Source organism: Xyrauchen texanus, chromosome 9 (genome assembly GCF_025860055.1).
Source record: "Xyrauchen texanus isolate HMW12.3.18 chromosome 9, RBS_HiC_50CHRs, whole genome shotgun sequence".
NCBI lineage: Eukaryota > Metazoa > Chordata > Actinopteri > Cypriniformes > Catostomidae > Xyrauchen > Xyrauchen texanus.
In genome coordinates, this window is record NC_068284.1 from 35,336,457 (window position 1) to 35,456,835 (window position 120,379).

The 120,379-nt window shown below is 37.8% G+C and overlaps 1 protein-coding gene across 3 annotated transcripts; it reads left to right on the plus strand.

Moving 5' to 3' along the window:
* Nucleotides 1-229: 229 nt before the first annotated feature.
* LOC127648603 (capping protein, Arp2/3 and myosin-I linker protein 3-like) lies at nt 230-96,208 on the plus strand. 3 transcript variants are annotated; one of them, XM_052133271.1, is made up of 41 exons: nt 230-293; nt 632-787; nt 10,935-11,029; nt 26,412-26,462; nt 26,581-26,640; nt 26,751-26,872; nt 28,069-28,163; nt 28,970-29,040; nt 29,203-29,276; nt 32,409-32,484; nt 33,199-33,287; nt 33,515-33,609; nt 35,902-35,988; nt 38,215-38,324; nt 43,856-43,933; nt 44,179-44,255; nt 47,603-47,707; nt 49,113-49,182; nt 54,479-54,560; nt 54,704-54,800; nt 58,394-58,448; nt 59,878-60,050; nt 61,415-61,483; nt 62,076-62,169; nt 63,742-63,840; nt 64,713-64,832; nt 65,465-65,578; nt 65,681-65,856; nt 70,883-70,970; nt 71,063-71,173; nt 71,331-71,397; nt 71,852-72,039; nt 74,402-74,481; nt 74,612-74,779; nt 75,424-75,622; nt 77,349-77,628; nt 79,658-79,779; nt 80,126-80,267; nt 90,766-90,840; nt 92,286-92,393; nt 94,878-96,208. In XM_052133271.1, exons 2-41 carry the CDS (start codon nt 730-732, stop codon nt 94,916-94,918), a joined length of 4,161 nt encoding a protein of 1,386 aa, XP_051989231.1. In that variant the 5' UTR covers nt 230-293; nt 632-729; the 3' UTR covers nt 94,919-96,208. The 3 variants fall into 3 exon arrangements, with proteins under 3 accessions (XP_051989231.1, XP_051989232.1, XP_051989233.1); XM_052133272.1 differs by having other exon boundaries at nt 74,615-74,779; XM_052133273.1 differs by lacking the exon at nt 92,286-92,393.
* Nucleotides 96,209-120,379: the final 24,171 nt, after the last annotated feature.

Here is a 120,379-nt window from a genome sequence, read left to right on the forward strand (position 1 = left end):
TAGATGAGGGATAGGCACAAACAGAGAAAATTTTAGAGAGAGTGAGTGGTACCACTGGCCTTTGTCCTCCGGGAACCCATTTACAGTTCTGTCCAATCACATCAGTTGCTGCCTGTACCATCCTTTTATGAGTGACGGGATTATGAAATGCCCTATTACGCTCGCCGTCAAGGACACTGAGACATGTCTCTATAAATACCAGTTTTAATCACTTGAGTCGCCATATAGACCAAAACGATAAAGCCACAAATTATACTAATTCAATGATAATTAACGCTGTCCTATTTTCCATGGTAGGCTACTTTACTGAATGATTACCATATTCATGTACCATATCATCTATCTATCTATCTATCTATCTATCTATCTATCTATCTATCTATCTATCTATCTATCTATCTATCTATCTATCTATCTATCTATCTATCCATCCATCCATCCATCCATCCATCCATCCATCCATCCATCCATCCATCCATCCATCTGATGTTACACAGTTTTTGCCTTGTCTTTTAATAATTAATTCGGTAGTTTACATTGATATATGCACAGTTGTGTGTGAACTCCTCTCGCATGCCCTCCTCCTCCTCCCCTCGTTGGCTCTCTTCGGTATGATACTTCATGTTTATAGGCATTGGCCAAGGGAGAGAGAAAGTGAGTGCATTACTGAATAGCTGCTCCTGCTTGATAAATAGAAAGGAGAGGAGAGAGAGAGCGGCGCTGGACGTCATGGCATCGAAAGACACCGTCGCGGCTGGTTTTCTCCCCGTGACCCGGGAAATGACAGGTGATTACAGTTAAACCCTATAGCTCTTGAGTCTTTTTTTTTATTCGTATCAGACATGCGACACGCGCGCAGGGGATTTGTTATGGTCTCTCGCGCTCGCGGCCGGTGCATTTTGTTTAGTGGTTTGAAATGAGCAAAAGGGCTCAATGTTTGATATGGTGGCAGATTTGTGAAGATGTAAATAGTGTTATTTAATGCAGAAGGAATGTGTGCTTACAGCTATTTTATTCACTTCGCACGCGCGCGTGTTTGTGTTTTCTGCGGTGTTTGCCCGCTTGCGTGTACTGTAGCTATGTAGTTGTGTATGCCAGCGTGTGTGTGTGTGTGTGTGTGTGAGAGAGAGAGTGAGAGAGAGAGAGCGAGAGAGAGAGAGAGAGAGAGAGAGAGAGAGAGAGAGAGAGAGAAGTGTCTTCCCTTTGATGTGTCTCCAGAATGAGTTACTTTCAGTTCTTTGCACATATGCGTATCGCTGCTGCTGACGCAAGTTCACAGAGAGGCTGAAATACTTCGTGATGTGTTTCCTCAGGGCTTATCGAACACAAATGAACACACTCACTCTCTACGCACACTCATCATAGAGGCCGTCATCTTTGCACACGGTGATGCATCCTCACACTTTACTGACACATACAATGAGACACGGAGCACAGTTGCAGTTTGACATTTGGAGCGCTCTCACTATTAATTAACATCACACGTTATTATCTTCCTTTGGTAATTAATCCCTATTACCAACCTAGTATTTAGTGTCTTGTGCCCTGTCTCTCCACTTGATCTCTCCCCCTGTCTCTTGCTCTTTCAATTCCAATTTAGGTTTATTTGCATGACAAAAACGTTCAGTAGGCTACATGGGCTACATGTTGACATGACAAGCCACAGTGACAATAGTATCCTGCAGTTTGCATGCTGTAATTAATTTAAAACTATTTAAAAAAAAAAAAAAATCCCAATTCTTGTTTAATTATTATACATGCGGTTTTTATGACCTGATATGAATTGAGACATTAAATGGAATATTTGGTCTATCACAGCTCAGAACTATTTGACATTATGCGGATCACATACGGATAATTTTTTTAATCCTGGTGTGTCTTTTCAATACAATGGCACTGGCAGTTCAAAGAGACTTTAAAGCTTAAAAGGAAACTAAAGTAACATAAAAGTAGTGTGTGTCATATTCCTAGTCTAATGAAAGTTTCAGTATATAATATGTTTTTGTGTGAAACAACTCGAAATGTAAGTCGTGAGCCCTATGAGAGATTTCTGGTCGTTTCTTTCCATAACCAAAGTCATTCAAAAGACTTGGAATATGATGAGTCACATGGGCTACGTTTATGACAATTTTGGGACCTTTTTTAAGCTTTAAAGCGAGTTACTTTAACCTGACATTTTATTAAAAAAGACAGACTGGTATATTCATTAAAAACAGTGCCGTGTTGTAAACCTTTGAAATGAGGAGGCAGAGTACCTCAGGGTTTTTTAATTTTTTAGTCCAATGTACTGTACATTAATATTTCAGTTCCATTTGATGTTTACATAGTTTCAAGACTTGGTCTTCTGGTGTTGTAGCCCATCTGTCTCAAGATTCGGCATGTTGTGCATTCTGAGATGTTATTCTGCTCACTACAATTGTACAGAGAGGTTATCTGAGTTACTGTAGACTGTAGACTTGTCAGCTTGAACCTGTCTGGCCATTCTCTGTTGACTTCTTTCATCAGCAAGGCGCACATTGGATGTTATTGTTTATGGCACCATTCTGAGTAAGCTCTAGAGACTGTTGTACATGAAAATCTCAGGAGATCAGCAGATACAGAAATACTCAAACCAGCCCGTCTGGCACCAACAATCATGCCACGGTCAAAATCACTGAGATAAAACATTTTCTCCATTCTGTTGGTTGATGTGTACATTAACTGAACCTCCTGACCCATATCTGCATGATTTTATTAATTGCACTGCTGCCACACACTTGCCTATTAGATCAGTGTTTCTCAACCACTAGTGTGCCGTGAAAGATTGTCAGGTATGCCGTGGAAATTCCAAAAACTAAATAAATGCATGAAAAAAAAAATATTTCAGGGATCCAAACTCCTCACCTTTCTGAGAAATGTCACCATTTTAAAACCATAATCGGTCACTTTTGTGATTGTGAAGAGCAATGATTAATGTGAAAAAGTGACTGATATTTATATGCGTTAAGGGTCTTTCACATGACTCGCGTCAGTGCTGCAGAATACATTGAAGTCTATGATGTGACGTCACTTTACACCAAAGTGTTTTTCACACACATGTTTTTGCTTCACCAAAAATGTCTTTGAGAGTACTAAGCAACAAGAAATATTTAAAAACTGTCCAAATTTGTGAAGAGACATTGAATGTCTCATAATTTCTTTTAATTAAAAATTACCTTATCATTAACGAATATCAGAGACCCCAGTTATTGAACTCATTTAAATTAACCAAGAAAATGCTTAGACCTTAGAACAAAAATGAGTCCTTTTATTACTTTCAATTATTATTTTAACTCAAAATTATTATTATTTGTCTATTATTGTGGTCTTTTCTGATAAAAGTCATGCTTTAAATGTAATGACTGTAGGAAAATGATACTGTAGATCTGCTTTGTGTTTATAATTCTTATACCGAAGTCAGTAGATTTGTAGCCATGCAAGTTTTAATAAAGGAGAAGGTAAGGATGTTATTAAAACTCACTATTGTTAAACTATTATTGTTGTCTTTTTGGATGAAAAATAATGCTCAGGCTGAAGGAAGTCTGTAGATCTGCTTTGTTCTTTAATGCTTAAATGCTATAAATTGTCTTGGTTAGACTCAAAATGATTCACTGACTCACTCATAGCACATAAGATGCTCATTTGTCGCCACCTAGTGACATTTCCAGAAGGGGTCACTGAACTAATCAGTTCATAAAATGTAACAAATTTGTGAAACAGAAGCAAGCCTCACCAAAAGACTCTTTATTTTGCAGCTAATTCTGCACAATTGTTAACTTGAATACATTTGAATCACTAAAATAACTCGAATTGGTGCTTTTAGCTTATTCTTAAAAAAACTAAATATCCCCAGGAATATCCTCTGTAATTAGTCCATCCATTTCCACTCCATTTAGGATGATCTGCGGATCTGCTGCGACCATGATGGCGGGCCGGGTATTATTGCATTGACGAATGAATGACAGAGTAATGACCAATCAAATCAATGTGACTCCTCTCATGTGACATTTTGCTTATATTCCACACTTATATTTCACATTCAAGCCATGCTTTAGGAGTTCAGTGAGATCGCAAATATATAAAGGGTTAGTTCACCCAAAAATGAAAATCCTGGACTGCTGGCTATTTAACGGTCCAAAAGGCATATTTAGGCAGCATAAAAGTAACTCACATGACTCAATTAATGCGCATTCAATTGAGAAGTCAGTAGAGCGTGCTTTGTATATAACAGAGGAATGAATGTCACATGAGAGTTAGGTAATTTCAAACAGAATTACAGCTCTGGCTGGAAGCAACGATTTAAAGATAATTTTTTTTAAATTATATATTTATTTCTTACACCAACCTTTCGGTTTGCTTCAGAAGACATTACTTGATCGACTGAAGTCGTGTGGATTACTTTTCTGCTGCCTAAAAAGGCCTTTTGGACCGTCAAATAGCCAGCAGTCTAATGGCACCTGTTTACTTGAGATGTACAGACAAAAAGATTTGAAATGTTCTTATAAAAATCTTCACTTCGGTTCTGCTGAAGAAGGAAAATCATACACATCTGGGATGGCTTAAAGTTAAGTAAATCATGAGAGAATTGTCATTTTTGGGTGAACTAACCCTTTAAGGGAAGCTAGAGAGATGCTGCCTCCCTCTGAAACTTTATCCACTGGTGTTGCTGTTGGACTGTGTAATTTTAGAAATGTGATTGCTATACACATAATTCAAGCTCAAATTTCATATTATTGATTTTATTTTATTGACAGACAATTATTTTTCTCATCCAAATATTTTGGGGAGGAGCTGCCTCCCTTGCCTCCTCTGAGATTATTTTTGTGTCTATTTCTTTAAAGGAAATGTGATCAGTCATAGCACATAAGAATATACACTTTTCTCAACACATAGCATATTGGTGAATTCTGATAAATAATGTCACTTTTCAACACAGGGGCAGTCCAGATCACTCTCTGCCCTTCATACTATGTGGGTGGATTCTTTCTGTGCTGCTAGAACACAGCAGTCTTGGCATCCCCCTAATAAGACTGGGAGTTTTTCATTGTTTGGCAAAGTCTCAAATGCGTGGTCTAGGTCTCTCGCTCTCTCTCTCTCCCTAATCACTCTCTGTCAGCACTTCTTTCATCTGATTTCCATCTAACACCTGCTCCATTTCCGTCCTCCACTTTCTCTCTCTTTCTTTGTCCATATTTACATATTCCTACCACATTTACCAATTTATTTAACCCGCAATGACTTGCTGTAATGGAAACATATGCTCTGTTTTGGCCCATTGCTGTGTTTAGTGTCAGTCGGAAAGCCCTGGATTGCGTGATTGGGTCTTACACAGATTAAGCTTGATTGCAACTGTTGGGCTCACTCTGATCCTCTCTCTCTAAGCTGCATTCACACTGGGCTTTGATTCCAGGATAACTGCCGAGGAGCCTTCTGTGTGAACGCAAGCCGGAGCCGAAATGCCAGAAATAGTTTTTTAGACTTTGCCGGTATATGCCAGAATGTGTCTGTTTGAACAAAGGCAGAGCAGATGACGTGAATGGTGTCATGTGATGACACCATCTTTTTCAGTCAGATTGTGCAGGACGCTGAATGAAGGAGCCTGAACCTCTATTGTTTACCATCTTGTATGGTGTGGTTAAAGTCTGCGATGTAGAAATACCTTGGGTATTTAAAATGGTATTGATGGGTACCCATTTTGTAAATTGTCTCGAGAAAAGGTGTCTTCTCATGCTGAGAACATTCCAAACCTTATTTACCATCTCTGTAATCATCATCCCATGGAATTAGCAAAGATGAATATATGTGAAAATACACTTGGTATAGCTATAGGCTAATAAATTATAGACCCCTTATATAAGAAACATCAGATACAGTACACCTTTACAAGATTTGTAATGACTTAGGTTTTTAGGTAGACCAATGTTATGTTTGTGCTTTCTGTCAAACCCGAAAGCTACACCGTTTCCAATTTCCGTTAGAGCGCTAATTCTAAGTGCAATTTTTGTTCCAGCACAAAATGTAAGTGGGCATGGGTGGATGAGTTTTTGCGCTATCTGTGGGTGTATGCACACAAACTGTGGGTGTATTGTATGTTAATGAAGTGGCGCAAAGCGCAGTTTGCTATTTTCCTGAGAAACAGGTTATTGCGCTAAGATGTTTAAGAAGCATGTCTATTCTCGGCACAAAGTCTAAAATCAGTTCCTGCATTTGCAGTTTGGGGATTCCTCCAGCAGATGATATTAAAGAGCTATTAATCACTTTTAAAACCATGATGTGTGCCAGCAGATCAATAATAATAGTAATAAAAATGTGTTTATTTAGTATAGTACCTTTCCAAAGCTCAAGAACGCTGTACAGAAATTTAACATAAAACATTAGACAGAGAAACATTTAAGCCTAACAAATATACATTAAAAACATTAAACAATGCTACGTGTCGCTGAGAGATGGTGACAAACTACAGCCGTTGGCAGCCAGACATCACTTCAGTCTTTTGACTTCAGAGGATAAACTGATGCCAACGGCAACTTTAAGACTTCAGATACTTCATATGCCACTGCCTGAACCTTGGATTTAGGATGGACCCCACCGAACCTCACTGAAAAGACCTGCAGGTTGAACTGCATTGCACCATACCTTTGTCTATTGATGGACTACACTCTTGAAATGGAATACATACACTATCATTTAATTTCTAACAAAACTAACAAAGGACAATGCATCTATGTGAACTTCTGCAGTTAATCCAGGATGGACTTCAAAAACATTAGTCATTAATCTTAAAGTTAATAAAAAATCTTAAAGCTTACTTTACATTTATGCATTTGGCAGACGCTTTTATCCAAAGTGACTTACAGTGCACTTATTATAGGGACAATCCCCCTAGAGCAACCTGGAGTTAAGTGCCTTGCTCAAGGACATAATGGCGATGGATGTGGGGATTGAACCAGCAACCCTCTGATTACCAGTTATGTGCTTTAGGCCACTACGCCACCACCACCACAAAGCTTACTTAATTTACAAATTTAAAATCATGACTTGCACTTCACACAAATAAATAATATTGGCATCATATTCGTGTTGTTTAGCTAGAGGTGAACTGGCCCCACAGTGAGCCTTGTTTCTCCCAAGGTTATTTTTCTTTATTAACCAACATCTTTTTGTGTTCCTTGCCTGAGTCATCTTCAGCATGCTCACAGAGGTTCTAAATACAATTATTATTTAATTATTACATTTTTATACACAATTTAAAATCATATTTAATCAAACTACACAATGAATATTCTTAGACTTTATAGATATTACAGTATCATTTTTTGTTTTTGTTAATGCATGGTTTCCTGTAAAGCTGCTTTGAAATGATGTGTGTTGTGAAAACCACTATACAAATAATAATGACTTGACTTGACAATGGGAGAGTAGCAAAGCATCAAGACAGTAACACTGTCAAGACCACATGTAACAAAGGCCGATAAAGAACACATACATCACAGTCTGGAATCAGGAGGAAATTCAAACATCCTCTGTAGTATTTTACTGCTAAACATCATAGCACTGGAACGATGGCTGACAAAGCGGCAGGGAGGTCACAGCAAGGACATTGTTTTTGCGCAAAAGAACTTAAGACACGAATGGTACACATTATTCTAAAGCATTACATACAGCCTATTTACACTACCAAATTCTTATGAATAGGCTGTCATCATTCACCTTGCTTGACAGGCAATGCAATATATAACTGTAAACAGATGGTGCAAAATCCTCTGCATTAAATTGCTCTTGACCCAGCCCATTAGTGCTTCACGCTTGCAGTTTCGCCAACTCACTTGTGCCTAGGCTTAAAGCATGCTTGAATGAAAATATCAAAACTTCATTGCCATGCCCACTGACTTTGCACGTATGGCATTTTGCATAGCACTGCGCTTAAATGGTTAGTTCACCCAAAAATTTTAATTCTCTCATCATTTAGTCACCCTCGTGCCATCCCAGATGTGTATGATTTTCTTTCTTTGGCAGAACACAAACTAAGATTTTTAGAAGAATATCTCAGCTCTGTAGGTCCATACATTGCAAGTGGATGGTTATCAGCAATTTAAAGCTCCATAAAGCACAGACAATCGTAATAAAAGTAATCCATATGACTCCAGTGGTTAAATTAATGTCTTTTAAAGCAAAACGATCATTTTGGGTGTGAAACAGATCAATATTTAAGTCCTTTTCACTATAATTGTTTACTTCTGTTCACTCTCCAAAGCGTGTCCACGAGGGGATTTGGTTCACGCTGCCTCCCTCGTGATGTAAACACTTGGCATGTTCAAATGAAAGTTAAACCAATGAAACATGTGAACAGTGTTCTCAAGCTGCAGTCCCTGTTTTATCGCAAGTGTTCTTGTGTGAACATGGCAACGTGCTTACGTCACATGAGAGGCAATGTAAACCCTCAAAAAAGAGTCCCCTCATGGATGTGCATTAAAGAGCGACTGGAAGTAAACAAAGTGAAATGGACTTAAATATTGATCTGTTGAATCTGTATGGATCACTTTTACTATAATTGTCTGTGCTTTTTTGAGGTTTAATGTGCTGATCACTATTCACTTTGTATGTGTAACAAAGACTCAGGTAAGTTGGGATCCATAATCAGTTTCTTTATTGAACACACAAATGTGAACGGGCAATGGTCAAGCAATGGGGGAGCAGGGCAATAGTAGGCAGGCTAAGAGCGAAGTGAGGCAGGCAGAATGTCGGGGCAGGCAGCAGATGGCAATACGAAGAGGCAGGCGAGAGTTTAGGTAGGCAGGCAGCAGTCAATCGTAGTCAGGAGGGAAAGCAAGGTCGGTAAACAGATAATCAATGAGGAATGGAAACTAGAACGCTCAGTAGTGTAGCCGGAACAAACAAGACTTTGCAGTGAGTGTGTCACTGCGTGTAGCTAAAATAGAGGGTGATGAAATGGGAATCAGCTGTGGATTAATTAAGCCCGGTATGTGGGTGCGGAGGTGATTAGAATTCGGGTGAGTCGGATCTCCGGTGGCCGATCGGGGAGGCGCCTTCGCAGGCGTTTGTGACAGTATGGACCTAGATAGCTGAGATATTCTTCTGAAAATCTTTGTTTGTGTTCTGCTGAAGAAAGAAAGTAATACACATCTGGGATGGCATGAGAGTGAGTAAATGATAAGAGAGTTGTGTGGATTATTTTGATGCACCCTTAATATGCATTTTGGACCTTCAAAAAATGGAGTACATTCACTTGCATTGTTTAGAGGAGGAGGCCTGAAATGAAATCCTACAAATCTTAAATTCTGTTTTGATGAAGAAAGAAACTCAGATGCATCTTGGATGGCCTGAGTGTGAGAAAATTATCTGCAAATATTCTTTTTTGGGTGAACGATTCCTTCAGCACTTGAGATTTCCAAACCAGCACACAGGTACACCCTCCTTAAACCATATTCACACTCAAAATTACATAAAACAATTAAAAGAGTAAACATAAACCCACATCATATGGTTCAAAAATCTAAGTCTATTCAAAATATATTAAAGTTTTAGGATTTTGCAGATGCGATTCACCGAAAAGGGCTAAATAGTAAGCATGCGATGCGCGAATGGCTTGCACGCGCAGTGAGGGTCTCATCACATTTTAATAGTGTTTAGGGCACAGCCATTGACCAGAAAAAAAAAAAGTGGCACTCCATGTCAAAAAGGTTGCCGACCCCTGTTCTAGGAATCAGTGGTGGCTGCTGGTCTTTCAAAGAGGGGAAGTTCATTTTCGGCCTACATTATAAACTTATTTACCCTATTTTTTGCACTAAATCAATCTTAGGTGATGATCTGCCCTGCTGTTTAATTCTAATTTTTTCCTCGTAAGGAAGACTTTCAAATGGCTTCGCCAAAATCAGGTCGACAATATTAGCACCGTCTGCCATCGTGCGCAGGTTTCACCCGTACGACGCTAGCCTAGCCTACTGTATGAATGAATGAATGAACGAACGAACGAACGAACGCTCTAAAACAAAATATATTAAACTTGGTAAAACTGAAACAAGGAATGTGGTGTATAATTGTGTGAAATGTATTATGCAAATTGACTAGCAATTTCGCCAAACAAATATAAAGAAATAGGTTGCAGCAGTTTGTATTTCGACTACACTTGAGAAATCTGCGATGGGACTGAGCGCGAAATAGCTTCAGTGACTTCTTATAGTACAGATTCGCTGTCAATCAAAAGGAGATGCAGTCTTTCGACAGATCCTCCAATCATCACGCGGAAGCCCGGAGTCCGGGCCAGCCCACTCCTCATTCACCCCCAGAGACGCTGAGCGTCCGTGGGCGGGACATAATCGCAGCATTTATCCAATGACCGTCTATTTTCGGAGCACTGAAAAAAACTAATGAGAAGTAAATCGAGTCAGCCGACCTGCTATATGTAATGTAGCTGATTCTGAACGAACTCGTCTTCGAGATGAACGTGTTCTAACGCATTTTTAGTCAATAAATTGTTTACACAATAGTACATATTTGACCATTATTTTTTTGACATTATAGGGGAAGCTGAGCTTCCCTTGCAGTCTTAAAGAAATCCCCACTGCTAGGAATTAGATCAGAGTTGTCATATAAGTGTGAAGCCAAACAAAAAGTATTATGATTCTTTTTTATTTTATTAATTTGCTGTGAAGGACATCTTGAGCTGCTTTTTATTTTTGTGTTGCTTTGCTCTTCGGATATACAGTAAGCACACACCGAGAGACTTCCTAATCCTGTAAACGCACACGGAGAGACCTCCTACACAAGTAAAGTTAAGGTGTAAATATAAAACATATGGGTGTAATGCAGTCTTTTTCTATCCCTGTGTGCAATGAGAATATACTTGTGTGTCTGTGAGAGTGCTTCTCTTAATGCATTGTCTTTCTATTTTGCAGAGAGCATCAGACGTTATATCGACAAAACATCAATCAAGCTTGTGAGAGCTATCAAGGTGGAGAACAAAAGTGGCAAATCAGAAGATCGGATTCTGGTAAGGCATTCACTACCTCATGTATGTCCTTAAAGTGATAGTTCACCCAAAAATGAAAATCCTGTCATCATTTACTCACCCTCATATAGTTCCAAAATCCCTGTGAATTTCTTTTTTATGTGGAACACAATAGGAGAAATTATCCAAGCTGCTCTTTTCCATGCAATGAAACTGAATGGTTACCATGGCTGTGAAGCAAAATTTTTAGTGAATAACGACATACTGTCTGTCTGTTCCTCACACATCATATTGCTTCAGAAGACTTGGAATATAGTGCATGATTCATATGGTCTACATGTATGGTGCTTGTCCCATGGTGCCCATCCACTTTCATTTTTTGGAAAAGAGCAGTTTGGACATTCTGTTAAATATCTACATTTATGTTCCACACATAAAACAAAACCATACAGGTTTGGAATGGTGTAAGAAAACAACAATTGTCTATTTTCACTTTTTTGAACTATCGCTTTAAAAAAAACATCAACATCGGGTGCTTGTGCACATCCAGCCTGTGCATTTGTTTTGGGCTTCTATTATGCAGCAATAAAAAAACAATGAACCTAAGACTTTAACCTTTCCTCCTCTGTAATGTTTTGCACAGTGCTTACTGCCTGCTGGTTGAGTTGTTTTTGCCAAGTCCATTTGGAGAATGGGCAATAGAATCAATGATAAAAACAGTGCAAGTGTGATGGTGCACATACACACACACACACACTCATACAAACAGAAATCTTTGGAGACTAGTCCCCTGCTGAGCTGTTAGTATTACTGTGGCCACTGAGTCTTCTTCACTGAGTTTCGTTGGGGCTGACCCTGTAAGACAGACTCTGGAGGGAGTGTGTGAGATGGAAGATGGTTGAAGCAAAGGTGGCTTAAGAATGCTGGTGTGTGCGTGTGTGTGTGTGTGGGTGTGTGTGTGTCTCTCTAAGACCATTGAAAGTATCCAAAGACTTGAAATGGTAGAGCCACAAAAGCTCAATTAACCATCCAGCTCTATTTCACACACACTCACACCATTAACAGAGAGTTTGAGGTGAGGTATCAGACTCACTCCCTGCTTAGCGTTAACGGACTGATGTTGACACAAAGGAATACACACCCAGAGAAAGATTGTTCCCTTCTATTTAAAGAAATACTTCACCAAAAATTCTAATTATGTCATCATTTACTCACTCTCATGTTGTTCCAAACCTGAATGACTTTCTTCTTTAGAACTCAAAAGGTGATTTTTTATAGATTATCGTGGAATATCTTTTCGATAGTTAAAGTAATTTAGGACTAGAATTATGATGTTCTTGCAAAACATTTATATTAGAACCCAGATGCAGAGTTTAATGATAACCAAGGCATAACAAGAAACTAGTTAACACTCACAAAATGAAACCATTACACAAACAAAGCTTGACAAGGAACATGAGTCAACACTGGGGTATGTATACACAGACTGACAGGAAAATTAGACAAATTAACAAGACACACCTGGGAAACAATCAACATTTAAAACAGGAAACACAACCACAGGAGAACACTTAAAAAAAGCAGCATTATAGTATCAAAAAAGTGGTCTATTTGTGTGTTATATTCCAAGTCTTCTGAAGTCACAAAATAGCAATTTTGTGAAGAACAGATCGAAAATTAAGTCAGATTTTGAAAATCTTGACATCTGCTCAAGCTTTTTTTGGCAAGTTTACTGAAATTAATGAGAGAAGTTGCAATGTATGATTCATAAATTATTTTGTGTCTGAGTCTTTCAATGAAACGGTTCAGTCTGTGGTGGTGGGGCGTGGTCGAGTGCTGGTTTGTGAATGGAGAGCGAGTACGGGAGACGAGAGCGGTAAGGATTATCACTTTTGGGAAATTATCTCTGACAGCTGTTTTGTGTTACAGTGAGGGCTGGAGTGAGATAAAGCATGCAGCTAGAGCTGCAGTGGAGGGAGAGAGAGAGAGAGAGAGGAACCAGAGTCCCAAGATGACACTGTGTATGTGTTAAACAAGAGTTATTGTTGTGTTTAACATTGAGCTATGGAGTGATTCTTTTGTTGGCGTGTGTTCGCTGGAAAAGAGCGAAAATAAACAACGCTAAAGAGTGTGAGCTGGTTCACGATTTCTCATTTTGCCCTCGAAACTGACCTGAGCACTGTCATACAGTCTAAAATGATTTGTTCACAAATTGGACTGATCTGGTTCTCAAGTTTAACTCATTCACTCAAAGATCTGATCACAGTTGTTTATTATTATAGTCTTCAAGATCTCTTTTTTGTGTTCCACATAAGAAAGTACCCCCCTTTGTGTCTCTCTTCCACTTTCTGACTCTGTCCATTTATATTAGTGTCTTCTTCACCCCTCCCCCTCTCCACACTCTTGTCTCTCTTTTAGACATCTCTCTCTCTCTCTCTCTCTCTCTCTCTCTCTCTCTCTCTCTCTCTCCTCTCTCATTTTTCTGTATCATTGTTCATTTCTTCACATTTCACGCTTCATACAGTCCTGCTTTTTCATTCTGGCAGATTGATGACAAGTGTGTATTTTCAGTAGTCTAATGTGCTTATGATTGTGGATGTTTAGGCATGGATCACTAAGACCTAAACAAATTTAAATGTAGATTCAACACAATAATGAGAGCTTGCGGGCAAAAACACACTTATACAAACATACACACACACATCCTCGGTGCTTTATGTATGTGTAGAGATCACTCCTTGTCTGTCAGTCTTTGCCCCTTTACCCCAAGGGTCTTTAGTTATGTGTGTGTGTGTGTGTGTGTGTGTGTGTGTGTGTGTGTGTGTGTGCTGGTATGTCAACTGTACCAATCACTAACACACCCTCACACATCTGCACATCCATTAAAATTGGCAGGGTTATTATAGTTTTTAATTTTTTATTTAGTTTTTATTTCTATTTAATTTTCAACCTGTCCTTTTAAATTTACTTTAGGTGGCCATTTTTTTTATATAGGTGTTTCTAATTTCGAAATTTCTCAGGGCCGTCTACAGTAGTGCTATTGCTATCAATAATTTTCAGCAAATTAATGGGGTCATGTTATGCCTTTTTATTATTTGAATATGTTCCTTGAGGTTCACTTATAATATAGTAGAGGTTTTTGCACTAAAACAGTCATATATTTGTAAAAATCCATCCTCATTCTGACCCTTTGTCAGAAACGCTTTTGTTGCTGCTATGTAAATGCCCACTGTTATGACTGACTCTCTGCTCTTGACTTACTTGCTCTCTCTACTTGCCACCTCACTACTCACCGCTACTGGGCGGGCAATGGAAGTGATAAGGTAAAGTAGGTGTTGATATGTTGTTGTTGAGGCAAACAGATGCAAATGTCTACCACAGTACGACATCACAATGTGGAGGAAGTAGAGAATGAGTCGTTTTGGCAGCTTGGTTTCAACAAATGCTCTTTTTACAGTGAGGAGGAAGTTTTGAGATCTGAAACTTACAGTATGTTTTTATAGTACAATGACCTCTTATATGTCAAAATATTAAGGAAAATTGTACTCTTCATGTCATGATCCCTTTAAAGACGTTGAGATTATGGTGGGATTCAAATGTCACAATTTACTGTGAATCAAAAACTAAAATAAATTTTTAGATAATTTTTATTTTATTTTCATTGGTTTTGCAGCTATGGAAATGTATTCACATCCATCAACCAAACACACACACACACACACACACACACACACACATACACACACATTTGTATAGATGCTCAACAAGACTTCAGCACAAAGCCCTGAGGCAAAGTGCTAAAACATATCGCTCAAAACACACTCTTTCTCGTACACATTATCTTAGAGATCACACAGCCGTGTGTGCACACACACATAGATTTTGTGGCACCCACATCACTGCCCCCACAGCAGAGAGCGATGGTGTGATGTTGGAAGAGGGGAGCGGATAAAAGCTGGGCTTGGTGTACAAGAAAACACCAGATAGTCTCACAAGAGGCTGCACTGAGAGAGAGAGACAGTGGTGGGGGAGAGCAGCAGAGGAAATCTGTTGTTTTTAAGCCCCAAATGTCGCTTTTTCTTCTCCTTCAATTATTTATTCCGGTCGGTCGCTTCAGTTTTCCCTCTCTAGTAGAATAATAGGCCAATTACAGGCTGTGATCGATGCAACAACTTTTTATGACCAAGGCTGTCCGCACCACCACACTGCTCACACTGTTGACTAATCTCATCAGGGAATTGAAGTGACCTTAAGCCCAGCACACACTTTATGATTTTAGCCCTGATTTTACCATCTGAGAAACATTTAAAAAATGAACTTTTTAAGGTAATCTTAGATTGCTTAGTGTGACACGCTCACTGACAGCTGATTAATAAATAGCCTTTGCAAAGAATCTTAAAATGGCAATACTTCTGAAATTGAAGAAAGAATGGGTGTGATGTCAACTAGCAACAAAATCTGGCCAAAAAGATGGTGTTTTTAAGTTCACTGTGATGATTCAAAACAGTCTGCCAGCGTGAACTTTCAGGTAAACCTTTAACTGGCTGTTAAACACCTTCTTAAAAGCCATTCCCTGCTGAAAAGACCATTGCTGAACACCAGCTTATGTTGTGTTTTGGGTGCTTGTTGCCCAGCATGGGATGCTGGTGTGCTGGTGTTCCCACCAGGCTTTAAAACTAGCTTAACCAGCTTCCTCAGAAAGACCATGCTGGACAACAAGGTTCACAATTAAGGTTTAACTGGTAAAAAGTATGGCCATGCTGGTCCACCAGCTAGACCAGAACCAAACCAGCCTAGACCAGCATGGTAAATGGCATGCTGTTTAAGCTGGTCTTTTCAGCAGGGTTGGTTCACATGATCGGTGGATGTGACCCGGTCTGTCAACATGAACACAGTGAAGTGCAGAGTTGCCGAACAAACGTCACTAAATCTGTACGATCATTCATGCTGAAACATTTTCCAAGACCATGTTATGAAGTTTACAAAAGTCTATAAAATAAAATAAATGCATATTAAGGCCATGCATAGCATGTTAGTGTTAGTATTAGCACCATGAATGCAGAATGTAATCACCACAGAGTGGTTAAAACCACTTCTTTTACTGATCTAATGTGCATTTTATTTGTAGAATGAGGCATGCAGGCATTGATACATTTAAATGTCATATTCATAAAATTTTTCATGTAATCAGTTGACAGGACAGTGTGCAGCTCATATTTAAATATTCCTCTAAATGCCAGCCCCAGTAGACCCGATGTCTGAATGTTCGCTAACAGTATACTGTTGCTCAACTTTTGGTGTTCTTTCTAACCCTGAGTGTAGAACAAAGAAGAAATTTACTCTGAGTGTATTGGAGCATTTAGCTTCTGATGACAGGATTCATTTAGTTCAGGCAGGATCTGAAATGTTGTGTCCCAGTCCTGCAGTGTGACTGCTCTTACGATGGCTGTCTAAAGAAGAGCCAAAAAGAGTAAAAAAAATGTATGATGTGTTAGAGATAGTCGTGGAGATAGAGAGCATGACACAGAAAGAAAGAGAGACGTTCAGTAAAATGTTTTAATGCTAGCTTATCTAAATGATACACAGCATAAATATATTGTTAATTAGTGTTCCCATCACATTTAATCATTACTATTAACTTACATTTTCTCTAAGTATAAGCAGTTCACAAATTCTCTCTTTCGGACAGACTGCAGACGCACTGATTTTTTTTCTTTTCCAGGCAAATCATTGCCAACATTAGTGCGAGGGCTTGCTTGGATTTGTGCATTATCATTGCAATTTCAGCAATTGAAAAATGACATTAAGGATGTCAGAACATGACACAAATGATTGCCCTGTATACAATTGTTTTATTTTTTTTATTTACCCAAGATTTTGTGATTATTTACTCAGCCTTCTTTAGCTACAAATCTATATGACCTATTCCATCAAATATGGTACAAGATGGGCATCAGTAACATCAAACCTCATTGGTTCTTGCTTGTCTTGTGGCCGCTGCATACAGCTCATCAATGATTTGATTTGAGAATGAATAACAACTTAAATTTCAGTATAATTTTTTATATTTCTATAAAAGATACTGTATTGCCTTTACGCATATGAGTTTTATTAGATTTGAAATGTAATCTTTATTAATATGCTGATCATTTTGCACCAGATCCTTAAATATAAAAACTAACAAGGATTATGGGTGTTTTTTATGGGGTATTGAGCTCAAAAAAGGATATAAGGATTATAAGTGTATCGCCCAGGGAAATTAGCTCAGAAAGTATCTTAGAGTTGCACAACTGAAGCATTACGATAGTACAGGCAGGATAAAGTGGGAAATGTGAGATGCTTAAAGGTATAGTTCACCCAAAAATTTTAATTCTCTGATAATGTACTCACCCTCATGCCATCTGAGATGTGAATGTCGTTCTTTCTTCTACAAAACACTTTTTTGAAGATTTGTAGAAAATGATCCAGGCACAGTGGGTATACATAGAGTAATCCATCCTATATCCAGCAGTGACATTAATGTCTTCTAAAGCAAATTGATTACTTTGTGTGCAAAAAAATAATGATATTTAAGCACATTAAACTATAAAATATCACTTCAGTCAGGTGTTGATGAATGGCCGAATTTACCTGAGTGCTCCTGAGACATTCTGTGCGAGACTGAGTAAATTATCAGAGAATTTTCATTTTTGGGGGAACTATCCCTTTAAGGTGAAGATGTTTAGAGGTATTGACTGAGGGGGGAATTCACTGCAGTCTGGGCATATGTGATGCAACAGTAAAGACTGATCCACATTTTAAAGAGTGAGGGAAAGAGAGAAAGAAAGAGATGGCATAAAGGTCACTATATAGTATATATGGTGTGATAAAAGTCCCTTAAGGTCTATTTTTATCTGTGGTGTAACACATTTGGCCAGAGGTTTGTTCCGCCTAGTGGTTAAAGATATTTGGTAACTGAAAGGTTGTAGGTTTAAAGCCACCACCTTGTATCATTGAGCCAAGGTTGAGCCCACAAAAATTTGCTATACCACCCCACCTAGCAACAGTCTGCCTCCTTTTCCGCCATCGACAGTCCGTCAAACAATCACCAGTTAATCTGGAGTGCACAGCAATTCAGCTCTTTTCTGTCCTTCCTTCTATCATCCTTTATGCTGCTTTCTCACTCTTTATTTCTCTCCTTCCCTCTTAAGTTCAATGTAGTTAAGACATGGACCTGCCGCGTTTGTATATCCACACTGGTTCTTTCCCTTGCAGAAGCTGACAGACAAAATAAGCCAGTCTTAGTCTATGAAACCTTTGTGCAATCAGATCAGACAGATGTGTCTGAGAAGAGGTAGAGGCATGTTTGGAGCAATCTATCGCTCTTTCTGAGTCTCCTGGGTATGATTCCGATGTGTCCCCAACACTCTTTGAATTACGGGCTGCGTTTGAAGTGTCAAGCCAGATCCCTGACATCTTATGATTAATATAAACTCTCTCTCCCTTCTGCACAAGCACAAACCACCCCTCCCTCAACACTGATGCATGCATCCTCATCTCTCTTGTTCTTTGAAGTCGGCAGTGAGAGGTGGTGGTTTTTAGGGCAAGTGATCAAGGCCTCCTCAACCAGTCTGATCCCCGGGCCGAATGGTCTTTTACAGCCACAGACTAAAGTCTCCCCATCTTTCTTTCTATCTCCATTCCATATTTGGCTGTCTGCAAGACTCAACAATTAGGATCTAATCTGATGTTTAGTAGATCAGCGCTTGGAAATTTCACAGTTAATATCACTTTGCTTATCTGTATTGGTAGCCATAAATATGGATATGCAGATGCCTCATTATCAGCTGTTCCAATGGAACAGGATGCAACATTAGAAAGGCCAAGAGCCTTCCTTAAATACATGAAAGTAAACTGACAGATACGGTTTGCAAAGTTTGAAGTCTTTTTCAGCCAATTTTCACGAGTATAGATTTGCCATAAACATTGAAGATATTGTTGACTTTTGTATGACAAATTGCTTGTTATGGTCTTCGATTGTAAGTTGCTTTGGATGAAAGCATCTGCTAAATGACTAAATATAACTGCAAGAGTAAGTTCATATAGTACACATAGTAGGTTCTATCCATATATATTATAAACCATGACCTAGGATATTAAACTGTTATACTTAATTATAAATTAAACTGAAAATTCATAATTACAGTCAATTTATAGTGTGTAGTTTACATGTACATCTATATTGCCATAAAATTAGCATACATTACACAAACAACGCTTTCAGAGTTTTGCAATAGTTCCTACATAATCAAAATTCCTTTAAATTGTCTTCTACAACAGCAATTTCTTTGTCACAAACTCCAAAATAACAACTCTACAAATGAACATATCATGGCAAACTTATTGAAGATTTGCACTCATTTTATTTGATGAACTGTTTCTACACTAAAGCAGCTTGCACTGAGGCATCTTTTGACATGGAAAAGGTCATTGTCTTCCTCTCAAGCCCAAAAAGAACATTTATTGTTTCCAACCTGCAAAAATGACTCATTTTGAAATCAGGCACATGGTGATATCACAATGTATTATTCATTTGAATAGCCCCACTTCCCGAGTGCGGGTACTATTGTTACTGTAGATTGCTTTTAACTACAAATATATTGAGATGTCAAGTAAGGTCTCCAGATGTTGTTTTGTTCCTGGTTGTGGAGCAACTGCATCACTGCATAGCCTTTCAAAGGATCCTAATGCTAGAAGAAGAGAGTAGTCTTATTCAAACAAAGCCCGTCAATGTGGGATTATATATTGGACACAACAGTAGTGTTGGTGAGTAACAAATGTAATTCTCCTTTCCCAGTGAACATCTTGTATTTGCTGACACAGCATGCATACAGAAATGGCGAGACGAGACAGGGAAACTCCAGGGTCAACCATCCCTTATAAGGCTCTACCTACAGCTGGATACAGATATATTAATCCTTCACATTCACAGCTTGTGTTAGTCTGGACTATTTTCACTGTTGTCAGCTTTATATTACATTATTTTATAACCAAATCTTACGCCTGATAAGTATTGTGGAGAAACAATGTAGCAATTCTGTTCAGTTTTCTATTGTTATTTTCAGTAGAAACAAGTAGAAATTTTATTTCACATAAATTGGAACATAAAGTTATTAATGATTGCCTGAAATTAGTTATTTTGGGGGGTTTTGTAAATCGCTAGCATGTTTTCATTCTTTTATTCTTGAAAAAAAAAAAAAATGTTCCATGCATGTGTTATGGCTCTGCAAAGATGTTGGCCTATCGTAACCATGGGCGCACCTTAAAAGTGAAGTTCACAGAATCTGAGCATTTCAGACAGAGGACCAAAGACAGGGTGTAAAAAGGTCATGTAGTTCAAAATTATTAAAGGTGAAGTACACAGAAACTGAGCATTTCAGACAGAGGACCTGAGACAGGGTGTAAAAAGGTCATGTAGTACAACATTATTAAAGGTGAAGTACACAGAAACTGAGCATTTCAGACAGAGGACCTGAGACAGGGTGTAAAAAGGTCATGTAGTACAACATTATTAAAGGTGAAGTACACAGAAACCTATCGTTTCAGACTTAGGACCAGAGACAGGGTGTAAAAAGATAATGTAGTAAAACATTATTAAAGGTGAAGTACACAGAAACCTTGTGTTTCAGACTTGGGGCCAGATACGGCGTAAGAAGTTCATAAAATTCAACATTATGAATGTTTATTGTGCAAAAAATGTCAATAAAGAGACTAACCTTATAAGTGAATCTAAAGGGAAAAAAGCATGGCATGACACCTTTAAAGCTTTCTTTACAGACAAGTTACAACAATTAATTTATTAGGTTATTAATTTGCAATAAAAGTTATATGGCTAATTAAACTCTGTGAAACCTATAAATTGATACACACTTTGTCTGGAAAACTAGGTAATTTGGGATTTTTTCAGCCCATTCTAACTAAAGCTTCCAAGACTATCACAAGTCATTCTAATTTAAAAATCTTATCCACTGTATGAAAGCCAGCTAAACAACTTTACCTTGATGACTTTCAAATTAGCAGAATTTACAGCAATGTTCTGCACATAACAGACATAAAAACACATGTATAAGACCAACATAAGACAGCACAGCACTTTCCCGAAACTCAGCCACGTTTGACTCAGTCTTTTCCGTTTTCCTACTGAAATGCTTGTTTAACAGGGCTCATATCCGATAATTAATACTAATGTTGATATCATTATACGCTACATGCCGTATTCTGTCTGCTGCATGAGTAATGTGTATCATAGCTTAACTGCTGCATTCATTACAATGCAATCAGCTGCGGTCCCCACCCATGCAATGTGTTAGGTAGTCTTTGATGTATACCAATATCTCCCTTAATTGGGGAGTACCCCTCCTCCATCCATCCATCCACAACTCGGTCAAGTCCAAACACACCAGCAGGCTTTAATAATTAATGTAGCTGTTTACATGCTGATCTTTTGTGTCTGCTTCCTTTGATAGCAATGCCTTTGATGAGAAGACAGCACTTGCTTTTTCCCATACTGACTTTTCCTTCTTCTATCTGTCTGTCTCTTGATTGAAGAGTGCTTACGTTGTCTCACATATGTTGTCTTTTGACTTCCAACATAATTTCTGGTCTTCATTGAAGCTTATTGTTGCCAAGAACCACCCACATAGAAAGGAAGGGATAGTCTGATCAATATGTTAATTAACCTAAATAAAATTCTTTTGATTTTGATTTTGTGTTTAGGGGCGGGGTTTTAAAAAAATACATTATAACACTATAATAAACCTGTGTTAAATAATTTTATTTAAAAAGTCTCAGAAAACTGAAAGCACTGAAAAATAGCTGGAACTACTTATAGACTTTGTGATCAGGATTTCTATCTTTACAGTAGTGAAGCATTGATTATTTAAAAATATATATATATAAAGTATTAATATATTTTTAGCATGCAATTAAATGCCTTAAACAAAACTTTAAATATCTTTCAAAGATTTGATTCCACTAACCAGGAAATCTTTAGAAAATCCAGTGATTAGCTCTTCCTTAAAGTGACAATTGTATCAATGGTACCTTGCTAACACAACTTTGTTGTCATCAAGCAGACCAATGAAACAACCATTCGCATGAAATTTGTGTAAAGCCAGCCAATCAGATTTGAACTGGCCATTTCAACCAGCGCTTACCATTTTTGTTTGCATTAGAGCATCAGACAGTCACAGCTGAGGCTGAGACTAGCATTTATATAACTTATATTTAGATAATATATACGTTTTCCTAACACATTAGCAAGATTTAAAGTGGGCAACAATCTCTATAATATTCACCCGAACAACTTAACAATGTTGTGTGCATGTCTCTTGTTGACTCTGACAAGGCATCAAGGCATCATTCCATTCCTATATGAGATCTTTATTAAAGAGAAATTTGGGTTCTCCATCTCTCTGTTCTTGGTGGGGTGCCATTAGTAATACATTGGTTGGAGACCTTGAAGAATTGAAAGCGACAAAGCAGAAAAAGTATAGAAAAGTGAGGGAGAATAAGATAGCAGGGGGCCTAAGTGGGTGGGTGAGTTGCAGTAGATGAGAGGTAGTAGGAAAGTTTGAGACAAGATGAAGGAAGATAGAAAATTTGAGTGGATGCATACAAGATCAGTCGAAAAAGAGTAGATCAGTAAAATACTGTTGGAGAAAAGACAGCAGATTGAGATGGAGAGAGAGATCAGGGAATGTTTAGATAATGAGGAAACAGGGCTAAATGATAAGAATGCTTTCTGCTCGATCAATCTGGCCAATAGTTCAAATGAGTTTTAGGCCCTGTCTACACCTTGCATTAACATGCGTTAATGATCGGATCATTATCGGATAGCATTTGACCGTATTTAATGACAAGTGTAAATGCACCCAAGACGCATTGTGATCTGATCGTGATCGGATAACTCATACCACATTTGGAGGTGGTCAAGGACGGATTGTGACCACATTCAAAGAAGGTGTAAATATATTCAGACACTATCCAGATTTGAAATGCATGCTAATGCAAGGTGTAAATGGGGCTTTACTATCCCTGCCAACGTTTTCACTGGCCTCCCCTTAGCTATATGTTGTATGTGTCAGAAATATAATTTATATTTTTCATTAAATGTTGCATTTTCTACATAAAATAAAATGTACTAAATAATTTGTTGGGAATTTGACATGCGGTGCAAAACTTTACTGAATTGTTTGTTGCTTACAAGATTATAACAAGTCATTCACGCTATTTCGACAAAACCAGTCATTTTGACAATGTCAGCTAGCTCGAAAATGTTACCTTTGTGACGTATTTAAATCAGAATTCAGAACAACAATGTTCAAAACATCACACAAAACCAAATGTTTATGTCCACAAGGCATAAAATCACACGTGGTCAGTCCATGCCAAATCAGATAAGGCTGTTGCTGCACCGACGATTTTGTTCATAGCTTGCTTATTTTATGTTCCTTTATTTGAGGACCTATGTCCTTGACACTTTTCAGAATTCTTCCAGGTGGTCAACATTGGCAAAGGAGTGCCTAAAAATAAGAAAAAATTATTGTACCATACTTGACAGAAATGTTAATATCTCAATTTGATCCATTTGATCTTGATTGGGATTCTCAAATTGACAAAGTTTATTTTTTAAGCTCAAAACACTATAAATAATATACTTGGTCTTTTAATGAGTATAATTAATGGTCAATACCGCCCTCTTTAGGGGCCAGTTATGAATGTGTTTGTACCCTGAGGAGACTCTGAACCTTTTGAAGGGAAGGGAACAAGTTTATGCATCCACCAATTTGCTTGAAGACATGGCGGGGTGGCTGGAAATAATAAATATTTTAAGGGGGCTGAAAAAATATAAACATTTTAGAATCTGCAAGAAATATGTTAGAGACCTTAGTTTAGATCCCAAATAACACACACATAATATGAACAAAATCTAAGTCAATTCAGCAACACACGTCTTAAATTCTGTCAGATTTGACTTGTACTAACCTGCGTACATGATCAATGAACAAGATGTAGTGACAACACAGCACTGGCCCCATAGGGCAAGTAACAGTTCCATCAACCAGCCCGAAATTCTCTCACACTGGCCCCGGGCCATTGGGCCATACTTATTGTTGAACCCTGGGAAGATGAGGTGATGGGAAGATGCTTTGTGCTAGAAGAGGAAAGAGTGCAAAAAAGTGGTCGGGGGTGACAACAGCTGAGGTCTTAATGAAGTATGCTAATAAGGACTATAAATTATGAATTAGAGATAAAGAGGTTCTTCAGACTTAATCGTGTTATTTCATACACCCCTCTCATTTTCTTCTTGCTTCCTCAAAATATAGTATATAATATAGTACAATATTTTTTTCATATTTAATCCCCTGACATCACACATATCCTTATTCCATCTTCTCTGCACCCACTCATCTGCCTGGTATGCTGTTCTCCTCTCCTGTTCTGTCACTTTAGTACATATCTGTGTGAAAATCAAAAACTCAAAAACAGAAGCACCCCCAGAAGCACTGAGTAAACTGTCCCAGAATTTTGTTAAAACACTGAATCGCTTTTAAAGTTCTCTTTCAAAAGCTCTTTTGTGAATGCTCAAAAAAAATACATTTGTTGCATTATGCACAAGTCAAGAAGAACAAACAAGAAACTAGTTCCACAGAAGAAAGAAAGTCATATGGGTTTGGAATGACATGAAGCTGTGTTAATAATTACATAATTTTCATCTTTGGTTGAGCTATCCCTTTAATATAATGAACTTTAAAGTTTTTGATGACTAGTACGGGGGGATTTAGATGGAAATAACCTAAGATAGCTTACTGTAGCTACTGTTTTCAGTAAACATAAATCATTTTTAGGCTGAATTGAAAGACAAGGGAGCCAAAGCTCCCCTAAATAGGGTGCAGAATCCCCTTTATGTGCATATCTTGCCACATCCACACTAATACATTTTTGTTTGAAAACTCCTGACGTTATCATTGTTTTCCAAAGTACAGTATGCGGTAATGGAGAGAGTTTTTTAAACGCTCCATTTTCGGCAGAGGAAAATGCAATTCTAGCGCGGATGAGAGGCATAAACATAGCAAGATCAATGGGATTTCAAACAATAACATGCAGTATTAGTGTGGACTTTCACTGTATTTATGGTGAAATCAACCTCTGCACTGTAAACCCTAATGCTCAAAGCAATTCATTGTTTGTGTAGAGGAAATTAAAGCATACACATTAGTTAAAATAAATTAACCTTGATAAGTATTTAGAACTTTCTCTTTCTTTTAAAGTTCAAGAAAATCCTTTTAAGTAATCTGAATTGTTTTATTGTTTTGAGTTTATTGAACTTGTCTCTTTACGTTTGCATAAACTTACATTTTCCAATTAAACTTAAAGATGTTCAGTAGCCTCTTAATCAACACTACCAATGTTGCAAAGGGAGAGTAGATGCAGAGACCATTGGGCATTTTTGTCATCCAGCTTGGTAGATTTGCATTGAAAAGAGTTGGTGATACAAAACATTTCACCAAAATGCTTCTGTATACTCTAAAAATGATGTAGGCTTTTGGGCATTCCATGTTCCTCTTTTTTTCAATGAAATAAATGGACAAAATTGCGAATCATCCCTTGTTCATATTACTGAAACAATTCATGCAACCAAGTAAACTTAAATTAAATTTGCTTTTAAGGGCCTGCTTTTAAGCTTTATTTAATATATTTGTGTTGGGACAACTGAAACTGGGCAGGGGATTTCTAATTCCCTGCATGCTTTGCATAGCACTCGATAAGGAGAGTAAATGTTAGAATTAAGTGTCTTTGTGCAAAATGAATGTAAATGGGAAGATTTGTTAGTGTTTCATGTTTTATCGTGTTGAGATTTAGAAGAATTTCTAAAATGTTGGGTTTTGGGGGGTTACCATTTCGGTGAATAATGGAGCTTAAGCTTAGCTTGAGGACTGGTACAAGTTACAAATGGTCTGTATTGATTTAGTCATTGAGCAATTGCTATGCTAATCAAAGCATAGTTTTCCAATTAGCATGCATTCAGTATGCTTGCTTTCACTGATCTAGCTATTTTATAATGGAAAAAGATTTAAGTTAATTTAATAAGTGTTATTTAATTGGGTCTACTTAAAGTTTTTAAATTGAGATTACATGGTAATTTTATTTGAAAAACTAATTTTGAATCACTGACCATGACTGAATTAAGTTCTGCCAAATTGTTTAATTTTAAGGTAAGTGCCATAAACATTTATGAGTTAACTTATTTAATATTTCAAGTTAAGAGCAATTAACATGCATGTACCGATAAAACCAAAATTGAACATTTCTACTAACCTAATCTTGGAGTTTTTATGTAACTGAATACTTATTGGGGTTAACAGTGTGTTTTTTCTTTCAGGTTCTGGCAACATGGCGGCTGTACCTCATGTTCCCGAAGATACCAACAAAGGTACGGTAAGCAATTACACACCACATGTCTGCTCTGTCACAAACCACTGCAGTAATCTGACTTTACTTACTGACTTGTAAGTAAACATGATGTTACATGATGCTCATATTTGTCTTAGGTGGAACAAACATTCAACTTCCTGGAGATTCGGGCAATGAATGCCCACCCGGATAATCAGGTACGAGATCAGTGCTTGCAGGGCTCTGCTCGTTTAGCTACATTTTTTCACATCATCTTTGCTGCCTCTCCACCGTTTTGCTTCTCTAAGGTGTGTTCTTTCTTACACAGGTTGTCATAGAAACAGACAAGTCCACATATTCCCTGAGGCTGCAATCTAATGACCACCTGGATCAGCTGATTAGCCAAATCAACTTTGCGCTCTCTCGGATCTTCAACAACTCCATCTACACGTAAGTGTCCCCAAAAACATGTGAGTGGGGCTGATGTGAGGTATAGCATATTCACAGTATTTTTGTGAATAATGTTGCTGTGATATAAACTTGAGCAACACCAAGAATCACAATGATTTTAAAGCACTTTTTATTTGGCCAATAAGTTTACTAAAGAGAGTGGCATTAGATTAGTTTCGTGATCCTTGCTTGTCCTGTGACTCATATACCAGTAAGTTAGCGTTAAGTGTTTGGGTTAAATTAAGGTTGATTGAAACTACAGATTAGATCTCTCTAATCCTCAAATTTGGGAATACCTACTGTTTCCAATGTCCAATGAATAAATGTTTAGGAGATGCTCTACAGGAATAGGGTTAGAGTTAGGTTTAATGTTAGTGTTGGTTAAGTTCAATTCATTTCCGTGAATCATATAAAACCATCCATTTCAGTTAACTGCTTCATAACTCTGATTTATGATTTGCTTGCTTCATCTCAAATATGTTCACTGTCCCTGAGTGGCATTTTACATGTTTTAAAATGTTTTATTAAAAAATATACTGTATGTATATTGTATACTGCTGTTTTTTTTTTTTAAAGGAAATGTTTAAATATTGAGGTATGGTACCAGTTGGCCTGCTACAGTCTCTAACTGTACACATTATGTCAAAATTAATTGATGACTGAAATCAGGTCTCTTAGACTATGATCTGTCCTCTGATAAATGGGTTTACTTCAACTATGCTCAGATTCAGAAAAAAACAGTTGCAATAAACTGCAAACTCAACACTAAAACCTGTAAAATACATGTCATTTTACCTATTCAGTGTCTGCACAGTTACTGCATTTAGCTTTTGTATGGCAGTGTATTTCCAGCACAGGTTCTTAACAGAGGTTGAAATCTTAAGTTGAAGTTAACTGGATCTAGTATTGCTAGTGTGTTTTTACTGTGTAATTTATAATGCTGTCTATAGGAACCCGTATCTGCTAGAGCAGCAGGGGTGTGAGGCACTGCTGAGCAGATAATTGAGAGATTTTCTCAATTTCAGATGAGGAGATTAGTGCAATGCATAATAGTGCTCTTTTTCACTCTCTCTCTCACATTCATTCCTGTTTCAGCTCTTTGGCCAGGTGTTCACATGCTGGGTCAGAATATCTGAGATACTGATGTATTACAAATCTCTCTCTTGCTTGTTCTCCCCCTCCCTCCCCTTTCTCAGACCCTCTATATTTAATGCAGATGGAGAAGTTACAGATGGAAGTAGGAAAATCTCTCCAAGCTCTGAGAGTTCGGTGGAGAACCAAAGGGCATGTGGTGAGAGATATATAGCTAGACTCACATAGTTCATACTTAACATACACAAATAAGCTCATAATTTTTTCAGAATGCACCATAAATTAAACTCTGATATTTTTTTTCCTCCTTTGCCCCATTGCTGTATTTATATAGATTGTATTGACAGATATCACTGAAAAAAAGAAATGCAAAAAAGAAAAGGACCTTTGTGTGTTAGCCTATCAGAAAACTTGACTGCAATCAGGCTAATTATCAGAATCAGTTGGGGTTGTTCCGCCCCAACTGATTATGGGGCAGAACTACCTGTTTGTCCAACCAATGGAACAAGAGGAGAGTGTTTGGGAAACCGTTTTGGTTCATAGTTGCTCAGAAATCACTTATACCATAGTACAGTTCCACAAAGAACATTTTATTCTATAGTTGTTTAGAAAGCCATCAACCTAACAGTGCTTCAAATAACCCAGAAGTCTTAAATCTTAAAATGTAACATTTGGTCTCCCCAAAACATGAATGTTTGGTTAGATCCTTGAAAGAAGCCAACATTGTGGTCTGAAGAACCTACAATGTAACATCAAGAACTTTTTTTAATCTCCAAACAATCTTATGGTTAACTCAGGTATCCTATACAGTAAAAAAATTGTTCTTATTTAAGATGGGAATACTTAGTTGAACTAAGGTGCTGCAAATTACCTTTACCTTAATTAAGTGTAGGTAGGGCCATTTATTATTATTAGGCATATTGTCAGACATTGGATGCTTAATATTGATGAAGAATTTGCATCAAATTTTTCTATATTTTTATCTTTTCTCTCATTCTCTTTTAGGGGGTTTCTCAGAGACCTATGCGGCTCTGTGTGACTACAATGGCATCACCTGTAAAGAGGAAGTGCAGTGGGTAAGAGGATTTTATTGACCATATAAACAACCTCAATGCCTTCAAGAGCGGACCTTTTTCTGTATTGCATGTGTCATTGCCATTACTGTACTCTAAGTATGTTGTCTTCCTCTTTCTCTGTCTCACTTCCTTCCTCTATATCTTTTGCTCCCTCTCTCTCAGGATGTGGACACCATTTATCATTCGCAGGACAACAGACAGTTTAACCTGCTGGACTTCAGTCACCTGGAAAGCGGGTACTCAGAGTACAAACATTTACCTCTCCCCTGTTGAAAAATCCAGCTAAGACCAGCATGAATTTTCATGCTGGTCCATGTGGGTGTATGCAGGTTTGGTCCTGGTCTTACTGGTGGACATGTATAGGCATGTTCTTCACCAGCAAAACTTGACCAAGAAAATGTTGCTGGTTGGCCTAGTTAAAAATCCCAGGGGGACACCAACCCCCCAGCATCCCATAGTTGAAAGACCAGACCAGCATCGGAAAATACAACATACTGTATGTTGGTGTTGTTTTACCAGGGTCATCTTGATGTTCCTGTTCTTTGTCTGCAATAAAGAAGCATCTACAATTAGCCATCACTCTCATTGCCATTTCTACATCACAAAGATCGGTAGTTTAATGGCTTCTTCATCTTCAAAGGATTAATCTAATCAAGCCTGTTTGCTTCGTTAATAGCTTCATATCGACAAGGATTTGAATAATTGACGTAGACAATCTGATGTGAGCCACTGCTTTGAATACTGTATGTGCTGAATTGCCACAGTAATAACACAGTAATGCTGACTTCCTGCCTGGTGGGTCTTACACTCATGTCCTTTTACATCCGACCAATCAGTGTCAAGTTGTCGGATCCTAGATCGGATTGTGCATTTTCTGCTGATGTTTGAGTTTAAAGTCTAGTTCATGACTCTCTTCCTGTTGAAACAGGATTACTGCTAAACTGGGACAGACAGTATACATGACCTGTGGAAATCAATGTCAGCTCTGCATGTCTCAGCCACACGACTCTTATCCCTGCTGCATTTGAACACATAAAAAGGAAGTACACTTAATATTTATACTCTGACTCTAAGAAATACGGTTCATTGAGCACTTTCCTCTTGGGCAATTTAAGTTATCTGCAGAAAAAGGATTTTGTTTGCAGCAGTCTTACTTGATGAAACTCTAATAGGTGTGCGGCTATATGCAGATCTTGTGTGCATTTTTACATCACAAACTCTTTAATGATAGCATTAAGTGACTTACAGAGCATCAAGATTTTGTATCAGTATGTGTGTGAAACCATGACCTTGGTATTGCTTTACCAGATCTACCCAAATTTTTATTTGAACTTTTTAATATGAGTTTGAACTTAAAATGTTTATTTTTTAAATAACTATTTCAGTTAGAAAACTAACTTTCAAATAGAATTTTGACTGGTTTTATCGGCTTTCTCTCTGTGCTTCTAAGACAATCTTAGGAAAGTTCACTAACATTTTGCTATAAGAAGTGTAAACTCTATAAATATTGCCTTGTGAGCTGAACACTAGAAATCATTTGTAAAAGAAGAACATCTTAACATCTATACTGCTGATATTTTGTGCACTGTAAAAAATAAAATCCTGTTATATTTACAGTAAAAAACTGCCAGTTGTGGTTGCCAGAAATTCACCAAAAAAAATTTCAGGCTTTACAGGATGTAATTTTGGTGCCTGTACATTTTACGGTGCATTACCATCATTAATATTATTAAATGATAAACTTACATTTACATTTATTCATTTGGCAGACGCTTTTATCCAAAGCAACTTACAAAAGAGGAAAACATAAGCGAGTCATCTTAGAGAAGTGCAATTACAATTTTTGGTTAAGTGCTCTTAGACGTTGCGTTTTAAGTCGTTTTTTGAAGACAGAGAGTGAGTCTTCCTCAGTTGGGAAGTACATTCCACCAACGTGGTATGATGAAGCTGAAAGTCCGACAAAGTGTTTTGGTGCCTCTTTGTGTTGGTACAACAAGACGACGTTCCTTAGACGACCGCACGGTCAAACTTGATATATTAACCTTCTGAAATGGCAAAAATCTGCCTTTCTTTTTATAATGTATTGTTAATCACCGTAGTAATTACAAAAGGGCACATGATGACATGAAGTTCATCAATAGAGGCCCTTACAGGAGCAATGACCAATAAACATGTAGAGACAGTGCTCAGTATCACTCAGGGTAACACATGTGAAATTAAAATTATGTAATAAACTACATCAAATATAACACAGAACACCCCAACGAATAGAACTGATATTAAAAATAAGAAGAAACATAACTATTCCCATAAAATATAATGAAATGAACTGGGTCACGCAGGGAATTATGGGAATGCCCGATTGTTAATTTTAACAATAATTTACAGTAAAAAGTACATGTACTTTCTTGTTAAACATAATATACATTTTTACTGTTAATTATACAGAAATGTTTTTGTACTTTTTACATTCAAATTATTTTTTTTATTTTTTTTATTTGACTGTAAAACTACATGTATTGTCTTCTTAAATATATTCAATTTTTTTACCATATGTTTTAAGTAACTACCCATTAACCAATTAATGTTTTTACTGTAGCATTTTTACAGTCTTTTACCATTACAATTACGATTTTTTTTTTACAGTATATCAGTGGTCCAAGAGTCAACAGCATTAACATCAATGAATAAGCTTTTATCCTGCAGAACACTTCAACTGGCATTGTTTCATAGTATTTCACTGACAGGGGCACTTATTACTGACTACAGATCCTGCAGCTGTCTTGAGGAGCTTATGGCATTGATTTCTAAGGGTATGTTCCATTAGAACATCTTGAGAGGGAGAGAGATGAACGGGAGAGGTAAAGAGACTCTCATTTAGGAGAGAGCAGCTGAGTACACACTGTCTTTAGCCTAGCTATATGGTCTATACAGAAGGATGATGAAGCCGCAAATGAGAACAAAGCCATCAGCCGTACTCTAATGGAGAAAGTCTTTCTTTCTATCCATCGCCAGTGAGTGCAGTAAGGTCTGTTCTGTGTACTGGGTAAAAAGGGTTGAGGCTCAGGGCCAAGATTAAAAGCTGTATCATAGACACATTGCACTGAGTAATCCACTGACCTGGCATCAGTTTTCTCATTGATCCACACTGTCCTTTTCTCTTCCTCTCTTGGCTTTCCTCTCAGAGAGCATTTTACTGCTGAATCTGTCATTTATCTTGAATAATAACATCTCTATTTTAGTTTTAGGAGATTGGATAATCTTATGAGGAATTACATGAGGAATGTGAGAACAACGCTGGTTATTGCAGTACCTCTGTGATTCAATCTGTTTTGATTTGGTCTTTTTTGTGTCTCTTTTTGTTACAGGGACCTTGCAGTGATTGTGGCTGCCATGGCTTATAACTCATGGTTCACCAAACTTTATTGCAAAGACTTGCGCATTGTAAATATTTTTATACCTTATTCCTCTTTGCTGTGTCCTAGTACTGTTTGGTGGAGTACAATAAAAAAAATCGATTACAGAACAGCACCTAGTGCTGTTCATGTAAAACCATGTTTTTTTTAAATATTTTTTTAATATAGTACAATGGCAATACCATGCATTTTTGGACATGGTGGCATAGTATACTTCGAAGGATCTAGGAATACCATATAAATACTATGGTACAGTGGGGACGAAATGTTTGAAGGGAAATTTAAATTGAAAAATTTACATGAATCTCAAAATGTCTTTGATGTCCCCCTTGTGCTTCAGTGACAGCATACACTCATGATTGCATGGACTCCACAACCTGATGATTCATCTTATCCCAGCATGATTTGAGAATGTATTAATGAACATATTGTCAATATTTGTCATATTGTCATATTTCTCTTAATGTTTTTTTGTCATAATGATTTATATTATCCTTTTGTTTATTTCCATATTTAAATTAGATTTTGCATTCCAAATTTCCAGTGTGCACTTTTGAACCCCACTCTTTCTGAATGTGGTAATCATACAGTACCATGGTATATGTAAGAGTCTTTCTGATATCTGGTGTCAGACTGTCTATGTGCATGAGATTAAAGTTATGTTGAGTCTTACTTTAGATTCCAGTGCTTTTCTTTTTTTCTCTCTCACACACATACACTCTTTCACTGTCTCTCTGCACAGAGTTCAGAGGTCGTGGAGCAGATTTTGCACACTGTCAGTAAATCCAGCAGTTTGGAGGAGCTCACATTGGAAAATGCAGGCCTTAAAGCGTACGTTATAAATTTCTCTACTTTTTTCTTTTTGTTTTACATCACTTTACTCTCTTTTTATTTTCATCTAAAAGTTTGTTTCATGTTCAGTCAGTGTCATTTTTTCTTTATGCTGTACTTGGTCTTATTCCCCTGCTATATCTTTGCTTCCATATTTCATCCCTGCCCCAGAGTCCAGTGCTTCTTATTGCAGTTCCGTTTCTATTCACTCTGTTTCTGTCATTTAGAGATTTCCCACAGAAAATGGCCACTGCCCTGTCAGAAAACCCAGCATCAGTCATACACTCTATTAACCTGGCCCACAATACACTGGACAACCAAGGTACATGCATCAAAGTCTCTGGTTTTCTATAATAAAACCTCTCGCTTCCCTCCTCTCTCCTTTTTCTCTGGGGCGGATTCACTAAACAGTTGCGCCACATTGGCAAATTGAATTTCAATGAAACCTTATTCATAACCACTCGCAATCCAGTTTAACCTGGTGTTAAATGCACTGAAGTAGTGCTGCACTGTAAGCATTTAAAGGTGCACTCGGTGATTTTTTATTTTTTATGTATTTATTTTTGCTAATTGCTTAACTTTATATAAGTAAATATGTAAGCATTTTTATAGTATTTTGGATTTTTTTTTATATAAATGGTGTTCTCTCACATAAGATTATATCACTCTAGTCATATCAGTCTAAGAGAAAATATATTTTTTAATATATATATGGTGCTGATCATACAGTTTGAAAATCTAAATATTCTATGCTTTATCTAACAGTAATTTAGTTTTTTAACTGGCAGAAAAATCACTATTGACAGCGAGTAGTGCATGCGTAGTAGTAGTAGTACTACAATGGCATATCTGTGAACTTTTGCTCAGATTGTTCATCCAAAAATGTAAATACTCTCTTCATTTACTCACCCTCATGCAATCCCAGATGTATAGGACTTTCTTTCTTCTGCTGTACACAAAGATTTTTAGAAGAATATTTCAGCTCTGTAGGTCTTTTCAATGCAAGTGAATGGTGACCAGATCTTTCAAGCTCTGACAAATCACATAAAGGCAGCACAAAAGTAATCCGTACGACTCCAGTGGTTTAATATATGTCTTCTGAAGAGATACAATCACTATTCAAAGAGAAACAGATCAATATTTATGTACTTTTTACTATAAATCTCCCCTTTCACTTTCAGGATTTATAGTAAAAACAAAAATAAAAAAAAATAAAAAAAAAAGGACTTTAATATTGATCTGTTTCTCACCCAAAGTGATGTATCTCTTCAGAAGACATATATTAAACCACTGGAGTCATATGGATTCATTTTATGTTGCCTTTATGTAATTTGTGGAGCTTGAAAAGTTTGGTCACCATTTTCTTGCATTGTATGGACCTGGAGCTGAAATATTCTTCTAAAAATCTTTGTTTGTGTTCTGCAGAAGAAATTAATAAACATATGTGATGGCATGAGGGTGAGAATACGTTGAGATAATTTTTTTTTCTTTTTTTGGTAAATCTATCCCTTTAACTATGCTTATATCTGTCAGCGCAACATGAACACAAAAAGTTACTGAGTGCACCTTTACATCAAGTAATTTTCACACTTTTCAATGCAAACCGGCCTCCATTCTATGTAAATTAGTCCTATTTTAGCACTTTATTTACAAAACTCAGCGCTATTTGCCTGACTAAATTAACATTGTGCTTTTACCGCCCACGGAAAGGAGGCAGTAAGCGGAATTTTATTTAATATAGATATTTGTGTACAATTTTCCTTCTATCATGACAGCAGTAATTCATCAAATAATGATGATATATTAACCGGGCATATATCCAAACGCTTTGTGTAGTCGAGCACACTTTAAGCATTTTAAAGAGATGATTCAGGCATCTGGAGCGTAGTAGTTGAGTGACGTTGTACACTCCCAGTAAAGGATGCCAAATCGCAGTAGTCTACTGCATCTAATACAACCTAGCACTTTGACCCACTAAAATTTTGGCCACTTGCAACGTCACCTGATTTTCATATATTCAAGCATTAAAACAACTCAGAAAGTAAACGCAAATAAACCACACTCTCAGTGGGTGCCAGGGGTGTAGGTTCTTGGGGGATGGGGGGAAGGTAACCCCTCCAATAATAAAAACAAGCAAATACCACCCCCCCACCCCCCTGTAACTTTCAAGCAAAATCTTTGGCCTTGGCGGGTGCAGCAGTTCATTCTAAGTGAATCAACCCCCTACCACAATAGTGTATTCACCTACCTTTGTCTATATCACACTTTCTGTATCAGCATGTGCTTCTGTCTCTGAGTGGGTGTTTTTTGTTCTTTCTTTATTTTGCTGGCGTTTGGTGCTTTCCTTTGTATCTGTTTCTGATTTGAAAATGAGCTCTTTTTGTATGTGTGTGTGTTTGTAATTTTGTCTTTATGTCCTGTATATGTGTCACGGTCAGAATTTCAGTGTTTCATGCCTGACACATGTCATTCCCTATCACATCACATAAGTGTGCCTGCGTTTGTGTGTGCATGAACCCGAACTGCAGCAATGCCAGTGTTTGCCTTGGGATGCATGTTAATATGTGTGTAAATTGGGCTGTGACTGATCCAGTGTATATGCGTTTGCCTACAGGAGTGTCTAACCTTATCCAGCAGGTGTGTCGGCTCAGTAAAGGTTTGCGTCTGTTGAACCTCTCCAAGACGTCGCTTTCTTCAAAGGGTGTGTGCGTTTGTCCTCAAGGATATAGTGCCCTCTGCTGGTTACGCCCATAAAACCTCCACACCATAGAATAGGACTCGCATGACTTCTCATTTAATTAACTGACTATTCATCCAGAAAAGTAGTCAATTAGTTGGCAGGTCAGTCTTTATGTAAATTAATCAACATACATCTTGAAGCAACTTTAGTCTTTGCTGTTTCTGGCAAGTCCAACATTGCATTGTCTGAGAATGCATATGTGGAGAGAATGTCCACACAGCTGAGATGATGCGGCTGAAACCAAAGCGCATATCTCTATTCCTAGACAAATTCTGCCTGCATTATCATAAATGTTGTAAAATGTATTAATCATGTCCCCTCCCTTATAGTTTCTGATTGCCTTTGGTCTACTTGATTAGTTTCAGGGTGCTACTGTAAATTATAACCTGGTACTGTATATTCTAGGCTCTCCAGTTGCACTTTATTTTCACTTTCACATGATTCAGAATACATTTGGAAGATACAGGTTATTGTGCAGAACAAATGTAACATTGCTATACTGGGACCTCATGGACAGAGGAATTTCCTCCTGCTGTTGCAATGTCTAGAACAAGCACAACTGTGTAGAACAAGCTCACCTAAAGTCATGTAAAAAAATTTATGACTGAAAGAAATCATTCATTCTCATAACATACCCTTGCTGAATAGGACCAAATGCACAGATTGTCATAGTTTTGACTCAAAGATTGTGTGAATGTGTGTGTGTGGGAAACAAAAGTTAAGTTAAAATTAAAACATACATTTTCTTTTCATTAATTACGCACCCAAACCCAAGTTATGCATGAAAAACTCACTTTATAAATGCCAGAAACCCAGAACTTTTAGAAAGCAGATAGCAGACTTCAACCACTCTTAAGTCACAGCTAGCTCACCCCGTTTACAAAATAAATCTCTCCGTAACTTTTACGTTCCATAAACTAACCTTTTCCATTCCACTGATCTAGAATCTGCTACTTGTTCTCCTTCAAATAGATAAGATTTCCAATGGATTAGTTTCACCTGACTACAGACCTGAGTCAAGACCAAAGAGTCTTGGAAAGCCCAGACTCAATTACCTGCATACTTGGCTGCTTCCTGGGTCTGCTAACATTCTGGTCTTAGTATACAGTTTGGATAGATGGATAGCCTTCCAGCATACACCATCAATCACCATCCTTAGTCCTTATTTGTTATCTGATTTTTGACAAATTCATTGCAAAAGTTTTCACTTTTAATATAGAAGCTTCTGGAACTTGTGCCATCAGAGACTACACCTACAGCATGTTTCATTTCACATTTAGAACATTGGATGTATTGTTTTATTTGATGGGAATGTGTTAAATGGATTTTGAGGCTGTGGTAAGAGCAGGGTTATCCAGCAAAATGGATTTGTGAAAACAATACTGGACCCACCTCAGAACGAACAATACTTTACATTATTAATATTGTTTAATGTCAATGCTGCATGTAATAATACATTTTTTACATTTCAATTGGCTGACATTAGTTAAAGCATTATGAACTAAAGAAAAACAATAATGTATTTGTAAAATAACATTACTCAAGATTAATAACTGCTGTAAAGAAATATTGTTCATTGTTAATTCACGATACCTAATTCAATAACTAATATTAGCATAAAGAACCTTATTGTAAAGACCTTCTCAGCAGATGCCTAAACTTTTGGTCACAATGATGGAGAGTTACTTTTGCGCTTTTCCTCTTTTTATTTTAGATGCATCATCCCCATTGAAATCTTGTGGGTAGATGAGCCTATAGTGAACCCTGAAACTAAATCATCACCATATTAGCCTAGAATAATAATAGATAACACTTAAAAATCAGTAGTGCAACCGTGAAGGAAAGAAACCAAGACCTTCTGGATCATGAAATGTTGCAGTGGTTAACATTTTGATGAGTAAATTTTTCATTTTAGAGAGAGCAGCACAGTGTATTTGTTATTCCCTGGTGAGGAAGCATACTGGCTGAGTTCACTGGCAAGCTGCCACCTAACAGTGTTAGCAGAGCTGTCTTTTGTCTGGAGGTATAAAAGGAAATCACTGGTATTTTCTTCCTGTATTTAGGAACAGGATGAAAATCCACTCTGCTTAGAGAGCTTGTTATAAAATGTTGTGTGTGTTGTTGTGGATTGTTGGTACTGCTGGTGATTTTCTGTATCATTCATCCTCTTCCTGTCTTTCTTTCCAGGTGTTACGTCTCTGTCTCAGGCTCTGTGCTCCAGTGATGATTACTCCAACTCACTTCTGCATCTTGACCTGAGCAAGAACCCAGGGATTCTGTCTGGGGAGGATGCAACGGTTAGAGCCACACATATTCACATTCATTCTTGTTTTTTATATCTCTGGACTTTTACTGTCCTTAAAAGAAGCCAGTTATAATTACTTCTTAGTATTTGGAGTAATGTTGTAGTGGTTAGTCAATATGCTTCAGACATGTTGAGCTTTAATGCTCATGTAGGATACACTGGTTTGAATCTGAACAAATTATGTTTTATCTCATCACTCCAGTTCTCCCAAAATAATTTCCTGATGGTTGATAAATGAGGTTAAAAAAATCCAATTAACTATTTTCAAGAAGGTTTTATTTATTATCATTAGTAAAAATGCACTATGAATCATTAACTAAAAATCAATATTATTTATGAAGCATTTGTTAATAGTTCATATTAATTTATTAAAACACAATTGTTCATTGGTGGTTCATGTTACAGTAGTTCATAACACAGATGTTAACATATACAACATTAACCCTTTATTGTTTTAAAGAGTGAAGAATATGTTATAAATACTGCATAGTTTTTGGTACCGGAACCAAATGTTCTGACTTTGTCAAGACCATCAAAAAAAACAAATAAAAAAAGATAATTTTTTTGGACATAATTGATTAAGTGAAACAACTACTATATTTAAAAGGCTCATGAAGTGCTTTTATATATATATATATATATATATATATATATATATATATATATATATATATATATATATATATATATATATATAATTGTATTGTCATCCCTGAGGTCCAATGATAATGTTCTAAAAGTTTTTATTTTGCACCAAAATAGTCACAATAGTAATATATCAGCATTTCCCACCCTCTGTCTGAAACGCTCAGTTTTGGCCTAAGCACATCCTTAAAACTTCAACTTAAATGCCCACTGTTATGATTGGCTAACATCGTGCAGCCCCTCAAATTCAGCAAACTCAATCGGAAGAGAATAAACCTCGACATTATAAAACTTGAAGGGTTACACATAAAACACACCTGACACATTGCATCTGAATATATTAAACTGTTCATCTCAAGCACAACTGTTAACACAGGGCACCATAAACTATCAAACAGGCATGATATTTGAAACATTCATGAATTAAATCATCATCAAAGACGTCATATGTATACACCAACAATTAAAAATAGCGCAGTTGGGAAGAATGCGTCCATGACAGAGGCAGCAGCTGAATGAAAGAGAATTGCTTCTCCCTTTCAACATAGTAACTTAAAACCGCGTCTTTTAAAAGTGGCACAAGAGATGTATTAAGCGATCAAAGATGTCTTTCTAATGCATGAATATGATAAAAAATAATTCAAAATAGTCCCCTTAGGTGTGTTATGTTAGGAATATTTAGCCGCAGAAGGCCTACTCTCTTTTGACTTGAATTGCACGCCAGTGGGTCGGGCCAAGAGTGTGATGACGCATGTTGTGGGATGTGTAAATACAAATGAGCAATGTGTTGTGACGTCATTAACACAAGACGTTTCAGCTGGGTGGCAACTATAAATGCTCTTTTTAGACTGGGGAGGAAGTTTTGAGTTCTGAAATTTACAGTATGTTTTTATAGTACAATTTCAGTCTAAATATCAAGGAACATTTGATTCTCCATTTCATGACCCCTTTAAAACAAATTTCCTTCCATTGTCTTAACAGGTCAATTTTGACCCATATGGGAAAAAAAAACTATTTCACCATCAGACTATCTAGATGTAATGCAGCTTTAAATAGTTTTTAGCATGTATATGAATTAAATATTACCTAAAAATATTTAAAATTTTCTCAAATTTAGACTCATACTGTTCTCTAGGTTCCCCACCTGTTTCACTGGGTACTGCATATTTCACACAAATTGCATTATTTTTCTATAAAACGGGGTTTGTGAACACAAGCACATGTCCACACAAACAAACACATATAGAGGGAGTATTTTACATTTACATTTACATTTATGCATTTGGCAGACGCTTTTATCCAAAGCGACTTACAGTGCACTTATTACAGGGATAATCTCCCGGGAGCAACCTGGAGTTAAGTGCCTTGCTCAAGGACACAATGGTGGTGGCAGTGGGGATCGAACCAGCGACCTTCTGATTAAAAGTTATGTGCTTTAGCCCACTCCGCCACCACCACTCTTTTCAGAGTTTCAACAGGTAATATGTAGTAAATATGGGGTTTGCCCATTTTAAATTATGAAATTATGTGTTGCTGGATGGCAGAGACAGGCTAAATACATACAAATCGTGCCGTTGTGATTTAATGTGCTGAGTAACGTCATTTTTCCCACCATGTCCGAGGCATGGGCATTGTCGATATGGCTTCGAGAAATTCAATTAAATTCTTCCGTCCAGCTGTTGTTACATTTACATGCCTATTTAGTATTTTCCAAGTCTTCTCCTCCCATCTACCAGTGATGCTTGTTTCAACTTCCCGCGTCTACCTGTGCAGATATCAACAGTGCAACTGGGTTGTAGGTTGCCAGGTTTAGGTCACAAATGGGTTGAAATTTGTATGATGTGTCGATTGTGTGAGTAGGATGCGTTTCATACAAGATCTGGCAACTGGACAACCTTGGAATAATATATTGATGAGATTATTCATATAACGAGATTTGGGCTATACAAATTACGGGAGTTTACTGGGACAAATAACAAAACGGGAGGGGGGCAGGAGATGGGTGTGAAATACGGGAGACTCCTGGGAAAAACGGGAGTGTTGACAGGTATTATGGTAATCAAGAATTTGTGCATTGTTTAATGGTAATGTACCATTAAAAATAATGGATTTCAAGACAGGTCAGAAAGGACAAAAGGAGGGTGCTGTTTCTTAAGACAATATGAGTGCTGAATGTAAAACATTTATCATAAATTATGATGAACAATGATTAATAAGTGCAGTAAAAGTTATGTTCATTATTAATTCATGTTAACTAATGTAGTTATACAACCTTACTGTAATGTGTTACTAAAAATCCCTTAGACTTGCATTGAAAGAGAGACCTGAACAAAATCTAGGCACCAGAATATCATTAAGACTTGAGGGTGGCCTCTTTAACAACCACCTATTACACCCTAGTAACCACCTGGCAATGCTCTAGCAACCATCCAGAACACCTTATCAACTGCATAATGTAGCAATGTCCTAGCATTATGATGGTGACCTTTGCACAGTTGAGGACATTGGAAAATGTAAAAATCTAGTTACATAAAATATTTTAATATGAAAGAACTCTGTTATAGATTTTTTAAATGGAAAATACAGTTGAAGTCAGAAGTCATTTTGAAGTCAAAATGCATTTTTTATCCTCTCCACAGATTTAATATTAGAAAAACTATTGTTTCGGCAATCATTTAGGACATCAACCATGCAGACATAATACCACTCAGCAAGGAGACACATTCTGTCTCCTAGTGTTATGTTCCCTGTTGTCTTTTGTTTTTTGTACTGTTATTGTGAAGTTTTGTTTAGTTCCTGTTTTGGTCTTTGTAGTCCTTTTGTAGTTTCTCTTATGCTGTCATGTTCTCTGTTGTCTTTTGCTTCTGTGCTTTTATGTTGAAATTTAGTTTAGTTCCTGTTTCCTGTTTGGTTTCTGTCATGTTCATTGGTGTCTTTTGTTGTTGTGCTCTTATGTTGAAGTTTAGTTTAGCCCCTGTTTCCTGGTTCCTGTTTGGTTTTTTGTAGTCCTTTGTAGTTTGTTATTATGATTGGTGTTCCCTTGATTGTTTCTTCCAGGTGTCCCTCATTCCCTTGTTTGTTCCTCTTGTATTTAAACCCTCATTTCTTGTTCAGCCCTGGTCGATCGTTGTTTGATGTATGGTTATATGTCGTGAATGGTTTCCTGTCATGCCTTTGCCCTTGTACCTGCCCTTCGTGTTCTGTTCTCCCAGCCGTGTGTTCTTTTGTGTTTAAGTTAGTTTTTCCCATTGTGGACTTTTCTTTGTGTTCTCTTATTTGTTATTTATATAATAAAGCCCGCATTTGGATCCACACTCCCGTCTGCCTTCTCCTACTTCCACTACCCAGCATAACACCTAGAGATGAACATAGTTTGGTGCAAAAAGTGCAAATCAATCCCAGAACAACAGCAAAGGACCTTTTGAAGATGCTGGATGAAATAGGTAGACAAGTATCTATATCCACAGTAAAATGAGTCCAATACTGACATACCCTGAAAGGCTGCTCAGCTAGGAAGAATCCACTGCTCCAAAACCACCATAAAAAAGCCAGACTACAGTTTGCTAGTGCACACTGGGACAAAGATCTTACTTTTTGGTCCTCTGGTCTGATGAAACAAAAATTTAACTGTTTGGCCATAATGACCATCATTATATTTGGAGGAAAAGGGTGAGCCGAAAACATTTCACATTCTTAAAAATAAAGTAGTGTCCCAAACTGACCTAAGACAGGAAATGATTTCTATGATTAAATGTCAGGAATTGTGAAAAACTGAGTTTAAATGTATTTAGCTAAGGTGTATGTAACTTCTGACTTGTATATACATATCATTACTGTAGACAAACTTTCAACTTTTCAAATTTTTACATGTGAAGTAAGACATTATTTAGAACCTTTATGAAGCCTTAAATCTTCCTCTTTGTGACCATCTGTCCAGCTGTTTTTTAAGATGTTTCCTAACTTTGTGTTTCCTATCATTCCTATCTTTGGTCCCTGCACTCGGAAACCTGTTTTCACACACCTGCGCAAACATGCAAATGCTAAAAATAACTCACTCACACACATACAGAGGCAGGTTCACAAAAACACACACACATACTGTATATACACTCACCTAAAGGATTATTAGGAACACCACACTAATACTGTGTTTGACCCCCTTTCGCCTTCAGAACTGCCTTAATTCTACGTGGCATTGATTCAACAAGGTGCTGAAAGCATTCTTTAGAAATGTTGGCCCATATTGATAGGATAGCATCTTGCAGTTGATGGAGATTTGTGGGATGCACATCCAGGGCACGAAGCTCCCGTTCCACCACATCCCAAAGATGCTCTATTGGGTTGAGATCTGGTGACTGTGGGGGCCATTTTAGTACAGTGAACTCATTGCATGTTCAAGAAACCAATTTGAAATGATTCGAGCTTTGTGACATGGTGCATTATCCTGCTGGAAGTAGCCATCAGAGGATGGGTACATGGTGGCCATAAAGGGATGGACATGGTCAGAAACAATGCTCAGGTAGGCCGTGGCATTTAAACGATGCCCAATTGGCACTAAGGGGCCTAAAGTGTGCCAAGAAAACATTCCCCACACCATTACACCACCACCACCAGCCTGCACAGTGGTAACATGGCACCAACAACCATGCCACGCTCAAAATTGCTTAAATCACCTTTCTTTCCCATTCTGACATTCAGTTTGGAGTTCAGGAGATTGTCTTGACCAGGACCACACCCCTAAATGCATTGAAGCAACTGCCATGTGATTGGTTGATTAGATAATTGCATTAATGAGAAATTGAACAGGTGTTCCTAATAATCCTTTAGGTGAGTGTACAAAGTCCTATTAAGACCCTCAATTCTCTTCCCCCTCTGTAGAATCTGTACTTGTTCCTGGCACAGCCGAACTGCCTTGTGCATTTGGACCTGTCAGGTACTGACTGTACCGTAGACTCGGTGAGCTGACAGTGCATCTCAAGCTTCTGAATTTGTTATTGCCACACTCCTTTTTACTTGCTATGATTTATGTCATTGCACCGCAATGCGAAACAATAATTTATCTCTGATTTCACATTGATTTTTCTGTCACATTTAATGGTCATGAATTGCAAAATTATACTAATGTTCACCACTCTTTTGCTGCCACTCTCCTTCGCTTTCTCTCTCCATCTTTTTGCCTCCCTTTACATTTTCTCTGTCAGTTATTTGGAGCTCTACTGCGGGGATGCTGTGCTGATCTTTCCTACTTGAACCTCTCCAAAAACTCCTTCTCTCATAGGTGAGCTAAACTGCCTCCCACAACCTTTTGCAATGTCAGTCTGTCACTTTTGAGCCTGTCTCACAGGTGGGCCAAACCTGCCTGCCTCAAACATGCACATCATGAGGGCTTAGTTTGACTCAGCATAGTTAGTCTCAAAGGAAGCCGAATTCTGCTCAACCTACGAGTTTGACAGTAGAAGGGGGAATCCTGCTGGAAAAACCAGGCCATGGTAGCTGTGTCCAAGGTGGTCTACCATTTCTTACCAGCTTAAATGAGCTGGCCTAACAGGTCAACCTCATGTCCACCCACCAGCTGGTAGTCCAGCTAATTAACCATCTAGAAGAAAAGTACTGTGCAAAACATTTAAGCAATTGAGAAAAAGGTTGCAAAGTGAGGGTGTCTTTAAAAAATTCCATAAATAGATTTCATTTATCAATTAACATCTTACTATTTCCAGTAAATATAAAAAAGATAAATTAATATTTGGTGGGACCACCTTTCCTTCAACACAGCACCAATTCTCCTAGGTACACCTGGACACAGTTTTCCTTGGTTGTTGGCAGATAGGAAGTTCCAAATTTCTTGGAGAATATGCCACAGTTCTTCTATCTATTTAGGATGTCTGAATTGCTTCTGTCTCTTTGTGTAATCCCAGACTGACTTGATGTTCAGTGGGGGACTCTGTGGCAACCATGCAATCTGTTGCAGGGCTCCCTGTTCTTCTATTCTATTCTATTTGCAAAAGGAATGTTTGGGAGTCAAAATTTTTTTTAAATCTTTACACACCAAAGCTGAAGATATAAATAACCATCTTAAGACAAATGTTTTTGTGAAACATCTTAAGATATCTTAATATCTTAAGACATTTGCTAAGTAGTGTAGTTTTCAACTCTTTTTTTTCATGACCCAGTTTTACATTGGACATCAAGTGGTGTTCTGAAATGCTATTCTGCTCACTACAATTGTACAGAGCGGTTATCTGAGTTACCGTATCCTTTCTGTCAGCTCAAACCAGTCTGGCCATTCTCCATTGACCACTCTCATCAACAAGGCGTTTCTGTCCACAAAAGTGCCACTCACTGTATGTTTTTTGTTTTTGGCACTATTCCGAGTAAACTCTAGACTGTTGTGCGTGAAAATGTGTGGAGATCAGCAGTTTCAGAAATACCCAAACCAGCCTGTCTGGCACCAACAATCATACCACTGTCGAAATCACTGAGATCACATTTTTTCCCCATTCTGATTGTTGATATGAACATTAACTGAAGCTCCTGGCCCATATCTGCATGATTTTATAAATTCCAATGCTGCCACATGATTGGCTGATTAGATAATCACATGAATAAGTAGGTGTAACAGTGTTCCTAATAAAGTGCTCAGTGAGTGTAGTTAGTTGCATTGTATTATTTTCATTTAGTATTATTTTTTCACACTGTCAACTACCTTTATCAGAACAGACCTGCAGCCCATTTTTGAGTCACATCCCACCAGTTGAGAACCACTAATTTAGATCAGCTTGGACCTGCTAGTGAACATACAGTAAATGTCCACCTTGAATGAGCAAGGACAAGTGCTTGTGTGTGTGTATATATATACATCAATATAAATACATATAAACTGGGACATTAGCGATGAGGCCTGCATGTTTCACAGATGGTTCAGCTAACAGCGTCGGAAGAAATCAGATGTTTGTGTGTGTGCTGTAGGCTGAGAAGATATGGAAACACAATGATCCATCTTCCTGCTTGACTCCCTCTGGAACTGCACAGCAATTCCATCTGCCCTCTCAGCATGTTAACGGCATTATGAGAAACTTTATGAAAAATGAAGCTAATTTTAGCAGGACTTATTGTTCAAGTTCTGAGGTTGCTGCATGCTTTGCTCCTTCTGCAAATTTGTTTGTTTTTAATTGGGTTTAGATTTGCAGAGGGATGAGATTTAGAAAATCATTGGGTGAATGTATATTGAACTCTTCTCGGTTTCTTCTTTTAAACACTCACTCTCTCTCTTCCAGTGCTAATTTCATCCTCTCACGAGCACCCACACAAACTCCCACACTCATTCAGAGACTAACATACAGAACGCACCCAAACACAGAGCCACTGTTTGAGGGACTCTCACGAAAACATGTCCTGACTACATTTCAACCCAAAATAACAACAAAACAAAAAAATAATAGTAATAAAAAAGAAAGCTTATTTTTAAGTCCATTAATGTTTTGTGCATTGTGACATAATTTTCATGACAATTAAGCAACCCCACCCCCCCCTTAATTACCATATAATTAGGGATGGGAATCATAAGGAAGATCTTGATTTCAGTTCTGATTCTGATTCCTCTTTAATGAATCCAGATCCTTCAAGTTTACATTAAGTTGTTTGTACTTTTTTTTTACTTTTTAGGAAAAAGTATTTGAGAATAAGTCGCCCTCAGTCAGCAGCCTTTAACAAAATGTGATTTCTGATTTCTGTTAATAAGAAACAGAACTGTCTGATAAGAGTTAATTGGTAGAAAGTAACCAACACATAAAATTCAATTGTTTGGGAATGTGACTGGTCGCACTGTATGTTTTGGGCTGTAAATTTATAAGAACAGACTCATAATAGTCATTGGTTCGGAAATCAGACAGCACTTGTACACACTGTATGTTTCGCAATGTAGATTTCGCAATGTAGATCCTAAGCATAATGTGTCCGGACGTTTTACTTTTGAGATTTTGTAATTCCTATCATTCTTGAAGGTTATTCTCATTAGAATTACTGTAATCCAGTAAATCAACATAAAGGCAGTAAAACCAACCATGTGATAAAACTGGACCCATTACTATTTACTTATCAATTTGAAACAATTTACTTACTATGTTCATACATGTTGTTGCATTGTAATTACATTTAAAGTGCATTTAATTACATATATATATATATATATACACACACACACACACACACTCACTTAGCACTTTATTAGGAACACTATGGTCCTAAAAAAGTGCAAGACATGTTCTTCTGCTGTTGTACCCCATCCTCCCCACATACTGAGAAACACAGAACTATTAACATGAACTGTCTTGTTTTATACCCCACCCCCCCACCCCCCACACACACCCCTCACTGACTTTCTCTTTCTCATTCCCCCTGTCTTGTTCCATCCCACCCAAATAAATGATTTGTTTGGGCCAAGGATTTATGCCACAAACCCAAGACAGCTTGTTAAAATGTTGAATGTTGTTAAAATGTTTAACACGTAATAGGGGGATACAAATGACAAGATCAAGCCAGAGGGTGTTCTTTTGCTCAGGGCTTTCTGAAGTGTCGTTTTAACATATTCTGAATAAAGTTTCCCCTTTACTTCTGTCATGCTTTTAGGAAAGCAAGAGAGACACTTCCTTCCTTTCGTCAGTTCTTCAGTTCAGCGTTCAGCCTCAATCACATCAGTCTGGCTTCGATGAAGATGCCTCCTGACGTGCTGAGGTGAGAATGGTCACCCCTTTGGTTCTAATTTCTCAGGATTTTCACACTATACTTTAAGGTGAAGTGTGTAATTTCTTTGTGTCTTGCGTCAACAAATGGAATTGCAAAAATAATGACTTATTTCAAACTGGTTTCCTGAACTTAATGATTGGTTGAGCATGTTGCTGTGTTGGGCTGGTCGGGATGCAAAAAAACAAAAAGTTATATTTTGATCCAGTTTTAGTGGGAATAAAATATGTAGTATTAGTAAAAAAAAATGGCTAAATTGCACAAGATGCATAAGGGTGAGGAAAAGATGACAGGATTATAATGTTTTGGTGAATTATTCCTTTAATCCTGGGTTAATGTCTTTTTAAACCCTGGTTTAAGGCCACATTTAAACCTGGGTTAAGCAATGGTTTTCTCTTGAAATTCTGTTAGCAATGCTGTTTAGAGCAGGGTGAGCTACACACATTGCAGATTGCAGGCATATTGTGTGAAACAATGTGGTGCTAGATTATATTGATGAGTTGTTTAGCAATAGACTGAACAGTGCATTCCTCATTAAATATTAATGAACTTTGTGCAATCACACAAACTTTCACTTGAAGAGACAGTATTTTTTATTAGCGGATGTACTTGGCAACATTTCCATAGATTGCTTGTCCAATCAATATTATTAGCCTCATAAATAATGAAAATAAGGACATTCACCCAGGATTTACAAATGTATAGTGTAAAATTTCAAAACGCCTACCAAGGATTAATTATTGTACACCCCCCACTCCACACACACACACACTAAACTAGATAGGCTTAAATGGACTACAATAAAAAAAAATATATATATATAAAGGCATTCACTGAAAGGTTTTTCTCGTTTTCTATCACATTTGTGCCCCCAGCCCTTGTAAATGTCTGGCCCTGAAACAAGACAACCTAGTCATAAACACATGCTTTAAAAGGATTGAAAAGTGTGAAAAGTCCAATAGAAAATCCTTTTGGGATTAATTTTTAAGAGCTCTACTGATGTCAAAATCAAGATAAGATGCTCACATAGGTTCTATTTTTAGAATTCAGAATGTTTTGAAGGAAGAATTTCAAACAGGGTCATACCTCCCCCCAGCTCACAAACACAAACCAAGCACAACACGGGCTGTCACACCCAGTTGAACACCTGGATTTTGTTCTCTTCTATCAACACCACCAGCCCACACCAGAGGAGTCGAAACTAATCTCTAAGCTCTTTTCCCCTTAATCCTTTAAATCCCACGTTTTAATGTTGTTCATATAGACCTTTTCTGATTTGATTTATTATGGAGATCGAGCATGAAAGCAGACAATAGAATGCTGAGTCTTCTCAATGAGGCATGTAATGGTGTCGGTAATGACTGTGTTTTATGTCTGCATACTGTCACTTTCACAGGGCTCTTTTCCTTGGGCTTTCATCCAATCCCCACATCACTGACCTACACTTGGACATCAGTGGCTGTGAGGTACACCCCCACTTCTCTCTTATGGCCCCAAGTCTTCCTTTAACTCTATAAATGGCTGCCATTCTTTCTGTGGCTACAGCCGTCAATCCTTCTGTTTTTGCCTCAGAATTAGTCACATAGGTTTTTAAACCATTCAAGATTTCTTTAGAGTTCAATGTGCATTTATCTATGTGGGGCCTGCATTGCTTTATTTTTACCTTACCGAGTAATTGTTTTTAATTCTTTGAATTCTAACTCATATGTCCATTCATATACTGAGCTATTTTCCATATCCGCACTACTTAGCTTTTAAAAAAAATTAACAATTCATTACATATACAACTATATACAACTATAAATGGGTAATTGCCAATTAATATGCATTAAAGGAAATTTTATATTTTAGATGGTTTAACTGGTCACCAGTAACAGTTTTTCACCATTTTAATTACCTTTTTCCTTCATTAGTCCTACAGTGCAAACAATTAACATTTTAATATTACAAATACTCAATTTGGTCTTTCAATTAAAAGGAGGTCATAAAAACAGCATATAGCCTACAATAATTAGAGTATATATGTTGTTTGATGTAGTTTCATATGAAGTATAGCATGTCAAATATATAAATAAATATCTATAAACATATTAGGAACACTTTAAATATATGTTGTTTTGTTAACATTAGTTAACTACATTAGTTAACATGAACTAGCCATGAAAAATACTTGTTAATGTTAATGCTAATACATTTTTACACTAAAAAGTTGAACATAAGTTAATGCATTATAAACTAACATGAGTTAATAATGTGCAATAGTGTATTTAGATATTAATATTAACAAAGATTAATAAGTGCTGTAAAAATGAATGTTTATTGTTAGTTTATGATATCTAATTAAAGGGATAGTTCACCCAAAAAATAAATCTTTCTCACCATTTACTCACCCTCATGCAGGGCTGTAGCTATATGGGGTGAAAGGTGGTAATGATTCCACAGGTCCAAAGGGGACCACAACAAATTAAAAACTGTATTTTTTTTTATAGGAAATGGGCCCAGAGCAATATACAGTCACGGCCTTGCCCTGACTTTCTTTCTTCTTCTGAACACAAACAAGGATTTTTAGAAAAATATATCAACTCTGTAGGTCCATACAATGCAAGTAAATGGTGTCCAGAACTTTGGAGCTCCAAAAAGCATACAATGTATTCTGTACAACTCAAGTGGTTAAATCCATGTCTTCAGAAGCAATATGATAGCTGTGGGTGTGAAACTGATCAATATTTAAGTCCTTTTTTTACTATAAATCTCGACTTTCATTTTCGCTTCCACATTCTCCTTCTTTAGTTTTTGGTAATTCACATTCTTTGTGCATATCACCACCTACTGGGCAGGGAGAAGATTTTATAATAAAAGGACTTAAATATTGATCTGTTTCTATCACTTCTGAAGATATGGATTTAACCACTGGAGTCGTATGTATTACTTTTATGCAGCCTTTATATGCTTTTTGGGCCTTCAAAGCTCTGGCCACCATTCACTTGCATTGAAAGGACCAACAGAGCTGAGATATTCTTCTAAAAATCTTTGTTTATGTTCTGCAGAAGAAAGAAAGTCATACACATCTGGAATGGAATGAGGGCGAGTAAATGATAAAATACAATTTTTGGGTGAACTATACCTTTAACTAATATCATGCATTTTGTTTATTTTAGTATCTTCTTTGAGGTTCACTTAAAATGTTATTAAAGTTTTTTTGCACAAAACAATAATGGAAAGATGACAGGTTTTTCACTTATATCTCTATACTCTTTGTGAACTTTCACACAAAATACACATTTACATTCAAGACATTTTGATAAAAACTGAATTTCTATCATTTTCGGTATACACTGTTTGTCTCGTGCATTTACAAGTGTCTGACTGGCAATTTTCTAAAAAATTTAAATGTATACAGTATATGCGGCTGACTGCAGTAGGCCAACTACTTTGCTGGTGTTCAAGTGTTCATACCCTTGTAGCACTCATGGGTGATACTTTTCTTGTTGAGCTTCCATGATAATTAAATTCCACCATGCAAAGATTGCAAACGAGCGCAAGTGAGCTAGAGTGAGCTAGAGAGAGAGAGAGACAGAGAGAGAGAGAGAGAGAGAGAGAGAGAGAGAGAGAGAGGGAGGAAGGGAGCATTACTGCAGCTCCGATCTTGATCAGCTCAGATTCCGATCAGTTTTTTGAAAATCACACCAAACAGAATAAGACATTTTGATCTAAAATTGTATATCTTCATTACTACAGTGTAAAAAAATAAAAAAAAATTTAATTAATGATTTTGCATGATTTTAAATGAGACTCCACAAGAATGTGCAAATTAGCTTTCCAGGGGGTCTCCTATTTCACCCAGACCCCCCATAATTTGCACCATGGCCTGTTTCCACCCTGTGTCTTGCCCTCTTTCTGAAACACTCAGTTTCTCTGTACTTCACCTTTAAAACATGTCCGCTGTTTATATGATTGGCTAATATCTTTACAGAGCAAGCCTCTGTGAGCTCTTTTCATGAGCTATTGTGCAATTTTTTGGTAAGTAACGTGTAATAAGCACAATCCCCTCTGCGTTGGAGTTCTGATCATGGCTTATTTTGCGATTAAAAAAAATGGCTGACAATACAATTCCTTACATATCAAACAATCACAGTAAGGTGAAAACTTACAATTACATTTGTTACTCACCGGAACTACTGTTGTGTCCAATAGTGTTGGCATTGCTTATTCTTTCAATACAAGTTTCTTTGCAAAGCCTGAATCTTGGTTCTCAAAAGAATCCATAAAGAAATGTGCCACAAACATACAATCCACATTGAAGACTTCAGGAAATTAGTTTCAATAAGCCAGTCATTCCTAACGTTGGGATCCTTCTATGGCTATGCAGAGATGCACTTTTTTCACAACCAGGAACAAAACGTCTGGGGGCCGTACTTGACCTCTTAATCTTTTCATTTGTTAAAAGCAAACTACAGTAACAATAGTACCACTTTCATTGTTGAAGTACCTCAGCTGCACTCTCTTTTACTGCAACGATTATGTATGTTGTGGAAGAGGGGCTATTCAAATGAACAACACACTGTGATATCACCATGTGGCTGATTTCAAAACAAGTCATTTTTGCAGGATGGAAACAATATATGCTCTTTTTGGGCTTGAGAGGAAGTATTGATTTCTTAAAATTACAGTATGTTTTTATAGAACAATGACCTCTTCCTTGTCAAAATATCAAGGAAAATTTGATTCATTATGACATCCATCAAATTAATAAATTTATGTATTTTCATTAGGGCTGTCAATCAATTAAAAAATTGTAATCAAATCAATTACATGGTATTGCAAATAATCGAATACATAAATATTTCCCGAGAAAGCCCCTCAAATAACAATAATTAAATATATAATGATTAAATAATTCTAAATAGATATATTTAAATAATTCAAAATTTTATATATATATGTATATATAAACACACACACTGACATTTTACCCCACACTTCCTGTAGCACTTGCCATAGATGGGCACTTCTCACGCACTTTCCAGTATAGCTGATCCCAAAAAAAGCTCAATGGGGTTAAGATCCATAACAATCTTTTCCAATTATCGGTTGTCCAATGTCTGTTTCTTTGCCCACTCTAACCTTTTCTTTTTGTTTATCTGTTTCCAATGTAGCTTTTTCTTTGCTGTTCTTCCCATAAGGCCTGCACCCCTTAATCTTCTCTTTACTCTTGTACATGAAACTGTTGTTGAGTGGGTAGAATTCAATGAAGCTGTCAGCTGAGGACATGCGTCCATTTCTTAAACTAGAGACTCTGATGTACCTATCCTCTTGTTTAGTTGTACATCTGGCCTTCCAACATCTCTTTCTGTCCTTATTAGAGCCAGGTGTCCCTCGTCTTTGAAGACTGTAGTGTACACCTTTGTATGAAATTATTTTATTTTTTTTGCCAATTTCAAGCATTGTATAGACTTTCATCAAAACAATGATTGACTGGGTTAGGGTGGGTTAGGGCTAACCCTAACCCTAACCCTAACCCTAACCCTTTCTTTTTTGCCATTTTTATCCTAATATTGACCTTAAGACATGCCAGTCTATTGCATACTGTGGCAACTTAAAAACAAATGTTAAGCTTAATTTAACGAACCAAATAGCAAGTGATTTTATAGTACCAAATTAGCAATTTAGCATTATTCCTCAAGGCTAAGGTGTTGGACTGATGGCTGCTGGAAATGGGGCCTGTCTAGATTTGATCAAAAATGACTTTTTTCAAATAGTGATGGTGCTGTTTTTTACATCAGTAATGTCCTGACTATACTTTGGGATCAGCTGAATAACACTATGGTGAATTAATGTACCAATGTCCTTCCGAAACAGCAAAATCTGTACATTATTCCAAACTTTTGGCCACCAGTTTATATATAGAATGCAATACAATGTTTATTTACATATTATTGAACATAAGCCATCATTGGCCAACAGTTCACAGCAATCCATTTTCCAATTGAATTCGTCAATCTGTGTGAGATTTATTATGAGGGCTTGTCTTAGTATGTGTCAATGTATATTTGCATCAAACATAATGTGTTTAGGTCGCTCTGTGTTTAGGTGCCCTAATTTTTATATTTTCGTAAAACTTTACAATATGTTTCTACTTGTTAAAGGGATCCCTTTAACAAGTAGAACCTTATTGTAAAGTTTTGTCAATGTACTGTATTTATATCTACATACTAAATCTAAAATAAATATAGTTTGCTGTACTTTCAAATATGAAAATACATTAAATGTATTCATTTGGTGGATGCTCCTATTCAAAACAACTTACAGTGCATTCAAGGTATACATTTTATTAGAATGTATGGTTTCTTAGGATTGAACCTATGACTTTCAGTGTTACTATTGCCATGGTCTACCCAACCCGGTCTTTGAACAATTCATAATAATTTGTACGAGATGGCACAATTGTAGGAAATCATGCGGGTTGGTTTTGGGCAAAAACAAAATTGTTACTCTCTTTCTTAAAATAAAGTGTTGGATTTGAGGCTAGATAAAATTTGATGCCTGTATAGTAATGTACCTTTTTTGTACAAGCCATACAATGGCGATTTCACGAACAAATTATTATGAGTTGACATGAAACTATGTTTGACTTCCAGAAAAATATGTGTGCTTGCTTTTATAAATTATGCATGTTAGAGCCTTTGAATTGTCCCTGTCTCTCTGCCCCCGTGTGCTCTGTCTTTCTCTATTTCTTTTTCATTCTCTCTGTCTGTCTCTCAGCTAAGGTCCGCTGGAGCAGGTATAATACGGGACCTGTTCCCTCGAGTCTCCTGCATTAGCACATTAGACATCTCAGACAACGGTGAGACACCCAACAGCTTAAATCAAAGGAAGCTTTTATCTAACTCTTCTCTCACTAATCTTTATCCTGTCTATCTTTCTTTCTCTCCTGCATTTTCTTCAGTCATGATTGACTGTGCCTGTGTATCTCTGTGTTCATTACAGGGCTGGATGCTGATCTGCTCTCTGTCATTCCTACCTTCTCTAGACACCCATCCCTCAAACACCTGCTGCTGGGCAAGAACTTCAACATCAAGGGGAGGTACTTAATCTTTGACCCAAAGAGAGGCACAGAGACTACATATACATAGTTAATTAAAATAAAAATTTTAGCTACAGCGATAGACCCACTGAAGCAGTCTGGGGAAAGTGCCTTTCCTAAAGGAATATTCAAAGTTCAAAGCAATGTTGAGTAAAAGATAACTAAAACTTAAAGGTGCAGTAAGTGAGTTTAGCCGTTTTAGAACCTTTGCAACTAATTAAGACACGCCCCTTCTTTTCAAAACCCTGCCCACTGAAATACCATTATATTACTGAGACGGCTGTAATCAGATGTTGAGCAACAGTGCATCATCTCAGTGTTGTCAAAGATGAAAAATCAGGAGTAGCAAAATAGTGTTATCAAACGAAGAACTTACAACTTATACATAACTGCTTATTAAGCTGAATATTGTGTTTTACTTGAATGAGCAGCTTCACCTACCGCACTGTCAGCTTCCTACTTCCACATATGGGCTGCCCTATGAACTAGCAGAATGATTGACAGGTAGACAAGCACCCCAAAGTCTTCTGATTGGCTAAAGAAAGAATCTGACTGTGTCTCAAAGTAACTGTTTTGTTTGCCTGGATACTTTAAAGAGTGCTGTCACAAAAACAGGAGTGATATTTCAGGACACGTAATTCTGTGATATCTTTCAGGCTATAGAGACATTTTCCGTGTGCCATTCCATTAAAAAATCACTTACAGACCCTGTAGCATGCTGTCAGTTACCAAAGAAAGGCATTTTGCAAGGCTCTCAGTTTGTAAGAATGATCAACCAAAACATTTGCTGTAAATGATTTTCGATAGAAGCCTAGCCACCACACATGCTAGATGGTTTAAAAGCAGAAATGTTAGGCTCGCACTTCTGTTAAAGCACTTGACATGAATTCTTAACCCCTGTATGTGAATTGTTCACTTAAAATGTGTGTTATTTAAACTGTAGTTGTAAAGTCTAAGTTGTCCTTAATAATTGGGAATACTTGGTGGATGAACATCTGGTTGTATTACTAACAAAATAATTGTGGGTGGCGTTTGCACCATGTAAACAGTGTTTTATGGACAGTTAAGTCACTTTGGAAAAGTGTGACGATTGCTCATTTTTTCTTGTGTAATCAACAACGTGTCACACATGCTGTCTGTATTTAGCACAGAATATTCTCTTACAGGGATAATTCACCCAAAAGTGAAACTGTAGTCATAATTTACTCACCTTTATGTTGTCCCAATCCCTTATTAATTTCTTTGTTCTGTGGAACACAAAAGGAGATGTTAGTCAGAATGTTCAGTCTCAGTCTCCATTCACTTTTATTGTAAGGAAAAAAAGTTGCTATGGAAGTGAATGGTGACTGAGGCTAAGGTTTAGCCTAACATTTCCTTTTGTGTTTCACAGAAGAATGTCATGTGGGTCTGGAACAACATGATGGTTAGTAAATGATTAAATATTTTGTCTGAACCATCCCTGTGAGGGCACAATAATGGAAGCTCATGAATCACCCCTTCTAGGGTTAGACCCTACAAACTTTCAGTTATGAAATTTAGGTTGAAATTAATGTTTCAATATTAAATTAATGATATAAAAAGTAACATGACACAATGGATAAAAAATATATATATATATATATATATATATATATATATATAAAATACAGTATATGCAAATACAATATTATAAATGATACATTATAATATATACACCGATGAGCCATTGTGAAGCGAAAAACATGATTATCTCCTAACAGGGTCACATGTCAAGGTCTGGGTAGATTAGATGGTAAGCGAACAATCAGTTGTCATACTCAATACTGTATGTTGTATGCAGGAGAAGTGGGCAGGAGTAAAGACCTAAGTGAATTTGACAAGGGCCAAATTGTTATGGCCAGATGACTGGGTCAGAGCATCTCTGAAATGGCAAGGCTTGTGGGGTGTTCCAGGTCAGTAGTAGTGATTACCTACCAACAGTGGTCAGAGGAGGGACAAACCACAAACCGGCCAAAGGGTGTTGGGTGCCCAAGGCTCATCGATGCATGAAGGCAACGAAGGCTATCTCGTCTGCTCTGAACCGACAGAAGGTCTACTGTGGCACAAGTCACAGAAAATTGTAATGGGAGGAATGTGTCACAACATACAGTGCATCGCACCCTGCTGTGTATGGGGCTGCTTAGCCACAGACCGGTCAGAAGAGTGCCCATGATGAACCCTGTCCACCATCAAAAGTGTCTACAATGGGCACACGAGTGTCAGAACTGGACCTTGGAGTAGTGGAAGAAGGTTGCCTGGTCCGATGAGTCTCGTTTTCTTTTATATCATGAGGACAGCCATGTACGTGTGTGCCGTTTACCTGGGGAAGTGATGGCACCAGTATGCTCTGTGGGAATATGAAGCTGGTGGAGGGAGTGTGATGCTGTGGGCAATGTTCTGCAGGGAAACCCTGGGTCTGGCCATTCATGTGAATGTCAAATTGACATGTGCCACCTATCTAAACATCATTGCAAACCAGGTAAACCCCTTCATGGCAACTGATGGCAGTGGCCTCTTTCAGCAGGATAATGAACCCTGTCACACTGCACACACACTCAGGAATAGTTTGAGGAACTTGATGAAGAGTTCAAGATGTTGCCCTGGCCTCCAAATTCCCCAGATCTCAATCCTAATGAGCATCTGTGTGATGTGCTGGACAACTTGTCTGATCCACGGTGGCTTCACCTCGCAACTTACAGTACTTGAAGTCTGCTAATGTTTTGGTGCCAGGAGAAACGACAGCATATTATGCAGGTGGCCATTATGTTTTGGCTCATCAGTGTATGTCATATCTGATATTAGGGGCTAAGGTGGGCCAGAGCTGACATATATTAGTATGGATTTTATGCCTGATAAAAGATATGCACTTAATTAACTTCTGCCTTAACTTAAGTAAAGACGACTTAAGAAAGCACAGGTTAATAGTACAACAAATATCCACACTAAAAAATACAGATTAGGTAAGTCTGTGAAATAAAGTGCAATCACAAACCCAATGTGAACTCACAGTAGGAGGCTTTCAGAAGCATGAGGCAGAGGAAGAGACCAGGGGTACCTGTGTGAAGTGTCATTAATCTTTAAGTAGGTGGGGTTTACAGGTGTGTGTGTGTGTGTGTGTGTGTGTGTGTGTGTGTGTGTGTGTGTGTGTGTGTGTGTGTGTGTGTGTGTGTGTGTGTGTGTGTGTGTGTGTGCGTGTTTTTGTGATTTACGAGGACAATTTTGTAAGTTACAAACTGGTAATTACAAGGTTATTATGCTATAAATGTGATTTATGAGGACATTTCTAGTGTCCCCATAATTCAAATTGCTTAAAAATCATACTAAACAATGTTTTATTGAAAATGTAAAAATGCAGAAGGTTTTCTGTGAGGGTTAGGTTTAGGGGTTGTGTTAGGTTTAGAGGATAGAATCTATAGTTTGTACAGTATAAAAGTCATTATGTCTATGGAAAGTCCTCATAATGATAGGTAGACCAACAAGTGTGTGTGTGTGTGTGTGTGTGTGTGTGTGTGTGTGTGTGTGTGTGTGTGTGTGTGTGTGTGTGTGTGATTCTTGCTGTTCCTGTGTGTTTTCAGGGTTCTGGACGAGGTTCTGCAGAAACTAGTGCAGCTTGTGCAGGAGGAAGAGTGTGTGAGTGTTTCACGTGCATTTGCACACATGTACAAAACTCTTTCTTTCCTGCACCCACCTTGCACAGTCCTTCTTGGCTCAAACACATTTACAAACCAGCCTGGTCTCAGGAAAATTACGTTTAAAGTGGCAACATTTTTGCAAAACGAAATGACATGACTTATTACACGTTTGGCTGCAGTTTCCCAGTGAAATGGCCTGCGACAAAAGCAAGTGAAATGGTATTTGCATTCAGGTTTTAAAGGTGAATATATGGAGGTTTTAATGAGTAAAGCGTACCTTCCTAACCTAAAACTTAAACCTAAGCCTAACCAAAAGTGATGAAAAATGAAATGAGCGGTAGACACAAAACAGACATCCTTACCCTAAACCAATGCCTAAACCTAACCGATAGTGTCCAAAAACAAAATGAGAAATGAAAAAGCAAATGTTCTGAAGCAATTACGTCATCTCATGTCACTTCTGATACTCTCGTCTTCTGTGTCAGTTTGCGTGCTTGACTAGTTTCAATCAGCAGGCTCTCCAAGTCCAAAGTCCAACAGGTGAGCTACCGTGGAAGCTAACCAAATAAGATTAAGTGTGTAAATTAGTCTAGAGAGTAAAAGTGTTTAGATATCATAACATAGAATTGTGTGAGTGTGACAAATACGTGTTTTTAAAGTCATAATATCACATTTTAGTTGCGATTTGTTTGACTGTGAAATAAACTCACAGTTGTTATAGCGCCTCTAGTGTTCTGAGGTGAAATGTCTACAATATGGCACCAAAAGCGAGTTTCTCCCATACAGATGACGTTTTTAAGGTTAATGCTCTGTCAAGTTTTAAATCAACAAAACATACCTCCCTACCCTAACTGATAGTTTCATAACAAGGATCGATGAAAAATACCAAATAGTTTTAACCAAATAAAAAATGACTGTTTTACCCAATATTTTTGCATGCTACAGTATGTATTATTATGCTTATTAGAGTATCGTGTTGTTATCTTATAAACATGGCAATGTCAAACCCCATTGAAATCAATTGTAAATGATTCTAGTGAATATCCTACACTATTTCTCCTATCACTTTTGAGGTAATAGTTTCAGTGAGAATGCTGCCTTAGAAGTAGGCAGCCTATGTAGGCAGTATGCTGCGATGCAGCTTCCTAGGTTTTGGAATATTAAGTCTGTCCTTCCTCCACACACAAAAATCCAAAAGCAGTCTAAAGGCCTAGTGATTCATCTATCCATCCATCCATACATCTGTCTCTTTCTCCCTCTTTCTTTTTAATCTCTCTCTATCCTTCAGGGCTCGCAGCTCTCTCACTGCAATATATCACAGAGTGCTTGATCAATTATTAAGCAATGTTTTTACAGATCACAGACATAGCACACACACAGGAGGACGCACACAAGCACACACTCTTGCTGCTCTTCTGTCTTTACAGGCCCTGCAGAGTCTGTCTCTGGCTGACTCCAGGCTGCGTTCGAGGGGCACAGTGCTCGTGAATGCTCTCGGCAGCAATGCCTGTCTAAAGAAGGTAGATTTGAGTGGGAACGGAATGGAGGACACAGGAGCGAGGATGCTAAGTAAAGCCCTGCAGATCAACACCACGCTCAGGTATAGAACTCTGGTTCTGAGTGTTTTAGTTTACTCTATCATATGGGAAATTTTTATATTATGGAAGTCATTTTGTAATTCTAATACCACAATAAAGGGAGAATAATTATTACTAAGCTTGCCATACTGATCTTACAGTGAATTCAGAAACAGTAGGTTGACTTTTCTTTAGCTAAAAATGCTGTGTGCTTACTGAAATGGGAAACACTGCCCTCATTGGCAAAAGCGGTAACTGCTATCAGGCATTTAGGCAAATGAAATGTCCACAGAGGGGCGCCATAATTGAGTTGTTTTCAGATGTGCATGCTGTTATACAGTAAAGAGCTATGCATATTTTATAAACTGTATACCCAAACCCAAAACCTAAGCCTAAACCATCAGTGGAGAAAACAATTAACGTTAGAGGGAAAAATGCAATCTCCCAAAATGCTTCTGGTTGTGCCACAGGGGACAGTACATTTACATTTATGCATTTGGCAGACGCTTTTATCCAAAGCGACTTACAGAGCACTTATTACAGGGACAATCCCCTCGGAGCAACCTGGAGTTAAGTGCCTTGCTCAAGGACACAATGGTGGTGGCTGTGGGGATCGAACCATCGACCTTCTGATTAACAGTTATGTGCTTTAGACCACTACACCACCACCACTCCTAAGTAAACGCACTGGAATTGATGCAAAAATGTCTGATTGGAAATGCTGCTTATCAGTGTTTCGTCCAAATGTGGCCGATTCTAATATACCTGAACTCTCGGAAACAACTTGCCAACTGTTTAATGTTTAGCTTGCATGGAAAGCACCACAGATTTTTGTGGAATTATAACATCAGTCATTTACAAAATTTTACACATCCCTGCCCTTTGCAGTTTTGTTTATTAAAATTTGGATGTGTAAATTATGTGTAACGCCATGTGTAATTGATGTTGTGGTGACACCACAACCATGAAGATTTCTGAATAAGTTGCACCTTAGATTCAATAAGTAGTTTGGGTTTAATAGGGAGCCAGCTTGAGTTCTGAAAGATACGTAAAGATACAAAGTATGTTTTTCTATGATATGACCCCTTTAAATCTCTGTAGTGCTTTGTGTCCTGCTGTTTTGCAATTTACAGTCCCACAGTAGTGAAGTGTTTGTGCAATGCTTAAAGTGCCTGAAAGTGCCCTTGGCATGTTTGTTTATTTAAAGTTTGACTTATTTGGCAATGCTTTCAGCTACCAAAAAGTAGTAGAGGTCCATGAGGGTATTTTTAGGGAGGCTAAATTAATGTTGTAATTTAAGTATTAAAGTATTATTTAATAATAGTATTGTGATGATATTCATTATTAATGTTATGTGATGAGGTTTTGGTTTGTTTCTTTCTTTTAGAAGTGTGACGTGGGATCGAAATAACACATCAGCCACAGGTTTCCAAGATGTTGCGCGAGCACTGGAACAGTATGACATACACAAACACACAAACTCGTACACACATTTAGATTCATGTCATCCATGCTCCTTAGTGCATACTTACCCATGTGAGCACTGACTCACTCACTCATCCCTCTTAGAAACTTTACACCACATGCTGTTACTTGGGGAAAAAAATACAACTTTTCAGTCCATGTCTATATAAAGCTTTAAGTGTGTGATTGCATAGTCTTTCATCACCTCTCTGCCTGACCTGCCGGTAATGCACAACTAGACCATTGTTCTGGAAACACATCTCTTCCCTGGAGATCTGCACCACTAGTATTTTTTAGAAATTTTAAGCAAACCTGAACTTTGGGGCCCCATTCAGAGGACTGTAATCATCGTGAGAAAGTTGTTCTTGGTACAAATCACTTTGAAAATACTTGAAAGAAACAGAATAACGAAAGAACGAACAAGAAAAAACAGGCTTTAAATCACTTGCTTTGGAGACACAAATTGACAGTTAAGCACATTTTCCAGCTTGCTGGAGCTTATTCTTTGGTTGTGTTCTGGTGTTTTGGGAAAGCTTTAATCCTTCTTTGAGGTATTCCTCTACTGTCTCTTTCTTTCTCTACAGTAACTTCACCCTGCAGTACATGCCAATCCCACTCAGTGATGTCACACAGGCGTATCGCAGCGCCCCCGATAGGACAGAACAGGCACTAACCAAGGTGAGAAGGCAGATTTTTATTCTAAACTTCACTGTAATTTAATAATTTTAACATGACAATTTTCAACCTTCTTTCTGACTCTTAAGAGTTAAATTGATAGTTCACCCAAAATGTTTAATTCTCATCATTTACTCACTTTCATGTCATCCCAGATGTATATGACTTTCTTTCTCCTGCTGAACACAAATTAAGATTTTAAGAAGAATTTCTCAACTCTATAGATCCTCATAATGCAAGTGAATGATGTCAAGACCTTTCCAGCTCAAAAAATCAAATAAAGGCAGCATAAAAGTAATACATACAACTCCAGTGGTTAAATATATATCTTCTGAAGCGATGCAATCACTTTGGGTGAGAAACAGATCAATATTTCAGTACTTTATTACTATAAATGTTTCAGTAAAAAAAAAGGACTTAAATATTGATCTGTTTCTCACCCACACCTATCATATCGATTCAGAATTTATGGATTTATCCACTGGAGTCATATTGATTGCTTCTATGCTGCATGTATGTGATTTTTGGAGCTTGAAATGTCTGGTCACCATTCACTTTCAGAAGTGAAATATTCTTCTAAAAGTCTTTGTTTGTATTCTGCAGAAGAAAGAAAGTCATGCACATCTAGGGTAGCATGAGATTTGTGTGAACTATCCCTTTAAATGGATAGTTAATTAAACCTGTATGACTTTTTTCTTCTGGGGAAAATAAAAGGAGACGTTAGTCAGAATTTTGCTTCAGTCACCATTCCCTTTCATTGTATAGAAAAAAGATGCAATGACAGTGAATGGTGACTGAGGCTAACATCTCCTTTTGTGTTCCACAGAGGAATGAAAACCACACAGGTTTGGGACAACTCAAGTGTGAGTAAATTACGACAGAATTTTCATTTTTGGCTGAGATATCCTTTTAATGTGTCCAACTGGGATTATGGTATTTTCTTCTTTTGGTGATTGGGAATATTAGTATCTACCCTACTTCCTTCTTAATGATCACTGTGACTGTTTGAGTCAAATTATTGATTAGGCATTGATGTGTAAATTTGGGCAGACATATATTATTTGTGATTATGGTTGTGAAGATCATTTAAGAGTCATTTTTGCACCTTAGTTTCAATAAATAGTTTGGGTTGACTGGGGAGCAAGCTTGAGTTCTTACAGTTTGAGTATGTTTACACTGTACAAACAATTTATTTTAAAAGAACAAAGAAAATCAATTTGGTATGACTCCTTTAAATCTTTATAATGCTGCTTGTCCTGTTGTTTTGCAATTTACAGCCCCACAGTGGTGAAATGTTTTATTGCTTTAATGAGCCAGAGAGAAGTTGTCATTTTACAAGGTCACTACGACAGAGACACAGCAGAGGATACATTTATCTTGTTAATCGGCACCTTAATTAGAAGCATTTCACATGACTGCAAGAGTTATCTGAACATCATTGTTCTTTTCTTTGCAATTAATGAGTATTCTACCTATTTCTTTCTTTCTTTCTTTCTTTCTTTCTTTCTTTCTTTCTTTCTCTCTCTCTCTCTCTCTCTCTCTGTCTGATTCTCTGTTTGTTGTTGTTTCTCTCAGATACAGCGGGCTCTGTTAAGGAATAACCAGACACAGCGTTTCTCTCAGAAACAGGCTCTCCGATTGCATCAGGGTCTGGTCACCAGTACCGCAGAACAGGTATGGATCACTTCCTTAGCATCTCTCCCATTCATTCGGTCTCTCTGTTTACCTGTCTCTGCCTGTTTTAATCTCCTGCAGCTCAGACTCCATACTGTCTAAACCAATAAGAACATAGTCATGTAAATGATGATACTAATGTGGGACGCTGGTTATCTGTAGCTGGGTCAGAGTTTGGGTCATTTCAATTTCAGTTCTGCCAGCTCAGATTAACAGAGTTTAATTAAGAATTTCATAGCATTTTATGAAATATCTGAATTGACAGAGTTGCTAGTAACTCTGTAGCTAGTAAGTCAATTGGAAGTCTGTGATTTAAAGAAAAACAGAATTATGTACTTTAAATTCTTAATTAATTACACCTGCACTTTAAAGCAGTAGTGTGTAAATTCAATAATAGTAGTGCCAACCAATCCTGCCAGCATATGAGATGGCTGGGACATCAAAGGCAGTAGACAGAGGAAAATGTAAGTCCACTTCATGCTTTTAAAAGTCTCCAAAAAGTTTTGGGCACTGGTAAAACCTCTACTATAATTCATTTTTAGCATAAAAATATTATTGATTGGACCAATGGTTTAATTAAAGCACTAATTTTAGCAGTTGGAGCACTCAAACAAACAGAGCAATGTTTTAAGCGCAACAGAGCCACAGTTTTTACACTCCTTGGGAAGTCAAACTACGAATGGTTTATTTATAGTTGTTTTTGCACATTAAACTGGGAAAGGATAAATTATTTTAACATTTTTAAAAGTTTAAACTTCTGTGTGAGAGAAAGAATCTCTTTCACATGTTAATGTGAACCTGGGATGTTCTTTGCTCTGTGTTTTAGATTAACCTCTCTGAGAACTCGTCTCTCTCTGCTCCTGTTTTCCTAGGTAATGGAGCGTCTGTGTGTGCGTGTGCAGCAGCAGGTGTGTGTGTTGAGAGGAACAGGTGAAGGGGAGGAGCTACAGTCTGCCAGACAGGTCCTCAAGGAGGCTAGGAATTCTCGAGCTGTGAGTGTGTTTGTGTACTGACTCACTCTTTATAGATTTTTCCAAATAAAAAAAAGAGGAAGTAACAAACAATTAACACAAATGAATGTAAAGGAGTTATGTACAGTAGTGAGCAACAATGCTAAATCAATTTCCTTATATTTTAACTTCATCAAAGTCTTTCCCTAGAGTAAAACTACTGTATTCACACTCTAGGCATTCTCTGAAACAACATTATTTTAAAAAAAAAGTTAAAAAGACTTTCTTCAATTTAAAAAAACACGTCTTTGTACATGTTCTGTTTTATTCGTTGCGCTGTGTCTAGATTTTTCTAGTGCAAGAAAGTGTTCGGTCTGAACAGCCCCTCAATTGTCCAAATACTTTTTGCAGCGATATGCTGGGCACTGATTTTTCTTCACTATGCAGTTGAAATCATCCATTTAAAAATGTTTTTAATTCATTAATGTTTTAGTTTTGTAAAGAAATTCAAATATAGTCACAATAGCTTTTAGAGATAAATCTAGTATGTCCAAACTTTTGACTGGTAGTGTATATATATAGAGAGAGAGGTATAGATCTCTCATGCATTGGAGAAGGAGAGCGAGAGAATTTGACAAGTGTGTGAATCATGTACTATCTGTACTGTCCTCTAGCTGTACCCATCTCTGTGTGAGCTCGCCCATGTGCTGTCAGTGGATGGGCCAGTGAGACAGAGACTGGATTCGCTGGCTGGAGAACTGGCCAAGGCTGCTGATAAAGAACTGCAGGTGATATTTCTCTCTTTAATGCTTCAGCCTGATTTATATCTGCTGTCTTTTTATAATCGATTCATTTGATTGATAAAAAGGATTGATGGCGGATTTGTGCAGGTAATCGTGGACTCTATGGTGTCTCTGTGCCGGGAACTGTGTCCACTTTCATGTGCCGCTGCAGAGTGTATCTCTCCTCCACTCTCCTCCATCTCTGAGCGTGTATCCATCCCTCGTTCGTCCATCCGCACAGCGCTCATGGAGAGAGCGGCTCAGGACATCAACAGAGCTCTGGAGTAAGACAGCAGGGCATGGAGGGGGAATCGTATGGGTTAATAGCTCTGAAATCAACAGTTTGTCTTTAGGATGGTGAATCACAACATTGGAGCTTTAGCTATGTATTGGATTTTCTTTGGCTTTCCTAACTATGATGGGCACAGACAAGAGTCCAAAATGAATAAAATCCCACATGCTTTTTATTTTTCAAACAGAACTGGTTGACCAGTAAAAATTTATATTTGGTGCATAATTAACTTTTAACTCTTTCCCCGCCAAACACGGAATTTTCCGGGTTTTATGAAAAAACGCTTCCCCGCCAAACACAGAATTTTCCGGGTATCCGTGTTTTAGGTGGTATATGGTAAGGAAGACCCGCACGCATGTTTTGAAAGAGTACGCAACTCTTTGATCAAAGAAACAGACTGCGATCGTCTCAAACGTGAAGTCTAACACTATACTAATACTAAAGCACTTGTTTGATAAAAATGCCTTTTTCTCAGCTTTTTGTCCGAAATGTTGTTTTTGACAAAACCTACCTCTGTTCAAGTGGCAATAAAAAAAGAACAAATGAAGATAAAATAAAATCTTTTTTTTTTTTTTGCCTAAAAGCAGAGGCTCAGATCTTTATTTTGATATATAGCATCTTCATATATTCATGGAAGAAAATATTCTGCGGGCCATTAAAGTTTAGCGAAAATCGTCAAAAACCCTGGCGGTGGCTGGCAACTTTTTTTAAAAACGCTGGCGGGGAAAGAGTTAACAAGCCCAACACACACTGGGGACTCTAATTTTGAAATTACGGTGACTTCTGATTCTCACTTGCTGTTACAATGCTCTATTTTAAAGTATACACCAAATGAAGCTTTATACAGTCTATATACAGTGCATTCAGAAATTATTCAAACCCATTTTTTTCACATTTTGTTATTTTGCAGCCTAAAATATTTTTATTTTTATTTTTCACATCAATCTACACTCCACACAAAGATTTTTGAAACTGCAAATTAATTAAAAAGAAAAAACTGAAATATCACATTGACATAAGTATTCAGACCCTTAACTTAGTACTTAGTTAAAGCACCTTTGGCAGTGATTACAGCCTCAAGTAATTTTTGGTATGATGCGACAAGCTTTGTATACCTGGATTTGGGTATTTTCTGCTTCTCTTCTCTGCAGATCCTCTCAAGCTCTGTCAGGTTGGATGGGGGCCATCAGTGGACAGCCATTTTCCGGTCACTCCAAAGATGTTTCATTGGGTTAAAGTCTGGGCTCTGGCTGGGCCACTCAAGGACTTTCACAGAGTTGTCCATTAGCCACTTTTGTATTGTCTTGGCTGTGTGCTTATGGTCATTGTCCTGTTTGAAGGTAAACATTCGGCCCAGTCTGAGGTCCTGGTTTTCATTAAGGATATCTCTGTATTTTGCTGCGTTCAGCTTTCCTTCAACACTAACTAGTCCCCCAGTCCCTTCCACTGCAGAACACATCCACAGCATGATGCTACCACCACTATGCTTCAGCGTTCAGATGGTATTGCGCAGGTGATGAGTGGTGCCTGGTTTCCTACAGAAATTATGCTTGGAATTGAGACCAAATAGTTCCATTTTCATTTCATCAGACAAGAGAATCTTGTTTCTCACAGTCCGAGAGTCCTTTAGGGCCTTTTTTTATGTGTCGTGCACTGAGGAGAGGTTTCCATCTGGACACTCTGTCATAAAGCCCAGATCAATGGAGTGTTGCAGTGATGGTTGTCCTTCTACAAGTTTCTCCCATCTCCACAAATGATCTCTGGTACTCAACCAGAGTGACCATCGGGTTCTTGGTCACCTCTTTACTAAGGCCCTCCTCCCGTGTTTGCTCAGTTGCTGAGCGGCCAGCTCTTAGAAGAGTCCTTGTTGTTCCAAACTTCTTCCATTTAAGAATTATGGAGGCCACTGTGCTCTTTGGAAACTTCAGTGCAGACAAAAAAAAAAATTTCTCAGATCTGTGCCTTGACCAAATCCTGTCTCTGAGCTCTGCAGGCAGTTCCTTTGACCTCATGCTTGGTTTTTGCTCTGATATGCATTGTTAGGTGTGAGACTTTATATAGACAGGTGTGTGCTTTTCTAAATCATGTCCAATAAAATGAATTTTCCACAGGTGGACTCCAATTAAAGAGTAAAAACATAAAATATGATCCAGAGAAATTTGATGCACCTGAACCAAATTTCAAGTGTCATAGCAAAGGGTCTGAATACTTCTGTCAATGTGATATTTTTTATTTTATATAAATTTGCAAATTTATCAAAAATCTGTTTTTTGCTTTGTCTTTATGGGGGTATGGAGTGTAGATTGATGTGAAAACAATTATTTAAAGCATTTTATCATAAGGCTGCAACATAACGTAATGTGAAAAAAATGGTCTGAATACTTTCTGAATGCACTGTGTGTGTGTGTGTGTGTGTGTGTGTGTGTGTGTGTGTGTGTGTGTGTGTGTGTGTGTGTGTGTGTGTGTGTGTCTGTGTGTGTGTAGAGCTGAAGTCAGAAGTTTACATACACCTTAGACAAATAAATTTAAACTCGTTTTTTCACAATTACTGAAATTTAATCATAGAATCAATCCCTGTCTTAGGTCAGTTAGGATCACTACTTTATTTTAAGAATGTGAAATGTCATGATAATAGTAGAAAGAATGATTTACTGTATGTCAGCTTTTATTTCTTTCATAACATGCCAATGTAGGCCTCCTTGCTTGCACACAAATTTTCTATTGGATTGAGGTCAGGGCTTTGTGATGGCCACTCCAATACCTTGGCTTTGTTGTCCTTAAGCCATTTTCCCACAACTTTGGAGATATGCTTGGGGTCTTTGTCCATTTGGAAGACCAATTTGCACTGAGCTTTAACTTCCTGGCTAATGTCTTGAGATGTTGCTTTAATATATCCATATAATTTTCCTTCCTCATGATGCCATCTATTTTGTGAAGTGCACCAGTCCCTCCTGCAGCAAAGCACCCCCACAACATGATGCTGCCACCCCATGCTTCATTTTGGGATGGTGTTCTTTGGCTTGCAAGCCTCACCCTTTTTCCTCCAAACATAACGATGGTCATTATGGTCAAACAGTTAAATTTTTGTTTCATCAGACCAGTGGATATTTCTCCAAAAAGGAAGATCTTTGTCTCATGTGCACTTGCAAACTGTAGTCTGGCTTTTTTTTATGGTGGTTTTGGAGCAGTGGCTTCTTCCTTGCTGAGCAGCCTTTCAGGTTATAAGACTTGTTTTACTCTGGATATAGATACTTGTCTACCTGTTGCCTCCAGCATCTTCACAAGTTCGTTTGCTGTTGTTCTGGGATTGATTTGCACTTTTCGCACCAAACTACATTCATTTCTAGGAGCCAGAGTACATCTCCTTCCTGAGCGGTATGATGGCTGCATGGTTCCATGGTATACTTGCGCACGATTGTTTGTACAGATCAACGTGGTACATTCAGGCGTTTGGAAATTGCTTCCAAAGATGAACCAGAATTGTGGAGGTCCACAACATATTTTCTGAGGTCTTGGCTGATTACTTTTGATTTTTTCATGATGTCAAGCAAGAAGGCACTAAGTTTGAAGGTAGGCCTTAAAATACATCCACAGGTACACCTCCAACTGACAGGAGCTAATTGGCTAATTGCTTAAGGCTTGACATAATTTTCTGGAATTTTACAAGCTGCTTAAAGGCACAGTTAACTCGACCCACTATAATTATGATTATAGTCAATTAAAAGTGAAACAATTTGTCTGTAAACAATTGTTGGAACAATTATGCGTATCATGCACAAAGTAGATGTCCTAAACGACTTGCCAAAACTATAGTTTGCTAACATGAATTCTGTGGAGTAGTTAAAAAATTTGGTTTAATGACATCAACCGAAGTGTATGTAAAATTCTGACTTAAACTGTATATATATATATATATATATATATATATATATATATATATATATATATATATATATGAGTATATATTACTTCAATTTATATTACGCTTGCTTGATTATCTTTAACTTGATTATTAAATGAAAATAACAAAATATGAATTGAAGTGAGGATAAAAATATGAATTAATTTAGTCAATGATGAAAGACTCAGATACAACAAATCCCCACGAGCTCTCAGTGATTGTTTTAATTTCACCTCTAGATGCCGCTTATACTGTTGAATCAAACTGTTCTAACTGTAGAATCCTCCAGCGCTGGCCACGGAGGAATAGTAATAATAAATAAAAAAAATTATATTGGCAACTATCGGCATAGATTTTTGCCGATAACCAATAGTTCTAGAAAGCCACTATAAGCACCGATTTATCAAGTAGGTATAGCTGCAGGCCGGGGACCTCAAAATGGGGGCGGAATCTCCAAAAGGGGGTTGCACCAACTCCAAAAGGGGGCATCACTTCCACTCATGGCTATGGTTCAGGAAAGGGTTAGGTTTGGGTCTCCCTATATCTTCAATGGTGATTTGGAGCTCATACCCCTTTTTGGAGAAGTTCCTACAGCTATACCCTTTTCCGATTAATTGGTAAAACCTATATATCGGTATTTCCCTACAAATCACATTAAAGACTGTGTGGATGTACTGAGTTTGGTTCAGCTAACAGGCATGCATGTCCAGGTAATATCTTTTTCAACAAGGCACTTAGTTCCTTTTAAGAGTTTTGCTGCTTTTAGCCCATGTTTATTAACTTTGAAGACATTTTTATATGCTAGTGTACTCTTAAATTTGATTAAACTCACTTTAACAGCTATGCACATTTAAAATTGGCTGTCTCTTTCTGGAAATGGTCCAAAAATGTATGACTCATCTTGCCCTCATGGGAATAACCATTTGTTTTTTACCAAATGTTATTTAGAATGACAATGTCCCTCCCCTACTACTGCCTGCAGCAAAACCACAGATTTTTCTGCTATTATTCTGTGTCATCCACCTTATAGTGTTTTTTGTTTGAACTTTCCCTTTTGTTTTATGGGGTTTGTGTATTCTAACATATATCTTCATGTCTCTATCTTTTTCACTTTTAGGGAGGTGAAGCTGTCTGTGGTCTCCTATCTCACCAACTCTATAGTGGACCAGATCCTGCAGGAACTCTATGCTACACACAAAACTCTGGTACTGCAAACCAATCTCTCTCTCAATTGTCTTTTCATTCTGAGCACTTGCACATTCATTGCTGTTTCTCATGCATCTGTTTGGCTTCACAGCTCCGGCAAATTTCACAGATGAGACGGCTGGAAGATGGAGGAACGGCCAGACGTGCACACAGACACACCGACATACTGGACATGGTGGAGGATGACTTTGGCATCAGCATAGTGAGTGTGTTAGAATGAGTCTCAAAGCTGTACTCACAGCTGACTCATCGCTGTGTTTGCTGGTATTTACAGTAACTGTCATATCATGTAAATCGGCAACTTCGTCATCTGCTCAGTTTGCGATGTTCTCACTGTTGTTCTCTCCGCCTGCATGCAGGACACTATTGCAATTAAGAAACGCAGCTCAAGGACAAGACGCATCCGTCCTGTGTCCAACAGACTCAGTGAGTCACACACACACACATGCACACACACCTGTAGGAGGAAATCAGGATAATGATGAATTTTTAACTGGATGCTCATTAAGTTTTAAGTCATGTATACTTCATAAATGGAAATGGCTTCATGTTTTGAGTTCCTCCTGCACTGCTTAAATCCATTCATTCCTTGTATCATATTTGTAGCTCTGTTTTATTTATTTAATAACGGGGAATGTTGTCTTGGAACCTGTGATGGAGGTTGCTACGGTCTTCTGTGTGTTGGCTATTTGTTGGGCCTGGGGAATAGGGGGTCCACCCATAAACATTTTTGTCCCAGGCCATGTTAATTCTAGAGCAGCCCTGTAGCAGACACTCTAGCATCTTTATAAAAATGTCCCAGCCATATCTTGTATTGACAGTCTAGTATATATATTTACTCCCTCGTTTATTTTAATATCCTTTTATCACTCTTCTGTAGGTCTAGGTGATGACCCTAACTCCTCCCCTTTAGTCTCCACTCCTCAGCCATCTGCTCCCCTTTCACGCTCAGCATCATGGGAAGGTCTGGCCACCCTGCCTACCCAGGGTTCACCTCTGCGTCATGTGACTCACGTCAGACCCCGTCCACCACGAAGGCACAGGACTGCACATGCTACCTTTGAGACAGTGAGATTTATATCTTTATGTTATGCAGTTGGTGAGAATGTGTAAGTGGCAGCAACATGCCATTAAAATAAATAATAAAATTAACTAAATGTCCAATAATTACTTTTTCCCAGTGAAATACACCAGAACACTTTCAAATTTTGCCTGATATTAAGTTGTTCCCTTTTAGTGTTATACATTATCCATGTTCAATTCATGATGATCTATATTTTTTTCAGTTTATCTTGATACAATATATTGAACACTTTGCAACAAGTCATGTACTAGTTTATGATGGGAGAACTCAATACAATTTGCTTATTTTGGTATTTTACATGTAATTACATCTGCAAACTTAAATCTGCCTCAGATGTTGTTTATGTATGAAGTTCTACTGTAGAGGCATCCCTTGTCATGTTGATCGTTGAATTGCTTGTATCCATTGCAGTCTTCTTGTAGCTTCTATTATGCAATTAACTTAAATTAATTATTGGATGTTTGCTTTATTTGAAGTGAACTTTTTGCCATGTTTTTTCTTGTTGTTTCGCAATGACCTAGTTTACTTAAAAGCTGCACTATGTAACTTTGTGCTCTCTAGCGACATCTGTGGTTGAAACTTAAAATTGCAAGCAATTTGCAGAAGAATACATTATGTCAGTCGTGTTTCGGCTCAAACCCAATTTGAGTTTAACTAGACATCATCTGTGTGTGATCATGACTGGAGTCATAACGTGCTATTTTAATGTTGATATTATGTTATATGTTTAAACATTTGAAATTGAAATACTACTTGCTTTGATGAAGATAAACAACACTCTTCTTTACATATTTGAATTCATTTTACACTTAAATCGCTTTTCTGATGCTACACTCAAAACACTTTTAAATAAAGAACAGTGGACTCTCCTCAGCCACCACCAGTTGATCTTAATATGATTATTCAAGTGTTTTATCTACTATTAATGTTTGAATTGTAGTACAGTTTTCAATTTAAGAGGTTAAACTCATGATATATGGCTGATACGAGTTGAATAGAAGACTTTATTATTTTTATACTATATTGTCCAGCCTCAGTTACAACAATAGCAAGTCTATGCAATGCACCGTAAAATAAAAACATGAAATGAGGATTAAATAATGATGGGGATAAAATATACTTTATTAAACATAAAAATAATATGCTTAAATATGCAATATAACAATTATAAGAAGTCAGTTTCAGAATCATACATCTTAAAACATAACTTCACCAGGCAACGTAGATACATCGCGATCGGTAAACACACAAGTATACTATACACACTATAGCAGCAAAATTATACTGCAGGTCGTGATGGAAAGTTAAGGAAACAAACAGCAATAACTCTGGAAATACAATGGATCAATGGAGAATAAACTAGCAAAGTCAATCTCATGTTTGTTATTTGCACAAGCTTTGTGAGGAAATTACGTTGCTATGGAGAAAGCTGCTTACTGACCAAGAGTACAACACTTATACAGTGCATGTAAACGGGAAAGGCACTTTCTCGCATTATGCTGCTTTCTGGTGTCTAAGTGAACAGAATTAATGTCGACATTACTTTGACACATGTTATGGTACCCCTTCATTTGACCACATACAATGACCTTTCCACTACCGGTATAAGCACTTTTCCACCATTGGCCTGAACGGTCAGTTACAGTTTATGAAGCATTTTGACGTGTACATGGTCCTGTATGATACGATTGCAAACTGTTCCTGGCCTGCAATTCTCAGCAAGGTTAGCTAACCATACTTTGGACAGAGAACCATGCTGGTGGAACAGTTTTAGTGATGTAATGACTCATTATTGGTAAATTGTTTGTTTTTCCCCTCGCACCAAATATGTAGAATTTTGTCAGAACAGAGGCACAGATGTTTTCTGCAGGGACTCAAGAAAATAGCAGACATTAAAGGCTCTCCTTTTAAAACACATTTGATCAGTGATGTGATCAAGATTCTTCTTTGTTTTCTGTTATGTTTGTTGATCAAATTAATAGACTGACATAAAATATATGAACAAAACACAGATGACAAGATGAATGAAAGCATCATCCACTAACACAGTGTTCTAAACAGATTCAACGTGATATGTTTCCAGTGTCAAGTAATTTGTCTGTCCACACTGAAAGTGAAAATGCTGCACGAAGCAACACAATCAGAGCCAATCAGAACACACTTAACATTTCAAATAGATCTATGTAGTGTAGGATTTTGGACCTATGAGCCGTGGTAGAGCTACAAAATGGTTAACTGATTTACTAGAATAAGAATAAGTTAACACAATGGTGTAACACAAGTTTAGAAAGCATGTATTTAAAACAATCATCATTGTCCTCGTCTTCTTTTCCTGTTGTCCAACAGCACTGCTCTGAAAATGGTGGAGTATCTCTACTGGATGATGGATTGCCTGACTTCTACACAAAAAGAGTTTTACCAGACAGGTGCTGAATACTTTTGTATAATAATTAAATCTAAAAATGACAATGTCACAATTGTTCCCTTTTTAAATGTTGAAAGGATGTGGGCATATTGGACGTTATCTTATCTCTGACACCCTGACTTTCTGTCCAGCAGTCAGCTCTCCTCCCACCATCATGCTCAGGCTTTGAGAAGAAAGAAGAGACGCAGTGTGCTGTCAATCTTTTCTGGATTCAGGAAGAACCGAAACTCTACCATATCTTATCAGGAGCCAGATCCTACAGGAAGAGGCGGGGCCTGCGGGGACGAATGTCGCACTAAGTGAGACATTTTGTTTGTTACTCCTAGCACTGTGAGAATTTTACAGAACAACATATAGTCACACAGTAAATACATTGTATTGTATGTATTTGAATGTTAGTAAATAGTAGTTTAAGACACCTAATATAAAGTGTGACCCTTTAACCTACTAAAACTGACAATAAGCCCATTTACATCTGTTATTTACATCTGTTATTTACATCTGTTTTGGCAGATCTGATGATCACAAGTGGAAAATGTGGTATAAACGGGGTCCAAAACATTTTGTGATCTGATAACTCACATTTGGAAGTTAAAAAAGCATGTGATGGCATTACATGTGTGGTGTAAATGCTAATCGGTCCTGATGCATTCCAGACAAAAGACTGCTTACTCACCTGTAAATAATCCTTTCTGCTAAAAATAAAATTAACCGTCCGATTAAAAAATTTGAGAAAGCTTATGTTTATTGATTCTACACTCAACAAATTTCAATTACAAGTGGTCACAATAGACACAGTTGAGACATGTTACATCCTGGTATAAAAAGTGATGTGTCACGCATGACCACTTGTGAAATCACACAGCATGGATGTGAATACCAGTTGTAAATAAGGCCAGTATAAGTTAAAGTCTTTATCTCTCTTTCTCTTTTGCTCTCTCAGTACTGCCACTGAGAATGTGTACTCCTTGATTCAGCACCCAAAGAATCGTGGAAGATTAGACCCAGGCACTGAGAGCACCAATGGGAGGCCGGTAGGGCAGGGTGTCCAGAGGACCCCTCAGATGTCAGGATGGCCCATTCAGGGTATACCCCTTCCCAGCATGATGGGGATCAGTCCTTCCTGTTTCTCACATAGACAGGTAAACTCCACCATATTACATTATCCTTCATCCACATTATTAGTACTACTTACAAGCACTAGTCTAGCTAATAACAGGTCCCCCCATGTCTGATTTTGAGGTAATTGATGAAAAAACCCTGAAAGTAACAGCATCTTAAAACATCAATCTGCTGTCTTGACATACTCCCCACATAATTCAAAAATGTGTTTAACTGTCTAGAAAACGTTATCTTAGAAATAGTCACTGCCTCACTCCTTTCAGGCACTTTTACAAATTCCATTTAACTGCAGTTGTTAAGCCCACCCTAAACATATTAAACATCTACAAACCATTCTCAAATTTTCCTTTCATAGGCAAGATCATTGAAGAGGTTGGTTTTAATCAACTGAACACATTCTTAAACTTAAATAGCTACTTGGGAAATTTCCAGTCAATTTTCCAGTTTTCGTCAACATCACAGCACGGAGATGGTGCTCATAAAGATACTTAATGATGTCTGGCTAAATACTGATTCAGCCAAAATATCAGTGCTGGTATTACTAGATCTCGTACTGCCTTTGACACTGTTGACCACAACATATTCCTGGAAAGACTGGAAAACTGGGTAAGGCTCACTGGGACAGTTCTCAGCCTGTTCAGGTCATATCTAGAAGGGAGGGGTTACTATACATAGACAAATATTAATCTGAGTGGACATCAATGACAAATAACTAAATTGTGTAGCTATGCAGATGACACCTAGATCTACCTTGCCCTAACGCTAAATGATTACAGCCCCATACACTCTCTGTGCCAGTGCACTGACGAAATTAACAGTTGGATGTGCTGAAACCTCCTTCAGTTTAACAACAACAAGACAGAGATCATTGTATTTGGCAACAAAGGCGAAATTCTCAAGGTGAACGACAGAAAATCATGTCAGGAATCTTGGTGTCATTTTTGAGTAAGACCCTAGTTTCAGTAGTCATATCAAAGCAACATATAAATCAGCCTACTATCATCTGAAAAATATAGCCAGAATTAGATGTTTTGTATCCAGTCAAGACATTCATCACCAGTAGGGTCAACCATTGCAACGGACTTCTCACAGGCCTTCCCAAAAAGACCATTAGATAGCTGCAGGTCATATAGAATGCTGCTGCCAGGATTCTGAGATGATGAAAAAATCTGATCATATTTCTCCAATCTTTACAGTTACATTTACAATTAATTTGAAAGTAATATTACTAGTATATAATTCACTCAATGGCCAAGGACCTAAATACATTGCAGATATTCTTGTTGAATAAAAAACTAACAGACTTCTCATTTCATTAGAATCAAGTCAGTTAGTAATACCAAGGGTTCACTCAAAACAAGGTAAAACAGCGTTTTCCTTTTATACCACCCCCAGCTGGAACCAGCATCTGGAAAAGATCAGATGCGCTCCAACAGTAGTCACATTCAAATACAGACTGAAAACGCATCTGTTTAGCTATGCAATAACTGACTGAGCACTGTGCTGGACTCAATGATTGGACTGTATCATTTTATTTCTATATTCTTTTCCAAATATTTTATTATTATTGCTTTTTTTGCTAAAGAATTTTGCTAAATATCTTATATGTAGAATGTAGCATTTAGCACAGAAGGAAATTTGTATTTTGAGAAGTAATGTAATGGTGATATTATTGTTAGCATTAAGAAAAACTAAATAGCCGTTTTATGAACATAGTGAAATGTTTATTTTCTCTGTTCCCTGCAGTCTTCTGATTACAGTGAGGTGTTCGGCTCTTCTGAGGAGATTGGATATCATGAACATGAGATTGACCGACACTCCGATATTGTGGCTAAAGCGCACACACCATCAACAGACAGACACACAGAGTCAGGGAGACAGGTGTCGCAGTCAGACAGCCACAAAAAGGCAGACAGTATAACTGACTTTCAGCAGCTGGAGACCAGAAAGAGACCTGAACCACCACCCCAAAACGCCAAACCAAGCCTGGCGAAGACACGACAACGCCATCTGGAAGAGAGCTCTGGTACTGCATATTTTCTCATCACTTTTATTAGGAGAGTTAAAGGAATGTTCTGGGTTCAAAACAAGTTAAGCTCAGTCGAAAGCATTTGTGGAATAATGTTGATTACCAAAATTTTTTACTTCGACTCGTTCCTCCTTTTCTTTAAAAAAAATAAAATAAAAATCGAGGTTACAGTGAGATACTTACAATGAAAGTGAACGGGTCCAATTTTTATTTACTTTAAAATACTAACTTTTTCAAAAGTATAACCACAAGACATAAATAATATGCATTTAAACATGATTTTAGTCTGTTAAAATCACAAGGTATAGCCAATTTTACAGCTTCATTTCAATGACGATGTAATGTCAACAAACTGTAAAACGACTGTAAAAATTACAATTTAAACAACATTACAGCTCAAATAATACAAACTTTTTAATGCAAGTGCTTTTTTATAAAATTGTAAGCTTCACATTTCTGTGTTTAAACCCCCCAAAAATTGGCCACATTCACTTTCATTGTTCCCATTCAGTTCCATTGTAAGTGCCTAAATGTAACATTGATTTTTGCTCTTTTTAAAGAAGAGGAACGAGTCGAAATATATATTTTTTGTAATTAACATTATGCTACAAATGCTGTTGATTCAAAGGGGCTTTAGACACTGGAGTTTGTTATGGCATGTGATCGAAACCAGATTTCACTCTTTAGGACAGTTATAATGATAGAGAGAAAAGAAAATAGATTTTAAAGATGTACTTTTAGTCACATAATACTATATTTTTTATCATATATTACTATATTATATACTCTACACCCATGTACTGAGGTACTTCAACTTAGGAATTAACATTACTTGCTTTTGAACATCATATTTCAGGCAAATTGTCTTCTTTTTTGGGGGGGACAAATTATGTTAATTTCCATCGAAGCAAAGAATTGTGGGTTGTGAGTGCCCACGAAGGATACACCTCATGCATCCTCTGAATTCCCGTAAAAGAAGGTCGCATTCGAAGGCTGCATTCGGAGTGTCTTTCTCACTTTTCTGAAATGAGACAGCCTCGGTGACATATGCGGCCGACAAATGCAACCTCCGGAGGACACAGCCTTCAAAACAAGACACAGCCTTTGACAGGCTTGCATTCGACTGTATATGACAAAATCAAAGTATATGGCAAGCAACTAGACTCAGAATAACATGATAGTTTTAATGCGTGTACATCTAAAACAGCGTATTTTGCAGCATTCTAAAAAACCATAAGCCATAAAATACCTCGTAGTCATTTCAAACATCACAAAAAAAATTGCAAAAACATTGAACGGTGTTTAGTGTATGTGAAAAGTGCCAGATTTTACGCTGTTTGGCTTGGCATATGACGCCAAAAAAAATAATGTTTCTGGTTGCACAAAAGCGTTTTTTTCTCTGTAGTGTAATGAGCCCTGCATGCTGATTTTTACAACCAGTAAAGTTTTGAGGTGTTCTAACCCAATCAATGATTAACTGATTCAGGCCAGACCAGTTCACTGCTGCAGGTTATTATATAAACTCATCAAAAAAGAAACATCCTCTCACTTTTAACGGCTTATATTTCTATTTTTCTTTTTCTTTTTTATTACCTAAGTGATATTAAAGGGACTTTTACTCAAAAATGAAAACTGTGTCTTTATTTACTCACCCTCATTTTGTTCCAACCCTGTAAGCCATTCTTTTTTATGTGGAACACAAAAGCAGATGTTAAGCAGAATGTTTGAGACTGACACTCTCAGTTTCAGTTTCCTTGTATGGACTAAAGATGCAGTGAATGTAAATGGTGACTGAGGCTAACATTCTGCCTTCTCCTTTTGAGTTCAACTAAAGAAAGTCATATGGGTTATTAAACTACATTACGGTGAGTAAATTATGACAGAATGTTCATTTTTGGGTGAAATATCCATCTCTAGAGTTTACTGTAAGTTGTTTGACTTAAAGAGCTTCTATCTAAATGTATACTTGCTAATTGTTCATTACTGGGTTGATATCTGAGCATATGACACAGTGTTCTGTCCCTAGATAAATCTACTGAAGATTCTGGGGAACAGAGAGAAAGGGATGAAGAAAAAGAAGAGAGGAGGACTGAAGATGAGCAGAAAGACAAAAAACCAGAAGGACAGACTCCACCTATTCCTGAAAAGGTGTGCATTTTAACATGTCATTACTTAAATGAGTGTGGTGCTGTTCCAAAACCTAGTAAGCTGCATCACTGCCTTCAGCATACATAGGCAGCTGCGTTCTATAGAACCTCATACTGTAAGTGATTGATTAGAAATGTGCTACAATGCAATCTGGGATTGCCTTCACCACAAAGGATACATACGATGCTTGCCAAAATGAATTATCTTACTTATTAAGTTTTGGAATTGAGCGTGTGTGTGTGTGTGTGTGTTCAGAATGTTGATGATTGTTGAGTGGAAGTGTGTTCTGATACTCATAGCCAAGATGTATCATTAAAACAGCTTTTGATTATGTCATTCCTTCCAGCCATTTTATTATTCACCTCACATGTCTCCCATTGGACCCCCACCACATGACGTGGCCAATGAGAATCAGCACCCAGCTGCTCCACCCATTTCTGCTAAGCCTATGTTTCATTCTGCTTCAATAGACTCTGCTGTACTTCAAGGTAATTCAGGGACAACATATGATAAGATCATTGTATTTATGTAGTACAGGAATTCAGGGGTGCAATGGGTTGGTTTGTGACATGCAACTCATAGGGGCGCCACACAAAAGGGGGACCAAAATCACTGACTTCTTTGTTTAAATGCATGCATTTATATGTATTAAATGCATATACAGGAAAGCCTACAAATAGACATGCATTTAAGCAATAATAAAAAAAAATGTTAAAAAAGTAACATTTTTGACAATAATTACAGAAATCAATATTTTATATTGTTATAATAACAAAAAACAATATTTATATTACATTTTTGTATATTTTATAAAAAAGTATTGGATCATATGCATTTTAAACCCACTAGAAGCTTATTCTACAAGTGGAAGTCCATTTAAACAAAGGCCCTGTCCCAATATCACATTAGCGGTCTTGATTCTTAAGTGCATGTGACAGAGTAAAGCCCAAACTATTCTTAAATTTTGACACAAACTCTCAGCGTCTGCGTACATTCAAATGCGAACCTGTCAAAGTATGACAGAGTGCACATACACAAACGTTTGGCGCATGCAACTGCTATGAGATGCTGCACAATTTAACTACTTCAGTAGTTTAGACCCATAAAGATGCCTTAATATTCCTTAAGACTAGAGTTATACAAATTCAGGTATCTCCTGACTCCCTCACACACTGCTCTTGATGTGCATATCTACTGTTGTTGTTTTTACCTTCATCTCCTGTTATTTACCAGTGAGTATGCCTGTATGTGCAGGGGTTCTCAACGTGGGCATTCAAAGAATGCCAGGGAGCACTGAGAGTAAATTAGTGGAGAGGGGGTCGTTAGGTTAAAAATTGATGTTGGCGTTTATCAGTCATAATAATGAAATCTATCGTCAAGTTACTCTATGCATTATACATGTATCTAGACTTGAATTGTATCAGTTTGTTCTCAATTATACGGGTTGGTATGCATTTGTACTAGGGATGGGCATGAGTACTCGAGTACACGGGAGTAATATGATCCTAGAACTGGTGATATCTGCTTTTCCAAACTCTTCTTAGCAATGAACCATTCAAACTAGTTCACAAATTGGACACTGAACTGAGAATCACCTCTTTCGGAGGTATCCAACAGACTGAGGCCGGAGACCTCCAAATGGGGGTGTAATCTCCAAAAGAAGGTGGGGTTACTCCAAAACGGGGTTGCGCCAACTCCATAAGGGACGGGTTAAGGTTAGGGAAAGGGTCAGTTTAGGGGCTCCCTATATCTTTAATGGCAATTTGGAGCTCACACCCCTTTTTGGAGCAATGCCTGCAGCTATAACCTTCTTGCTGCATGTGCAGTCTGCATGGTCAAAGACGTGGTTAGAAAACACGCAAAGTCAGACGTGAACGCTCAGGACGCGTGATGCAAATCTCATCATCAATAGTGACGGGAAGTCTGATTCATTTCCGTGAACCGGTTCATTCGGACAGATTGTTTCCATGAACAGGCTCAAAAACCAATTCAGCAGTTCTTTTATGTCATCATGTAATGATGTCTCTAGCACATAATTCTAAAGTCCTGGTGTTTACGCTCAAACATTTAAATAAAGCCAAATGTGAACTTAATTGAAATTCATTGAAGTTAATATAATGGTGTTTATTGTCATCAGTGTTTCATTCTGTGATCTGCGTGTCTTTGAACGCGCAGGTCGCACATGTGCATGCAATTATTTGCATGAATTAGCGGATCCATTAGGTGGCAATTCTCACATTTGAGCCATTGCTGTCATGAAGAAACGCTAGAAGAAGACATAATGTCTTCTTCTAGCATTTCCTCATGACAGGTAAATAACAGGAGACGCAGGTAAAAACAACTAAGTATATGCACATCAAGAGCGCGTGTGTGAGGAGGTCAGCAGAAACCTGCATTTGTATAATGTGAGTCTGAAAGAATATAAAGACATATTATGGGTCTAAGCTCCTGAAGAGAAATTGTCTGGCGTCTCATAGCAGTCATAGAGCATATGCGCCAAATGCCTGTATGGATGCACAGTCAAATGGAGTATACTTTGGCTGTGTCTCGTTTCAAAGGCTGTGCGCAAGGTAGGACGCATCCTTTGAAGGCTGCAGTATACAGAGCGTCCTTCTTTAAAAAAAGCATTGTTTAAACGAGACAGCTTTCATAGGACAAACGGAAACTGAATGTAACATGGTTGCTTAGACAGCAAGCCACTCTTGAACAAGTTCGAGCGGTATATTTTAGGAGAATTATAATGATGTAGAGAGAAAAGAAAATAGATTTTACAGATGTAATTTTAGTCACATAATACTATATTTTTTATCATATATTACTATATTATACAGGTGAAACTCAAAAAATTAGAATATCGTACAAAAGTTCATTAATTTCAGTAATTCAACTTAAAAGGTGAAACTAATATATTATATAGACTCATTACAAGCAAAGTAAGATATTTCAAGCCTTTATTTGATATAATTTTGATGATTATGGCTTACAGCTTATGAAAACCCCAAATTCAGAATCTCAGAAAATTTGAATATTACATGAAATCAATAAAAAAAAGGATTTTAAATACAGAAATGTCAGCCCTCTGAAAAGTATAATCATGCATATGTACTCAGTACTTGGTTTGGGCCCCTTTTGCATTAATTACTGCCTCAATGCGGCGTGGCATGGATGCTATCAGCCTGTGGCACTGCTGAGGTGTTATGGAAGACCAAGATGCTTCAATAGCGGCCTTCAGCTCTTCTGCATTGTTTGGTCTCATGTCTCTCATCTTTCTCTTGGCAATGCCCCATAGATTCTCTATGGGGTTCAGGTCAGGCGAGTTTGCTGGCCAATCAAGCACAGTAATACCATGGTCATTGAACCAGGTTTGGTACTTTTGGCAGTGTGGGCAGGTGCCAAGTCCTGCTGGAAAATGAAGTCAGCATCTCCATAAAGCTTGTCTGCTGAAGGAAGCATGAAGTGCTCTAAAATGTCCCGGTAGACGGCTGCGTTGACTCTGGACTTAATAAAGCCCAGTGGACCAACACCAGCCGATGACATGGCTCCCCAAACCAACACAGACTGTGGAAACTTCACACTGGACTTCAAGCATCTTGGATTGTGTGCCTCTCCATTCTTCCTCCAGACTCTGGGACCTTGGTTTCCAAATGAGATGCAAAATTTGCTCTCATCAGAAAAGAGGACTTTGGACCACTGAGCAACAGACCAGTTCTTTTTTTCTTTAGCCCAGGTAAGACACTTCTGATGTTGTTTGTTGTTCAGGAGCGGCTTGACAAGAGGAATACGACATTTGAAGCCTCAGTCCACTCCTTGTGAAGCTCCCCACACATTTGAATGGCCTTTTCCTGACAATCCTCTCCAGGCTACGGTCATCCCTGCTGCTTGTGCACCTTTTTCTTCCACACCTTTCCCTTCCACTTAACTTTCTATTAATGTGCTTTGATACAGCACTTTGAGAACATCCAACTTCTTTTGCAATTACCTTTTGAGGCTTTCCCTCCTTGTGGAGGGTGTCAATGATGGTTTTCTGCACAACTGTCATGTCAGCAGTCTTCCCCATGATTGTGAATTCAACTGAACCAGACTGAGAGACCATTTAAAGGCTCAGGAACCCTTTGCAGGTGTTTAGCTGATTAGAGTGTGACACTTTGAGCCTACAATACTGAACCTTTTCACAATATTCTAATTTTCTGAGATTCTGAATTTGGGGTTTTCATAAGCTGTAAGCCATAATCATCAAAATTATATCAAATAAAGGCTTGAAATATCTTACTTTGCTTGTAATGAGTCTATATAATATATTAGTTTCACCTTTTAAGTTGAATTACTGAAATTAATGAACTTTTGCACGATATTCTAATTTTTCGAGTTTCACCTGTATACTCTACACCCATGTACTGAGGTACTTCAACTTTGGAATTAACATTACTTGCTTTTGAACATCATATTTCAGGCAAATTGGCTTATTTATTTTTTTTTAGACAAATTATGTTCATGCATCCTCTGAATTCCCATAAAAGAAGGTCTCATTCGAAGGCTGCATTCGGAGTGTCTTTCTAGCATTCTGAAACGAGACAGCCTCTGTGACATATGCGGCCGACAAATGCGACCTCCAGAGGACACAGAAAAACAGCAAAGTATATGGCAAGCAACGAGTCTCAGAATAACATGATAGTTTTAATGCGTGTACATCTAAAACAGCGTATTTTGCCTCATTCTAAACAACCATAAGCCGTAAAATACCTCGTAGTCATTACAAACGTCATAAAAAAAATTGCAAAAATAGTTTAAAATGCCGCATTGTACGGTGTTTAGTGTATGTGAAAAGTGCCAGATTTTATGCTGTGTGGCTTGGCATATGACGCAGTATGCTGGTGGCATTGTCATGCTGGAGGGTCATGTCAGGATGAGCCTGCAGGAAGGGTACCACATGAGGGAGGAGGATGCCTTCCCTGTAACACACAGTGTTGAGATTGCCTGCAATGAAAAATAGCTCAGTCCAATGATGCTGTGACACACTGCCCCAGACCACGACGGATCCTCCACCTCCAAATCGATCCCGCTCCAGAGTACAGGCCTCGGTGTAACCCTCATTCCTTCGATGATAAACGTGAGTCCAACCATCACCCCTGGTGAGACAAAACCATGACTCGTCAGTGAAGAGCACTTTCTGCAAGTTCTGTCTGGGCCAACGAATGTGTGTTTGTGCCCATAGGCAACTTTGATGTCTGGTAAGGACCTGCCTTACAACAGGACTACAAGCCCTCAGTCCAGCCTGTCTCAGCCTATTGTAGACAGTCTATGCACTGATGGAGGGATTGTGCATTCCTGGTGTAACTCAGGCAGTTGTTGTTGCCGCCATCCTGTACCTGTCCTGCAGGTGTGATATTCGGATGTACCGATCCTGTGCAGGAGTTGTTACACGTGGTCTGCCACTGTGAGGATGATCAACTGTCCATACTGTCTCTCTGTAGGGCTGTCTTAGGCATCTCATAGTACGGATATTGCAATTTATTGCCCAGGCCACATCTGCAGTCCTCATGCCTCCATGCAGCATGCCAAAGACACGTTCACACAGATGAGCAAGGACCCTGGGCATCTTAATTTGGTGTATTTCAGAGTCAGTAGAAAGGTCTCTTTAGTGTCCTAGGTTTTTATAACTGTGACCTTAATTGTCTACTGTTTGTAAGCTGTTAGTGTCTTAATGACCGTTCCACAGGTGCATGTACATTATTTGTTTATTGTTCATTGAAAAAGCATGGAAAACATTGTTTAAACCATTTTCAATAAAGATTGAAATAATAAAGATATTTTGATTTTTTCAATAGTAATTCATTATATAATTCCTGCATTTTTCCCAACCATTCATTTTAATGAACCAGTGTTTGTCTTCTCAATTTGGTGACATTTTGAAATCTGAACACATTTGAAAACTGTACACAGAGGAAATTTTAATTAGATGTATTATTCAAAAAATGGGTTATCACCTGTAGGTAATGTATTGATCTTATTTATTATTGTTACTGATAACATCAATACTGTTTGTGGTTGGATGAGGACACTATGCACTCGTGATCTTTTCTCTAAATGCAGCACAGTTTGGATGGGAGAGTTTCATGATACTAAATAAATAATTATATTAAATAAATAAATGAATAATATACACTTGTTCATGTTTGGTTTTTCCAGTCGGCAGTTCATTATTATTATTAATAATTATGAACATATAAAAAATGACAAATAGATTGAAGATTTATTGTATTTCTGTAATGTACCATGAATGAAAACACATTGGCCTGGTTTCACAGACATGGTTTAGATTAAGCCAGGATTAGGCCTTAGTTAAATTAGGACATTTAAGTAGCTTTTATAAACATGCCTTGGAAAAAACATTACTGGTGTGCATCTTGAGACAAAACAGTGGCACTGACATATTTTCAGATATGCCAGTGCAAGTTACTCTCTGTTAAAACAGCTCAAACATGCATTTTAGTCTGGGACTAGGCTTAAGCCTTGTCTGTGAAACCGGGAGAATATGCCTTATGTATAGCTACAAAATAAAGCTATTGCTATTATTATCATCATAATCATAAAGTAAACTACTGTGTGTGTAAGATGAAAATACACATGGAAAGTACATATGTGACTAACTTGTTTCTGCGATGGCTCTGCAGCCATCTCCGATGCACAGAGTATATTATGTAAGTGTTGCTCACCCTTTTTCAATCTCTCATTTCTAATATTGTGCACTTACATCCCTGTTTTAGTGAATGAGGGGATATGGGGCGATTTTGTTATTGTTATTTTTACTGTATGAAAGAGTTACATTTTTTAACAAAGCATTATCACGGCATATACCATTGTGATAACTTATCACATATGAAGGTATATTATTATATAAAAAAAATATGAACATGTTTTTAATACTTTTAAGTCATAATAATGAGAATGTTTCACTAAGGCTATATTCAGACTGCAGGCAAATCAGATTTTTTTTCTCAAATCAGATCTTTTCAGGCAGACTGTCCACAATGTTAATTGCAAGTGATCAAATCAGATTTGCACATTCAGACATAACCAACCTATCTGCATAGGTTGCTTTGGTAATGACGTATGAGGACCCATGTGACGATGCTTTCAAAACAGATGCGGGATAATTGGAGGTGCATCATCTCGCTCTCCAAATAAGCACACTGTCCAGTCGTGGTGCAGAACTCCTCCGTCGCACAAGAAAAACTCAGCGACTGAGGAACTGGTAAATATTGTGATGTTCCATGCTGCAGTCACCAATTTTTGACGTCATCTTTGTGTGGCGCAAAAGACCATTTGAAATCCGAATTGATCAGCCAGAGCAACCGGACTGAGACACATTTTTGATTGCTGTCCATACTATCAAAAACTCATCTTGATACAATCTCTTACCATTTTACAATCATTTAGGATCAGCCAAAGCCTGCCGTCTTTTTCCGGAACGAGAAAATAGCAGCTGTAAAACCCTTTGTGAATTTGGCAGTCTGGAACAATCTCTGTCACGTCTTTCGTGAGGAGATTGTGAATCTCTGCCCGAAACAACGGTGCGTCTCGTGGCAAGGCTTCCATTTGGGTCACGGTTTAGGTGGTCTCACCAATGGCTCAGTGGCTCTTGGTGGAGCTGAGGCAGCGGGAGTGGGCTGTTTCAGATGAGAGGGAATACTTTTCTTAGGCAAAATGTGATTCATCGCTTGTGACCGCTTTTGCGCTGCGATGAATCATTCAGAAAAGCCTTCCACAGCATTTCCAAAAAGGCCGTCAGGGGAGCCAGGGATGTTGAGCAGGGGTGTCATCATTGTGTAGTTTGTTTAAATATGATTGGAAATTGTGAATAAAACTAAATAATTAAATAATCATTATATTTTGAACCCCTGTGAGCAAGCTGAAGGGGACTGTGGCAAGGAACACAAAACTCCATAAGATGTTGGTAAATTGAGAAACAACCTTGGGAGAAACCAGGCTTACTGTGGGGGCCTTATGTAGGGGGTTCCCCTCTGGCTAAGCAGCATGAATATAATGGCAATATTAGTTATTTGTGTACAGTGAAAGTCATTGTTTACAACTTGTAAACTAAGTGTTAAGGTCCAGTGTTTAAACAAAGTTTTTGTATGAACTGTAAGATTAATGACTAATGTCTTTTAAGTACATCCTGGATTAACTGCAGAAGTTCACATAGTTGCATTGTCCTTTGTTATTTGGCTGATGAAAGCTTTTGTTGGCAATTAATTGATAGTCTATGTATTCCATTTCAAAAGTGTAGTTCATCAATAGACAAAGGTGATGCAGGCAGAGATCAATGATGTGTATCGCAGTTCAACCTGCAGGTCATTTCGGTGAGGATCGGTGGGGGTCCATCCTAAATCCAAGTTTCAGGCAGTAGTATATGAAGAATCTGATGTCTTACTGTTGGAGTTAGCATCAGGTTACCCTTCTGAAGTCCATTTTAAAAGACTGAATTGTCCATCCCACACCTATAGAAGGACAGAGATGAGCTGTAAATGCCACTTCAGTAGGGTGAAGCTTAGCATATCCCTTATGCTCAGTGTGGTCCACTTTTATGGGGACTGCAGCTCCTCCGATCTAGACGTAAGATGAATAGGGCATGCATCAGGTCTTTGTGAGCTCATCGTGGAATTCTGGGCAGAATGGTGCAGTTCTCCGTGCCGCAGTCTACTGGAGGCAGCCGGTCTGCTGGAACCACTCATCTAAGCATGATTTTCAAGCTCCTCTGGAGGGGACCCCTCGAGACCGAGCTCCTCAACCGCCGAAGCTCTCTGCCAGTGGACAGTGCTTACTCCTCACCCTCGCAAGATACTCCTCTGGTTCTTCCATCTCTACCTTGCGGCCCCACCGTGCTTCATCATGTGGTCCCTCAAGACTTGACACAGAGGAAGCAGTCGGGAGGGCACGGGAGGTGAAGTCGTCCTTCAGAACGAAGGCGACTCTAGAGCAGAGCATCTTGAGACACATGTCCTCACAGTGAGGGCAGTCTGTCCTCATGAGAGCTGCTTCGGCATGGCTGCGGCCCAGGATGCAAACACCACTCTCATGTTGGTCTGACAGAGCGATGTGTTGCTCTCAGAAACATTTGCTATGGAGTGGTGGTGGCGTAGTGGACTAAAGCACATAACTGGTAATCAGAAGGTCGCTGGTTCGATCCCCACAGCCACCACCATTGTGTCCTTGAGCAAGACACTTAATCTAGGTTGCTCGGGGGACTGTCTCTGTAATAAGTGCATTGTAAGTCGCTTTGGATAAAAGCGTCTGCCAAATGCATAAATGTAAATGTAAATTTGCTATATGACATCTTTAAAAAGATGCGTACACATATGCGTGTATCTCACTGAGCAAAGAACCTGATCCGGTGGTGGGTGAATCTTCTCTACAGGCACTGGACATCCTGATGCATTTGCAGGGAATCCCGTCTGCTGAAGTGTGTCGATGGCGAAGAGAGGGCTGATCAAGATTAGATGATCTGTCGTAATCAAGACGAGACAATGTCGGTCTTGAAGGAAGAAAATTCTGAAGAAATTATGTTTCAGCACCCGCTTATATAGGACAAATGCACACCTAAAGGGGCAGGGCTCAAACATCATTACCAATCATAAGATTGGCGTTAGTGTTAAAGACTTTCCTATGTCTGATACTTGCCAAAGCTCAGTGCACTCAACACACACTAAAGCCACACTAGTTCGAATACCGCTTAGGAGTGTTCTTTCAGGCTAACTGTATCCCAGAGTCCATCACGTTCACTAGACAACACAATATCTTCGCAATGATGGTGCCAAGGAAAGTTTCTCAATACAAGTTATTTATTATAATCAGATGGTAAATCGTAAGTAAAGCATATGCTATTGTTATTTGTATGAATATAAAGTGCAATATAACGTTCACAACTGGTTGGGATGACTTAATAAATCAGAAGTCATACGCAAATATTTTCTAAATACATGTTATTGATCTTCTTGTGAACAATTCATCCATGCATATGTTTTTTTATTTATTTTTTGACCTCGTAATCTTTTATAAAAATGTAATAATTAGATCTTCCGGTGAAATTACAGACTTCTCTATGGTGAGGTATGCAGGACTTCTCCAGTAATTTAGGACATTCTCCATCCACTTAAACCCTGCCCCTTTCTTATAAATACCACAACCTTGCGTAGAGTTGAAAGAAGATTCAATAGCATGTTGTTGAAAATGGCAAGGTGTATTTTCGTCTGTTTTCTTTCAAAACTATCATTCCTTAACCCAAACTTCCTTGGTTACGGGTCAGCTGGCTTGAATTTACATTTCAAATGAGGAGGAATAACGGCTAAATTGCGTTTGTGTTTGAGACATTTCACGCCTGAATTGCTGAGGTGATCACTAATGAATACAATGCTTTAAATGCCCATGGAGTTTTTTTATATTTTTGAATGCAATTATCTTGTGATACCCAGCACGAGTAAGTGTTTTTTTTACTTTATACGTAGTGTATTGTGATTCAATCTTATACTCACTAGTTTTTCATTGGCTACAGCCTCTTTGTAAGCAAAGACCACGATGTGCGTTTATGTTGTCTGTTTGATAATAAATGTGTTGGGATCGATGCTTAATTTTACTGATAACCGGCTCTGACTCTAGCAGCTCTGTGGTAGGTATGTGTGTGTATCCACTGCAAACTTGCATTCATATCTGCCTCCGTTCTGCTATCCAATGGCCATATTTTCGCAATCACAATCCAATCAACAAACAGTGGATAAACTAAAATAAAAAATAAAAAAAATATTGTTCGATAAGCTGTTTCACTCGGAAATACATCGCAATACAAAAGTCGGTTGCAACTTCCGTTTCATGCTGACTTTAAGCTAATAGATACCAGAGATTAAGTACTGTATCATAAATGATGTAGAGAATGTACTGTGTTTATTGTGATGATGATGATGATGATGATGATGATGGTATGGTGTTGGACAGGTGAAGAGATCAGGAGCAGCCCTGGAGGTCCCATGAAGCCACACAGAAACAGGAAAGCAAACTCTTGTGACACAGGTACACACTTTCAAAGCGAGTCTTCTGGGCATGTGAAGAGGGCCTGTGTGCATTCATTGTCTATCGCTGTAGCGTGCATATACACTCACCTAAAGGATTATTAGGAACACCATACTAATACTGTGTTTGACCCCCTTTCGCCTTCAGAACTGCCTTAATTCTACGTGGCATTGATTCAACAAGGTGCTGAAAGCATTCTTTAGAAATGTTGGCCCATATTGATAGGATAGCATCTTGCAGTTGATGGAGATTTGTGGGATGCACATCCAGGGCACGAAGCTCCCGTTCCACCACATCCCAAAGATGCTCTATGGGGTTGAGATCTGGTGACTGTGGGGGCCATTTTAGTACAGTGAACTCATTGTCATGTTCAAGAAACCAATTTGAAATGATTTGAGCTTTGTGACATGGTGCATTATCCTGCTGGAAGTAGCCATCAGAGGATGGGTACATGGTGGCCATAAAGGGATGGACATGGTCAGAAACAATGCTCAGGTAGGCCGTGGCATTAAAACGATGCCCAATTGGCACTAAGGGGCCTAAAGTGTGCCAAGAAAACATCCCCCACACCATTACACCACCACCACCAGCCTGCACAGTGGTAACAAGGCATGATGGATCCATGTTCTCATTCTGTTTACGCCAAATTCTGACTCTACCATCTGAATGTCTCAACAGAAATCGAGACTCATCAGACCAGGCAACATTTTTCCAGTCTTCAACTGTCCAATTTTGGTGAGCTCTTGCAAATAGTAGCCTCTTTTTTCCATTTGTAGTGGAGATGAGTGGTACCCGGTGGGGTCTTCTGCTGTTGTAGCCCATCCGCCTCAAGGTTGTGCGTGTTGTGGCTTCACAAATGCTTTGCTGCATACCTCGGTTGTAACGAGTGGTTATTTCAGGCAAAGTTCCTCTTCTATCAGCTTGAATCAGTCGGCCCATTCTCCTCTGACCTCTAGCATCAACAAGGCATTTTCGCCCACAGGACTGCCGCATACTGGATGTTTTTCCCTTTTCACACCATTCTTTGTAAACCCTAGAAATGGTTGTGCGTGAAAATCCCAGTAACTGAGCAGATTGTGAAATACTCAGACCGGCCCGTCTGGCACCAACAACTATGCCACGCTCAAAATTGCTTAAATCACCTTTCTTTCCCATTCTGACATTCAGTTTGGAGTTCAGGAGATTGTTTTGACCAGGACCACACCCCTAATGCATTGAAGCAACTGCCATGTGATTGGTTGATTAGATAATTGCATTAATGAGAAATTGAACAGGTGTTCCTAATAATCCTTTAGGTGAGTGTGTGTGTGTGTGTGTATATATATATGTATATATGTGTGTGTGTGTGTGTGTGTGTGTGATCCTTCAATACTCATAACCTTACCGTATGATCTTCAAATAGGTCCTCCGCCTCCCTCTGTGTGTGCCCCTGTATTTTCCTATAGGTATGGAACAAGACACCCGCTGTGATCTGGAAAGATCCTCAGATCGCAAACCCCCTGTGAAAAAACCTAGACTCCCTCCAAAAAGAAATAAATCTTTGGATTTCCCTGGTACTGTGTAAATGTATATGTGTGTGTACACATGCATCTCTATACATCCCCTTTTAATTCTTCAAAGATTTTGGTAGTTTTTATTGGATAGTCTGAGCAACTGCTTCAGTAATTGGAGAAGATTTTTCCTGTGTTACATATGAGTGTTTTATCTCACTGAATATGTTAGACTACACCTGTCTGTGTTTTTGTGTTTCTGTGAAATTTTGCCTTCATTGTGGGCTCCAGCCAATGGCCCAGACTAAGAAACACAGCTCAAAGGAATAGTTTACATAAAAATGAAAATGATGCCATTACTCACTCACCCTCATGTCATTCCAAACCAAAATGCTAAAAAATGGCAAAATAAAACTCCATAAAATAATCATAAGTGATCCATATATATATATTCCAAGTCTTCTGAAGATATTCAATAGCGATTGTGTGAGAAATAGAAAAAGTCATTATTTACTGAAAGTGATGATATCTTCCCTAGCTTTCCTTGGTGTATTTATGAAAGAAGCAATGTCCAAATTATAAACTAACTGTTCTTTTAAATCAGATCTTTTCAATGAATCGGTCAATCCAGTTCACAAAATCAGTCCGAAGGATTTGTTCACAAATCAGACTGATCTGCAGGCCTGGTTCCAGATCAAAATCACTGAGAGTGCTCTGTATAAAGTGGAGATGTATCGTAATTACAATTTTTTTAATACATTAAATCGTGTTTAAATACTAGTCTACTAAAACAATGTAAGGAAAGGTTGTTTTTTTTTATGTACAAAACATTTATTGCTTAATTTTTTTTTTCACATGATTTGTAGCTGAAAATGACTGCAGATAAGGACATACTGATTTGCGAAAATCATATACGTTAATACGTTTTGAAGGAGCATTTTGTGTGTTTGCTGGGATTCAAGGAAATCTGTTTGCCAGTTATTAGTCTTACATATTCAGTTGAGTATTGTTGTGCGATTATTTTGGTACAGGGGCCACATCAGCCATTAAGTAGAACATGGAAAAGAGAAGATAAAAAGTTCTGCATATTTTTTAAGCCCAGAAGTAGAAGTGCACTCAATGAATGAGGCACAATTTTCTGAAGTGTGTACTGACTGATGGGACCATTCTGTGATTGCTTTAAGTTTCGCTGCTACTTTTCTATCATGTGTTAGTAAAACTGAATAAAGGCTGAATAAAATAATTAATTGTTTATTTTACCAGACTTCAATGCAACGGTTATTTAGTATTCAAATTAACACTCTACATCAGGAGCCTGGTTTAATAGTAAAATAAAATTATCTGAAATTATGATTCTAAAAGCTTATTTTAATGTTTGCCGCAAAGTGAATAAAGTTGTTTTATTCTGAAAGCATTATCAACCTGTTTACATGCTCATGGGTCATGATGTGTGTCTCGTTAATGGTTTGTTTGGCATCCAATTCAGCACACAACTGAATAAAACACGCTGCATTACACTGATAAATGATTACTGCCAGAGTAACATTCGCGTACAGGTGTGAGAGACTTCAGAATTTCACAAATAACACAAAGAACAAACATATTCCCCTCTCAATTGGTTTTGCTCGCATGTCCCCATGTGTGCGAATGATGTGAAGATTTATTGGGATTTTACTAAAGATCGTCACTGAAATTACATAAATTAAGTATGACATAATTCAAAATATTTCCAATTTGTACAAGTATAAAACACTGTTTGGGATGTTGCATCTATTATCTGGCAACCCTGAGCATATTAAATGCTTGTGGATGCACGATAGGTCCCAAAGCCATATAAATGAAAGATCTAATAAAATAATTTTCATAATAAATCGACCCGTGGGCAGGGTCTGCAAATGAGGGTGCTATAAGGTTTGTTTGAGGGTGCTTAGCACCGTAGAACCGGGCCTGCTGATCTGGTGATGTGAAGATTATTAGTGAATAACAACTTAAATTTCAGTCAGTGTCTCACATAAAGCTTGTATGGGTTCAGAATTCTTGGAATACAGCGTGCAAGTTATATGGACCACTTATATGATACTTTCATGGTGTTTTGTTTGTCATTTTGGAGCTTGACAGCCCCAGTAGTTCTCATTCACTTTCAATATATTGACAGGAGTAGCAGGGATATCCTTTCATTCCACAAAAGAAAGTCATGGGAGTTTAAAATTACATGAGAGGGAGTAAATAATGACAATATGAAACTTTTTGGGTGAAATAAACATACTATATAATGTATTAATTGAAAGGTAAAAATGCACTCTAATTTTGTGAGCGGTATAAGCGGTATGGTTAAGGGATAGAAAATATCAAGTCATGTTAAAACAATTCAAGTCAATGGAAAGTCTCCACCATGATAGAAAAACATATACAAAGTGTGTGTGTTCTTGGACAGATGGTTTTGAGCTGACCTTTAACAAAGCCAGATTAGTAAACAGGTAACGTAAGTAGGCCGTCATTCACTCTCTCTCTCTCTCTCTCTCTCTCTCTCTCTCTCTCTCTCTGTAGGCCATCAGAGTTTGGAGCCAAGCAAGGCTGAAGTATCCTGACAACCATTTGAGCTAAAGCTCTGGGAGAACAGACGGTCATTGTGATGCTGAGAGGAGAGAGAGGGAGAGATAAAGATATGATCAAAAAATGAATTTTCATATTGTCATTTTACCACTCGTAACAGACACATACACAAACTGTACACATATTCTTGCTTACTCAAGTGAATTGTTTTGCTTTCCTTCCAGGTCCTGCACTTCTACTGTAGATCAGTTTTTATTTAACCATCTTTCTTAACCTCTGCGTAAAGGGATAGTTTACCCAGAATTCTAAAATGACATCATAATTAATGGAGTTAATTAACAGAGGTTCGGAAGTAGCATGTTAATTTTAATCTGACAAATCACATCCCGCGAGTAGGAGTATATAAACCGCTGCTTACCTGCTTCCTGTTCTCTAGATTATCTGCCAAGTCTCGAGCTCCAAGCCCTCCAGTATTCGGATAGCAAGCCAAATATGTTTACCACGTCCACACAAGATTACATTAACATATGAACTACTGAAAAAAATTCTCACCCTCCTGTTGATCTGAACCCATATAACTTTCTTTCTGCTGTGGAACACAAAAGGAGAGTTTTAAAGAATGTACATGCTATTCTTCCCCCCCATATAATGAAAGTAGATGGGGACTCTGGCTCAAGCTCCAGAAAAAGTATTATAAAAGCATAATAAAGTAGTCCATATGACTCATGAAATATGATAAGTCTTCAGAAGCCATTCAATAGCTTTGTGTGAGGAGCAGACTGAAATTTATTCACTAGAAATCTTGCCTTGAAAAACTTTTTGAGAGTCGTGGTCACTTTTCCAGCAGCTTGGATTCTGCTATAAAATTTCCTTTTGTCTCCAGGAGAGATAGTCGTAGGGGTTTCGAAAGACACAAGGGTGAGTAAATGATTACAGAATTTTCATTTTGAATAAACTGTCCATGTTACTATCATTCCTTTATTTCAATCTCTCTCCCTCTGAGCTTGCTGACAATCTTTGACATAACTGAAATTTTGCTTTTTATCTTTAAAAGGACAGAGTGATATTTTGTAAAGTATAAAATATAAACAAAAATATTTGCACTAATCATCGCTTGAATTCTTGTTCCATTCGGTGACGGTACCCCCACCCCAACATTACCTGTGTGAAGTTTTGTAGTGTACAACTAACTTATTCTTATCGTTTCTGTCGATACACAATCAATATCATTAGCAGTACTACTGATGTCATGATCAGGCATTGTTTATGCAACTGGATATATGTTTAAGAGTTTGCTGGCCCTAAATAAGCTTTATTTTCTACTAAATGTGATTGAATGAATAAAAAATTAATATTACATGTGTTTTTGTTCCTTTTCAACATACTCTGTGCTTTTCATCTACAGGTGTCTGATATATGAGGTCTTAGAGTAGGTAATTTTACATAAAACTAATGTGCTAAAAAAAAAAAAAGTACTGGTATTTTTATATGTACACTGATGAGTATATATGGCACATATGGAGCAGTGTGTTGTGACACATTCCTCCTGTAACCATCATTAAAAACAATTGTGACTTGTGCCACAGAAGTCCTTCTGTCAGTTCGGACCAGACGGGATAGCCTTGGTTGAAATTAAGAAACGAATTACTCATCAACTCATTAACTTTATACACAGATTTATGCTAAGATAATTGTTCAGTCAAGTAATGGTGCAGAACTAAGTACCAGATGCCACTTCGCATATTGCCTTTTAGTGGCACAGGAGGGCAGTAGAGACCTAAAGCCAAGCAAACCTCTTGCTATGGAAGAGCAATTTTCTAACAGAGATTAAGGATTTTTTTTGTGCATGACTGGTGTTTAAATGTCTGTGAGAAAACAGTCTCTAAAGAGAACTGGTCTTCAAAACCTGATGATTCCTTAGGATAAATGTATACAATTAATGTAGATAGTATAGCTTAAATAATATGGTCTTGGATGAACTTAATGAGAAATGTTTGAGTTCATATTGAAATATCTGACTTGATTGGACACTTCTTGGCAAATCTGAACACAGTTCGAGACATTGAGAAAAATAATCATATAAAATGATTAGAGGCTGAGAAGCAGTAGAACAAGTCTAATTTACATCTAGAAGAAATTAATTAGATATTAAAGATATCTTATATGTGATTTTCTTTCTAATGACAAGGTATTAGGGTTTAAAATACTTTTTTTGTTCTTTTACTATATACTTGAACTGACTCTTTGATTGTATTATAATCTTGCATTGCTATAATAGAAAATATATGTGCATAGATCCACTAGACTGCAAAACATATCAAAAGGCCATTATATACCATGATTTACTTTAATGTAAATTGTTGCTGTGCAGTGCATGAAGATGGCAGTACACAGTACAGAATCGTTTTGTCAGGAGCAACTCCCAAAAGTACAGTACATTGCTGCAAATACAAGACAAGCACAACATCTGTGGATACTGTATGATCCTAACTCCCATATCTCACACACACTCAGTCACACCTGTTTTGTTATGAGAAAGTGTCATCACAGATCAAAAGAGCAATTTGATGTATGTTTAAAATGTGAGAGCCACGTTCATTAGTCATTACATCAATATGTCTTATTTACATTAACACAAACACATATGCTCACGTAAAGTCATAAGGGGATCTAAGGAGATGGTAGAACATACATTAGTAATTTCATTAATGCTCTCTCAAACACATACACACACTTACACCCACACATGGTCACACCAGCGGTGGGGGAGGCTGTAAATGAAGTGACATGACGTTAAAGGCAGCTGAATAAGCAATGAGTCTCACTTGGGGAACAAAGGACTGTAGGAGGACCAGTATGCACATTTATTAACTGGTGCCTACAAATAATCACATTCATTAAAAAAGGATTACGCAATACAACAACACATATTTCATACCCCCCAAACACAAAGTGATGGTACTGTGGTACACTGATAGTATCAAACCATACTTTGATATAATGATGGTATTTGCATTGTACTACAAGGTGCTTCAAACTATACCATGGTATTACTACAGTATCATGTTCAAAAAAACAGGGTAATGACATGGCACAATGATGCTTCTATGATTTTTAGAAATGTACCATAGTAATACCATATTTTTTGGCATGGCACCATGATCCTACTATGATTTCTAGAAATGTACCAAGGTAATGCCATGTTTTTCGACATGGCGCCACAATCCTAATATGACGTTTGGATATGCACCATGGTAATTACATATTTTTCCACAGGGCACCAAGATCCTACCATGTTTTTGGACATATACCATGGTAATACCATATTTTTTGACATGGCACCATGACCCAAGAAACTTTAAAATGGCAGTTATCAAACCGCTTATTAAGAAGCCACAATTTGATCCAAGATAACTGGGTAATAATAGACCAATTTCAAATCTCCCGTTTATGTCGAAAATACTAGAAAAGTTAGTGTCCTCCCAAATATGTTCATTTTTACAGAGAAATAGTATATATGAACAAATTCTGTCAGGATTTAGGCCCCATCATTGTACAGAGACTGCACTTATCAGTTACAAATGACTTGCTCTTATCATCTGATCATGGCTGCATTTCGCTTCTAATGCTTTAGATCTTAGTGCTACCTTCGACACGATAGATCATGACATTCTCTTGAATAGGCTAGAGAATTATGTTGGCATTTGTGGACTTGCATGTTGCATCCATTTGTGGATTAGCATAGTTTAGGTCCTATTTAGCAGACTGCTACCACTATGTCTATGTAAATGAGGACTTGTCAAACCAAATAAAAGTTAAGTATGGAGTACCACAGGGATCAGTTTTAGGGCCTCTGCTTTTCTCCTTATTTGTGCTCCCCTTGGGAGATATTATCAGGAATTGTGGAATAATTTTCCACTGTTATGCAGATGATACCCAACTTTATATTTCTTCTAAACCTGATGAAATTTCAAAATTCTCAGAATTAGCTGTGTGTATCAATGAAATCAAAGATTGGATGGCCAGAAATGTCCCTCTACTCAATTCTGACAAAACAGAAGTACTAATTGTTGGACAAAAACCTCTAAAAACAAGCAGCTAAATTATAAATGGACTCTCGATGAATGTACTGTTACATCATCTTCAACAGCAAAGAACTTAGGTGTTATATTTGATACTAGTCTGTCCTTTGAAAATCAAATTACCAATGTTTTTAGAACAGCATTCTTCCACCTATGTGCTAAATTATGCTACATGCTCTCTTTTGCTGATGCTGAAAAACTAATTCATGCATTTATGACCTCAATACTAAATTTATGTAATGTATTACTGGGAGGATGTCCAGTAAGATCAATAAATAAACTTCAATTGGTTCAAAATGCAGCAGCCAGAGTGCTGACTAGAACCAAGAAATATGATCATATTGGCACATTTTATCGTCGTTACATTGGCTACCTGTTAAATTTCATATTCATTTTAAAATTCTGTTAACTACGTTTAAAGCTTTGAATGGTCTAGCTCGCAGCACTTAAGTGGCTTTCTACCACACTTTATTCCATCACGTTCATTACGATCACAAAATTCTGGCCTGTTAATAGTTCCTAGAATATCAAAATCAACAAAAGGTGGTAGATCCTTTTCATATTTGGCTTTTAACTATGGAATATTCTCCCTAACACTGTTTGATATGCAGACACGCTCACTTAGTTTAAGTCTAGGCTAAAGACTCATATATTTAGCCAGGCATACACCTAATTTATCCATCAACTCACAATTAGGCTGCTTTAGTTAGGTCTGCCGGACCCAGAAACCAGACACACTGATCATGATCTATAACTCTGCAATAAATTGAATGGCATCCATGCTAATATTATTCTATTTGTATCCCTGTCTCAACCTTGATACTCCTATCCTGAGGTCACCAGAACCGGCTGGATCAAGATCCATTCATGCTTCGTGTTGGACTCCACTGCTACGTGTCTCTGAGTGATGACAACTTGATGCAGCTGGTGCCAGCCAAACATCAATTTAGTCGATTACGATATACTTCAGAAGATGAACTGATGCCAACACCAACCATAAGACATGGGATATATCATGTGCCATTATCTGAACCTTGGACTTAGGATAGACATCACCAAAATGACTGGCCGGTTTAACTGTGACACACCTCACTGATCTCTGCCTGCATCACCTCGTTCTATTGATGGACTCTTTGTTTAAGCACTGACCCTAAACAATTACTTAGTTTAATCATTTTAAACCATGACTTGCACTATACATAATTAAGAAATACTGGCATTATATTCATGATGTTAGCCAGAGGGGAACTGGCCCCACAGTGAGTCTGGTTTCTGCCAAGATTATTGTTATCCATTAACATCCAACATTTTATGGAGTTTTGTGTTCCTTGCCACAGTCGCCTTCAGGTTGCTCACTGGGTTTCTAAATACAATAAATACTTAATTACTTATTTTTAAACACAAGTATTATATCAAACTACACAATGATGATTCTAAGATATTATAGACATTACAGTTTTATTTTCTGTCAATGCAGGATTTTCTGTAAAGCTGCTTTGAAGCGATGTGTGTTGTGAATGGCGCTATACAATACAATACAAAAAGGCACCAAAGGATTTTTTGGACATTTATATCTTTTTTAAATGTGACCAAGCTGCTACCATATACTTTGTACATATACAATGTTAATACTGTCTACTTTGAAATGACACCATGATCCTACTATGATTTTTGGACATGAACCATAGTAATACCATATTTTTTACCTGGCACCATGGTCCTTACATGTTTTTTGTTTATGTACCATGGTCATATCATGTTTTTTGGACATGTACCAAAAACATGTACTGCCATGTTTGTTTTGATTGATTTTTTTTTTCTATTGCACCATGATCCTACCATGTTCTTTGGACATTTACTTTAACTTTTATGCATTTGGCAGACGCTTTTATCCAAAGCGACTTACAGTGCACTTATTACAGGGACAATCCCCCCAGAACAACATGGAGTTAAGTGCCTTGCTCAAGGACACAATGGTGATGGCTGTGGGGTTAGAACCTGCAACCTTCTGATTAACAGCCCTGTGCTTTAGCCACTACTCCACAACCACTCCACTACTCCACAACCACTACTGTGGTGATACTTTGGTACAGTGATAGTATCAAATTATATTATGTCCCATGGTACAGAAATTGATGTATCATGGCAGCATTGTAATACCACGGTGTTTCAGACAAGTACAACAGTAGTAGTAGTATGATATTCCTGGAAGTACCTTGGATTAGCGTGTAAATACCATGATACATCAATTTCTGTACCATGGGACATAATATAATTTGATACTATCACTGTACCAAAGTATCACCACAGTACTTTTTCTTTAGGTACACAGAGTGAAAACATGTACCCTCCTAATAACAAATCATAAATTCTGACACACACACACACACACACACACACACACACACACGTTGTGTTTCCATGTTTTATGGGGACTTTCCATAGACATAATGGTTTTTATACTGTACAAACTTTATATTCTATCCCCTAAACCTAACCCTACCCCTAAACCTAACCCTCACAGAAAACTTTCTGCATTTTTACATTTTCAAAAAACATAATTTAGTATGATTTATAAGCTGTTTTCCTCATGGGGACCGACAAAATGTCCCCACAAGGTCAAAAATTTCGGGTTTTACTATCCTTATGGGGACATTTGGTCCCCACAAAGTGATAAATACACGCTCACACACACACACACACACACACACACACACACACACACACACACACACACACACACACACACACACACTCAACAGGTTCAAGTTAAACCGTGCAGACTGTGAGTAACTCAAGCAGATGGCAGCAATCACAAGAAACCAGTAAGCACCGGAAGACCTCTAATCAGCATTTACGTGTTGCTTTAAGTTTATGAGATGAGAAACAATGAAACAATCCATGTAACACTTTGAGAGTATGTTGTCTCTTCAACTCTTCAATCACATATTTCCTCACTTTATTCCATAATTATGAGTCTGTCAGGCTGTAGAGAAAACTGTTCATATTCTTCATATTTTGTGTGCGATGTATGTATGTATGTACAGGTTTGGGTGGTTTAAATTATGAGGAAATTATGTTATAAACTGGAAATTATGCAATAAATGTAGTTTATGAGGAAATTTCTAGTGTCTCCATAATTCAAATCACTTACAACACATACTAAACAATTTTTTTTGAAAATGTAAAAATGCAGAAAATGTTTTGTATGGGTTAGGTTTAAGGGTGGGGTAAAGGGATGAAATCTATAGTTTGTACAGTATATAAATCATTATGTCTATGGAGAGTCCTCATAAGGATAGCCGTACCAACACGTGTGTGTGTGTGTGTGTGTGTGTGTGTGTGTGTGTGTGTGTGTGTGTGTGTGTGTGTGGTGTTTCTGGCATTAGGAACAGGCCATGTAGCATCATTAAATATTTATAAATGTAAATAAGCTCCCTGTTTCACTCTCTCAGCCCTTCAACACTGCTTAATAATTGTTCTTCTCTCTCCCCTCCCCACCAAACGTCTCCTTAACAACACATGAATTGTGCTGTACCTTAATGAGGCAAGATTAAGGGAAATTAAAATGTGTGTGTGTGGATGAACCAGGTGATTCAGGTGTGGACGCAGGTGTGGTCCCCCTCTTCTGTGTGTGAGGGCAGGACTGTCTGTGTTAGAGGATGTTGTGCTGGATCTGAGCAGACGAACAGAAGTGTGCCCACAGACTGCCAGATTGATGCCTGATCAAGTAACTCTTTAATTCTCTACTGTGTTCAGTGCTGTGTTTGTACCTCTGTCCTCTCGTCTACTGCTACAGCTATTCACACACTTTCACAGCCCTTTTCATGTGTGTTTCTGTTTTGTGATCTGTCTGTTGAGTTGAGTGCCATTTTCAAGGACTTTGGTCAATTCATTAGGGATGAATGGAATGAGCAGTCTACTCGATTTAATTAGTCAGGTAATCAAACAGAAATGTACATTGACATTTCTAAACAGATGTACACGTGATATTTAATCTTTATTATTATCTATCTATCTATCTATCTATCTATCTATCTATCTATCTATCTATCTGATCAGATAAGCTTTACATTCCTCTCTTCGTATATGAAATGCAGCCGTTTTCTTGATCTTTATCATTGTTTAAGGATAGAGGGATTATTTGTTGCTCTACTCAGAATTAATCTATAGAAGGTTTCTTATCAAACCTTAATGACTGTATGGATATTCTGTTGGGGGAGTTGAATTGTGGACATTAAATTGTGCTTGGAATATGCTTCTGTCACAGCCTCACAGTGAGTAACTGTTTACTGTGGTAATTGCAAATGCCAGTTCTAGGATAGATGTCACATATTTAATGGCCGTATTTATTTTGCTTGTTTGCGTGATTTATTGGGCTGGTAATCGTGTCATTTCACTGTGGGATGGATTTCTGTTGTATAGTGTAATTCAAGGCATTGGATTGGAGTGGTGGTGGTGTAGTGGGCTAAAACACATAACTGTTAATCAGAAGGTTGCTGGTTTGATCCCCACGGCCACCACCATTGTGTCCTTGAGCAAGGCACTTAACTCCAGGTTGCTCTGGGGGGATTGTCCCTGTAATAAGTGCACTGTAAGTCGCTTTGGATAAAAGCATCTGCCAAATGCGTAAATGTAAATAATTGCAAATGTTTCTTAATTTAGCCTATTAGTTTTTAGACATATGTACAGTGTTTGCTGATTTTCTTTTCTGTTCATTTGTGTTTTCTTTTTATGAATTTGCATGTGTAGATACCCTTAAACAGCATCTTAAACCAGCCTAGGTTAGTTTGCTGATCTTAACTGGTTTCAGCTTTTCTTCCATCCTGACCAAGCTGTTTTTTATTTATTTTTTAATATATAGCAATATAACTGATAGATGCTCAATATCCCTCAAAAACAAACAAAACAGACCAGCCTAATCTGCTTGGCCAGATTGTGAGACCAGCTAACCGTCTTAGGCTGGTTTGAAATGTTTTACAGCAGGGTAAAAATGCTAAAATTAAATGAAAACAAAAACAGCTCAAACCAGCCTAAGCTGGTCTCCCAGTCAGGCTGGTCAGATTGTTGTTTCTAGAGGGGTTTTGGGGCACTTAGCTGATCAGGGGTATGTTTCACTTTCAGCAATGTAACTCAATGCTTAACCACCATAGTACAATGCATCTTTGAAGAAATTGAAAACTGCTTCCCAAAACCATAGTAACTATGTCGCAAATCCATTGTTTGAACCACATTGGTTCAACAATATAGAGCTCTCATTATGACATTACGCAGGGGGAATAATTATTTCTGCGGATATAAAATTATAATAGCTAATTTACACATACTTCAGAAAGCTGTTTAATGTGTGAAAGCTGCTGGCACTATGTAATGTGACAGATACATTGTGCTGCAATAGAGGGGTTTCCCATTACATCAGACTTTGGGGTTCCCCCGACACACTTGAGCACATATGCACATGCACACTCTTCAAATACAAATATAAGAATTCACTATGCTTTAACATGGACACATAAGCCGTGTTCTCCGACAGAAGCCCTTTCTCTTGACAGCCTTTAAAACGAATGAAATTTTTAGCAGAAGGTAACTGAAAATCGGAACCAAGTGATTTTCAATTGTTCTGGAGTGAAAACTATATTTTTAAAAGCTGGTTACCAGTTATAACCATTTAATTTGTTCTGATAATTGTATTATGAAACCAAAGGCCAAAGGATTTATCACAGTACATTTTTGGAATTACACCACTTCATGTTACCCGAAAAAAAATTAAACGTGCTTTGATCCTAAAGGAAACTGCTGCATCACACATTTCTTTGCCTAATTGCCCATTGTGGATGTTGCATTCTGTGAATGAAGATCTTTTGAACAACTATGTATAATTACTACATATACTGTACATGCACAGCTAATCAAGATACAAGGAAAACGTTATTACAGGTAAACTCAATTATTTCCAAGTCTTCACTGAATTATTGTTAGATACGATGCATTAATACAGATTTGATGGTGCCAAGCTTTGACTCAGAAGCAGATCAGTAAATAAAATTATACTTACCTGTTAACTGCTTGTCATGAAATTTATGAGAATGGGAAAACACAGGGGGAAAAAATACTGATTTGTACTTATTTTGGTGAGGCTAGAGGCTTATTTTTCCAGAATATGTAGCTTGTTTAACTTGCGAGATCTGGCAACACTCTAATTGGTATTTCACCCACCCCTTAGCCCAGAGTCATTTTACAAAGAATGTTATTAACCATTCTTTTATTTTGTTCTAACCGGTAACCTTTTGGAAAGGAGGCTGCTGAACTTCTGAACCGTAACAAAAAAATACAGTTTTTGGTCCCTGCACACAACTTTGCAATGCTTTTTGCGATGTTCACTGGAACTACGGTTTTGGGAAATACCAAATCGTTGAACTTTGTTTGTAACAATTGAACTTGAGACCATAGTTGGCTAATGATGCTTTTGGGAAAAGCAGCCCAGGCTGGGAGACAAACTTAAACCAGCTAAGCCCAGTAAATCAGCCAAGGCTGGTTTAATCTGTTTTTGGTTCAGCAGGGTGTTGCAATATCTATTTATCTAAATTTTTCTCCCTTCGCCTCTTCTTATCCTCTCTGTCCCAGAGACTGGCTGATCTTTCAAATACTCTTCAACATGCCTGCCATTGTGAACCTGCTCTTCAACACTGTCAACACCAATACCACCATCTCCTTCTCTCTGGTGCTGCCGCTGGTCAGCATCCTCTCCCTTCTGGTGGGAGTCGGAGGTCACCTGCTCATGTGGTTGGTTTTGATGCGTAATCCACGGCGACGCTCAAAGCCCAGCTCGGTTCTCCTGTTAAACCTGAGTTTTGCTGATATTTGTGCTTTGCTCACCCTGCCGTGTGTGTTACTGAGCGCTAGCTCTCAGAACTGGCAGCTGGGTGGAGGCGTTTGTGTGCTGTTGAGCTTCATGACCTCACTGACCGCTGGGGTGGACATCTTCAGTCTGGCTGCACTCTCTGTGTTGCGCTATCGGATAGTGGCTCCCTCAACACGTCCCCCCGCCACCCCTGCACAGGTGTGAGTATCTGAAGAAGAGCAAAAAATACAGTAATGAGTGTATGACCGATGCATAGATGAATTGAAAACGTAATATTTATGTATTACACAAAGTAAAAAGATGCATCTAATATATATGCTATTTGTTTTCTTTGAAGTTAAAAAAAATCGTCCTTCATACATCATTAAAACAAGATAAAGTCAAGAAGCAAAATGGTGTAAGATATTAAGGCTTGTTTACAGAGAATATATCTTTAATATAAATCTATTTTGTCTTGTGGCATTGTCCGATTTGTTTCTCACTAGTTTTAATTGATAAACTAGTGAAACAAACCAATGCCAGTGCCACAAGTCAAAGTATCCTTTTATTCAAAATACAGTCTCTGAAACAACCCTTTAATATCTGAAGCAGTTTTGCTTCTCAAATAAATATTTTTGACAAAAATGTGTATGACTTTATTTTGTCTGCTGAACACAAACCAAGATATAAAAAAAAAATCTCAGCTCTGTACGTCCATACAATAAAAGTGAATGGTGGACAGAACTTTGAAGATCCAAAAAGCATATGAAGCAGCATAAAAGTAATCCAAATGACTCCAGTGATTAAATCCGTACCTTCTGAAGTGATATCATGTGTGTGTGTGAGAAAGTTCAATATTTAAGTCCTTTTATACTATAAATCTCCACTTTCACATTCACATTCTTCTTCTGTTGTTTTTGGTGATTCACATTCTCTGTGCATATCGCCACCTACTGGGCAGGGAGGAGAATTTATAGTAAAAATGTACTTAAATGTAAATCTGTTTCTCACCCACACCTATCATATAGCTTCTGAAGACATGGATTTAACCACTAGAGTCATATTGATTACTTTTTTCTGCCTTTATATGCTTGTTAGACCTTCACATTTCTGACCAGCATTCACTTGCATTGTGTTTTTGGGTGAAATTGAACCTTTAAGGTAACAATTGCAGGGTACAGCATTTTACAGTATATCAACTGTAGCACTTTGGAGTGCCATTTGATGATTTTGGTATATGAATGTGGTAATTATAGAATACCATTGTATCATAATTATAGAGTAGAATGGTATTACCTTTATCACTGTATCAATATTTAAAGATATATACAGGCACAAAGTGTATCTATGATAGCATCTCTCATTCTCAGTCTCTCATATGCACACAGAGCTGGAACGGTTGCTGTCATCTGGCTGGTTTCCATCGCCATGGCCCTACCTAAGGTCACGTACATCCAGTTTGACAGTGGTTGCACTTGGTCAGTTGGGCGTGGTCATTGGTTGGGGTTCCTTGTTCCTGCATTCCTGGTGTACTATGTGGCTCCTCTACTCTGCATTGCCCTTCACTGCGGGCTCATCATCACCCACCTGTACCGCTGCCGGGGCACTCTGGCCGCCGACCACCGCAATAAAAAAGCCACTGCCCTTCTCATTGGCTCTACACTGGTGTTTGCCATCAGCTGGCTGCCTTATTACGTGCTGGAGTTTGTCAATGTCTTATCGCCATCCCTTAATTCTGTTAGTTCACCCGTCAGTTGGCCCGTAAGCCCAGCCCCCAATTCGCCCGCCCCATCCACGTCAAGTACGGAGGTGTCACTCCTGTGGGAGGTGACCTCGCTGTCTGCCATTCTCCTGATTTGTCTGGCACCTTGCTGGAACCCACCACTCTACTTCCTGCTATCTAAGCCAGCCCTGCGGCAACTGAGAGCTCTGTTACCAATCATGCACAAACGCTGGAGAGTTGCTACCCTCCTACAGCAAATAGTGCCAAAACACGCTCCCACACAACCCCGCTCACAGCCTGGGTCTCAACACACTCCTCACATACTACCAGCAACACAACCACAATGAGAAAATGTATCTTTTATTTAAGCAATAAGGTAAAGAGGTCATGCTATATTGTGATAATAGTCACAGCTAAAGACCGTTATATTCAAAATATATACAGTGTAAAAAGTGGTATCATGCAATTGTTACCTTAAGGATCTCTTTCTATTTGAACCTTCAAATGTACTTTCATTGGCGTAACCAAATTATATATTTGACATGAATAAAACCTATTTTAGATATTACCACATTTAATGTTACCTGACAAAAAACTTTTTTTTACAGTGTAGCATGGCCTCGAGTGCCTTATTGCTTTTTTTAAATGGTTACTATAATGTATATTAGATATGATAAAGTGCATAACAATTTGTTTATTAAAACATTCTTTTATTACTATAAGAAAATTCATTAAGTGCCATCCTTCCGCTATAATTTATAATCTCTGACACAACAGAGCGTTGCTATGTAACAAGAAAAGTGAACAGCTATTGGTCCTGTGCAGAAATATGTTAAAGGGGTCAGCTGTTACTATAGCCTATAGAGTGCAAAAGTGCACGCCCACTTTTTCAGCCATCTTGATTCCGGAAGTATTCTTCCCATTAATTTTTTCCATATGGATTCCATAAAATCCTTCATAAAATAGTTCTAAACCATGAACCAAATCAACCTGCTCAGAAGTGTATATCAATGTTACAAACTTTGTTTGGAAGTGGAAAAATTATTTGAAAACCGGACAAAAATCCAAAGGTACAATGTTTTTGCACACAATATTTTTTAAATTATGTTGGAATAACATGGATTGATGGCTTCAACAGAAGCATATACCATTGATTAACAACCTTGCTGTAGGTCTGTCTTGAAAGGTTTATAAGTTATCATCAAAAATGTATTTCCATATGGAGAAAATGAAAGGTATTTTTTATCAGATCCAGACTGTTGTGCTCTATTGTGTATTTCAGCATGACCAATAAGCATCTAAAACTGGAACAATCCATTTTACAATTGTCAGTATTTGTCAGGTACCGGAATGTATCTTGGTCACACAGGAAATCTGCTCAACAAGCAACAATAGATACAATTATAATAAATACTATGAGGCGTGTACAGATTACAATACTATGAACACAACACAATATACAATATACTGTACATTACAATACAATCTACATTTTAAAATATACAATCTTTTTATGACCATATATATTTTGTATACAATAGAGGACACAATAGAAATAGTAAGTATCCACTTGTATAAAGTGCATTGAATGCATGTGTGTGAATGTACTGGACTTAACTGCTGTGGTCCTGGTTGAGCAGGGATACATTGGAATAGAAGCTGTGCAGGTTTCTATTAGTCTTGGTTTACTAACAAGATGTACATGGTAAGATACAGCACATACCTGGTATAGCTATTCTAACGCATACTTTTCTCAAGACTTCAAATATGAACCACAAACACACCCACACACATGCACAAAGCACACACACACACACACACACACAACGACAGGTGTTTTCTGTAAGAGCATCCTCATCCCTCTCATGCTGGCTGAGATTGTGAGTTGCTTAGTAACACTACCGAGAGGAATAGAAACATAAGACCATGGACCTCTGCATTTATGGCTCAGCATCACATTTACAATGTTCCAGCATGCCAGCTGCTCTCTCTATCTCTCACTGCCTCTCAAAATCTCTCACTTGATCTCTCTCTGTCACAAAAACGGTTCTTACCCTTGTATCACAGCAGATTTGTATCAGTAACTCAGTCACACTCACACACATTAGCATGCTCTCGACAACATATGTATTCAGTTTAATTTGCTTTTAATTGTATGCTGTGTTTTTGACCGCAATGGTGAGTAATAGTTTAGATTTGTGTGGGTTGCCAATGGCTGGTACTGTATATCATCTATAAAGACTAAATGTAGTGTGTTTAATGCTCGCTCACTAAGCACTGGTGTTATGAATCATCAATGTGTTCTGTAAAGAGCTTTCTGACAGTCATTATCAGTTTTATTTGAAATGTAATGCACTGTGACTCATAATGGAAAAGTATAAAGATTTGTAATTAATGGCAGAATGGTGCATCGCAGTCGAATGGCTGAGAACTCCAACAAGCAGCTCTCAGAACTGTCACCTGCGTATGAGTCATCGTACTTCACAAAATATTTGCTTCTCTGCTAATATTGTAGCCAGTGTAATAAAATGTGGATCTGAAATGATCCTACAGATTTCTCATTCGTCTCTTTTTCCTGAACTGATCTGGAAGGATGGATAGAAAGAGAGAAGGATACAGCCCAGTGGAGTTGTTTTGCTTAGAGGTTGCTCCTTCATGTTTGGGAGACTTAATGAAGGTTCTCAGGTATGTTTTATTCAAGTATCAACATGGGTAGCAAAGCTGGATGAAATTATTGAGAAATATTTGAGCTCATGCAGAAAATTCTGTCTTTTGATTGCAGATAAATCTGAGTTAAGCAAAAGTCTTCATTTTCTGTCCATTTTCTAAGAGAAACCATTGAGGTACTCAAAGGATAGTTCACCCAAAAATTGACATTCTGACATCATTTACTCACCATCATTTTGTTTCAAACCTGCACAACTTTCTTCAGTGACATACAAAAGGAAATGTTCTGCAGAATGACTGCCTCAGTACCTAACATTCTGCCAAATATCTCCTTTTTTCCTTGGAAAGGTTTGGAACAGCATCAGAGTGAGTAGAAGGAATATTCTGGGTTCACTACAAGCTAAGCTCAATGGCAGCATTTATGGCATAATACGGATTACCACAAAAATACATTTTGAACCAACCCTCCTTTTCTTTAAAACAAGCAAAAATCTGGGTAATATTGAGGCACTTATGATGGAAGTGAATGGGGCCAAACCATAAACGTTAGAATACTCACTGTTTCAAAAGTAAAGCCACAAGACATAAACAATCAGCATGTTAATGCTTACTTTTTGCTTTTTATTAAAGAAAAGGAGGAACCAATATATATCCAAATGAGTACCGTCATAAAAACGCATATGTGCTTGGAACTACTGTCTTACGCATCAGATCGTAATCTTCCGTTGCTGGTTCAAAACAAATGATGCATCCAAGTCTCCATTAGTAATTAAAACATTTTACTTCAGAAATAGTATCATGGCTGGTGCTGTTTCTAACAAGTTATTGGATGAACAGGATGTGTGTGTGTGTGTGTGTGTGTGTGTGTGTGTGTGTGTGTGTGTGTGTGTGTGTGTGTGTGTGTATGTGTGAGCGTGTATTTATCACTTTGTGGGTACCAAATGTCCCCATAAGGATAGTAAAACCCAAAATCTTTGACCTTGTGGGGACATTTTGTCGGTCCCCATGAGGAAAACAGCTTATAAATCATACTAAATTATGTTTTTTGAAAATGTAAAAATGCAGAAAGTTTTCTGTGAGGGTTAGGTTTAGGGGTAGGGTTAGGTTTAGGGGATAGAATATAAAGTTTGTACAGTATAAAAACCATTATGTCTATGGAAAGTCCCCTTAAAACATGGAAACACAACATGTCTGTGTGTGTGTGTGTGTGTGTGTGTGTGTGTGTGTGTGTGTGTGTGAGAGAGAGAGATAGTGTGTGCAATCACCTGTTGCCACTCCAAGTCAAGTCAAGTGTTTTTTATTGTCGTTCAACCACATAAAGTTAGTACAGTATACAGTGAAACGTTCCTCCAGGACCATGGTGCTACATAAAAACAACATAGGACAAACACAGAAACACATGAGACTACACAGACTAAATAACATACCCATATAAAGTGCACGTGCAAACGTGTGCAAAAAGTACGGGACAGTACAATAAATTACTAAATATTAACAGGACAATAGGCACCGTGAGAGACAGTGCAGAGCCGACCAGTACACAGTAGTGCAAAAAGATGACAGTTTCAAAAAATGCCAAATGTAAACATAACATACTATGAGATAGTGTTCTATGCACATAGCAGTTATTGAGGTAGCAGCCAGTTATAAAGTGACAAAAATTAAAGTACAACTCAGGACACATGTGTGTGTGTGTGTGTGTCAGTCCAGTCTCTGAGTACTGAGGAGTCTGATGGCTTGGGGGAAGAAGCTGTTACACAGTCTGGCCTTGAGGGCCCGAATGCTTCGGTACCTCTTGCCTCTTGAGTTTGTGTGAGGGGTGTGTGGGGTCAACCACAATGCTGGTTGCTTTGCGGATGCAGTGTTTTTTGTAAATGTCTTTGATGGAGGGAAGAGAGACCCTGATGATCTTCTCAGCTGTCATCACTATCCTCTGCAGGGCTTTCCGAAACGGTGCAAGTTCCAAACCAGGCAGTGATGCAGCTGCTCAGGATGCTCTCAATAGTCCCTCTATAGAATGTAGTGAGGATGGGGGGTGGGAGATGTGCTTTCCTCAGCCTTCGAAGAAAGTAGAGATGCTGCTGGGCTTTCTTGGTAATAGAGCTGGTGTTGAGGGACCAGGTGAGGTTCTCCGCCTGGTGAACACCAAGGAATTTGGTGCTTTTGACGATCTCCACAGAGGAGCTGTCGATGTTCAGCGGAGAGCGGTCACTCTGTGCTCTCCTAAAGTCAACAAACATCTCTTTTGTTTTGTCCACATTCAGAGACAGGTTGTTGGCTCTACACCAGTCCGTTAGCCGCTGCACCTCCTCTCTGTATGCTGACTCGTCGTTCTTGCTGATGAGACCCACCACGGTCATGTCATCGGCGAACTTAATGATGTGGTTTGAGCTGTACATTGCTGCACAGTCGTGAGTCAGCAGAGTGAACAGCAGTGGACTGAGCACACAGCCCTGAGAGGCCCCAGTGCTCAGTGTGGTGGTGGTGGAGATGCTGTTACCGATCCGGAATAACTGAGGTCTCCCAGTCAGAGATGCTGTCAGCTTTCTGAAGATCAGCTTTCTCAGTAGAAAAATAGCATCCAATCGGGGGTATTTCTCCCTATATGGTGCGCAAGAGTCGATCAATATAAAAACCGCAATGTCCTCCACCATTTTAAACAGCACCCATTGTGTAATTAATCAGTCTGTTGTGTCTCTCAGCTGTGATGAGCCATAATGCTGAAGTTGTTAGTTAAAAGTCAATTATAGCTATTTCCTAGCTTAAGTAGTAATAATACAAGCGATGACAAAGAGTTGTATTATGTAAACACTAGCTGATGCGGATTCACTTCAAGTCAACTAACTGGCTCATATTACACACTACCTGCTGGCTAACATATTTAATGTAAAAAACAAAAAGACAAACAGAAGCTCTTAACACATATGCACATCACACACTTTAGGTTAGAACGGCACGAACACAATTTTATATATTTTTTTGTGGTACTCAACATTATGCCACAAATGCTCTCGATTTAGATTAACTTGTACTGAACCCGGAATAATAATAATATCTTTAATGATGACAGTATGTTCATTTTAGGGTTAACTTACACTTTAAAGAGATCTCATTTGTGATTTTTCTTTACTACGAGAAGCCTATTTTTCACTTAAAATAATCAATCCAGTTTCCAAGTCCAAGAATGAATGCCACAGAGTAGATTCTGACCCCTCTTGGTCAATCTTTCATCTCTCTAGCACAACCAATCTCTGACCTTTTTCCATTCATGCCTTTTAGCCCTGGACTGAAATGTATTACAGAGTGGCATTCATGGTGATGCAGGAATTTTCTCATTGTGAATGCTCAGGTTTTTGAGGTCTTGTCTACATGGTGACATTTAATCTGCATTCAAGGCAGGCAATTTCATCAAATAACAACAAGGTTGGAAATCATCTCATGGGTGGGTGGATGGAATTTTTTTTAGAAAAGGTCAAGAGGTTGGCTGATGTCAAAGTATTTTGCTGATGCCTGTCATTCAACAATAACAAAACCATCCAATATTTTTGTTTACACAGGGTTTTAAGCCGACTGGAAAATTGGTTGTTTTGATGTATATCCTATTATATAAACCAACAAAACACTAGCCAGATAAGTGACCGTTTAAATCTTTTTCAGTAATCTGGCACAACATCCCTGCAGACCTCACCGAGATAACAATGGTTCAAAGAGGTCACTTTTGAAGTGCAGACAGGCTGAGGAGAATAACACAGAAAATGGAAGTGATCTGTCCCACAATTACGCTGAATGCATCACTGCACTCACAAGCCTTATATGCACTTAAACTCACTCATTATTCTTTGCAATTATACCATTCATAACTTTGTTTTTTCTGAATAATTAAGAGTTGTCAATGCTCCCATCAAACTTCTTTCAGACTCACACAGAGCTGCTGTGGTCTGATGAGATGCAATTAACACTACAGATTAACAAGCTCATCTGTGACATGAGCTCAACATGCTCCACTGATCCCTCTCGACCCTTTCTGTCATCACGCAACACCAAAGACCTCCATGGACTTGAAAGTCTAGCTCTGAGTGGTTGACAGAAGCCTCTGCCTGCTGTGGAGCCGCTTTGAGCTGGCATGAAATTTGTCACATGTACATGAAAGATACACACATGTATATATATATATATATATATATATATATATATATATATATATATATATATCTCCAAGAAGTTACACAGCAGGAGCATTTGCATCATGGTGATTCAGAATACATATGCATTATTTCATCTATAGTGGTATAAAATAATGTATTGCAAAAACAATTGCATCTGTGAATGGTCACAAACAATACAGATTAAAATCAATATGAAATCAAAATAAACCATTTTTACTGTCTTAATACACATTCCTTGTTTAATTATTAGCGGTCCATCTGTGCACATTATGCCAAAGAAAATGTAATCCTTTGGTCCGCTTCTGAAACAACTTTCCTTTTTAGATGATGTCACCAACTCCATCTTTTTTTCAAACAGCTTCCCTCCAACATCTGACAATCCAATCAATTCCCAACATTTAAAGTAAAGTCCAAAAATCAAATAATGGAATCAAAAAAGTAATCTATTTGACTCCAGTAGTTAAATCCATATCTTCAGAAGTGATATAATAGGGGTGGGTGAGAAGCAGTTTAAAGCAGTTTTTGCTAGAAATTCTTCTCCTTACCCAGCAGGGGGCAATATACAGAGAATAATGTGAATCACCAAAAACAGAAGAAGAAGAATGTGAAAATGATTTATTTCTCATCCACACCATCACACTGCTTCTGAAGATATTGATTTAACCTCTGGAGTCTTATATGATTTTTTCAGCTTTAAAATGTTGGCACCATTCAATTTTTATGTTTATATTTATTTATACAGTAGTTTAATCCATCTGTTAAGGAATTTTCCTGCCTTAATCAGCACAAAGTAGCTGCAATAGTTTCCAATACCTCCAATACAATAAGGGCACGGGGTAAATGCGTAAATAGCTTACTACTCGTGACATGTGGCACAAAGCGCACTGATATATTGCAGCACGTATTTAAAAATGTACACTTTATAACTGATGTCACAAGAGCCCATATTTACAGAGTCACCCTGAAAATGACCATCATCATGTCACAGAAAAGCCTGTGTTATCAGTAGAGCTACAACTTACCTCAATGTGCCGCGTTAAGTTGGAGCTTCAATTTTAATCTTGAAATATCTGCTTGTCTTGGTGTTAAATGAAGGCACTGCATGACAAAACTATTATTTTTTCACTGTGCGGGGTGAATAAAGTTTTTAGATTTTTTTGAAGAGCATGATGCTGCTGCAGTGATGGAATCGTCTTGTCTGTGACAGAGACGCAGCTGTGTGAACTTCCGCTGTTGTAAATGTCTCATTTAATAATCTCTCAATAAATTACGCATTAATTCAAATTAAACCCAGAAATGTAATGACAGGAACACTGCCCAATGTAACAAAGTAAAAGTTAATTTTTTTTTTCATTAGAAATGTACTTGATTGTGAGTAAAATGTACCCACTTTTAAACCAACTCTAAAAGTACATTTATTCCCAAAAAGTTACTCAAGTAAATGTAACAGTAAATTACAAATTACTACCCACCTCTGGCAATGAGACAGAATGAGAGTTCAATATTGGTAAATTGTTCAGATGAATTAGTCTCAATTAATATTAAATTCTTTATCATGTATTCTCCAAAACGTGCCATGTTTATTGCAAAAGTGCTATCTCTCTCAGCACAATACCTACCGTTTAACACACGTTAACTGTAAAATGTTCACTGAATTCAGTCACCGATGAAGGGTCTTCGTCTTCGTGCCAGCGTGCTCAAGTATGCGACTGAGAATTGGGACAATCATTGGCATGGGAAGAAGTGATACTAGCGAGAGAGTTGAATATCTATGATCTATATATGCCTATATATACTTTATACCTTTGTAGATGTATATAAATTAGTCCCTCGCACTGTATGATAAATGTCTCCTAATAGTTATCATTCCTCATGCCACAAAAATGCTTCTATAAATGTAAAAGTGTTACAACGTAGCATAGCTGATCAGTTCTGGGCACTGCTGGCTAGTCTGTACTGCACTGGAGAATCAGCTGCAATTGGTTTTGGCATTTGCAGTTCGAGTGGCCAGATGTCCCGATTTTACAAGCTGTGTATCACGTCCCGAAGGACTTAAATTCGGGATGCCTTTTGGACGGATTCATTAACAGTTTTATATCAACTTAGTTTTGCTTTGGTAGGTAAGCATGCAATAAAAACTGTTATTTTACTAATTTATATATATAAACACAATATATGGCCAGAAATATGTGTAAACCCCCTTCTTATTAAAGAGTTTGGTTACTCCGTTCATACCAGTGAAGATACATCATAATTCTACTCCAAACAATGGCATCTTAGAGCATTCGGTGCTTCCAACTTTATAACAACAGTCTGGGGAGAGCCCTTTTCTATTTCAGCATGAAAATGCCCCTGTGCACAAAGCAAAGTCCATAAAGAAATGGTTTACTGTGTCTGATGTGGAAAATATTGACTAGCCTGCATAGAGCCCAGACCTGAACCCCACTGAATACATTTGGGGTGAACTGGAATGCCAACTGAAAACCAGGCCCCATCGCCCAACATCAGTGCCGGACATCAGTGATGCACTTGTGTCTGAATGGGAGCAAATCCCTGCAGCCATGTCACTACATATATAGTATAGTGGAATGTATAGTGGAAACCAATAGTGAAAGTTGTTATTGCACCAAAGGGGGAAATTGATGCCTATGGTTTTGAAACTGAACGTTCATCAAGCATATAAGGTGTCCACAAACTTTTGGTCACATAGTGTGTGTGTATATATATATATATATATATATATATAGAGAGAGAGAGAGAGAGAGAGAGAGAGAGAGAGAGAGAGAGAGAGAGAGAGAGAGAGAGAGAGAGAGATAAAGTATAGTAATATAAAGTAATATATAGAGTTGTATAAACTAGTATCCATTTGTCAGACTTGATTAAATGTAAAGTTACCTTCATGGAAACTGACTCAAGTAAAAGTTAAGGTAGCTCACGAGAAAACGACTTAGTAAAAGTATTAAAGTAACTGATTTTAATTTACTTAAGTATCAAAAGTACATGTAAACTGCATAAATGATGGAACAGTAATTAAACCCATGGCAACTTATTTGATTGGTGGTGCTCATCATTTACTCAACCTTATGCCATCTCAAATGTATTTGATTTTCTTTCATCTGCAGAACACATTCAAAGATTTTAGAAGAATGTTTCAGCTCTATAGGTCAATTCAAAGGATGTGAATGGTGGCCAGACATTTCAAGCAACAAAAAGCACAATAAGGGAGCATAAAGTTATCCATACCACTACAGTGGTTAAATCTATGTCCTCTGAATCGATTCAGTTGATTTTGGGTGAGAACAAATTAAATTGTAACTTATTTTCAATTTATAACTTGCCATTGCAATCTCTAAGCACGATCATGATTTCAAGCTTGATTTCACTTTCTCATGCTTGATGCATGCACAGAGCCTTAGATGGCACTATAGGAAGTGTAATTGAGCTTGAAATCCTGATCACCAAGGAGACTGCTAATGTCAAGATTTATAGTCGGAAAAGGAGTTATAATTTGGTCTATTCTCACCAAAACCAGCTGAATCTGTTCAGAAAACATTGGTTGAAACCACTGGTGTTATAGATACTCTTATGCTGCATTTATGTGCTTTTTTGAGCTTCAAGGTTCTGGCCACCATTCACTTACATTGAATTGACCTACATAAAAGCATATTCCTCTGAAAATCCTTTTTTGTTTTGTGTTCTGCAGAAACAAAATGAAAGTCTTACACATCTTGGATCAAACGAGGGTAAGAAAATTAAACGAACTATCCCTTTAATGGCGCATTCAAGTCAAATTAGAATGATCATATTTGTGTGATGAGTGTAAATGAACACCACAGTCCATAAAAATTGGAACATTGAAGGGTGGAGTTGAGTCGTATTAGTGACCAGAACAGAGACTTGTAGGGGTGGGCTCTTTTCATTTGGGCCAATAAGCAACCACCCAGAACACCCCGACAACTGCATAGCAATGTGCAGAAACACAGATAAAACAACTTTACAACAGCATAGAAACAACCTGACAACCAACTAGAACACCCTGTAAACTGCAGAGCAATATGCGAAAAACAGAAAACAACTTAGCAACAGCATAGTAACAACCTGGCAACCACATACTGTAGCAATGCACCAAACACTGCAGAGATCACCTTGACAACTGCATAGCATGCCCTAGCAACCATCCAGAAAACCCAAGCAAATACTGTAGCATAAATATGCTACAAACAAATATAACACCAGAAAATTAGTTTTGCTTAGGCAAAGACCAATCACATCTTCATAAAATATTTAAATACATTTCATATATTTCATGATATTGATAATAAGGTAATTATTCATACACATCATTGTTTGACTGTAAAATGTAAGTATGTGATTGACTTTTATATGAACAGGTCTCCGGAAATGTATTGATCACACGTAACTTATTTTTAACAGCTTTCATAATGTTTAAGCCTAAACTTATCAAATTAATTGGTCAAAAAAAAAGAAATGAACTTACATGAGCAGTTTCTTGTCTTCCCCAGTGGAGACAGACGACAGAACACGTAATCTGGCGCGCACTTCGCTTGTGATTTTGATTCAGATTCGTGATTTGCGAAACGAATCATTCAGTCTTTTTGAATCTTTTTGTTCAGTTTAAAGGAATCGAATTTAAAAGATTCGACTCTTTCAATTCTTTTAACGAATCACACATCACTATCGCCGATCTACATGCATTTTTACAACTACAGCTGTTATTTTTTTCTGTGTTCAGTCGCAAAAGTATGAAAGGGTCTGGAGAAATTAATTGGAGTAAAAGTATCAACTGACTTTTCAAAATGTAGTAAAGTGAAAGTAAAATCCAAAGAAATATTTCTACTCAATAAAGTAGGAAAATTTAAAAACTGTATTTATACTTTGTTACTATACACCTCTGTGGTGTTTATATATATATATATATATAGGTCTATATATATATATATATATATATATATATATATATAAACAATGTGGCCTTCAGTGTCTCTTGTAAAAACTGCTTCAAGCTTTTAAAAGAATTATTCAAGAGACAGTAATTAAACAGAGAGCAGAGTAAACACTGCTTTAAGATTTTCAGCAACAGTAATTAAATATTTAAAAAAATTATAATAGAAAAACATTAAAAAATTATTTAATGCAAATTAAACTACTTAAATATTTGACAATCTTTACTGTGGCATTATTAGATATACATTAATAATGATTTGATGCAGTAAGAATGCATAAATGCCTATAACAGACAGCATTCAGCTAAAATACATTTAGACATAGTGCAGATTTATCATTTTGAAGAATTTGTCCCCTCTGCTCATGGGTGGACTGGGAAAAGAAATAAGCCCGGGTCGCTGTCCTTTTCTGCATATCGCTGCCTCCTTCGGCATATCGAGGCACCGTTTTGTGTCCCCCTCCGCATAATGCAGCGGCCCATTTCAGCTTATGTGTTCCATTCGGCCCCGTTTCGTGGCCGGCTCACTGGGAAAAGTCCCGGTTCTCCCAATGGCCAGTCCGCCCCTGCTGGGATGTAGAATATGAGGCTACTACGCGACAGTAGTCAATTGTGTGCCTTATTATGGGACAAATCTGAAAGCTGTGTGTAAATGCTGATTTTAATTTCACTGGCCGAGCTTTTGAGAGATGAGAATTGGTTAATTTTATATGATGAGGAAGTCACTGTTAATTGCTCGCTCTCTCTCATGAGAGTAAGCATGTCTTTAAAGTGTTGGTCTACGCCTCTATAGTCTTGTGGATTTATTGTTATTTACGTTATTTAAGTAATATTGAAAAATTCATCTGATTAATTTACCAGCAGTTATTTTGTCTATTTAGGAAGAACAGACCACGTTGCAATATGACCAATCAGGGAAAGAAGGGGCGTTTCAGGGCCACCCACAGGTGTGAATTCATTTTCACCTCTTTTATTTGTATTTTTTTTAGATGTCAAATGAACCCGTGACCATTTTTCCAATTTTCTATTTTTAACTTGAGCATAACATTGAAAG

Coding starts and splice junctions, on each gene's coding strand:
- LOC127648603 (XM_052133271.1), top strand. CDS start 730: ATGGCATCGAAAGACACCGTCGCGGCTGGTTTTCTCCCCGTGACCCGG. Junction 33,610..35,901: donor CAATACACTGGACAACCAAG/GTACATGCATCA, acceptor GTTTGCCTACAG/GAGTGTCTAACCTTATCCAG. Junction 64,833..65,464: donor AGGCTAGGAATTCTCGAGCT/GTGAGTGTGTTT, acceptor ACTGTCCTCTAG/CTGTACCCATCTCTGTGTGA.